This window comes from Nelumbo nucifera, chromosome 6 (assembly GCF_055504915.1).
Source record: "Nelumbo nucifera cultivar China Antique chromosome 6, China Antique-T2T, whole genome shotgun sequence".
Lineage (NCBI taxonomy): Eukaryota > Viridiplantae > Streptophyta > Magnoliopsida > Proteales > Nelumbonaceae > Nelumbo > Nelumbo nucifera.
The window spans coordinates 16,251,602-16,394,688 of record NC_142654.1 but is presented as its reverse complement, the minus strand read 5'-3'; the positions used below and the strand labels follow the sequence as shown (position 1 = coordinate 16,394,688).

General features: G+C 38.5%; 5 protein-coding genes and 4 pseudogenes across 14 annotated transcripts in view; 5 read left to right on the top strand and 4 right to left on the bottom strand.

Moving 5' to 3' along the window:
- Positions 1–8,918: 8,918 nt before the first annotated feature.
- On the top strand, positions 8,919–10,885 carry LOC148790629 (uncharacterized). Its single transcript, XM_088890772.1, has one exon. The coding sequence runs from the start codon at positions 9,792–9,794 to the stop codon at positions 10,785–10,787; it is 996 nt and encodes a 331-aa protein (XP_088746898.1). The 5' UTR covers positions 8,919–9,791; the 3' UTR covers positions 10,788–10,885.
- Positions 10,886–28,220: 17,335 nt separating this feature from the next.
- Positions 28,221–30,215, top strand: LOC148790628 (putative GPI-anchored protein At4g28100 pseudogene; annotated as a pseudogene).
- Positions 30,216–33,534: 3,319 nt separating this feature from the next.
- On the top strand, positions 33,535–35,460 carry LOC104590352 (E3 ubiquitin-protein ligase PUB22). The gene has a single exon (XM_010248984.2). The coding sequence runs from the start codon at positions 33,814–33,816 to the stop codon at positions 35,053–35,055; it is 1,242 nt and encodes a 413-aa protein (XP_010247286.1). The 5' UTR covers positions 33,535–33,813; the 3' UTR covers positions 35,056–35,460.
- A 27,633-nt stretch (positions 35,461–63,093) lies between these two features.
- Positions 63,094–64,841, bottom strand: LOC148790627 (E3 ubiquitin-protein ligase PUB23 pseudogene; annotated as a pseudogene). Its single transcript, XR_016077251.1, has one exon. The product of XR_016077251.1 is annotated as an E3 ubiquitin-protein ligase PUB23 pseudogene (transcript).
- Positions 64,842–86,322: 21,481 nt separating this feature from the next.
- LOC104590338 (BTB/POZ domain-containing protein At3g05675) lies at positions 86,323–92,359 on the top strand. Its single transcript, XM_019196461.2, has 2 exons — positions 86,323–86,569; positions 90,932–92,359. The coding sequence occupies exons 1-2, from the start codon at positions 86,564–86,566 to the stop codon at positions 92,252–92,254; spliced, it is 1,329 nt and encodes a 442-aa protein (XP_019052006.2). The 5' UTR covers positions 86,323–86,563; the 3' UTR covers positions 92,255–92,359.
- A 1,110-nt stretch (positions 92,360–93,469) lies between these two features.
- Positions 93,470–94,654, bottom strand: LOC148790626 (BTB/POZ domain-containing protein At3g05675 pseudogene; annotated as a pseudogene).
- A 5,575-nt stretch (positions 94,655–100,229) lies between these two features.
- LOC148790625 (BTB/POZ domain-containing protein At3g05675-like) lies at positions 100,230–106,233 on the top strand (annotated as a pseudogene). Its single transcript, XR_016077890.1, has 2 exons — positions 100,230–100,505; positions 104,773–106,233. The product of XR_016077890.1 is annotated as a BTB/POZ domain-containing protein At3g05675-like (transcript).
- Positions 106,234–109,988: 3,755 nt separating this feature from the next.
- LOC104590320 (coiled-coil protein) lies at positions 109,989–133,814 on the bottom strand. 4 transcript variants are annotated; one of them, XM_010248945.3, is made up of 7 exons: positions 133,472–133,814; positions 133,282–133,397; positions 131,714–131,773; positions 131,174–131,428; positions 128,616–128,777; positions 111,157–111,246; positions 109,989–110,437 (listed from the first exon to the last, which is right to left on the bottom strand). In XM_010248945.3, the coding sequence occupies exons 1-7, from the start codon at positions 133,732–133,734 to the stop codon at positions 110,250–110,252; spliced, it is 1,134 nt and encodes a 377-aa protein (XP_010247247.1). In that variant the 5' UTR covers positions 133,735–133,814; the 3' UTR covers positions 109,989–110,249. The 4 variants fall into 4 exon arrangements, with proteins under 4 accessions (XP_010247247.1, XP_010247243.1, XP_010247254.1 ...); XM_010248941.3 differs by having other exon boundaries at positions 111,157–111,258; positions 133,472–133,810; XM_010248952.3 differs by lacking the exon at positions 128,616–128,777 and having other exon boundaries at positions 133,472–133,810.
- Positions 133,815–139,884: 6,070 nt separating this feature from the next.
- The window catches only part of BLH1 (BEL1-like homeodomain 1), a 5,055-nt gene continuing 1,852 nt past the window's right edge, over positions 139,885–143,087 (bottom strand). For all 5 annotated transcript variants that reach the window (XM_088889578.1, XM_088889580.1, XM_088889579.1 and 2 more), the window contains 4 exons: positions 142,643–143,087; positions 141,472–141,845; positions 141,326–141,386; positions 139,885–141,252 (listed from right to left, as the gene is read on the bottom strand). The exon at positions 142,643–143,087 is cut by the window's right edge. In XM_088889578.1, the coding sequence (XP_088745704.1) occupies positions 140,410–141,252; positions 141,326–141,386; positions 141,472–141,845; positions 142,643–143,087 (1,723 nt within the window). In that variant the 3' untranslated portion in view covers positions 139,885–140,409. The remainder of the gene's footprint in view (positions 141,253–141,325; positions 141,387–141,471; positions 141,846–142,642) is intronic.

Genomic DNA, 143,087 nt, shown 5'->3' with positions numbered 1-143,087 from the left:
TTAAATATTTATTATTTTATATAAAATATAAAACTTTTAACATTTATCATAAGTTGATACGTGTCAACATAAGTTAACACGTGCCAATAGATGACTCGATTAAAGTATGGGAGAGAGTTGTCCTCCTAGGTGAGATCTTCATTTTCATTCTTTAAGCAACATGGGACTCGGGACAACATTCAATGGAAATACTCACTATTGGGTGTTGTTCTAAGCCCTATATTGCTCAAGAATGGGTTTGCCTTAATCCAAGTCTAGGGATCAATGCCTTATTTTTTGTGCCATAGGCCCAAAGCCTTACCCTTGCTAAACCTGGCCTAGTTTGTTGATCTAGTTTAGACTTTAATGGGTCTAAAGTTGGCCTGGCCTGTCCCATGTTTTCCTAAGTATCTTTTCATTAGGCCTAGAAGGCCTTTAAGCTTGACCTGGGTCATGTAGGGCTAGGCCCAAACTTATAATCTAAGCCTGCGATGCAGGTTGTACTTGAGCCTAGGCTGAAGCCCTTATCAGTTGCACAAAATCTGGCCCAGCTTGGGCCATGAGCACCCCTAGTATAACCCATGAAGCAGTACAAAGGAAAAATTGTAGCATGCAATTTTTCTGAAAAAAAAAATAAAGAAAACAAGTAGGCCTTCGCTATGGATTGGTCGCTTAGTATGCTATTCCTCATGGATGTATTCCAACTTCACACAGCTTATTTTCCGATGATACTATAATTTTTGCTAGAGGTGATAAAAAAAGTTCAACTGCTTAACAAATCTTATGACTTTTTAATTATTTATGAACATGTCTCTGGTCAAGGGATTAACAAGGATAGAATCCTGTTTTATTGTGCATCACAAAGTGAATGGTTCCACAATTAATATGATAAAACATGTTACAATTTTTAATCATAAAGAGCCTCCCTTTTCTTATTTGGGAACTCTTATTGGTCATAAAAGACCAAAAACAAATGATTTTGACAACTTAGAAAATGATTGAGGGGTGGAAAGCTAAGGCACTCTTTGTAAGAGGTCAATTGATTCTTATTAAACATGTTCTTTGCTCCATGCCTATGCATATGCTAAGTCTAGTATCTCCTCTCAAGGTGATTATTCATAAAATTCATAAATTATTGGCTAACCCTTTGTGGGGCACTTCAAATTTTGGTAATATAATACATTAGGATGGTAACATAATGCATGGAGATGCATTCTTAGTATAAGTTTTCTTTTTGATATTTTAAAGGGCCTTTAAATTGAAAGCTCGGTTCCATCTTTTGCAATGAAATAGTATTTGGGCAGAGTTTATGACTTCTAAATGTGTTAAATCAACTCCTTCGACTCTTTTGTTAAGTCCGAGAAATGGCTCCAGATTTTGGAAGGAAATGATTGATTTATAATGGATAGCTGTCTCATTGTTAATGGTTAGTTGATAAAGGTGATTTTTTATATTGGTATGATAATGGAAAGGTTCGGGGACTCTTATCTTTCATTTGGATGATGAGGATGTTAATGACTTTTCAATCAATTAAGTCTTATAATATGATGGGGATTAGCACTTTGGTTTTTCCAATTATTTTCCCCCTTGTATCATAGACATGGCAAAAGGTTGAAATGTTTCTTTATGGGAAGAGGATAAAATTATTTAGAATGCAAATTCTCTTCATTATCAGATTGGAATATCATTAGACCTTAGCCTCCTTTGATTAATTGGTACAAAATGGTGAGAAAATTAGGTCTTCCTAGTTCCTACTAAAATTTCTATTTTCATGTGGAAATTTTTGCACGGAGCTGTTCCTGTTGATGAGGTAATTAAAAAAAGGAATCTATCTTGCCTCAAAGTTGCAATTATTTGTTTGCTCATGGTGTTACGGAGTTAGTGGAAAATTGTTGGAAATTCCAAACTTTTCCACTCAACATGTTTTTGATAGAATTCTCATGTGATGTGGTGGAATCAAGCCTCCGTTGATTCTCCAATTAAATTCACAACTTTAGTAGTATTCTTCATTCTCTCATTGTTTGGATAATTTGGAAGGAAAGTTGTCGCAGATATGAAGGTAAGAAATCTCCTTCTTATACTCTTATTCTTAAGACAAACAAATGGTTGAAAAAAATTGCTTTTATAGTGTCAATTCTCTAGTGTTTGATATTCTCAACATTTCTATTTATCCAAAAAAGCAAGGAATAATTTAATTGTAGATGGTACTTGCCGTGGGAACCCTGGAATTAGTGGAAGAGGTGGTTGAAACTTGAAAACAATAGCTTTTTAGGGGGCTTTTGCTTTGCTTTCCGCAATTTTATAGCAAGGGCACCCCTATTAGTGTTGAATTTAATGCTCTTTATGATTATCTTTATATTTGCCTATCTCACACATTTTGGAGGTAAAGATTGAGAGTAATAATCAATGTTTGATTGATATCCTTCTTGAGAAAATTCCCCATCCTTGGCATCTAACATACAAAGGGAGGCAACATTTTTGCTTAAAGAAGACTATTTTGGTATTTTGCCTCTTTATATAGGTTAATGGTCTTGATGGTTTATGATTGGCTTTTATTTTTATGTTTTTCGAGCATTGTATTGGGTTGGGATGAGAGGGTGAGGTTGTGTTCTGTTGTTGGGTTTTGGGTCCTCCTCCATTTTGATTTACCTCTCTTTTGATAATTGCTGATTTATCTCCCTGTTAAGCATGACGGGTTGTGGTGATTATGCGTCGATTATAGACCATTAATTCAATAGAATTACCACAAAAGATAAATTCCCTATACCCATCATAGACGAATTGCATGGTTTCCAATTATTTATTTATTTATTTTTTTGAAATTGGATGGTATCACCAAATTAGAATGTATATTTCGAAAATGAATGGTGCGTTTCAGTCTCTTCTCCAAACATTTGTGTGTGTTGGGACGACCATGTGTGCCCTATTCTCAATGGAACCAACAACTCTTTGTGAAAAAGAGAGAAGTCCAGATGATGATTCTTGATTTAATCCATGCCTGCCCTATTCTCACTCCCCTTTTCAATCGTGCATTGAAAAAATCTCCCCATTAATAAAAAAAAAAACGGTGTGAGCACAATTTTGTAAAGACTGAACCCACACTCATTCTACAAGGCCTAACCAGTTCCTATAGGATGACTTCACTACTCCCACAATCACGATGAACTCACAGATAGTTCGAACTCTGGTACGTAATATTCCTGCTGATTTTCTTTGGTCCTCAACTCCTGATGATCCGATTTCGAACTAATAATTGCAACTTAATTAGGATTGAAATTAGAACATGGGTACGATCTCATGCATTCTTTTCTTTCAAAGTTGCTGATGTCTGATGATAACCTACTACTACTTCAGCTCATCAGCTGGTCACTCTGCGCATCACTCCGTTTGAACAACTAATAAAGAGTCAATCAAGAGTTTAAAAACCCATGGACTACATGATGTACAGAGACAAGCTCTTCATGGGTCGGGCTTTGCTTCCTTATAAACAGAAAATCAAATCACCAGGCCCGAGTCCAGCCTTATATAAAACCTGAAGTCCCATTTTGGCAGGTATTTTATAATATAATATTTTATACATTTAATATATTAATACTTTTTATATTAATTTTATTATACATTTAATATATTATTAACATATATATTAGGTCAGACTCGGGCTTGGGCTGGGCTTATTTGGACCCAATTTTTAGAGCCTAAACCCGAATTCACAGGCTTAAAATTTTGTCCTAGCCCGATTTAAGACAGGCCAGGCCAGGCTAACCCATTGGGCTACCTGACCTATGAACAGGCCTACTACCCACAAGATGTTCCAGATACTTGGCTGTAGTATCTTGTAGGTAGGTGCGGCAATTAAGCGCCTTTATGGGTAATAGATTCAGATGCAATTTGAATCCAGATATGCCATCCACAGCCCTACGACAAGGCATTACAGCACATTGGAAATATCTCCCATACTTTTATGTTGTTGATAGTAGATCTGAGCTCGAACATTTAATATAGCCTTAGTAGTTCTGTATAACTAGCCCTTACTCTAACCCTATACTCAGATGATTGGTTGGTTTGTTAAATTTCTTATGAGACTTTGATTTTAATGTTGAAGTGGGACATGGAATGGAATAGAATTATCAAATGTAGAATAATTTTCAGTTTTTGGTTGTATTTCCATGTACGCCATGCATTTATGGTGTGAATTATTATTTATAGCGATGTTTTTGTGAACACATTCATCAAGCTTGCTTGCCTGCTTGGAAAGATGATGGCGGTACAGCGTATGATTCATCTCCTAACGCAATTCAGTACAATAATTCTGCGAAATCTAATCTTTTTTTTCCTTGAATGGTGTGCACTCAAAATGATGGTCAACAGTCAACACCATTAAAATAAGGTTATCTCTAGAGGTTCACTGCATATACCGGTGGAGGAAAGATCAAGATTAAGGGTGCTAATCTATTGTTTTATTTTGGATAAGAAAGTTAATTAGTTATGTACAATGGGAAGACAGATGCCATCCATTCTGGGGTATAGAAAACTGAGATTGATCTCTAGGCTGAGCTCATTAAAATTAAGAAAAGGAAAAACCTTTCTCAATTCAATTAGGCCCGAACTAGTTGTAGGGATTCTATAACTATATATGATTCTAAATTCTTAGACTTAATATTAATGAATTAAGCCCTTGCTTGATTTCATTTATAAGAAGTACGTCTTTTAAAAGCTGAGACTATGCATTAAGTGGTTTTATGTATTTGGTAAAAAAGTGGAGAAGAAGTACTTCTTAAAAAAGTGACCTAAAGTTGGTTTTTTTTTTCAACACTTTTTGAAATACTTCTCCAATAAAATGGGACGAACCAGTCCCTATTATTTTCTTATAATACTTAAAATACCTTAGCGCGAGGGTTATACCTCCATCTCCTCTCATTCGAACCAGATGGTGAAGCACCCAATTATAGGCCCACCGACGACAATCCATGGTGAGGAAAAGTGGCCGGCGGACCTATCGTTTTTCCACTTTCTTCTATTTTATGAAGTTATTATTCTCATTGAAGTGAAGGCTAAAATTGTCATTTGTATCAATATAAGCACTTATGGAAAAAGTAGCTTATCAAACATCCCCACCCCAATAAGTGATTAAAAACATAACAAGTGATATGACAAGTGGGTTACCAAACAACTTTAACTAGTTGTTAAAATAAGTACTTCTAAGAAGTACTCTTTTAAGAAGTACTTATTTTAACAACCACTTAATCATCAAACAAGGTCTAAGATAATCTCACTTTAGCACCATTATATATACAAGGATGTAATTATGATGCGGCATTATATGAGTATCATAGTTAATGTCATGCATGCTAGAAAATTTTATCCAACCCTATGTTAAAAGTTGGTTTATATTCTTTTAACATAACCCTAACCTACCTCAACCAAGGCTGCATTGTCTACCCTACCTAAAAAGAAGAAATTGGTATAGTACAAAATATTATACCCTAGTTCTCACGTCTTATATAAGCTTTAATTTCTATGTTTTTGGCTCATCATCAGCATTCTAGCTTTCTATGATAGGTTGGTTGCCTATGCAATCTCAATGGGTGGCGATTCCTTCAGCCTCTCTGTAGGCCAACAGAGCGGTTCTTCTATTAAAATTAGCTATTGGTGCAACATAGAAAGCCTGAAAGTCATACTGCGGCTATGCTTAGAGACGTTACTTCATCTAACACTTAACAATCTCCTTACGCTCACCCATAGATTAATTCCCAGTAGTCAAATCCAACGGTTGCTAGTTGTTACCTAAGGAAGGCAATATTCAGTCTGTAGTTAGCTCAGCAATCGGTGAAAGCCACGTGGCTCAACCAGTGACATTAATTGGAGTATTGGACCAACCTTGGGATTGGCTGAAGGCTATGTGAAATCAGCAGCAGCTCACGTGATCCAAGACAAAAAGCACATGATCCAAGACACCCTCATAATCGATCTAATTTCTTTGTTTATAAACTTTGTTTTAATATTGTAAAACCTGAACTCAGTAACATATAATATGAAATACATTACATCTAAAACCTAAATTATTAGATAAGTAGATAAGTGAGTAGATGAGCCATGATAAGTAATACAAATATATTAATCAACTTATCCCAAGTCAAATTCATATGCTCTCTCTCTCTCTCTGATTGACAAAACAAAGGTCATCGATTATGATAATAAGAGGTTGGATTGAAGATCTATATCCTGACCTAATTTAAATGCATATAATTCTCTTATAAGAAGGGCTGGTTACAAATTTACAATTGGGTTTTCTCCAATGAGAATACTTTACTATGGAATGCTATTCTAACAAGTATAGGAATACAATTTTCACTATTCTGCTTTGAAAAATGTTCCATGATAAATTGATATTTAAATTAGTCCTTTTTCTTTTCATTTCTTATATCCCATAAATGGATTTGCTTTCATTTTATTAGTTTTATCATGAGTTAATGCATTAAGAAATATATTTTAATTCTATCCCCTAGTAACCATAACATTTTCTGGAAACACACACATAAAACCAAACTAAATTATGTTAGAAATTTTCTATATGTTACATGGAATTGGGTTTGATTAATTTTTTCTTTGTTAACCCTAAACCCATGTAAGAAAATGTACTAGAATAAATGTAATAATATAGCAGTACTATGTGGATAAACAAAAAGTAATAACGTCATTTGAATCAAGGGTTTAAAAACCGGAATGGACAGGGAGCCGTTTTGGGTCCAGTTCCTGGGTCGAATGGTCTGACCATCTGGTCCGAACGGATGGCCCACTCTGATAAAAAAAAAAAAATTAAAAACCCAAAAAATGGACAAAAACCGTTCCTTGGTCAAACTGTTCGATGGTTTGACTACCTAGGTTAGTGGTTCATTGACCAAATCAACAGTTTTTGGTCAAATAATGGTTTTGGAGTGAAACGGTGACTGGTTCCCAGTTTTTCCAGTCTGACTGTCCGATCCAATCCAATTTTAAAAATATTGATATGAAATAATATATTGACCAAAAGGATATAATATGATACACTAAACCAAGGCTTCTTTAGATGCAAATTTTAAATAATCTTTTGGCTCTACAATTGTAAAATTGACGGAGACAATTTCTTTTAAGAATCAAATTTTATTTAAAATTAAATATTTTTTATGCTTGAATAAAGTTCCAAACAAAGTTATAAAAAATTCTAAGCTTGCCATATTCTGTATTTTTTTTTCTCATTTTCCTACTATTAATTGGGAGTGACTTGACAACATCTCACTTTGATAGAGAGGAACACCCCCTAAACATTATTAATAAGAACATATGTTTTAATAGTTAAAAATGCTAATTAAGTTCAACTATGATACCGAAAAGACATGATACTAAAAAAACTTACAGCAACTAGCATCATAAAAGCTAGTGGCCAGTAACCAATGAGATGGGTTTTTGTCAAAATTCACGGTTCAGAGGAGATTTTGATTGATCAAAGCCTTTCTGATGTCATCTCTTTCCGGCATCATAGGTTTTTCCTTATAAATTTTATAGTTATGAATAAAGAATAGAAATACCTTTTGGCTTTCAATTGTGTTGTGTCTATTTTATCAAAAATAGGATTTGACCAAATCTCCACCCCCTCTTTTCCCTTTCCCTTGTGCCCTCTTTTCAAGGGATGCCTACAGTTTTCCAACAAGTTGATCATAAATTGGAAAACATGACAATCAGTTTGCCTCAACTCCCCCACCCCACAAACTATTTATGGTTAATATAGGAAAAAGGCTCTCTAAATAGATCAAGTAGGGGAGCATAATTTAATTTCCCCCCACATGACCTGTCACATTGATGGATGATGTGGCCAATTCGAACCATCCATTAAGCAGGAAACCTTCTAGATTGGTCACGTGCATTTCAGCCCATGGCCCACCCTTAATTAGTGTCTTCCACAAGTCATTGGCCGCTGAAATTTTCAAATCTTACCTAAAAGGAGATCTGATTTATTCAGATCATGATACAAGAGCTTTTGGAATCAAATTTGCATGAGAAAAGCCAAAGCAATTTATGAGTCCATATTGAGTCTCAAACCAACTTTTCCACGTGGAAGATTTTTCCAACGTTTGTCTCCCTGTCTATAATATATATATATATATATATATATAATCATCAATGATGTAACTCATCCTTAATCTCCACAGCAAGTTAATAGAATGTTGAGGCATGGTGATGGTTTGTTTCTAAAGGATAATTAATTAACAAAGTGCTTTGAACATTTCTTACATACTAAAATAGCACTTTTGTAATTTTGTTTAAGCCTATTAATACTCTCAACCTCATGATATTATCACCCTGGAACTTCAACCCACAAATTATTCCCATATTTCTACCCACAGGTGCCGTTGCCCTGGATAATAAGGGAACAAATTATTTCCATATCTCTATCAACAGGTACCATTGCCCTGTATTGAGAATATCTTCTTATAAATAATAAGGGAGATATTTCTAACATGCAACTATAATGTCTTATGGGTAGAGATGTAGTAACAAGTTGTGGGCAGCAAATTCGAACCCTAAAATCCTATGAATAAGGGATATAATAAGTGATTTTCATTTTTGGGGACCATGCATCCTTCATGGTGACCACGGTATCAGCCTTTGTACCAAAAAATAATAATAATAATAAAAAAAAAACTCAGCCTAATAATATTCAATTTCCCATTTTTTATTTTCTTGTAAGGACCAAAATGCACTTGAACTCAATTTTTTAATTATGCTTGGTATATAAACAGAAAATAAATAAACAGACACCGAGCAATAAATAAAGAAAGATGAAGCGTTGACTGCTTGAGTTTTGCTTTTGCATGGCCCAACTTCGAGGATGACGTGCCGCCAAGACATCCATAACTGGTCCGCCGCACGTTCTCTCATCCCCGTTCTTCTTACGTTCCGACGACACGTACCCTGCTGCACGTGCACCGGGAAACCCGATACCACGTCTCCTCGCTCCCCTCGCTCTTCTGAGTTCTCCCAACTCTCAACCAAAGTTACCAAACTACCATGCATTCACACCCATGGGTGCTCTATTTCCCTCAATCCAAAGTCAAAAGTTAAACTTTTGAATAAGCAATTGAGACCGTCCGATCTGACAGTTCAACTCTTCTCAACAGCAGTGGGGTCCAACATGGGTCTCCACGGTCATTTGATGTTTTCCGATCGAATTGTTTACCCTGATGATTTGACATTGTCTGCCGAAAAAGTGATGCTCAGAAGCACAGTAGTATATTCTCCAGTAAGGGCAGTTTAGTCATCAAGAATATTTAATGAGCTAATATATCCTAATCAAAGTTTGTCTGCCTCCCCCTAAAAGAAACCTGATCGGCCCCTCGAGGTCTTTGTCCCTACATCCCTGCCCTATCGTCCAATCACATCATTCCACGTGTCATGGACACCGACACATTCCATCCGCCTACGGAAGCTTTCAATGTGAGGCCCCGCCTATTCTTCCTTCAACGGTCCCAGAACCGCCCACTGCTTCTCACACTCAGTTTCAACGGGTCGGTTCCGACTAAACCCGAACTGGATCCGATTTGAATGATCCAATCCATATACTCGAGTACTCAACCAAGATTTCAATGTTGCAATTGTTAATTTAAAGGGTCGTGCTTATCACGTGTTCAGCTCAACCCGAACCCGATCCAAAACCAGATTGAGGCTTCGGGACATCCCTAAATTCATGCAACGCTTGAGCCCTCATTTCCACACACTCCCGCATATAACCTACGCCTCCCCGTCTCTCACAACCTTCTGATCAGTTCTGTGTGTGTATGAGAGAGGAGAGAGGAGAGAGGAGAGAGGAGAAAGAGATTGTGATGTTTACACAGAGTGAGAAGGTGCTGCCATGCCCACCGAGGCCGCTGGTAATGAACGGAAGATGGAAGCCAAACGTCGAAGTAGCACCAAATTGCCCGCGCTGCGACTCGTCAAACACAAAGTTCTGCTACTACAACAATTACAGTTTAACGCAGCCTCGTTACTTCTGCAAAGGGTGTAGAAGATACTGGACCAAAGGAGGGTCCCTACGTAACGTGCCCGTCGGTGGAGGTTGCCGGAAGAATCGTCGAGGGAAGTCGGTCAGGATATCGACTGAGCGCTCTCTAGGTGGCCTTGATCGTTCCAGGCTTCCCCCTGATGACCCATCCGGCCGAAATTTATACCGCTTGGATGGTGCTAACATCATAGCTCCTTCTGCTGAAGCAACCAGGTCTGATGCTTCCAATATCGATCTTGCAGTTCTCTATGCCAAGTTCTTAAACCAAAGGCCTCCGGATTCTGACCCACCAACCATGCCGGCCGAATTTCCCAGGGAACTTGATTCGTCTCTGGAGTTCCCCAGCATTTCGAACCCAACCCACAACCCACAGCTTCAATTCTCACACGAGCTTGGCATCATTGGGTCTCAGTGCTCAATGGAACACTGCTCGGCGGACACCCAATTGAGCGAGATACAGCAAGTGTTATTAGGCGATCAATTTGGTATGAACAGTAGGCAACAAGAGAGGATTCCACAGTTTACGAGCTTAGACACCAACGCTTACGCCTTGCAACCATTAATGCCGGTCGAAGAGGTCACCGCTCATCATCAAGACATATTCTGGTCCAATTCTCCGGTGGTGGACTCGAATTTGACGTGGCCGGCGGCACAATTTCAAGGCTTCGAATCAGTACACCATGATCATCACCCGACCCTTCATTCAAATCCAATAGATGGGAATTGGAGCTCGTTTGATCTGCCAAACTATGAACCTTTCTTAAGGCCTTGAGACTGTAATTCATCAAAGATCGATCAGCTCCTTTTTGTTCTTTTTTCCTTCTTTTAATTTGATGGGCTTATATATAAATTATAATGTATAATATCTAATTCCCTGTGTCAAATGATCAACGGGGTGTAATAACAACTACTACGTAGATATTTACACAAATTTACAATAATGCCAATCAGTTCCCATGTCTCCATGGATGCCACCAATTAATTAATGTCTCCTCCTTCATCAATGGTCACCCTAGCTAATATATTGAATGGCAGTTTTGTTATTTGATAGAAAAACAATGTCTTGATTATATTCACCGTGAATCACAAGTACGATAACCCCATTGGCCAATGGCCATTGCCAATGGAATGGCTTTTTGTTGAGGCAGGTGAAATTGACCCTTGTTAACTAAGCCCATAATTCTCGTGAAAATTTACAATATCTGCCCTTGGAAATCTAGGATTACAGTCATTGTCGAAATAGACTAGTCAGCTTTATGACTTCAATGGAGACAGGAGACTGCCATTTTATCCATATTAAGGTGTGGTTGAACAGCTATTTTCGGTCAATAAACCTACGTTTTTTTTTTCTCTTCTTTCTATATTCTTTTTTCTTTTCATTAATTTGCTTTTCATATCTTAATTATAATAATAATTCAAACTTTGAGCCTGCATCTGGGCCGAGTTGCAGTTCTATTCTAGTCTTGAGCTATTCAGAAAAGGGCCCAAATAATAAGCGTTTAATTACCTAGAAATCCATATTTCTGACAAAATAGAGGTTCCTTGAGGCAGAATTTATGGTGTATGAACTGCAGCGTGCACTTAAAAATGTGAACTAATAATAAATAATAAAATGATATGTTACGATTGATATCTTTAATGTTGTTGATGTCTTGATGGTAAGTACATCTTATAAAATGTGATCAAATGAAAAGTAAGTAGACTGTGTAACATCTTTAACGTGATTGGTTGAAATCTTGATTTAACGTGCAATACATATTAGTAAATGTATCATACTATTGTAATTTTGTTTAAGGGATTTTTCTCCTAACTAAAACTAAATTAAGCTTTACATTTGGAATAATTCCTCTGTTTCATTCTCTAGCATATTGTGCTATTTTTCAAGAAATATTTAATATTTTATATATGTTCAAGCTGCAATTAATCCCATAAATAGAAGAATATAATGTTAAGAGATAAATATGGTTTCTATAGTTCACATCCAGGGCCATAAAGTGCAACACCTTGTATTTTGTATATATTTGTATTTGTACTCTTTCAACTAAACCTAAGGCTGTGTTTGGAAACAATGCAAATATGTAGAGCGTAAAACGGTTCATATAAATTGCAAAGTTGGGTTAGTTTTGCATTGACAAATTTATTATCTTCTTACCAAACAGATTTTTAGCTGTAATGGATGCAAAAACGAATTCTAATAAAGCATATGGTTTTTTTTTTTATTAAAAGCCCACTTGAATGCAAATTTACTTCTTTTTTATTGATGCACTTTTACATCTTATTATCAATGTAAATATGCATTGGCCTGTCATTTGTCAATGCAAAAATGTAATATTGCCAAGTACAGGCAAAAATGAACCAGAGTGTAAATTTATCTTAAACCAGGATTTACACTCTATTTGCATCGTTTCCAAATGCAGCTTAAAGAATAGAGGAGGTTAGTCCTACTTCACTCCATATAGCTTGGGAACAAACTAGAAGTAAATACCCATATATTCAGTATACATATGAACTTTTCGTGGAAAACATTTCCCAATTTGTGATACTTGATTAGAAGCTTTATTTGGATTTAAGAAAGGCAATTCTTTGATGAAAGACAAACCAAGCTTATCTTATTATTTAGTATTATTCTCTGTTTGTTTGCAGTGCAAATCTGAACGGGATATAAATTTTGCACCCAGTTCAGTTTTGCATCTTTTTATGACTATGCATGATTTATTCTTACCTGATATAAAATTTGTACTTATTGTTCATTTGCACTCATTGGCAGTACAAATTAAATCATGTATCCTGATCAAAATTAAAATTGACCACCTTCCTCCTTACTTGTTCTCTGCTTTCACATCAAGCTGGTGAGGATCACATCATCTTGCTTACAAATAACCTTCTTCCAAATAAAAATAAGCTAGGGCTACCTCATTTTTCTTTCTGTTTTACTTCTCACAAAAATAAGCCAGAATTTACACTTAGCCTGTTTGCACTCCCATGCGTTCACTCCATCATAAATGAAAGCCGCACTGCAACAAACTGAGTCTTGTAAAAAAAGGTAACCTAATTGGATCAATTAATTAGGCTAATTTATTTCTAGATGCTTAGCTCAACTGAACTATGATCCCAAGAATAATTTGTGGTGTGGGCGCTACACAAATCCTTAATTTCCACCAAACTGTAAGTCCTGGGATCATTTAGAAGACCCTCTTCTTAGGAGGGTATATGAACAGTAGTGATAAGGACATTGATGTCCAAACATCAGGTAAAGTTTAATGAGACAATGCAGGCATGGCGGGGGACCCTGTCTCACTATATATTCAACAATTAGGACACAAAGTCCCCTAATTTTGAGGGCCAAAGACCACCGGATTAAGGGTCTTGAGCTAGCTAGGTCACTCGTTGAATCCACTTCTGTCACATGGCCCTTGTCGTCCTTTGGCCACGAGAACCAGAAGCAACCTTACTAGGAAAGTATCAATTTAACCTTTTCAGTACCAACACTCTTATTAAGGGAGATGCAAAAGCTGGTAATAACTGATTCTTTTCATGACATATATAAAACTACTTACGGAGGATCTAATTGTGCTTGTCTCTCTTGATATGTTGCTGCATCGGGTCTCTGTGATATATAATAGACAGTGGTCTCCACTTAGTTAATTTGATTGTTACTTGCAGTGCAGTGAGAGTATTGGGTAAACCAGGAAATATTGGGACAAGGGAAGGAAGAATTCAATGTTTCTGATGATGTGACAACACTAGTTAATTTTCACATGCCTAGGGTGTCAGAGTAATTAAACAGCATTGATGATGAGAAACATAATTAAACAAAGTAATGAAAGGGATGATGAAGACTTTTTGTTGAAACAAAGACAAAAGATAACTACACAACGACAAAGGTAGAAGATATGGCTAGAAAAAGAGGGCTTAGCCCATGTTTGGATAAGCTTCTGCTTTTGTGCTTTGGAGTGTGGTAAATAAAAATGAGAAAAGAAGTGTTTGAACATTTGTTAAGAGTTTTTTTTTTTTTTTGTTAAAAACATAACTGAGGTCAAAATATATACCTTTAAGCTCAGCTTATCCACGACGAATGGGCTCCGGGGTTAAAATTTGTAATGCAACTGGAACACTTATGCACAAGATATATTATTACCTGCAGATGGAGTTTTGGGTGATTGGTTTGCTTGATAAAAACTATATTACCTTGTTTTGTTCCTTAAAAATCATTGAAATCTAAAAGATGGGAATTAATTCCGGTCATCAGTTGATAGATCTGTGAGCTTGGTTGATGTATTCATTCCATTGAAGGAGCACAGATTAATTTTAATAATTATTATTTAGCGTTGATTTCATGATGATAAGATTAAAATTATGAGGAATCTTAAAATAAATTCAGGTGTAAATTAAATGTTATGTACAAAAGCACTAAAGCTAAAATATTACAAGTTTGATCCTTCAATCCTAGATTCAGATTTCAGATACAAAAGTACAAAATTTAACCTGCTTGATGATTGCAACTGAATATTTTAAAAGCTGAGCCAATCCTAGCATGCTTTGAAGTTTGAAGGGACCCATTTAATAGTACTGGTAGGTAATGATTCTTTGTATTACATCATGCTGGCTCAAACTGTTGTGAGGAAACGAGTAATCCAAATAGGTCGAACCCTTAATCCATGAAATTCTGACTGTTCAATGGAAAATTAGTCTTACCTAACTTTTGTAATATTTTGTGACAGGGCTTCATCTGTCATGGCCCAAACCTAGCTCTTGCAGTTCTGCCCCACATGACCCATATATATATATATATATATACCTCTTGGAGTCAATGAACCAGCTGGGTCTCTTAAAACTGTTGATAAGAACTCGAAACATGGCAAAGTTGAAATCAATCCCATTCATGGTTTGTCTGGTTTTAGATCACAAGATTTCTATTTCATTGTAGGCATGTAAAGCAGACTGTTGTTACTGTATATCGATATCTTATCTGATGAAGTGGTTATATATTGAGCCCATTGTTCTCGTGGGGAGAGGTGTCAATTGGCCCGGATTCGGTTCAATCCAATCCGGTCCAATACGAATCCATTACAGTAAGATCAGGTCTAATCCAATCTGATGAGTATTTTAGACCAATTTGGGCTGGTCCAAATTCAATGTCTGGACTGTCCAAATCTGTTTAATTTAGTTTTTATTTAGATTGGTTTCAACTAAAACTCGGCCCATTGACACATGCATTTTTATCTTCTATCAATGGATCGGATATTAGTTCAATCCAATCCAATCTAATATAAATCCATCTAGATAAACCAGGTCCCATCCAATCCAATAAATACTTTGAGCTATCAAGTCTTTAGTGGTCCAATTCAATGTCTCATTGATCCATCTAATCCATCCAAATTGATTTTGATTTGGACGAGTCAACCCAAAACTGACCCATTGACACTCCTAATCGTGGGGCTACACATGCAACCAGTACCATTGAGAATTTATGATCTCAAGTGTATTTCCATTTTCTATTAAAGTGGACCGCCATTAATGGGTAGTGATGAACTTGTTCCTAGGACCATCGCCATTCCTCTGGGTTTAATAATTAAGCAAATTATGTCATCCAAACATCACACTGGCTATGTAGATGTTTGGCATCGGTGCTGAGAACGTCGTACCATTTTCTGAGAAAATGGTGTTGGGCATGCAGAGTTGTGCTTAATTTTTGTTTGGAACCGATGCTGTCATGTAAGCTGTTTTATGAGAAAACAGTATTGATTTTGTTTAGTACCAATGCTGACAGAAACATTTTCAACATGGTTTATATTATCCAACTTCCAAGATAACGCCACATGATTGCACCGCTGGTAGTAACACATTATTTTATCAGAAAATATTGAATTTTGCATTACTCCAGACCACACTTTCCCGATTTCCAAAATGTGGTCTGGAATAATGTTTTTTTCTGAAAAAACAGTACCAAGCAAGAGAGCGTTATTTGAATCACCATGTGACGCTGTTTTCTTAAAAAACAACATAGATGCCAAACACCCACTATATATGGTTAGAGTTCCAGTTGGCCATGGCCTATGAGCTTCTTATTACTCTCAACACCTAACTGCTTTTATTCTCCATTTTACTAATTCGATTGAGCTGGCTGGTCCTGGCTAGAACAGGAAGTTTTATTTATGATGTGGCCATAACAGGCCTACGGAAGGAAAAAACTTGAGGGTGGCCCAGGAGAGGATTATTGTTTCTGGCAGCACATTACAGTTGTGAAAAGGACCCAGTTAAATTAAAGCTCTGTTTGTTTCAAGAAGTACAGGAGTATATATGTTTTGACGCCAAAAATTGATTAGGGTTTGTTGCTATTATCGACCTTGATTCTTGAATAGTGAATATAGAAGTTAAAATTAAGATCCGTTCAACCTAAAAGATTAACCTGTTAGGTGAGGTTTCTGGATAGTTTTTTATTCTCTATACACCTTCACACGAAAACCTATTGGGCATGTAGCATTAACAAGCACAGGAGAACTCTGTATATTGTGCTGAAATTTAATTAAATTATATATAATGGGTGATGAGGATCAAATATTGGACCATTTTGTCAAACAGGCTCCAATAACATCTTAAAGAATCTCTTAACTTTAAAGCTTGAATTGTTATGAGAGGATCATAAATAGGTTTTTATTTTTTAATAAGAAGAACTATTTAAACTTTTTTTATCTAACAATAAGTCTTGCCTTGGGCCTACATATTGCTTTCATATATGGTAGTTAGTAAAGGCTCAGTTTGGAAGGAGTACAAATACAAATATGTAGAGCGTAAAATCTTATATTTTATATATTTATATTTGTACTCCTTCCAAACTGAACTAAAGGATAAAGAAAGAAACAGGAATAACAAAGGCCAAATCTATTTTTGTTTCTTCTTTATGCAGAAATCCTGAAAGTATGGACGCACACCTCATATAAATTAAAAGTTCCCAATTTCAATTTCACTATCTTGTTTTTTAAGGAAAACAAAAGAAATCTAGTGTCTTGCTAAATAACTAATTTATGCAAAATCCAAAGCTCTCAGAACAGGTCTGTTTTAGTTCTCACAAAATGGTGTTCATACCGTATTTGCAACTATACATTGAGAATATCTCTCTGTGAATAAAAACATACAAATACAGAAATATTTCTAATATACAGTTGCAAGTAACTGTAAGCACTATTTTGTGAGTACTGAATCCGAGTTCTCCGGGCACGCATGTTCCCCCTTCCATCTCCATTCATAGTTAACCAGTTGCAGCCCATAGAGTCACCCAAACTAAGCCTTCCTTGGGGGAATTTCCTGAATTACCAATACTCTTTTAGGCTATTAATTTTATATCCAGATTTCCTATGTTTCTTATTTTCAATTTGTCATTGATACAACAAAGGAACTGAATGGTTCCTTATCCCGTCCGATTTTAAAAACTTAGGTGCCATCAAACCAAGAAACATCCCCGTCCCTCTCTCTCTCTTCCCGTCTCCAAAGGGTGGTACTGGTACGTAGTACATTAATTGAGGGTAGACAACAATTAATGTACTGAAACTTCAGCCTCTGATATTCATGGGAAAATAAGGATCAATTATTGATGAAAATATCAAAAACCCATCTCCCATAACCTTGTGTCGGTCTAATTCATTTCTGGTACGTGGCCAAGGACAATGACCATGTGACCGAGCTAGACATAACAGAGACCTTGGCTGCAGGTACCAACGTACCCTGCAGCCAAGAATAAAGTGGTGATTGGCAAGCTGCAAGCAGCAAAGTTCAAATATACCCCTCACAGATTGTGTTCCAAAAATGTCTCACAGTATATTTCAATCATGTATTGGGAACAACTTTCAATCACAAATATTGAAAATGTTGTCAATACACGCTGAAATGTGCATGTAGGATGTTTTTGAGACGCATTCTGTGGAGACAGATGTGAACTCCAACTGTCTCCAATCAGCACACGAACTCCCTTCCTAGTTCCACAAATCTGGTGAACTGTCAGACATGAATGAAATGACAATATATAACAGAAGCAGCAGTAGAACTAGTTTTTTCCTTTAATTTCATTACTTTTGAGCCATCACCCCTTAAATCAATAAACAAGGACCATTTGCAGTTTGTATCTTAATTACGAAACTATTTCAGTAACGAGATAAAAGTGAAGATTTTGTGAACAAGGAAGATATTATCAGCAACAATCAATCTAATCACAAACTGAAACTAATCGAACATCAAATCTGTTTCTTGGTCAGTTTTATCAATCACAAACTAAACAACCCCACCGGCCGGTTTTATTAATCAATGTTTCTTCTGGGGATGCTGGGAATTGGGATTATGTGTTTTCTTTCACAGAGTGGGCCGGGTAAGGTCCCTTCCATTTCCACCCATTGTTAGATTGATTATTAGGTTGGTCAGTTATTTAATGAAATTTGAAGTCACTTATGTTTTATGCATGCAATAATAAGATTGGTAGTAATGAACATATTAGATAGATCAATTGGGCGTAATTGAGGCGTAGACATGCATAGCCCTACTCACACCCATTTGTGCTGAAATTTAATTAACTATAATGGGGGCGATCAGGACCAAACATTTGGACCACTTGGCTAAACAGGCTTGGTACCATCTAAGAGTGTCAATGGATTGGACGGATAAAAAAGACAGTGGATTGGATCAATCCAGTCCAAAATATTTATTATATCGGGATGGACCTGGTCCGTTCGTAATAAATTTATATTGGATTTGGTTGGATTAAGCCAATATCCAGTCTATTGATATAAGATAAGAATATAGGTGTCAATGGATTGGGTTTGGGTTAAAATCAATCTAAATTAAAATGAATTTGAACAAATTGGACAGTCCAAACATTGAATTGGACCGACCCAAAATGATCCAAATTATTCATTGGATTAGATTGGACCTGGTCCATTTATAATGAACTCACATTGGACTGGATCAGATTAGACCAAATCCAGTCCAATTGACACCCCTAGTACCCTCTCAAGGAATCCTTTAACCTAAAAGTTAAGCTATTAGATGAGATCTTTGAATAGTTTTTTATTCTCCAGATATTATACATATTTTAGATCAATTCTACCTCTAAATTGGGCTATAAAGCCCAATTAAAGATAAATATACAAAAATGCATCCATAAATTCTTTTAAACCTAGCCCAATCCAACCTGAGCTAAAGCCCACCCAATTTGTGGTGGGTTAAGCTCAGGTTGGGGCCTAGGTTGATAAACTTGGGCTTAGTCAAAAACTGATACAAAATTTGCACCATCTTCCTCCTATCTCACGTCTCTCTCATATAAAGTGGGACCACATCATCTTGCTTCGTACCTCACTCCCAAACAAATAATCCTCCTACCTCCATTCTCTTACATATAAGATAGGATCACACCATCTGAAAAATAAGAAACAAGACCAGTCGCGTCTAAAGAAAAAATAAACCATAGTTTTATACTCTAACAAGTCAGCATATTTGCACTCCCATGCACTTGCACTACAATCAAACGCTGCCTAAGAATAAGAAACACCTTAAGGCTATGTTTGGTTTGAAGGAAAATATAAGGAAAGGAAGGAAAAGATATCAAAACCTACATATAAGGTTTGTAAAGATTTTCTTACTTTTCCTTTCCTTTCCCTACTTTTTCCTTTGAACCAAACATAGCCTATTAAGTTGATTGTTTCACATTTTGGCAATAGATTATGAAAAGTTTCCATTGAACAAAACATGAAAGAAAAATGTGATAAAGAGAGAATAACATAGAAGTGGTTTACTCGTATGTCCACGGATCAATCATTGTAAAATTTCATTTTTCTCAATGCAACAATACAAACCCCGCCACAAAAGCTAGTTTTATCACCGAATTTGATTTCTATGTTTGTTCATTCAAGTGTAATTTTCACTCTGCAATTGCATTGTCTTCACGCCTGAATCCCTACCAATAACATCTACTGATTGACTAACCTAACCTGGCTATTCAGATGGAAAGAAAGAAAAGAAATGAGATTCAGATGGAAAGAAAGAAAAGAAAAGATATGCAAAACCAAGAGTCTAAGGGTTCACAATTTATTGGGCCATGCTTGGGCTGGTATTAGTAAATGGTACAAGGAAATTTAAGGCTGCAACTTGGGCTGGGTTGGCTCGAACCCAACCCTAACCCAAGTTGAGTTGGGTTGGGTCAGGTTAATGTTCGGGTTAGGATTAGGGTTGAAAGTCATGAATTCGACTTTACTTCAGATTGGGTTAGGGTTGATCCCTTAGCCAATCCGACCCAACCCGAACCCGACTATATAGTACATGTCATATATAAATATATGTTATATGTAATATATAACATACATTGATTTGTTTAGATGCATGATATTGGTATAGCCTCCACCGCATAGTATCATGTATTTCTTTTAAGATAATCATTTCACTTAATCCTAATTAGAAAGACTAAAACCTTAATAAGATTATTTTATGTTTTTTGAAAATTTTATTCTTCATTTACTCTGTATTGTTTTCTGCCCAAGAAAGATATATCGTAAGTCATAACTCATAATAAACTATAGTCATTTCTAACACTTGATTTTCTGAATTTTGTACTAAAAGAATAAAAAAATAACATCAACAAACAAATACTAATGAAACATAGGATTAATATATGAGTGAAAGTTGAATTAAGATCTAAAATCGAGAAATTCTATTAGGTTTTAAGGGATGGGAAGAAGGTTGGGTTGGGCCCAATCCAACCCGAAAGTTAGGGTTAGGATTAGGGTTGGGGTTTAGAATTTAGGATTAAATTAGGGTTGGCCCCAACCTAACGTAACCCAGCCCGACTTGCAGCCCTAAGGAAATTGGGCTACCCATTGTCCCCTTGTCAAGCCTTGACCAGTGTAGCCATGGTGAGTTTACCCGTCAAGTTGCAGGATTAATGCCGAGCCTGACTGTAAGCCTGTGACATAGGGACCGACTATAATTGTGATGAGTCATCAGAGGTGGGCTGATGCAGCTGCCTGATGATGATCACCCCAATATAAAATCCTGAAAAGAGATTGATATTTTTCTTTGCTTTGTTTAGATGAGTTATGATGGTTAAACTGAGAACAATAATTAGGGAATAAACCGTCATTAAATGGTAAAATCTATGATAATAGCTTTGACCAATTAAAGCACCCCATTAATTTTGATGAATACCTCTTTCTTTCTTTTCTTTTATAATACTGGTTGATTGACTGTAAATATTCTGGTATCATAATCGGACGTATCCATTAGATATTAAATTTATTTCTTAGACTTTTATCGTATCCGATCCATTTACAGTCTTAATACCAATACAAAATTTAAAAGGAACTCACCCACTAAACAACCCCTGAATAAATGTGATTATAAAGTAAGAAAGTTTTTTTTGTAAATTAAGTTTTTTTTTTTTTTTGGCAGAAGGAGAAATCTATTAAAAATTTTGAAAACAGACAGTAAAACAAACAGTTGGGAAAAACAAGAAAAACTAACGAAGAGCAGCAGAATCCTCCCTAGTGAGTTCAAGGATCCACTCGGGATAGTCATACAAAAAGATACCCTGATTCTGCAGACCTGGTAGTAAGAGAGTTTGCATTTCTTCGAGTAAAGACAAAATTAACATTCAATCCCCCCAGCAGCTTGAGGAGGTCTTTGAAGATATGAGATACCTCAGCCGAGCCTAAGTTATTCTTCGACAAAGCACTGACCAACTCATATTTCCTTCTGCTTTTGAAGCTTTGTATTCTAATGGTGTGAATTGGGATTCATGAACTTTCATCCGATTTCAACTTTAGGTTATGTTTGGTTTGAAGGAAAATGTAGGGAAACCCATATAAATTAGGTTTGTCAAGGTTTCCCTTCCTTTCCTTTTCTTTCTTTACTTTTTCCTTCACACCAAACACAGCCTTATGTCTCTGATAGCTTTCTTATGCGGACAGGTTCATGCATGGTTCTGATATCTTCTTTATGTGCCTTTTCTTCAGCACTAGATGGTTTATTGCCCGTTCGGAGCACTGAAGTGCAGCGGCTTCTGGCTTTTTGAAATGAGCCCCATATGGACAACTAATATGCTATATTTAGTGAAAAATCTGAAGAGCTCAAATCATTTGAAGGGCTGAATAACTTATCTTGAGCACTTCAAATCAGCTGAACCAGCTTAACTAAATCTTCAGCTCAGCTCAGTCCTCTCAAATCACTAATGACTAAACCCACTTTTGTTCAATCATTCAAAGCCACCATCTGTGGACCGGCTCATGGTTTCAACAGTCAAACCATAGGTCTAGCTAGTAGTGTCAGAAAAATAAAATATTAAAACATCCCAGTCCAAGTAGATTGACCCATGAACTATTCTTTATATATAAGAATTGGAAAAGGTAGAGGAACGTTTCTTCAGCCATAGGAGGTTTAATTAATCACTGAGCCCACAGTTGAACCATTCAAAACCACCAACCACTATGGACCGGTCCACGGTTCAACAGTAACACACTAACACTGTTATGGTTGAGTGAGCAGTGTCAAAAGAAAAATCCAAAGTCCACCGGGTAAATTGACCGATGCCCGGTCGAGGTTTAGCAAAAAGAGACCCTCTTCTCAACTGGATGGGCTCTGTTGGGCTTCATATGGGAATTGACGTAGACAAAGTCGTAATCAACCAAGATTCAAAGTAGAGAACCCAAATCTAATTCATGTTGCAATAAATAATGGAACTGCTGATGGATGGCATTTAACCAATGAAACAAACAAATTTGCTTATTTGACATAGTTGGCGGTCATTCCACGGAGAGGGGATACGCCACTGCGTCGACTTAAAAGAATCAAAACAAAGTTCTTAAGGCTCAGTTTCGAAAGAGTACAAATACAAATATGTTGGGTGCAAATACATACAAAATAGTGCACAATATAAAGTTTTGCACTCTACATATTTGTATTTGTACTCCTTTCAAGCTGAGACTAAAGATTAATTTGGAAGGAATACAAATATAAATATATATAATATAAATACATACAAAATACATAGTTTTGCACTCTACATATTTGTATTTATACTCCTTTCAAACCGAGTCTAAATAAGTGACTAAATTGGATTTAAGGGGACCAAGGTCATGATTTCTTTGCATTTTTTCTATGATTTACATCCTTTTCTGATTAAAATTTTGCATTTGAACCCAAAAATCGAATGCAAAATTTTCAGCACTACTTTTCAGTCTTCATTATCCTTCTTGTGAATTGGGAACCACACCATTTCATTTACCATTTCGCTCCTAAACATTAAACCATCCTCTAATAACTACTTTATTTTTCTATCACATAAGATATATATAGGAGTGCTAGCAAGGGGAAGGGAGAAACTAGAGGAAGGGTGACATAACCTTGCTTTATATATAGAGTATAAATTACATATAAAAGTTAATAAATGGTTCAACTTAACAACGGATCTCTAACGACTCAATTATGGAGCGGTTTGGGTTGACTCGTGTTTTATTACAGCTACAGCTACAGAGTAGTGGGATGAAATGTCCTGGCATCATCATCTTCTCTTTTTAATGTGCAATAATTTCTTAGGACATTTTTTATCATCATCCCAATTATATGGGGTGGTTACACGAGTTCTGTTTTACATTTTGTTCTATTTAAAATCACATCTATTGTTAAATTACGGGTACTTAAAAATTGAATGTCATTGTCGTCCCTAGTGATGGTGTGCGATCTGTTATTCTTAGCTGGAGAACGATCTGGACTCTAGGTGGATGGTGAGCTGGATCGGTCTGCAAAATAATTTATCAAAGAACCCGGGGTGGTTAATCCGGCGAGGTCGCTCCAATGCTTAAGTCAGTATGTTGTAAATGCGAGCTGAGTGCTTGAGAACTTGAGTGCTAGAGAGTAGAGTAATCACGCGTACCTTTGCCTTGAGGGTTCTGCCTTTATATACTGGAGTAGTCGTGGGTCTCACGAAAAGCTCCGGGATCTGGGGTATGGAGATAGGGTTCGTTCCGCTTCCGAAGGAGCAGTACGTAGATAAGGCTTATCGTTTCACCTCCGACTCTGGCAGAGCCGGGACGAGTCCTCATCGTGATCTCGGAAAAGTTGGGATCTGTTAGCTCATCATGATCTCGAGTATCTTGGGATCTGTTGGAGAGGCCTCTGGAGTCGGTTGCGTGGCGATTCGGTCATTAGCTCTGAGCTAGTACATCGATTCTTTAGTCTCGAACTGGATTGGATGCCGATATGCCTCTACACCGAGGTGGGTTTTGGGCCGAGATGACTGAATACCTGAGCTCCAAATGTTACGAATTAGGCTTGCCAGGCTGAGCTGTCATCCCTTTATTAGATCGCGCCTACATGTCCCCTTCTTGCTAGGTCGGGTCAAATCACCCTTCATCACCTAGTATAATAGTATAATATTGAAGGCAACAACTCTATTCTATAAAATTTGTTGTTTGTTTGAAGAGCTTTGGATGCCATTATTATTTCTTCATTTTGCTGAAACCAGATTTTTTTATAGATTTGAAAATCAAACTTTGTTTCTTTATAGAGAGAGATACAAAGAATTTTTCAGAAAAAGGTTGATTAAATAGATTGGTTGCAAATTATAGGAGATGTTTTAATAAAATGTGGATTATAGGATATATTTTAATAAATATGTGACTATAAAGAGTGTTTTAATAAATGACCCTAAAAAGTAGGTTTTAATAAATACATATCATTAGGGTGTCTAAATATATGGTAGAACAAAGACATTTTCTTGTCCTCTTCAGTTATAGCTTACAAGTAGTTTAACCCCTGGACCCACTGTTGAACCATTCCAAACCCCAACAACCATCACTGGACCGGTTCACGGTTGCAATAGCCAATTTCGAACAATGTCAAAAGAAAATCCAGTTCGGTCTTGCCCCAGTCGACTCGGCCAAGCCTAGAAAAGAGAACCCCTGTTTCCAAATGGGTGGGCCCTGATGGGCTTCATGTGTTTAACGTTCTGAAAGAGTTGACGTAGCTAATGCAGTAGTAGTAGTATCCTGTATCCAGACCCAACAATTCATTCAAACGTCGCATCCATGAATCCATCCAACTCCATTCCAGTCCAACACTCCAAAACTAAAGTCCAAGTACAGCGTTTGATACCCTGCTGACAGATGGCACTTTGTGTGGGTCCCACTTCCGTATACTAAAAATTCCTTCACGTGCTTTAATTCTCATTTAAGCTGAGACCCATCCGAATTCGGAAAGTTACAGCACTCCATTACGTTGACCTATAGGTTGGTGTAACACGCACTACCGTACCCGATAGAACCACGCTGTGGCAACAACTTTTCTAATTTTGCTCTTCAAAATGTGTGGCTGAGAATTTTGCTTGCGTCATTGAGTGGTTTTTTGTCAATGGGTCGAATTCGGTATAGTTCTTGCTAAACCCAAACCCGCCCTGAAGTCACCAGACTCACCACAACCTGTGCCCAACCGGCAACCGCACGTCCGCACCCCGCGCGTCACAACTGATAGTCTGATATCCTTGCTTGGTTTGGCACCGAACTCGACCCACCGTCCTTTTGACATTATGGGATCGGACCAAGACGGCCCACTTAACATTCCTGCATGCAGGGATTGCCCACCTAGAAACAAGTGGCGTGGCGGCAATGAGTCTAAGTGGTTTGAAACAGCCAATTCGAAGCTGAAAATGGGTTCCTGGGTCGGTTAAGTGATCCTACCCACCTTAGACCCTAGTTTTGCCAATTGTCAAATAATGAACGGAACAAGTGGCCATACTAATTCAACCCAAATCCCATTTCTTTCCAAATCATCATTATCCTTTCCATATCATGAGACCGAATCAGCCCTAAGCCACAACGTCCCACAGTTAGGGGTGTAAACGGTATTCAAAAATCTGATTTCGAATTTGATATTCGATATTAATTGAATTGAGTTTTGATAATTTGAATATTTAATTGGTCGAATTCGGATATCTTATTCATACTTAATAGTTAATTGGATTTAAATTCGAATATGACCTGATTCGATTCAATGAATATCTAAATTTGACCAATTATTTAATTCTTATATATAATATATAAAATATTTTATATAATTTATATATAATAATTAAGCTATATAAATAATTTATGTATTTATATACTTTATATCAATAAAATATTTATTTTATATATTTATTAATTATCCAAAATAATTAATTTATCAAATTTGAATTTGACTAATTATTTAATTCTTATATATAATATATAAAATATTTTATATAATTTATATATAATAATTAAGCTATATAAATAATTTATGTATTTATATACTTTATATCAATAAAATATTTATTTTATATATTTATTAATTATCCAAAATAATTAATTTATCAAATTTGAATCAAATCGAATATTCGAATTCGAATATTAATTTTCAATATCTATCTTATATTGAATTAAATTCGAATATCAGATTTTCTAATCAGATTCAAATCCGAATATTATCTGATCTAATTTGAATTCGATCCATTTAAACTCCTACCCACAGCACATCGTACAATTGTCAAATATTTGAAGGGGATCAAGAGGCAAATAATGAGTGCATCCTTATCTCCTTTTCATATCATCATTATATAAATTGATTGATGTTTCAATCAGATTTGAATCGGATATCCCAATAATATAATTGTTGCTGATGAGGACAAGGAAAGTAGAGAATGCAGATTTCTCTTAAAACTGGATGCCTATGATTAATTTGAATGGAGTTTTGTTTTGTTTTATTTTTTATAATTGAGGGAATAGTACATTCAAGAGAAAAAAATCAGAAAAGGACAAGAAAACTGACGCACACCTACTAGACAGAGTTATGATGCGTAGAGCGTAGGCCTCAGGCATCAAAGTAACAGATGAAATCTAATTTAACATCGGAAAATAGAAGAATTAGAGACAAAGACCCTATGACCAATATTGGCAAGACGATCAGCACGAAATTCACATCCCTCATAACAGGAACGTAGGACACCTCCAGATTGTTACTTCTGCACATATCTTGACATTCATTCATTGATTGATGAATCCTGTGATGTTCCATACAAGTTACATGTGGGTGCAAAGACAATTGATCACAATACTGGAATCTCCTCCGATTAAGATCTTCATTTGGGGAACTTAGTAGCAATAATATGGGCTTCGAGGGCAGTTCAAGCTTCAGCATCATTAGATGAATATTCCCCAATATCTCGATAAATAATTTGATGATGTGCATTTTGATAGTTCCCGTCTGATAGGTGACTTGGATGCATAGTTGAACAGTTCCTACTTGAAAGGTGGTTTGAATGCTTAATTGAACAGTTTCTAGTTGGAAGGTGGATTGGATGTTTATTTGAACAGTTTCTAGTTGAAAAGTGGCTTGGACGCCTAATTGAACAGTTTTTACCTAGAAGGTGGCTTGGATCTTAGTTGAATAGTTCCTAACTGGAAAGTGACTTGTACGCCTAACTGAACAGTTCCTAGTTAGAAGGTGGTTTGGATGCCTAGTTGAACAATGATGAGCTATATAGTTTATTGGGGTGACTTACAAAGAAACAATGTCAAAGTGCCTAATGATGCGCGCTTTGACAACTCCCAATTGGCAGGTGAATCAGATGCCTAGCTGAGCAGTGGACTAAGGAAGCTTGCTCGCAATTTTCTTTGCACTACACTTATTACATCTCGTTCTTGTAATCGAATAGCACACAAGCTAGGTCAATATGCCATTAGGCATAACAGAGCCATGACTTATCCATTTTACCATACTTCCTACAGTCCATGGTCTCTCTTGAGATGTAATTTCTTGTTGATTGATGAATGGAATCTGCCTTTTGGGCTTCAAAAAAGCAAAGCAGCATTGATGTATATTAGACAAATGTGGCAGGATTGCAATGTTCAGCACATCCCCTTACAATCCTAGTGGCATCATCTCTAATGCTAATGCAAGCAAGCATCGAGTTCATTCAATGGATTTGCCTATATAAGCCTTTCAATGAGTTGAATTCAAAAGGGAAAATTGCCTATAGGTACCTTGTACTTTAGGTTGAGTGTCAATTTAGTATTCAAACTTTAAAATGCAATAATCTAATATTTGAACTTTCAAAATGTGACAATTTAGTACCTACTATTAATGGACCGTCAATATCGACCGTGCGATTTAATATTTTTTAAAGTAAAATAAAACATTGTTCATTATCTTCTTTCTCACGAAAATAAAACAGATACTCTTTGAATATTTCTTGAAGCAGGTAGAGTTTGGTTGCAGAGTAACAACTCCTCACAAAGGCAGAGTTTCCTTGAATCTTCACATTTTAGACAGAAATAAAATGGACTTCTCGTTATTATTTGGATTCATGTATCTCATCGCTTTATCCTCTTTGCTTTCTATATCCCTTTCTGCAATCCCGTTGGAATCTCAAAGCGGTCCCCAACAGTCCATCAAACCGGGTGATTTCTCTACTTTCAAACACCGTTCCCACCTTTCCCGTCCAAATGCAAGCACAAACATGCCATCTCGACCTCTCCAAAGAGCTTTTTGGCGGCATCAGTGAGGCATGCGGGCGCAACCTCGATCGTAGCCGCTGTTGTCTAGTGCTCGCCGCCTGGCTCTTTGCTGCGCATGCTAGGTCAGCACTACAGGTACCGTCAGTTGTGCCCACATCGTCAGACAGTCTGATGGTACCGGATGACTCCCAGAAGTGCGTCAACTCACTTCAGAGCTCGCTGTAGAGTCGTAACATAATCATTCCACAGCCCAACTCCACATGCGACGCCATTCTCTGTTTCTGTGGCATTCGGCTCCATTAGATTACCTCGCTGAGTTGCCCCGCCGCATTCAACCATACCTCCTACAGGAACGCAACTCCGTTGGCTGCCGTCAAGAATTTGGAACGGAATTGCCGGAATTCGTCCTACTCCGGCTGCACCAAGTGTCTTAGTGCCTTTGAAAAGGTTAGTTTTTTTTTTTTTTACTATTTCTTATCGTTTATTTCTTCCCATTGGCGCTTTCTTTCTTCATAATTTCCAATCATCTACCATTACTTGAACGGCAACTGAATTGTCAACAAAAATCTGTTGTTCTGTCATCTCTTCTGTATATTTCCTATTGCTAACGTGCGCTATACAAGCATACCAAGAACTAATTAACAACCAATTAAATCGAGCTATAACAACCAATTAACACTCCATCTCACTAGAAGCAGGATGATTCATCAAAATTAAATTTGCAAAGCACCACTACAAATTCAAATCTGCCCAGAACTCCTAAGCCGAACCAAAAGAATTAACTCAACTCTTACAGATCGATCCCAGCCAGCAGAACAATCTTTAGTCTCACTCTAAAAAACAAAGGAGAAAAAAATTAAAGATTATCTATCTTCGCCACTGATGCGCAGCAACAGCAGAAATCGAGATGAACCGTTGTTAACGGCAGGTACTAGTAAAGCTATAACTCTCGTGTTCATTCGAGATATTACAAGACGTTTATATTGTGATATTACGGATAGGTTGATAAAGAAAACTAAATGATATTTTAAGGGCTGTTTTGTCTTTTCAAATCTATGTTCTACTTATTCAGATTTAATTCGAAAATTCTCATTGGATTGGATTTCAGATATATCCCCTATATCATATCCGATCCAATTCATTTGTAGTCCTACCTTTCAATTTCCCCAAAATAGAGAAATATATTTAGGTGGTTGGGATTACTTGATTAAGGCATTTTTGTAGACAACTGTGTACCAATGATTATCAAAAAAAAAAGAGGAAATGATAGTTAGACAATAATTGATTAGTTCAATTTTTGATTGTTAGAAAAATAAATAAAATAAAATTTCTAAACTAATTCAAAAATCAAATGATTGTAAATTAAGAATAATTTAAATTTAGTCCACCTTAGAATTGTACAGTTCATGTCAGTATCAGGGGAGAGATTCCCAATTCAAGGGGGGAATGCTGTTTATATGTAAGAAATTAATAAATGAACTCTGAGGGGGAGTGGAGAGAGTGGATTATAAAAAGGCCCATAAATTATATGAATAGGTTAACTTTCTCAACAAGAATTAATTAATTAATTTCCTTACGTGGGGTAGACATGATCACAGAGATTACCCATATAGTTGTATTCCATTTCTTTTTCGGTAAAATAGTTGTATTCCATTTCAGACTTTCAGTCATTATCTTCCATACTTATTTTTCCTATTTGATTAACATATAAGGTTATAGATGTGCTGAAATGTTTTTTTTTTTATAATTTTTATATTTTTTTTGGATTTTTTGTGTTGATGTTTTTAAAAGTTGTGTACACCATTTATATCATTAATAAAAAAATTTTTAGCTTATTGAAATTTAAAATATCATTGATTAATTTATTTGACTTGAATGGTTGAACCATTGACTTACCACTTAGATTGGAAAATGGTTTTATTTCCAGGTTGGTTTTAAATTTTGTATTCCATTTCCATTATTAATAAAAAGATGCTTCTTATTTATCATGCTCATTATTGTTTAATGGGACAAACATATAATAGAGGTATGTGCAAAATTTTCTACAATTTTTATTTTTTTTATTTTTAATTTCTAGTATTTAATTATGACATCAATTACTTGTTTGACCTAAATGGTTGAACAGCTTGCTTGTCACCTAAAAGAAACTGATATTTTCTTGGTCAGTTTAAAAAACATAGACTTTTATACTATTAAGACTTACTATTCATGGACTTAATTAGTCAAATTTAATTATCAAAAACAATAATACCATAATATAGAATGTGAGAGAATGGGAGTGATACCTTAAATATTGATCATAATGAGAGGGAGTAGAATGAACTGAAAAGTAATATTCAAATTTCAATTTTTGCTCTTATAACAGAGATGGACCAAATTCAAAAAAAATGTAAATATGTACAATGCAAATACATGCAAAATAATACAAAATATAAGGTTTTACGCTCTACATATTTATATTTGTAGTCCTCCCAAACTAAGCCTTATTTTCAATAGAAAAAATCGTCAGCTTTGAGCCATTGGCCCCATGGCGAAGGATGATTCTAATCTTACCCATCTAAATTAGCTACTATATTTTTTCTTAAGAAAAAAAAAAAAACTCTGGGCCGGCTCACGGTTTATCAATTAACCACGGTTTACAACACTGCCATGCTTGAAGTTCGAACAGTGTCAATCATCAAAAGAAAATCCAGCTCGGCCATGCCCGAGTCGACTCGGCCGAGCTTAGAAAAGTGAGAAAGCCCCCCTCCCCAAATGGGTGGGCCCTTATGGGCTTCATGTGTTTAATATGCTAAAAGAGTAGACGTAGAAAAGGTTGTATCCAGACCCAAGAATATATTCAACGTCGGTCGCATCCATGAATCAATCCAACTCGGTTCAAGTCCAATACTCCAAAAGTCCAAATGCAGCGTTTGATACGCTGCTGATACAATTACATGGTACTCACAGGGACATATTTGAGATTTTGGCTGCCTCCGTAATAACTAATATTTAATAAGAGTGTGGGTCCCATTTTCATCTAGTAAAAATTTGTGCACGTGCTTTAATTCTCATCTCTGGAAAAATGGAAAGTGGAAAGTTATAGCTCTCTCTTGTGTGTTCTTCTCATCACTTCAGGAGTGCAACCTCGTCGGCTTGCGTCGACGTAGGCTGGTGTAATACGCACTACCGCACCCGATAGCCAACGCTTACAGGCTTACTAGACGCCACGTCACTACGTTGTGAAAACCGTTTGTCAGAGAATTTTGCTTGCTTGGTTTATGGTCATCTCATCTCATCCCTTACATATGTCAACGGGTCGAGTTCGGTATGGGTTGTACTAAACCCAAACCCGACGCGGAGTCACCACAACCTCTACCCAACTGCACCCCATCTCACTAGTCACAAAATGATATCCTTGCACCCTGAGCCCTTGACCTTATAGGATCGGGCCAAGAAGGGATTGTCCACCTAGAAAGAAGTGGCGGCAGTGGGTCGGACGGACTTACCCAATTTGATCAGTTTTATTAATGTAGCACTAGACTGACTCTGACTTGAATTCAGACCGGGTTGGAAATAGCCAGCTCAAAGCTGAAATGGGTTGTTGATCGGGTCAAGATACCCCACCGTACGTAGGCCCTAGCTTTGCCATTTGCCAAATATTGAAGGGAGTAAAGAGGTAATACTAAATAAATCCAAACCTCATTTCTTGCCAAGTCATCATTCTTTTCCATATCATTGCTGAAAAAAGGTTCAAGATATCCCACCCTAGACCCTAGTTTTGCCATTGCCAATAGTAAAATATTGAAGGGGATCAAGAGACAATACTAATTCAATCCATATCTCATTTCATGCAAATCATCATTTCTTTCCATAGCATTGTATGATCAATTCAAAATTATCCTTGTAGTCATAATTGGGTTGAATTTGGGTATTGATTGATATTTAAATAAATTTATTTATTTTTTCAATTTTAATATATATTTTTTATATTAAATTGTATAAATTCAAGTTAATTTATATAAATTTATTGATATTTTAATCAAATCGTATTTGAATTGGATGTACAGATACATAAACAAATTGAATTAAAACATATGATTTCATTCAATATTGATTTAAATTCGGATCTCTTGGGTTTTTATTAGATTAGATTTACACATACATGTGTATCGGGGGTGTTTCAATACTGTATGACTTTTTCCTTTTTTCCAAAACTGCTCAGAGATCAGTCTTAGACCTGCCTATCCCACGAAAATGGTCAGAACCCCAAAACCTTGTATTTAGAATATCAGGGGCTTATAAAAAACATAGAAAAATATATTTAGGTGGTTGGGATTAGTTGATCAATGCAGCTTGTTGACATGGTAGACAATTGTGTGCCAACGATTTTTAAATGATAATTGATTAGTTCAATAATATTTGTTTATCACAAAAACAATAAACATAAAATAAAACTTGCGACTTTGCAAGCTAATTTACAATCAAATGGTTATAAATAATAATATGATTAATTAGATCAATTCTCATGATCAGTAAATAATAACTGTTTTCCTTTTATTTTGGTGGGTATCACCTTATATAACTTATGATTGAATGAGATAGAGCCACGTGGACATGATCAACGCCATTGGGAGAGCACATCAACCATGAATGCAATTTTCCAATGGAGTGAGTAAAGAATATAATACTTCATCTTGTGGGGCCAAATGATCAAGCCAGACAATCAAGACCGAGCAAAACAAAAATAACTATCTGCAGCAGCCAAGAAGGTACAATGACTTCACGAAGAAAAGTCCGCATGCAAAATTATAGAAAAGGAAAGGTATCAGAAACGAAGCAGATGGAGAGAGAAAGTCAAAACAGGAGGGGGACAATGCACCGTCACTGGCCCAAAACCATAACCTTAGAAAAGTCGCATTTGAACTCTCTCTCTCTCTCTCTCTCTCTACCCGTTTTAAACACAGTTAATAATCCGTGTTTTGACTTTCTCGTTTGAATCGTCATTTTCTCTTCCTTCGCCTCATATAAAACCACGCGTTCTCCCTCCCCCAAACCAATTCAGAACAAGCATTCAGCTTCCAAGTTCCAACAACTTCATCCCCAACCTTCAATCGAATCCTCAACGTTTTCACTCTTAAATTTGGGTCAAATCAGATTCGGCGTTCTTCATCAGTAAAACATTCTGGGTTTTCCCTGATTGAAGCGTTTTTTAGCAAGATTTTCCATCTTATCTTTTGAAATCCTGCGCTTAGGGCTCGGATTTTCTTTTTGGTTTCCTTGAATTTGGATTTTGGTATCTGGGTATTGATTAGAATGGATCAAATTGATATCCCACCTTATTTTATCTGCCCGATCTCCCTGGAAATCATGAGGGATCCGGTGACGGTCTCGACGGGGATAACGTATGATAGGGAGTGCATAGAGAAATGGGTATTTTCCGGCAAGAACAAAACGTGCCCAGTCACAAAGCAGGTCTTGTCGGATGTTGATTTAACTCCAAACCACACCCTCCGACGATTGATCCAAGCGTGGTGCACCCTCAACGCCTCCAAAGGAATCGAACGGTTCCCGACGCCGAAGCCGCCCGTCGACAAGGCAGAGATCGCCAAGATACTGAATGATGCTAAGTTGCCACAGTTGCAGATGAGATGTCTTCGGAAGCTCAAGTTGATGGCATCCGAAAGCGATAGAAACAAGAGATGCATGGAGGCTGCAGGGGTAGTTCAATTCTTGGCTTCAATAGTTAAGAATGGCAGCTCTACGCCAGTGGAGGATGTGGTGGAGGATGGAGTACTCGAGTTCACAACAGCCAGTGACGAAGCACTCAGCCTCCTTTATCATCTCCAAATCTCACAGTCCAGCCTCAAGAGTCTCATGAACAGAGAGGGCGAGTTCGTAGGCTGCTTGACTCGAGTCTTGCAACGTGGGAACTACCAGTCTCGAGCCTACGCCTCACTCCTATTGAAATCCATGTTCGAGGTGGCCGATCCAAACCAGTTGATCAGCTTGAGAACCGAACTCTTTGTGGAGATCGTGAACCTCTTGCGCGACCAAATCTCACACCAGGCTTCCAAGGCTGCACTGAAAGTCCTGATCGAGCTTTGTCCATGGGGACGAAACAGAATTAAAGCGGTGGAGGCTGGTGCAGTTTCAGTGGTAATCGAGCTTCTTCTCGATGCATCAGAGAAGAGGGCGAGTGAGATGATGTTGGTTGTGTTGGACCAACTGTGTGGATGCGCAGAAGGGAGAGCCGAGCTGCTGAAGCATGCGGCGGGGCTGGCTGTTGTGTCCAAGAAAATACTGAGGGTGTCTCATTTGGCAACCGAAAGAGGAGTGAGAATACTGTCATCAATATCAAGGTACTCTGCAACTCCAAGTGTTCTTCAGGAAATGCTGAATCTAGGGGTTGTCTCCAAGCTGTGTTTGGTCCTTCAGGTGGACTGTGGCGTGAAGACCATGGAGAAGGTAAGAGAGATCCTTAGATTGCATTCTAGGGCATGGAAGAAGTCCCCTTGTATTCTTCCCCATCTGCGCTCTACTTATCCATCTTCTTAATCCATTATTAATATGAATATCATCAACCAGACACAAGAGAGAAAGAGAGACAGAGAAGAAGAGAGATCAGATTTTTTGTAGTGTACACAATGGAAAATATATACATGGGCATGAGAGAAAAAAGAATCTCAAGTGCCTAAAAGAGAAATTTTCATTCAAGAATGAAATCATTTTCTTTTCAATTATTGTTTAAATCCTTTACTTTTCCCAAAAGTTGGTCCGAGCTGAAAGTGTTCGGTTTGTCTTGATTATCACTTTGACAAAGAAATAAAGGAATGAACACACAAATTGATGGGAGAAGACAAACTGTTAACAGTGTAAAGAAACTTGGAAACGCCATAAAATGGTTTGTCTCCTACTTGGAAACGCCATAAAATGTATATATTTTGTTTGGATCTCGAGAAAGTAGGAGTTTGTTGAGATTTCTGTTTACACTGTTAACACAAATCCGGTTGCTTTTGGGTTTGTTGTTAATTAGAGCATTAGAGAAAATCTAGTTCAGGATGTTAACCGATCCTTTTTCCCAATCCTACAAAATAAAATTTTATTTATTTCAGTAAGAAAGAGGAAAATTAATGATAAGTCTGGAAGGAATAGAAAGGAAAATCATCCATGGGTCCGTTAACGGAACATTAACGGCACAAATACACTAATAGAGTCTCTCTCTCTCTCTCTTTGTAGGTTTTACTTTTACAGTATTGGCATTCATTGTCACCCATAAACCTAAACCCTCTGTCTCTCTCTCTCTCTCTAGACCTTGCCAGTATTGGCATTCATTGTCACCCATAAACCTGCTGTCGTTGTTCTTGTGGATGGTGCTAGAAGGGTCAAGTTCACGCGTCCGCTATTGGCAATGTTTGTGTAAACCCTCTGTCTCTCTCTCTCTCTCTTGGCAAGTGGCAACGTAGGTGAGACGTTGAAGATGGTGAACAATTTGAATGCCCTAAATGCCATATTAATCTTCAGTCAAAAAAAAAAAAAAGAAAAAACTGCCATTAAATCTATCAAAAGTTTTTAGGATGATGTGGCAAAAAAAAATGGAGGGCGATTGACCCAAGGGCATATACATATGTATTGCCACATCATATATGAAGTGCCATTTCAACTTAAAAAATGGCAAATATCAATTTTGATGTTTGATATATAGAAATAGCAATGTGTATTGATGAACTTAAAATATTTCAGATAAAAAGAAATCTCTTTTGGACAAATCTATACTGATCAACCCAAACAAAATGCAATAGCAAAACAATGCCACTGTATCCAAAAACCTTTTAATTATTGTAACTTTTTTTATGTCGAACACCAACAATGATAGATATAAAAAATAAAAGTATTTTCTAATGCTTAGTTTGGAAGCAGTACAAATTTCTATGTATTTACACTGTACATATTTACATTTATACTCTTTCCAAACAAAACAAAATAATTAAGAGTTAAAGGTCCACTACAGTATTGACTAATAATTCACAATTGGTGTAACGACTAATACATCCATATTTAAATGGCAGTTTCCTCCTTGAACAAAGCAAGACATTTTTATTTTATTTTATTAGATAATAATGCGGCTCTATAAGAGAGAGAGAGAGCTGCAAATCAACCTTCCACTGGTCGACGCTACTTGAGCTTTTGCTGACCAATTAAAGTCCAATTGGTCAATATATATATATATATTGACCAATCACACTCGAACCGTGCTATGAATTGGCTGGCTCATAGATGTCACAATATCAAGAACCTAGATTTCCTGTGAATTACAGCCACACATCTTTAAATGTGTAGCTGCAATTCACGGCGGATAGAGAATGGGTAAGAAATCCCGTTTGCAAAATCAAGACACATTGAGTCTGAGGCAGACCATTTTCTGGACAGAAGAAGCCATGCAGACCCTACACACTGGGCCCGTTCAATGGGTCAAATGACTGATCGGGATTCCATCAGAAAAACCATTAATTGATAGTAAACAGTCTAGCCATCCCGTTCTAAATCAGCTGCTTGGACTTTTCTAGAATGCAATTTCAAAGAGACATGATCGATAATGCCTGTAGAGCCCGTTTGGTAGGGTTGGACTGAAGATTCAGTTAAATTGGCTCAGCTGCTTTGAAACGATTCAGATAAATTATTCAAAGAGACATGAAAGCGAAGATCCCTTCAAATGGGTGACTAAGTAACATCCCAACAGTTGATTTGGGCTCTCCATATCGAACCCACTTCGGAAAGCACAAGGATATATACTTTTTAGGGGCACTTGAGCTGCCAAAATTAAGTAATTAGTCACTAATCTAATTTTTAATTAATAAGTCTTGGTCTTGGTAGTTCCTTTCTACCATACTTCCTTGATATATAGGTTCAATATTGCATGGTTCAACAGTGCATTTATTTCTTAATTTTTGAAGCCTGAGATTAATTACACCTAATTCAGCAGCATAGACCTTACAAAATCTGAAGGAAAAGACCAAGTCATGGAGCCATTGTGTCTAAGAGCATACTATAAGTTAGCACATCGACTACTCATGCCTAAGACCAAGTCATGGACCGATTGCATCTCATTCATCACGGGTTGAACTGCTTGACCCAAATGGTTGAACTGCCGAACTAGAAAACGGTGCTTAAAATGGTTCCATTTTTGCATAAATTTTTAAAACCTTGACATTTACAATTATTATTTTCCAAAACTTTGACCACCATCTTAATTTATTTATTTTAGATTTCAAGTAAAGCAACAATACAAATGGCAATTCTCTGCAACTAGCTTAATTTGTTGACAAAGCAAACTCTTCATTTATTTCATTTATTATTGGAAGTAGATGGCATGATTCCTCTAAAGAATTAAGGATATTTCTTTATGGCTTAATATTTGTTTTCTTTACTTGGATGGGAGGGAAATTGACAAATTGTCTTCTGAATCGATGAAGGGTGCATTCCACAAAGGTTTTGGTTTACGTTTTGTGCGGGGTTTTGCAACCAACCACCCCCCGTCCACCTTCCTTGGACCCTCACCCCTGCCTTTTGCTTAATTCAGGAAACATCTTTTTTTTTTTATAGTTTCTGTCCCAAGGAAATGTTAATTTCCTCCCATGTAAGCTTTTACATGGATGGCATAATTAATGGTACTGCACAGAAATGAGAAAACCAAGGAAACCACAACCCTAATCCACAATGCCCATGGTTTCTCTTTCTAACTAAACCCCAGACTAGCTAAAACTTAAAAGAGAGAGAGAGAGAGAAACCTCAGACTGTGGAAACTGACTTCTGACTCAATTTCCTAAATTTGCCCAGTTTTTCTTGGTATTGTGCAATATTCAGTGAATGGGTCTTTAGTCAATAACGTTGATCAATGACAACCCAACTCCTTAATTACTGTGACGATCAGATAATGAGCATACTCTCATTCAATGCATGAAACACAACAGAAGAACACTGCTCTAGCTACCATTCTTGTCGCAATTTCTTTTTTTTTCCTGTTGACTGGATCAGGGACTCTTCGCCATCCAGCCTGGGTTACTTATAGCTGGCTCACATATACATAGAATCATGTCGATTTCTTTAATGGAAAAGAAGAGAAGAGAAACATTCTATAAAGAGGAATCAAAGCCCCAGATCATCATATCCAATGGAAAATTTTCTGGAATGGTGAGACAATTCTACTCTAAAAAAAAAAAACTTTAATTACTTTCTTCAATGGGAGATGCCAAGGATGGTACCAAAATTTCTAAATAATTTCTATATTATAGCCCATTGATTCGGTGAAACCAACAAACTAGTAATATAAGTGGGATTCAGAACTTTTATTTATTAATTTATTTGCTTATCTTTTGTGTGAAGAGAACACTCTCATTGAGTAAACCTTGCGAAACCTACCATATACGGTTATCATATTCGTTGGCTAGCTTGGAAAAAGAAACAGTAGTAGTCCACACAAATTTTTTTCTTTTATATTGTTGTTTAAATGTTATAAACGTTATACAGGCCGGTGAGTTCATGATTTATTTAATCAAATTATTCTCATGAAATCAAAATTTTAAAATTTGGGCTAGCTAATTGATGATCAACAGAAAGATATTCAAGTCAATATTATATTCAATCGTTCATGAGCTAATTAGGAGGGATCCATGACTAAATTAGCAGAAATTTTAATCTGGTTCACTAACTCCAGATATTCAAAGTCATATTATCAGCACCTCAGGGTGTATGAGCCAATGGTAATATGTATCTGCTGCTGCTCAATTGAAACTTGAAGTAATTAAGGGCTACGTCAAGACAAAGTTGGGTACGTAGATTGAAACTTGAAACTTGAAACTTCTACTGCTTTAGGTAATGGAAGTTTTGATGAAATGATAATGAGATAAATAATGTTTTGATTTGATTTTTTTGGTCTGATTTCTCTGACCAATTTGAATGGGAAGCTTTTGTTTTACTAGGCTAATTGATGAGTCATTTACAACTTGTTCTCTCTTAGATTACGTATTGCTATTAAGAAAGTAGTAATGAGTTGGTTGGCATTAACCAATAAGAATAAAATAAAGTTGTTCAATGCAAGGTTGGAAAACAAATAGTTAATCTCCTACTGAAAGATTAAACTATATATATGAATATTATTCCAAAATCTTTGGTTAATGTCTTGTAAAATTTTAACCAATTTGGGTTAGAATTCATCCCACTTTATTTTTAAAGCAGACTGGAACAACTACTTACCAACCATAACATATTCGTTTATTGACTTAATTAATTTTGCTTGTTAAGCTGGATTCATAGCACAGAATCTCATCTGCTTGCAATGAATTGACAGCCCTAATTATAATATTAACTACTCCTAACAAAAAAAGATGATTTATAATATTGACCAGATGCCGATCGTGGTGGCCATGCCACAGGTGTGGGGACGAATTCCTTGCTCTTGGTGACGTTGAGGAGCGTCAGAGTTGCACCCATGACGGAATTCTGGCACGATGTGCAATCAGACTGGTTGGTCGAGAGGTCACATTGAGTGCATCTCTGGATGACTCGAGAGAGGTCAACGGCGAAGCTAATGGAGGCGACAATGGGATACTGGCAAGGGCGCTTGCCGGCCGAGAATTGGGCAGGATCGGCATTGAGGTTGCAGCAGTAGCCAGTGAGGAGGAGAGAAGAACGAACAATGCCGCGACGGATGAGGGTGGAGGCAAAGGATGTGGCAACGGAAAGTTATTATAAGGGTAATATGGGGATTAAATAATATTGTAATGGCGGATTTTAACAGAAAATTAACAGAAGGGGGTCTTTTGTTTCACGATCATAGTATTTCTCACAGACTCCGTAGTATAAGGAGGGTCTTTGTAATTTACCCTAAGAAGAAAAGAGATCAGGTGAGGCACCCCACAGCACCTTCCACCCGTGCATTAGGAACATGTGTGGCGCCATTTTGATCTCACAAGAAAAAAGCAGAAAGCAGAAGTAAATATTGAGTTGCCGCCTGATATCTAAGCAGCTGTGGGACTAGTAACTTCAAGTAGTAATGTTAGGCCAGATTGTGGGTTGGAGGTCCTCTTACAATAAATCACGGATAATAGGAGATGGGTTTCTGATGGATTAAAGTTCTTTTGGGTACGTATATATATTTTTATTTTTGGCATTACAAATTACACATTAGAGGGGATTAAGAGGGTGGAGATAGAGAGGATGCAGCACAGAGAAGCTGCAATTACACGGGTTTGATATTGCCACTCGATAATTTGGAGGGACAGACACCAAATGATCAACCCCCAGATAGACAATTGAATTGCGTAGAAAATGAAGAGGGAAAAATGTCTGATATAAGTCATATAAAGCATAGCCACTTTCTGTGATTTGACAAATAATATTGAAAGATCATTACTGACGAGAGAGCGTCGTTGGACAACAAAAGCTCAGATGTTTTACGTGGTTTCTAACTTTCTGGAACACAACAAAATGTTCAGCAAAGATGTCTCTGCTTAGTGTTAGTGGAGCTATGAGCTATCCTTACTCACAAAGTGTCTGCACCGACTTTACAGCCACATCCCACCCTGAATTGGGAATATCTCTCTATGAATAAAAAATAAAGTAGGGGAGTTGTTCCCAGGATATGCTGTGAAGTTGGTGTGAAACGTGGAGTAGGAAGCATACATCAGAAAACCATGTCACTTCCACTATGTTCTGTCTGCCAAGATGCCCAACTAAAATTTACAAGTGTTTGAAAGCCTAATCCTATTCTCCACTTAGAATGTACTTTCTCGTCAATGGAGTGCTCAGATCAGAATGATGTTCTTCATGGAAAGAACAAAAGCAAAATTTAACTCAATGGAGTCGGGATCTGCACCACTTTTGCTTTTGCATAGGTTTCCCATTAGTGTGTATGGATTTCATATGCATGGACAATTTATACGAGTCGGGTCAGGTTAGGTCAGATTGAAATCCAACCCAGAGCTTTAGAACCCAACTCTAACCTTAACCTAATTTGAAGTTTTCGGGTTTGGCTCTGATTGGGATCGTGTTGGCCCGATTTTTCTACCTCCATTCGCCAAATGTTTTATGTCCAAGACTCAAAGGGTTGACGTAAATTTAGTTTTAACATTATTAAATTTAAAAGGACTGGTTATCATGCTTTTATAGAGATAAATACATAATCATATAAATAATTAAGTACTTATTATATATGTTTATATAATAATATATATAGAAATATGAAGCTAAATTGGGTTTGGGTTGTTCAAGGCCTCAACCATAAATCCAATCCAAAGTTAAGTCAAATTCATACTTCTCAACCCTAACCCTAACCTGAATTTCAACCTGACCCAACCAAACTCAAAAAAACCAGGCCCAAACTAAATGAAAGTGTATGACAAATGCACCATGAAATGCTAAAGATAATGGGGGTATCTTTCTGCTTTTTTATAATTTATCAAAAAATGGGATGTGCCCTAAATCCATCTCTCAAAATAGAATCTTGATATTGCCGACCCTTGAATGAAAGAAAAAAAAAAAATAGCAAATTAGTGAAGGGGAAGCTCACTAAACAATCTGAGTTCACCTATCAAATCTGCAAACAGGTATAACTCTAAGATTGCACTTGTAGTTCTGACAGGCATTAAATGTGTTTGGTATAATTTCTGTTACTACCTGAAATGTTTTGAAGTGATTAATACAAGTTGGTATACAACTCTTAATTTGAGGCTGTTTATAACTGATACAAGTATATCTTAAAAATGCAAGTGTGGGAGGCTATTTATAGAAACATCTAATTTAACTAAAAATGCAAGTGTGGGAGGCTATTTATAGAAACATCTAATTTGACAACAGTAAACAGGAATGGCACCAATTATTCTAATTGAAATGGACTCAGTAGGATTAAACATCATCCAAGATGCAGCCCAAGCCCACTTAAGTTGGGTAGTACCTAACTGGCTGCGTTTGGCTTTGGCCCCTATTCAAGCTATTTCACAGACCAAATTTTGCACTTGTGTATTTAATTTTATTTTGTAATTTAGGCTCAGTTTGGAATGAGTACAAATGCAAATATATACAGTACAAATATATATAAAATAATACAAAATATAAGGTTTTACATTCTATAAATTTGTATTTGTACTCCTTAGGCTCAGTTTGTACATATTTGTAGTTGTACTCCTTCCAAAATGAGCCTTATTTGTCAAGGCAAGAAAATTCTATATGATATATACAAGAAAATATAGAGGATAGGAAATTAAGGATACAGATTAGTCGGGCCGAATTAGTGGGTAACAAATGGAACTACTTTTAGCTCATGGACTGGGCTGGTCTGATTCTGAAGTTTATTAATCAAATGGACCAGGCCCATATCTTCCACGTTAGGTAGCTTAGGTACTCAAATCCTCTATATATATTGTACCCCTTTGGGAAAATACATCACCACTAATAAGCCTAATATGAGATATTGAGAAGCCCAATTGATTCCGTGAAGAATCCAGATTTCCTGCAAACAAAAACTCTGCTCACATAGCATCAAATCATACACTCACATACATGTATGTTAAATCCATAGGGAGATGTTTCAAATGTGATGTAATCGTTTTTGGTCACGTACCATTTTTTGTGATGTATAAATTTTTTGGCTAAGTACCTCGTTGTTTGACCCGGTGGTGACGTGCCTTGGTGATGAGCTACTTGGTGGCGAACTCCCTGGGGGAGAACTGCTTGGTGACGAATTGCTTGGTGGCGAACTGCCCGGTGACGAGCTGCTTGGTGACGAACTGCTTGGTGGCGAACTGCCCGGTGGCGAGCTCTTTGGTGGAGAGCTACTTGGTGACGAACTGCATGGTGGCGAACTGCCTGGTGGTGAACTGCCTGGTGGTGCTCCCTGGTGGCGAACTCCCTGGTGGCGAACTGCCTAGGGGCGAACTGCCTGGTGGCGAACTCCATGGTGGCGAACTCCCTGGTGGCGAACTGCCTGGGGGCGAACTGCCTGGTGGCGAACTACTTGGTGGCGAACTGCCTGGGGGCGAACTGCCTGGTGGTGAACTCCCTGGTGGCGAACTACTTGGTGGCGAACTGCCTGGTGGCGAGCTGCCTGGTGGCGAACTGCCTGGTGGCAAACTGCCTGGTGGCGAACTGCCTGGTGGCGAACTGCCTAGTGGTGAACTCCCTGGTGGCGAACTGCCTGGGGGCGAACTGCCTGGTGGCGAACTCCCTGGTGGCAAACTGCCTGGGGGCGAACTGCCTAGTGGCGAACTCCCTGGTGGCGAACTCCCTGGTGGCGAACTGCCTGGGGGCGAATTGCCTGGTGGCGAACTGCCTGGTGGCGAACTGCCTGGTGGTGAACTCCCTGGTGGCGAACTGCCTGATGGCGAACTGCCTGGTGGCGAACTCCCTGGTGGCGAACTGCCTGGTGGTGAACTGCCTGGGGGCGAACAGCCTGGTGGTGAACTCCCTGGTGGCGAACTGCCTGGTGGCGAACTGCCTGGTGGCAAACTGCCTGGTGGCGAACTGCCTGGTGGTGAACTCCTTATTGGCGAACTGCCTGATGACGAACTGCCTGGTGGCGAGCTGGCTGGTGGCAAACTGCCTGGTGGCGAGCTACCTGGTGGCGAACTGCCTGGTGGCGAACTGCCTGGTGGTGAACTCCCTGGTGGTGAACTGCCTGGTGGCGAACTGCCTGGTGGCAAACTACCTGATGGCAAACTGCCTGGTGGCGAACTGCCTGGTGGTGCTCCCTGGTGGCGAACTGCCTGGGGGCGAACTACCTGGTGGCGAACTCCCTAGTGGCAAACTGCCTGGGGGTGAACTGCCTGGTGGCGAACTCCCTAGTGGCGAAATGCCTGGGGGCGAACTGCCTGGTGGCAAACTGCCTGGTGGCAAACTGCCTGGTGGCGAACTGCCTGGTGGCAAACTGCCTGGTGGCGAATTGCTTGGTGGCGAACTGCCTGGTGGCGAACTCCCTGGTGGCAAACTGCCTGGTGGCAAACTGACTGGTGGCGAGCTGCCTGGAGGCGAACTGCCTGGTGGCAAACTGCCTGGTGGCGAACTACCTGGTTGTGAACTCCCTGGTGGCGAACTACCTGATGGCGAATTGCCTGGTGGCGAACTGCCTAGTGGCGAGCTGCCTAGTGGCGAACTGCCTGGTGGCGAACTGCTTGGTGGTGAACTCCTTGGTGGTGAACTCCTTGGTGGTGAACTTCCTGGTGGTAAACTGCCTGGTGGCGAACTGCCTGGTGGCGAGCTGCCTGGTGGTGAACTCCCTGGTGGTGAACTGCCTGGTGGACTCGTCACTTGACTTGCTCCTAGGCGGCCTACAACTCAGAGGATGGTGGAGCTCCCTGGTGCAGCGCAACCCGACTACCCTCCGCATGAGGTGATTTTCTCTCCTTTGTAGGCGGCGGGAGCTGAGGGACCTACGAGAACTGAATCAGAGGACCTGGGGATATTTTCCCGGCGGGGACTCTCCGATGCCTAAGTTAGCATTCTGATTACAAAGGTTTTGGAGAGAAATGAGAGAGCTAGAGAGCGGGGGTTACTATCCTTTTTCCTCCCCTTTGGCTTTGGGGGTCGGAATCCTTATATAGTGGTGCCCTCGCGGGTTAGGTGGGTGAAAAGCCTTCAAACGGTAAGACGTCATATCCCGTCAGAACCGGGGTACGGTGATGAACTCCTCGAGGTTGTCAGGCTGGCGCTTGTGTCAGGCGGCCAGGTCGGCGCCTGGGCCAGGTTGTCAAGTCGGCGCCTGTGTCAGTCGGCGGGTCGGTGTCGGGGCCAGGTTGCCAGGTCGGCGCCTGTGTCCGGGCCAGGTTATCAGGTCGGCGCCTGTGTCAGTCGGCGGGTCGGTGTCCGAGCCAGGTTGCCAGGCCGACGCCTGTGTCCGGGCCAGGTTGTCAGGTCGGCGCTTGTGTCCTGGCCAGGTTGCCAGGCCGGCGCCTGTGTCCAGGCCAAGTTGTCAGGTCGGCGCCTGTGTCCGGGCCAGGTTGCCCGGTCAGCGCCTGTGTCCGGGCCAGGTTGCCAGGTCGGCGCTTGTGGCCGGCTGATCCGGCCAGGTCACGCAGGCTGCGCGGGCCGCGTGCAGGTCGCGCCATGCCAGCCAGACCGGTGCCCGGGGGAGGCACCAACTTGGTAAGTTGTTGCTTGGGTGTTTGCCTAGTTGTCACGAGGTGCCATGTGTCGCAATTTCACTGGAGGGCCAAATCTGCCCTCATCACAATGTATGACTGGATTTCAATACTTTCAGATGCAAAAGTTTTGCTTGTAGGGAATCCTATCGGTGTGAAACAAACCAGTGTGCTTAGTTAAGCTATCCTACATGTATTTATTGATTGTCCACTTAGGTAGGGCTATCAATATACCAGATATTGCTCAAAACTATCCTGTCCGATATGAGTCCATTACAGATGGACCAGGTCCAATCTAATTCAACAAATATTTTGAATTGGACTGGTCCAATTCAATGTCTTATTGGACTTTGCAACCTGTTCAAATTGGCTTTAACTCAGATTTCATCCAGCCCAAACCTAGTCCATTGACACCCCTATTCTATTTTTCTACCAATGGACTGGATATTGGCTTTAACTTGACCCAATCCATTATAAATCCATTACAGATGGAGTAGGTCCAATCCAATTCAATAAATAATTTGGACCTTTATGTCTGGACTGGTTTGATCCAATATATCTTATTGGACCATCCAATCCATTCAAATTGGTTTTGATTCAGATGTGGTCCAACCCAAACCCGGTTCATTGACACCTATACACCTAAGAACATTGCTTATCAAATTTCGCTGGATATGTATGGTGTTGGGTAGGGTAACCTAGGTTATGTGAGCTTGGTTGTCAGTCACTTGTCAGCTTCATATAAATACCTTTGAAGAGGAGGAGAAGCCCAGTAGTTGGCCCGTTTCCTCTTTTAAAGTAGAATGCACTTATTGGATAGCGATCTAAGCTTTAGCCTCGGCCGTTTTGCCTAATATTTGATCATTAAGTGCCCGTTTGGGAGGGCTTTCACATAGCAGCTTCTCGCTTTATGAGGTGGTTCCCATGTGGATAGTCCATAAACAATATCTTCACTTTAATTCCTTCACGAAGAAATTGATCTTTTTCATGGTGGATGTCAAAGCCACCTCACCAAATATTATCATAAAAGCTTTATAAACAGAGAGGAGTTTCCTTGTTATCCACTGTAAAAAGGATGATTTTCTTCTTTCTAAAAGGAGCAGAATAGAACTTTTTTTTTTTTTTTTTGAAAATCCCGAATAACTTTGACAAAGTTTGTTGAGCAAACAACCAGAATAATTGAAGGAGTCCAACATCAAAGTTTCGACCTGGCAAGAATAATAACTGTGGAAAAACAGAAGATTTCCATAAAAGAAGGCTGGGCCTCAAGCTTGGGCCTCTACAATTTTAACAAATAATGGTCTCAGGGTATGGCCCAATTTACATTCATAAAAGATTCCATTTCTTAATAAAGGGTTCGACTATAATAACAGAAAGCGAATCACCGGCATATCACCAAAATAACAAAAAAAATTGAAAATTCACTGGGAGTTCGACTTGTCAAAACTCTTCGAGTATCATACCATACCTTTTGAGCATAATAGATTTACCATAAAACCAAATCTTTATCTCTCTTACTACATCAAGGAAAATGAGACTAGAGCCCAATCCAAGACCCTTTTTTATTGACAAATTTTATATTAAAAGGTAAGGCTTAGAATAATATTATTAGTTGGAAAAATAAAAAGGGTCAGCTTTGATTGAATTGTGTTTGAAGAAGCTACTAAAACTAGTTTTATCGAAAAGCGATTCATTGGGTGAATTTCTAACAACAATACAAGATAATTATTACTGTTGAACCAGGCAAAGACTCCACCTGGCAAGCTGCAAAATGAGTTAAAGATTGGCTTCTACAAATCTATCCACGCATGACATGTTACATTTGGGCTATAGTGATCTAACATAAGGGACATAAATGTTGGAACATCACATTTGGCCAAATTTATACTTTTTGTGATGTTATGTTCAATGAGAATTGCTTTCCTTTTTTTTTTCCGGATCTGTGGCATTTGGTGGATCACATTCTCTTTTTGTCTGTAAATATATCTGTTTCATTTAAGTTCATTCCTAGATCTAGGAATACTTTGGCCCATGAAACTGCTAAGAGGGCTAAAAGCTTTAGTGAGTGAGGAGGAGGTTATCTGGATGGCTTTTCCTCTGTTTTTTTCTTTTTTTTTAGAACTCTGTTGCCTGCTACTTTTCTGTTAGAATGGTAATTTTCTCTTGTATAAAAAAAAAAAAAAGAAAAAGAAAATTGCATCTAGTCAGATGGGATCTGCTCACAACAAAAATTGCACTAACATGGTACGTGATCTGTGTCCACATATCTCACCGTGAGATTGGGGCAATGGCCTCATCCATTTTTGCTGTGAACAGATCCAGTCTCGCATCTAGTATCTCTACTTTTCAATGGCCTCATCCATTATAGTTGGTGGGTCTTGAGCTGTGACTAGTTTAAGGCCCATGTCTCCTCTGTCGTACTTGGATCAATTGGTCATGTAGCTCCTTCTCCATCTATGGGCTTATTGCTCGCCCACGCAAGCAACTACCAAATCGGTTATCTGCATACCCAGTTTGAAGCGAAGGGATGGCTTAACCTTAACCTTTGATGAAAAGCCTATGTTATGTTGTCAATACAAATTTCATCCCGCTACTACCTTACTAATTTCACTTAAGGCTGCATTTGGTTGCAGTACAATTTTATTTGTATTAGTACAAATGCATGGGAGTGTAAATGAAAAACAAAAATGCAAATTCTTGTTTAATTTTAATTTATTTCATTTGTACTGCAGTCAAACAAAATAAGCTAAAATTTGAAACAAAAATATATCAGAATTTACACTCAAATCATTTGCATTGCCTTGAAACACACCTAAAGAACAAAGTGATCCACACTGGAGAATTCATGCAATGAGCACACATTTTGTGATAAAATAAAATCTTGGATCCCTTAGCCGTTTCCTGGGTGTTCATGTAATTTGAAAACCATTTAAGACTCATACTCAACACAAAAATACATTCATGATGTTCTCACTTGAATAAAGTCAGATGGGTGGTGTCAAACTAGCTAGTTACAACACCAACCAGTACTTGATTGCATGTCGTCTAAGACATCTGGAGACCCTATTACTGATGTTTGGATCACCCATTTCTTAGCGTTTGAAGAAGCTGCCCAGTATATCTCACTCAAGCGCTAAAGCTGAGTATTGAATATTGATATTACCACTTTTGGATGATGTGAATACAATCTCTCTTAGTACTTGAACGTGGTATTCCTTCTATATATCTCTCTCTATCAATTCTATATTGAAAGAAGGCATTGTTGGTGCTGTAATACATCTTCACCAAGGACCAACCGTTTGACTTATTAATTTACCAAAGCTTAGATCCTCTTGTTTTGCTTTCTTATATTTTCTACATGCATGACACATATTGGATGGAGTTTGGGAATGTATATTTGAAAAATAAGTACTTATAAGTGATTATTCTTAATAAGTGTTTACGAGTGAGTGTTTGGTGAAGAAACATTTTAATGAGTGATCCCAAAACCATGGGGTTTTGGTTAAATACTTACACCACTCTGTGTTTGTCTAATACCTTGGCCACAAATGACAAAATCAAGAACAATATAGATATTTTAAATAAGTACCCTTAATAATAAAAGTATGCATTGGGATTCGGGAAATACTGCCTCCAAGGCTAAGATGTATTTTGTAATTAATTGGGCGCTTATCCTTATAAACACCATTTGCCACTTTATCAGTTTATCATATCAAAGTTTTTTTTTTTAAAAAAAAAAGTAAACTTATTTTCAACTTTTTATTTACACCTTAGCACTATGGCAGGAAAAAAATTGCCCCTTCAAATAGTATAAATGAGGATATCTTTCTATGTATAATATATAAGAAGTGCCAAAAAGGGTAAAAAGAATAATTTTTTTAGAAGCATTAAATGTCACTAAACGACTAATTAGTGAAGAGGTGGAATAAGTAATCTAATAGCTAGCAAACTACAAAGGATAAATTGTCAATGACCCAAGTGTGGAGATGGCCACTTGGCACCTCTCCAGATAGCACATGATCAACGGTTCAGTCTCAGCCATTAAAGAGCTCAGAACCTCCTTAATGACTTATCCACAGAAAGACAAAGCAATAAACCATTCAACTCAACTCAGCCAATATCAAACAACCCCTAAGAGATGCTGAAAACCCCTAGAACTCGGTGACAGTCTCAAATTTAAAAACTAAAAAAGCTTATCCAATTCAAATTCAACACTGGGAAATTTTATTATTACGAGTAAAATATTGAAGCAGAAACTGATATAAAGCATTGCAATATTTGAAAAAGCACCATAAAAACTTCAATCACAGGATTTAAAGTCAAAGATGGAAAGTGAGAAGCAAACAAAATATTTGAAAGAAACATTTTTCTCTACAAGTATATGGAAAATGAGTTATGAGTGCAGGAATAAAAATATTTGATTTGATGGTATACCTGTCTAAATACTTAATTTGAATAAGAAGAGCGAATCTGTAAAGCATAATACTATACCTTGAAATGGTCACTTACATGAATATCATTCAACCGAGAATCTTCAGATATGATAGACACTTAGCTACAAAAAATGTCCTTATCCATCTTTTAGGGTACAAAGTCTGGGAATTGCAATTTCCATGTTTTGATGGTTTCAAGTCTATATATATCTAGCGTGTCAACTCTTGACCTCACCTACCTTTCAGAAGCTTCAATTCCAACCTTTTTTTCTTCTATTAATTGGCTAATCACAGACCTACTTGTCTTTTGCTTGAGCTCAGGTCACGGCAGATGGGTTTGGGCAGGCAGGCCATCATATCCTTATCAGCTTAACAGCCAGAAAAGTTGAGTTATGTGGCCCGGGTTCTGTATGGCTAGGGCTGTAAATGGTCCTAGTCAACCAAAACTATTATTTAGGATCTGGGTTTGTATTTTAGCGCCCCTTTATATGAGACTGACTGGAAGCCAATTTAGGCTCTCCAGATCTAGATTTTTCACCAAATTAATATATCCTATGGCTGTCTCTGTGTTGGGTCCACCTTAGAAATCCAGAAGCTTCGCCCTCCCAAACAGGCACTGTGTTTGGTAAAATTATCAAGAGACTCCAAATTGACTGTCATCAGTCATTTTAAGGGCTATTATATCCAAAGCACTTTAAAGGCAGCTGAACCAGCTTAGCCGAATCTTGCAAATGCACTCTTAGCCCTGATTATTACTAGGGTCGCTTCTAGATTTACATTTCATTGGGTTTATTTGTTCTGACTTAATTAAGACCTGAAATTAACTTAGCATATAATAATTTCATATAAAATGTCTAAAATAGTCATTTTGTATGAGGTATGCCAAAGGCCTATTGGTTAAATTGGGTTTTGTCATGTCAGAAGGTTTTTTGTGGGGCTACTAATTACAAGCGTTATAAGCCTGCAGAACTAGATTTTGTTGATTACCCTACTTAGCCCAGATTGTTGACAGCCCTATCTATTGTTGAACGAAACTAATATAATGTCTAATTATTGCACAAACCAAACTCAAGAATGTAATAGTTTAAGATCCTACAAAACATTTTTGAAATGCAGTGTTAATAGAACAATTTATGTATGAATAACCTTCAGAGTTTGTGCTTTCAAAGCCCAAATTAAAAGTACAAAGCCCAATTTTAGGGCCCATTTGAGAGGGCTGAAGCTTTGTGTGAACTGCTTTGGAGAAGCCACTAAAAGAAGCTTTAGCAGAAAATCATCTTTTTGGCTGTAAGATAGCTGTTTTTGGCTTTCCCACCTTGTAAAATAAAAAAGCCGCTAGTGAAAGCCCTCCCAAATAGGCACTTAGGCTTTGTTTTTCAGGGCTTAAAAGTATTTTTTTTTTCTTTAGATTATTATGCTTTTAAAAGCATTTGTTACCAAAGGCTCAAAAAACTTATCTAAATAGAGATTTAACAAATGTGATTTTCAACTTTTCATTGCCCTAATTAGAGACAGATTGGAGAAGGGAGACCTTGGAGAACTACTTGATGAAAATTTCAATATCTGCTGCATATAATAGGTCTAAGAATAAGTATGCATGGACCTAATTTGTTTCCACTCTAGATAAAGAAAAGGAATTGATGTCAAAAGGTAAAACATTAAAAATTGAAGAATTTCTAGATGCTACTCAACTACTTGCCCCTTCTATTTTTTCTTTCATTTTTTTTTAACTTCAATATTTCAATTTCATTTATTAAAAATAATTAACTTCTAATTCACTATTAACTATCATAAACTGCTTTATAATGACCACATTAACATAACATGAAGGGCTATAGGGAATCACCACTGGAAGAGAAATTTCTGAATCTTTTCCTTTGGGCCCTGTCAAGAGGAAGGTTTAAAGTATAGAAAATGTAAAGAGTATCAGAAATGGAATCATAACCAGAATCGAAATTCTCCGGAATCGGAATCGGAATGGTCTATTCCCATAGTCTGTTTGGTTCAGACAAGAATAGGAATGGGAATTAAAATCATCAGAAATGGAATTTTATTCCCAAAGGAAGGGCAGGGAATAGCCATCCCCTCAAATGGGTTAATGTCATTCCAGCAGGAATGAGAATAGGATTTCGATTCTGCCTAACCAAACAGTTAGAATCGGAATAACCCATTCCGATTCCAATTCTAGATCCCCCTATTCCTACAAACTAAATCAGGTCTAAGATATGCATAAATACACTAAAAAACTCAAATAAGAAGATTATAAATAAGCTATATACATATAAGAAACACATGCTTTTAATAGTAGAGCGAACTATTGGCACGTATTTGGTAAAGATTGAAAATTGATGGAAGAACTGAAATGCGCATGTATACGAGTATATGAGTATATCTGATCTTTAAAAAATAAATATAATTTTATAAATTTCAATTATCAATTTTTTAATATTTATTTACAAACATTCACTAACAAAAATCTAAAAATTCAAAACTTGACCATGACAAGTAAAAAGAGTATGGTAGTGGTAGATTTATTATCTTTCAAGTTTCAACCACATGACGTGAGTTAGAGGATAAACCAAACCGGTATCATGGCCGGATGCAAATCAACTTGGAAAAATCTAGAAGGGGATATTGGGAAGAAGGAGCCAAGTCTCTCGACTTCATATAGGACTGATCGATGAGCTCATTTCAACAATTTTTTTTGTTGTACGGTGAAGTTTGAAGTTTGGATTTTGATACTTGTGAAATTTCTTACCAAATCAATGAATAATACCCCTGAAGTTCTAATAATAGATTTCATTCGGTGAAGAGCTTACTTTTTTACGTTTGAATAGTCTCTGTCATAACTCCAGTTAAACTATCTAGTATTAGTTGTTGATATTAGAGCAAACTTTCAAATATAAGCCTCTTTAATTACACCGAAATGGGTAATAATAATATTAATTATATATACATATATTCAAGATATATAATTATATTTTTATATTAAAAATTAATATTTGCGTTCAAAAACGCTGTTGTTTTTTGGCAAAAAATAGTGGGATAAGATACCTTTGACTCCCTGGTAACATATAGGTCTTGAAAAATTATCCAAAATCAAGAAAAAAAATCATTTCAATCGGCCATATAGGCATAAAGTTATGAACTTTAAAAGTTTACATTTTTACTGCAAAAAAAAAAAAAAAAGTGGATTTTCTAAAATCAGGACTAATTCACTGGTTTTCCAATTCGATTGGCCAGGTTGATGGTTTTGGGCGTTTTTTGCACATTCCAGTTTTACAGGTATGCCCATTCAATCGGCCATAGGTGCTTAGGTCACAGCTTTGGGCTATGCCCATTCAAATTTTGTATAAAAAGCTAAGCCCAAGCCCAAATTATGAACAGGTCTATTTTTTAAACATCTAAGGATGATTATGGGTGCTGCATTGGGCATTCGAGCTTTCTTTTTTTTTTTTAACCCCAAAAATTCCCATTGGAGGAGTGACCATTGTTAAATTTTATTAAAATTTGATAAAAATAGCCTAGGTGGGAAATTCAAGCATGACCATTTAAATTTATAAAATCATATTATTTAAAATTAAAATTTAATCATAATTTTTATTTAAAACTATGGAATATATATAATTTATTATACATTATTCTAATATTATTTATGTAATACATAAATTTATAATATTATATTGTTTATATTAATTTTTTTGTGGAATGAAAATTTTGTAAAAATATTTTTATATTTATCAAATAGATACATTCAAGAGGGGTTAATTTACAAAACATGCTATTTTCAGACATTGTAACATTCAGATATTCAACCAGTTTAACTACATATTCTGAGGTATGGAAATACAAAATATAAAATTCCGACTACTCACAATCCAGACCCATATACACTCGTTTCTTTTTTTTGGCCTTTCAGAGTTTAGTCCCCTCATATTTGTTTTATTGGTTTTTCAAATGTATTTATGTATCTCCTATACATGAGTAAGGTTTAGCTGAATGCTTTAGATGTTGAACGGGCTGTGGAACCAATGATAAGGTTTCATGTCAATATTAAATGCATGGAGCCCACATCACTTTAGCTGTTTAGCGGGCTGTGGAACCAATTAATGATGAGGTTTCACGTCAGTATTAAATATATGGGGCCCGCATCTTTTACTGTGGAACCCATGAATTTAATACTGGTGTGGAACCTCATCATTGGTTCCACAGCCCGCTAAACAGCTAAAGCATTTAAGAATTCCAAGATATTGAACTCAAACTACCTCAATTTTTTCCTTTACCTTCCAAAGATCAGAGTTCAGTTTTACCAAAAGCCACTTTTAAGGATGTATTATTAAGGCCATGGTTTTGAAAACCGGACCGATTGACCCAATAACTAGGCATGGCTTTAGATCCAATTTTAGATCCAAAAAACTGTCTGACTAAGGTTCAGACCGGATGGTATAAGTATAATCGTTTGACTTAAAGATCCAATGATCAAAGTGGTTCCTTTCTGATCCGATTTTCAAAACTATGATTAAGACATAATATATGTTTGGCATCAATGCTGCAGTTGCAAGAAAATGGTGCTTCATAATGTATGGGTTAGAATCATGGTGTCTTTCTTTTATTTTTGTTTGGATTCATTGCTGTCAGGTAAAACGTTTCTTGGAGCAACAACAATTTTTTCTGTTTGGTACCAATGCTCTAGGAAATGTTTTCAGCACTGGTACCCATTATCCAGTGCCACATCATTGTCACCTTACATCCCTGTTGGCAGCAAAGAGTTGCAGCTCTACGAAATGCCAAATTCCGCATTGCTCTAAGCCATGGCTTCCTGATTTCCAAGGCGTGGCTTGGAGCACCGTTTTTTATGGAAAGACAGTTCCAAACAAATGCATGTTTCCTGAAGTATCATTTTTTCCGACGTAGTGCTGATATGGCACCATTTTCTAGAGCAACAACAACGATATCAAACAGGCGCATAATCTCTCCTTTTCTTATTATTGGTGAAAAATAAGAGATTACATAAATGAAGTTTTGGAAACTAAATTTTACAACCTAGTCTACTTAATTACGGGATGTTTGGAATCGTGGCCGTTTTTCAATAAAACGGTGCCATGTCTGATTCACATAGGTGTTTCAACAAACGCCCATGTATCTCATTATTTGGTTCAGTCGATTATTAAAAAATTGGGCATACCTCGAAAATCAGGACCCCACCAATGCATAAAAAATAGTGATGAAGATCACCTTACCAAACAGTATAATATTACTCACTGCCTATATGGCAATAGTGCTTTTTTCATGAAAAACGGGTAACATTTTAAAAAAAAAATTGGTCCAAAAAAGCGTCCACGCTTCCAAACAAGATGTTAGTTATCTTTGGATTTCAAAGGAAAAGCATCAATACCGGTGGAATTAACCAAGTAAAGATGTATCCTTGAAACAACAAAAGTAATTTGTATCCAAAGTGGTCTGGTGTGACAGCTTAGACATTACACAATCCATGCACTATAATTATCTTTTGAAAAAAGATCATATCTCTTTGTCCATGACTTCTTTCTCCACATTCACATTGTGTTCAAACTCTTCATTTGCTCTCTATACCAATTACACTATATGCTTATTTTCAAAGTGGTCTGGTGTAGAAAAAGTTGCCACATTACCTTCCCTTTTGCCACGTGGTAATTACTTTGAAACTTTATGACTTAAAGGAAGTTGAACTGACGTCCGAAATACTTGTTTGAACTAACGTACATGGCAGTGGAATGTGAACAGTTCCAGTTTTGTAAATACACTCATTGGCTTCAAAATTGTATCATTGATCAGTGTGAGAAGAGTGCATGCAAAATCTTATATATGCTCTTTTTAATTCTTATAATTTATACTGTATTTATTTGTATTTGCGCTCTTTCCAAACTATGCCTTATGTTTTAATGTGCCACGTTAATAAGTATAAGCTGTAAATGGATCGAATTGAATCGGGTATAAATATATAGATCGAAATTTGATTCAACTATATTTGAATTTGGATAGGATCTTATATAAGGGTGGACATGAATTAAGTTATTCGTGGCCATGTAAGTTTGGATCACGAAAAGCTCAATTGTGTTCGGCCCAAATCAAGCTTCAAATTAAATTGAGCTCGTTGTTGAGCTCAATTTAATTATAATATTGTTAATTTTTATTTTTTTATTATATAAATCTTGGCTCGTTGTTGAGCTCAATTTCAAGCCCCAACTTAAGCCTTATTGGCTCAGCTTGGCTCATATCCAACGTACCCCTAATCTTATTTATATCAAATTCAAATCAAATTGAGATTGCAATCGGTTATTGAATAATATATATAGTACAAATAAATTAAAATAATCAAAATATTATATATTATTAATAAAATAAGATACAAATTATTGATATTGTACTTTATGAACAAAATGAATTGACATACTTGTATTGTTTCTACTTGAAACATTGTCAGATAAGCATCACCGAGGTGTTTTGAGTTGAAATGTCTAACCTTCTGTTTGGCTGAGACTGTTTTGAGTTAAAACAGTCATAAAATGTTAATTTCCTCAAAAATCATAAACGACAGGGATTTTGGATAAACATCAAGTTAATCTTTTATCCATTTGCTCCAGGCATCCCTATCCATTTTGCAGAAAAGGTCTGATTTTGGAAGAGCTCTGACCAATCACCCCACCCCCACCCCCTCCTCTGAATTTTGATAAGTACCAACTTATAGGTTACTACTTTTATAATACCAATTATAGGATTTTTAGATATCAGGCCTTTCTGCTGGTACCATCTATAGTTCGACGCTTCAAACATAACATTGGCTTCAATTTAGAGATATAATAGCAATATATCAGGAAGTATTTAAAGGTAAAATAATCACTTCAATGCCTATGCTTCATTAAATTAATAAGTGTAATTGTCACACCTGCCATCTCTTCATTTTTGTGGGAATTATAATTCTCTTGAAACGCAATCCCCTAAGGGTGCATTTGGTTTGCAGGAATAGGGGTTTGGAATCAAAATAGGAATAGGCCGTTCTGATTCCAACTGTTTGGTTGGACAGAATCGGAATCCATTTCCATTCTTACTGTAATGGCATTCCTCTCCATTTGAGTGAATTGTCATTCTCTTCCTCTTCCTTAGACATGAAATCTCATTCCAACTTATTTTAATTTCAATTTTAATTCTTTCTAAATCAAAAAAAACTATGGGAATAGATCATTCCATTTTTTATTCTAAATCCGACTAGAACCAAGTAGACCAGAAGTTTTCTATGATGATATATTGAGTATTAAATATACCCTATATAGCAAAATGCAGTCCTCAAAAATCTAAACTCCTCATATTCAAGCAAAGAAAGTAAAGGACTTTTAAGTGAAACATTAATCCAATGAATTGAGTCTAGAGTCTGTCTCACCCCAATATATATAGATGAAACATCATCACTCATCTTATGGAAGCTATATATTCATGCGGTAATCATATAAGTGAGTTGCGCAAATTCATCTTTATTTAGGATATTTTGTCTCTATAATAAACTAGGTCACCTACATCTCCCATAATAAGTCTCACTTATCATTTGAATATATCTTATAATATTATTTGAATATCTTTAAGTTATAAATGAATACGACTATAATTAGAATACCTTATAAACAAAAGTCCCATTTTATTAATTACAAAACAAATTATATATCTAGCTTTGAATGAATACATGGAAATTATCATTTTCAACAATCTCCAACTGGTCATTTAAAAACAACCAAGTAACAACAGCCCCATCGCATCCACATGCCATTTAAACACCTTTGAAGAAGCTCCTTCATAAGGGATTAGCAAGGTTATCTACAGATGCAATCTTGGCCACCACCAAATTAATATTTTCTTTGCACATAAACTCATAAATGAGGTGGTACAGTCTCTTTAGGTTATGTTTGGTTGCAGTGCAATTTTATTTGCACCAGTATAAATGCATGCATGGGAGTGCAAATGAAAATTCTCGTTTAATTTTGTTTTGGGTTTTATTTTATTCTGCTTCATGTCTTCATTTACTTTATTTGTATCACAATCAAATAAAATAAACTAAAATTTTAAATAAAAGTAAGTTAGAATTTACACTCCAATCATTTGCATTGCCATTAGTTTTGCATCACTGCAAATTTAATTGCATTGCAACCAAACACAGCCTTTAAGTGCTTATCGTTTACAATTTGCAACTGCTCCATTGTTATCATAAAAAAAAAAGAAAATGTCAATGGTTAATTGACTAGAGAGAACCACCCTCATCCAAACTCCTTCCTTGTATCTTTTGAAGATGTAACATATTCTGCTTTAGTGGTGGAGTCAATAATACCCTATTGCTTTACACTCCAATTGAGCTTCACCTCCCAGGTAAAGATGTAATCAAAGGTGGATTCTTTGGAATTTAGATCTGACGGGAAGTCCGAATCTATGTAATCCAGAGTAACCCTTTAGTCCTTATCAAGTACATAAATTTGTTCTTGATTGTTTTATTGCATGGTAAATATCTAGTCTAATATATTGTATGGCATACATGAGAATCTTCGTAACCAAAATATAGAGGATATTCTCCACTCTTTTCTTCTCTTGACGTGTCTTGTAACACTAATTCTTGGAGAGAGAAACCCTCTGATTGAAGGGCAAGAGTCCTTTCTTGCTTTTATTCGTACCTAATTGAAGAGAAAACCCCTAAAGTAAGAATGGAGAATACCCTCTAAGGTATTAGAAACGGAAGATTAGCACTTATACACTGGAATTTCTTAGTTTGCTCCAAGGTTCAAAGTATTCATACGTATGCTTCTCGATACATTCCTACAGAGGGTATATCGGGGTTTCGACTAGTTTAGGGGGTGGATGAACCTTAAACGGCCCCTCTGAATCAGAGTTAAAAAAAAAACTAAAAAAAATAAAAAAAGCTATTAATACTATTTGATATGCCTCTATAGGCATATTGGGTGTATCGATATTTTGAACCTTGGTTTGTTTAACTAACTTGATAACTTTTACTTATTCATCTATAGTTAATTTTCCTCTGAATAATTTCCAAAGAATTATTTTTTTAAGCGTGATAAGCCCAAAGAATTTTATTACCGGTTTAGATATCTAATATTGTTGGATTCAGCTTCAGTCAAAGCGTTAATGGTTTGAACACCGTTCAAACATTATGAAATGATGACATGTGTCTATAAGTGCGTGTGCATTCCTCATTCATGAGGGATGGTAAACGGGCATTTAATATGAATGCCATTAGCCATCCCCCATTCAAAGTATTTTTGTGAAAAAACCTTTTGTTCTTTTCTTTTCCGCGTCTCTCCATTCTCCACCTAGACCTTTCGTTCTACTATCATCTTCAACCGGCGAATGAGGCAAAAGGCATCACTGGCGAAGACAAGCTTCTTCCGGCGAGTCAGAGTCAAAGACTCTGCCTCTGACTGCCTTCCTCAATAAATAGGGGCCGTCGAGCACTCGAGTCATCGACTGTCATCTTTATTTCTAAGTCCGTCCGTCTCGCTTTTGTCGGTGCTCCTCGTCCCGCTCCAAGTGGTCTGTCTGTCCATTTATCATCTGCTCGGCAAAATGACTAAATAAGAATCGGTCGCGTTTCCTTTCTAAGCTAGAACTGGTGGTAGGTGGGTACTGTAGCAGTAGTTCATCATTATCTTCGATTTAAGGGGGTTAATGGGATGTTCTGGAATCATGTGTTTTACCTTCACTTTAACTTTTGGAAGCAATTGATTGATTCAACCAAGAAGTATTTATGTGGTCGGATTAAGGTTTTTTCAGAAAGGAAAATAAAAATTGAATTCTACCACCGTAAAGCCAAATTCAACAAATCATAATTAAGAGGAAAAGCAATTCTGATCTGAACCGATCGTTTTCATTTTTAAGGCTATGGATGATTCAGGGATTCAGGTGCTGACAGCAACCGGTTCCAGAAGGGCAGTGAGGGTAGCCAGTTTTCACTTGGTGGGTGCCACCGGATCGAGCGGTCATTGGCCTCTTTGATGGGATTCAGATATCTTACCAGAAAAACTTGGCAGCTGCATTCCAAGAACAAATAGGCTTAAAAAGAGAAAAACGATTTCATTGGACCTCATTTAGTTGGTCAATGGCCATAAACTAAGCTTTACAGTTTACGCTATAGGAAGTGGAGAGAGCAGGGTAATTCCCTCATTTAGATTTTGGAATTTCAATTCCATGATCAGATTTACAGTGACCCCATTATTGGAGTTCAGGTTTTCTTCCTCTGTTGTAATATGAAGTTCTTTACTTTCTATTCTTGCTGTTTTGGTTAAAAGTTAAAACGATTCTTCTCATCTTCTGACTTCTGGACTGTAGTAAGTACATTGTTGTGTAGGCCTGGCTGCACCCCTCAAACAGTCGTTCTCCCAAAGTATCAATTATATGACAGGCATTGGATTCAATCTTCAAAATGAAGAAATGATCATTCCAGCTGACCATATAAACCTGATGCTCACCATCGTTGATGCTATCGCTTATCATGTCCCATATACCATCGAAGGATATATGTCCCTTCAAGGACTCAAACTTCTCAGGACTGAAGAACCCTATGAAAGATCTGTCTGGCATGACTGAAAGAGGCCTAAGGTCTGCTTCTAGCACAGTCTCGTTTTCACAGAGATTCCACCACTCAGAGGAACCTTCTGTTATCAGAGTGTCGAATTCATCCTTTGTTGGAAGGGCACCTCCGTTTGACAGATGCCAATCTGCAATGACTGCAACAAGGGCAGCGCAGGCACTCTCTCCGAAAGCCTTCTCACTTCGTTGGTCGATGGTAGCAAAGAAGACACTGGCTTTGAGCTTTGCCAGACCGTCTCGGCTGATCAGTTCCCTCTCTTCCCATCCATCAATAGATATATCATGGTTGTTATAGTTGGACCTATTTCTAGGATTGTCGCCGGTCGCCGGAAGAAGCTTACTTTCACCGGTGATGCCTTTTGCTTCCTTCACCGATTGGAGAGGATAGCAGAACGAAAGGTCTAGGTGGAGAATGGAGAGATACGGGAAAGAAGAGAACGAAAGGTTTCTCACAAAAATACTTTGAATAAGGGATGGCTAACGGCGTTCATGTTATACACCCGTTTACCATCCCTGTACGAATGAAGAATGCACACGCGCTTATGGATGCGTGTCATCCTCTCATAATGTTTGAATGGTATTCAAATCATTAACACTTTGACTGAAGCCGAACCCAATATTGTTTATGCCATTAAATAATATGGCTCCATTGAAAATTTTCAGCTACCATACTCTTAATTGAATACATCCCTTTCTAAGTTGAGTCATGAATGGCATATGCATTTGCATGAGCAAAAAGGGGGAGAGTAGATATAGAGAACATAATAAATGGACTAAAATTTTGGGATGATGTTGATAGGGGTGCAACTGTGCAAGCCAAGTGGGTTAGGACGGGTTTAAGCTCGACCTAGGCCAAACCTTAAGAATTGGGCTTAAGGCTTGAGCCCGAGGTCAAGCCTATCTAAGCAGGCCCAATTTGAACTAAAATTTGATACACTTGGGTTGGGCTCGACCCCAGACCGAGCTCTGGTTAGTCAATCAGCCCATGCTAAAATTTAATGTAAAGGTATGCATATATGTATGCATGTATCTATATGTATGGTCTATCAAAAAAAATGCAAATATGCATGTATGCATACAAATGTGTTTGTACATGCAATTATACACATACGTATGTACATGGTCGGGCTAGACTTGAGTTAATTGGGATAAGGTCGGATTGGCTTCAGACTACCTAAGGCTAGGCCCAGGCCTATCCCAAAAAAATAAAAAATCCCAAACTTTTGGGCTCAAGGACCAAAAAATCTGAGCCTATTCCATGCAAAATTGCAAGCTAGCCCACTCCAAGCTTGGGTTAGCTTATCCAAGTTGCACACTTAGATCATGAAAAAAGTTAAGACAAGCATCCACTTAGTGAATAAGCATTTTTTATTATGGTTGTTGTAAGTTTTTTGTCCCTAATTACACATGCAAGTATAGCAAACTCATGTTAATGCATAGGGTTGAATAGAAATTTGGATAGGGATTGGGTTAGAAAATTTAGATTTTGACATCAATTTGATTTTAGGCCAAGGTACTTATTCAAGGTTGGTCTAGGATTGGCCTTTAACCCCATCCAATTCATATAATTTATACCCATGTTTTATTAGACAAAGTTAAAAGATTTTCAAAGATATTTAATAGTAATAACCGAATAAGAGAGTTAAACATTGACTAATAAGAGAGATAAAGAGAAAAAGAAAGGAGGATAGAGAATTAATAATGTTTTATTAGAGAAGAGCAATGATAGATTTTAATAGAGAAAATTAAAACATAAGAAAGTTTTATAAGGAGACATGAGAGGTTTTTAATATTTAACATGTGTGAAGGAGAGAAGGGAAAGATTAGGCTCAGCAGAAGAATGAATCGTATGTCTAATTTTCTTTAGGTGTTTCACCAAACTTGGAAAATAAACCAAATAGTTGAGAAATAATATATTGAACGAAAATGAGTTACACGGAACGTCACTTTTATACTATTGGAACTCACGTTTGAAAAATGTTCCATCATGATCACGCTACTAATCAAACACACTAAAGTAGCAATCTTCAAGAAATTAATTGATCATGACGTGCACTCAAATTGACGAGTCTTTATTTTATATATCATGGATAAATAATCTATGAATCCTATCACACAATCCAATCAGAATCTGACTAATCTAATACGATAGGACATATAAACTTAGATGGATCCAATCCCTGCCTTACACGCTTACTGCCCTAATAAGCAGGGCCCCACACCCAAACCCTATTTTTTTACGTCAATGGACCACCAGGTCCACCACCTCATCGTCCACATCCCACAAACGTCACGTGCATGCATTGAATCGATGTGATGATGACCAGTCAAGGTCAAAATGTCAAACAAAGAAAAAAAAAACATTTCCAATCAAAGACGTCCTCTTATGGGTACCACAGAAAAATTATTGAGAGTTGTTACTGTAAAAGGAATTTTTCCACTCTCTAGAATTACCCAAAATTGGTTTCTTCCAGACAAATTCGCATTCAAAGATATCTCAGTTCAATAGTGATCCTATACGATTCAGAACTGCTTCAGTCCTTTCTCGTAAGCAGAAGCAAATCCACCCAAAAGAAAGAAGAAAGAGAAAAAACTATTGTACACATTTAAAAGAATTAATCACTAATGGATTAATAACTTTTCATTCTCATACTATCTGTTGTACCTTGTTAACAGGTAAACTTGAATACAAGGAGAACTACTCCAGACATTGTTATGCAATCTAAGAACTTCTCTTGCCTTTTCTTTCACGTTAGCTGCAGATTCTGCTTGAAGAACCATGCAGAGCTTTGACACAGCTCCAACCCTCAACATCTCATGAAGAACTTCATTAGTTCCTGAGAATTTGGCTATTGACATAAGAATGCGGACTGCCCGATCGTCTACTGCTGGAGAAACTCTTAGTATTCTCTTCGACACAATGGCAATTCCGCCAGCGTGACCCAGCAGCTGAGCTCGTCCATCTGGGGAGCAACACAGATGATCCAATATGGCCATTACGAGCTCTGTGATCCTCTTTTCAGGCGCGCCCAGCTCAATCTCAATGAGCTCAAAAACTGCACCTGCTTCGATGATTTTAGCTCTATTCCTTCCACATAGGCAGGCTTCCAGCAAGACATGCAAGGCAACCTTGGTGGCTTGTTGGGAGATCCGATGCCTCAAGACACCCACCATTTTTTTGAAGAAATCTAGCTTTAGTCTCTCCATTAGCATCCCACTCGCCACTTCTGTGATGATTTTCAGAACCAGGAGAGCACGTGTTTTCACCGTTTCTTGATCATCCATCTTTTGCTGTAAAACCCAGATTATGGACTCTACAAGATCATGGTTATCAGAAACAAGTTTCTTTGTTTGCTCTGTTGGAATCCATACAAGGTGGAAAACATTCAGAGCTTCACTCAAGCCATCTACTAGGGCTCCCTTGAAACATGATGTTATCAAAGAAACCATGGCCTTGATCACGCCAGCCTCCACCATGGATTTCCTGTTCTTTTCGTTCTTAGACGCAACGGCCTCTAATTTCTTCAGTGACTGAAAACGCAATTGAGGAACACCAAGGTCTTGAATGAGTTTAACTACCTGGGTCCTGTCGGAAAACGATTTCGGGGTCGGAATCCGATCGACACCATGGGAGGCGTTTGTGATGCACCAGGCTTGGATTAACCTGCGAAGTGTAAGGTTTGGCGTCAAGTCTGACTCATTCGGCAGAGGCTGCTTGGTCACCGGACACGTCGTATTCTTGCCGGAGGACAACCATTGCTCTATACTTTCCCGATCGTACGTGATGCCTGTCACAACGATTACAGGGTCTTTCATGATCTGAAGAGATATGGGACAAACGAAGTACTGTGGAATTTCGATATCATCCATGAAATAACAGAGAAAGCAAAATAAGGAATGTGCATACAGATTAGAACTTGAACAATGAACACAGACTGACAGACAGGAATGGATTGCAATCCTATCACGAAAAGGGTTTCGAACGAATTAATTTATTGATCGCTTTGAAAGGAAAAACGGAGTTGCAGAGATGGAACACTTTGAAAAATTCGATATGGATTTAGAACTGAATAATGGATGAGTATTTATTTCAACAGATATATACATTCTCAGATCTGATTCGGTGGTCAATTCACAGGAATCCACGAGGTCCAAGCTTTTTACTCTAAGTGGGGGCCTAGTTCGTTCTACTTCTTCCTGACATGAAGAGGTTTCGAGTCGTCGGATGACTATTGAAGGGGGACCCACATGAAAGATAAATAGTTCCTAGAAAATTAGTCAATACTCAATGGTGATTCACACAGTTTTGATACTTCTGCTCTCAGCCTCTCATTAATTAGCCACCTCATACATGGGCCCCATTTCTGAGTCGTTAATGTTACAGTTATGGGTATTTTGAGTTCTAATTTATAGATCGTGCGGTAAAAATTATCCGGCTGCTTTGATGTTTAGGGCTCTATCCACCGACTGATTAATGTGGGTTGATGAGTTGGTGCTTGGTAGCCCATGTGCATTTTGTATTACAGTGCTAAATGTTTTCGTCCAGATTTGGGTTTCTAACAATTTAGTCAAAGTAGAGACGTGAATCAATGACTTTTCAAAACTTGGGGGCTTTGGTTTCTGAATAACTCTCATCCCATAAAGATGGAAATACTTTTTTTTTCTATTATTATTATTATTATTTTAAATTTAGTTTCTTCTGTTATTTGTCATTTATTAATTTGGAATTTTTATTTGTTACAAGGGAAGGATTCTGAATAGTTGGTGAAGAGGTTTGAAATGTGATTTACCCAGATTATTAATCCTATGGTGGTAAATTTGACAGCCAAAAACACTGTATATAGTCCTAATTAAGCCCAATATTGATTGGGATATTTTGGGTTGATACAGTGGAACCCGGGTGGATCAGATTGATGGGTTTCAGCTGCATGAAAGGGTTGATTGGATTTGCATGTGGGTCCAAGTTGTCTGTACTGACCCAAATCTGTATATGAAGGTACCGGTCAGAGCTCAAACCCGGCCAGCAGATCCAACCGGTTTTTAGGTTAGTCCATTGAATTTGAACTAGATTTGTGCCTAATTCGGTCTTTGAAAGGAGCTCTTCAGCTCTGGTTCTATTTTATTGACAGAGAAGAGACAAAGCTCTAACTTGTCGGCTGGTCGTAGAAGGATAGGGCCTAGAAGCTGCCATTCAAACTTTCAAAGTCCTTGAAGCGATGGAGTAATTTCGGTTCGGAGTAGGCTAGAAAATTAACGGTGACACTTTGTTTGACTTGGACTCTCTTTCTCTCTCCTCTTTTGCTTCCTTTCATAGTTCATACTTCTACACTATAGTAGCTAGTAGTGTTAAAAATCAAAATGAAATTTAATAGCGGCAATTGTTGACCGTTGAAACGTCTATTCCGGTGAATCTGAATTTTCTTAAGCATAAAGAAATCTAATGTAGTAGTGCTTTGTTCTATTGTCACCTCCTCATGAGATTATGGCTTATGAAGAGTGGTAATAGCACAGCGTGGAGTGGGAATTAAAAGGTTTACTCCTTTGTTTTTTTTTTTTTTTCTGAAGAATCACTTTACATTCACACACAAGCCACCCCACGAGCCATTATCTGGATTAAGTATTCCAATTTGATAAGGGTATATTAGCTGTTTACTTAGGCTCAGTTTAGAAGAAGTACAAATGCAAATTAAAACCTTGTATTTTATATGTATTTACATAGTAATATTTGTATTTGAACTCTTTTCAAACTAAATCTTAATTACTAAGAAGAGGGGTGTTAATCTGGGCACCCCACCCTCCAACCCACTTTTTGATAAACAGAGCATATACTTTGTGAATGAATGGTTGAAAGAATGGGGAATTTGGCCTTCATAAAAGCTATTTGTTCTATATTGAATGTTAATTTTTGTATGCTCCATTCTAATTAAGAGATAGGTCGGCCGGAACTAAACCAACCCCCAGCCCCAAAATAACAAGAAAAGAAAATCCTCTGCTTGTACTTGGTCATATTTGGCTGTGTTCTTAACCATCTGCACTACACTGGCAAGAAGTGATTGTATGCAAACAGGCTCAAAGTAACATAGGTTGAAACTTGGAAATGATTAGTAGGGGATGCCAACTTTCCCCATTAAACTGGACCTCGCCTGGGGAGGGTTCTCCTCAATCTTAAACAGGGATAGGGTAGGGATATGTGGGAAGAATATTTTGCCCTGGATTGAAGATGGGGTTGCATATAATTTTTATTATTAATTTCTAAATCCTTCCTAAGTTTTCCTTAAATTCTCAAAACCCTATGATTCCATAATTCTATTTCTAAAATATTTTTAGATTCCCATAATTCTATTTTTAAAATACTTTTAAATTTAATGTATTTTTAGATGATTGCTTCAGGGTGAAGAAAATTTGAGGATATGCCCTGCCACCAGAAATGGGACAAGGCAGGGTATGGGGCGGAGATGGGGAAGAGGTGCCCCACCCCATTAAACAATAGATATAACCCTAAATGAAAAGGTTGAAAATGAATCATGTAGCAAACCCCATATAATTGGGATATATAACACTACTACTTCTTCTTCTTCTTGACAAATTAAATATAAAAGTTAATTCTCAAGTATCTTCTAATCTCCAAAAGCAATGATCAATTGAAGGATAATCATGTCATAAAACGTATGGTCTGATCCGTCCTCTAGTTCCATCTGGTTGTTGGCCTTCCTAATTAAAAGAAGTAATCAGCAACCCGATGTCCCATTATTTATAACTACTATATTAGTATATTTACCAAAAAAATGAAGGTATTATTATTATTATTATTATTATTATTATTATTATTTATTATATTTTTTTCACAGTAATACTAACTAGTTTGCAATTTCTATTTGAATCCACCAGGCCATCAATTTAGGAGACTTGGAGATAATGCAATACTTTTTTAAGTAAACCACTAAACCCTAATTCCATAGTCATTAAAACACCTTAACTGAACTTGAATAGGTGGGTTTGATGAAGTTAGGGACCAGCCTTAATTAAGAATATCCAAATTATTATTAATTAATCCAGAAATGCACAACCACACCCAGAAAGTGGTTCGACTGTCTTCAACCACTCAAGACATTCCAGGTCCAATTTGCTTAGCCATAGTTTAATCTAGTTGGTCTGCGCATTGGTTTGGCTTGACTCAACCCTAGCTACTCAAACTGGTTAGGTTACAGAGATTTGAATTGAGTCACAGGCATGGTATGCTGTTAAGTCAAGTCTACACAGATACTTTAAACAAACAGAAATGCATGCACGCATGCAGAGACACATAATTAACATAGAGAGAGAAGATATAGGGGGGAAAATACTTGACTTAATTAGAACAGTTTGGTCAAGTTTACTTAATGATTCAATGAGTCACTCTTCTAAGTTCTAACAATTGTTAATTATAATTCAATAACAGTACTGTCAAAACTAATGTAAGAGAAAGAATATTAGTCGCTTGAGTAGTGATGCAAACATTGCTGATCCAATGCCCCAAGCAAAATTAAAACTAATATTTATTCCTTAGTTATGGTTCATCCAAATCTAGCTAGGTGCATGAATCAAGGTCAGAATAAATAGAAATTTCTGAAATGTACAGTAATAATCAACATCCCTATCTATAGCATTATTTCTTAGTTTCAAGAAAGGAGAGGAAAAAAAAAGTATATATAGTCAACTAACCAAAGGTATGGTCCATCAGTCCATCTATTCAATGATGGAAGGCTACCTTGTCTTTCCAAGGAAAGAAGAGGTACATAAAAGAGATGCATTGTCCCAATACTGACATATTAAGGGCAATTACATGGAAGGAGCTGAAGTGAATGAGCCCAATTACAATACACGCATGTAAGTAGGCCATGCTATTCTGTAAAGTTTGAACCAACTTTGACAAAGGAAACTCTTACCCCAAGTGACAAAGCAAACCCTTTTGAGCAACTGTCCAAAATGGGCAGGTTGTTCGGATGAATTAACTCAATCTCATCCAACCTGCAGATATCTTTTGGATGCTCTTGCATCAGAAGGTATGCCCAAAATTGTCCTTATATTAGGTCCCCCATCTAGATAGATTACCCATTTTTTTCTTCAGAAAAGGAAGTGACATTCACACAAAGCTACAAACTATGAAAAGCCAATGATCCATTGGTCCATATTGCAGCCAAATCTAGAGAATGCATGCAAGGAGGAAAAAAAGACAAGGGTATGTGTAATAAATTATCAAAATGCTTTGCCTTGTATTTTCACTATTATATATATATATATATATATATATATGTACCTTATAAATCTGGTTGGGCAACATCCATTTGAATTGAGTAAATTCAAGTTCAATTGGGTAGGCATGGTAATACTTGAAGTCAAGTTTGAGAGAGAGAGAGAGTTTAGTTAATCAATGAATAGCACCAAATTATTTTAACTGAGCTAATGGGCCATCAACCATGGCATTTGAGACACTTTATTAAACCCTAATCCTTGAGCTTCCAATCAGCCAATCAAATAATATGAAAAAATTAATTGAAATGTAAAATCAATACTTCAGAACAAATTAATCTACAATTATGGCAAAATGTATGGTGTATGAACTGCGCCATGAAACAAAAAGAACATGAGCTAGTCATAAAATGATACATCACAACTAATATCTTTAACATTGTTTTAGTATAGATGGTGTGCACCTTGTAAACTGTGAATCAATAAAAAATAAGTAAATCCTGTGATATCTTTAATATGATTGGCTGAAATCTTGATTTAACATGCAACAAATATTCATAAGCGATAATTACACTGCACTCTATCTCAGAATCTGAACTCCACTGCAGACTTACAATAATTTAAAATTTCAAACACCTCCCCCTATAATATCAATACCCACTCATGCATTGGCATCATTTCAGAGCCGACACTTACCCCAACTGTGGAGATAAGATTTGTTGGGGTGGACTGAAAAGCAAAAACTCCAATTCATAAATGAGGTAAAACATTTTCTGGGCAAGAATGTAAAACCTTATCTGTCTTCTTCTTTGTAGACCATGGCAAATCCCAATGGGAAGCCTCTTGTTCTGCCGACTTTTGCTTCTATTCTCTCTCTTCTCTCTCCTCTCTCAAAACTCTCAGTTGAATGTTACTGCGGTGAATACCAGCCAGGCATAATTAAACAAGGTGAGCAAGCCATCTTCTTACTTGGAGATGTTCTTAAATGGGCGCTTGTGTGAAAATGTATGCATGGGGTGCCTCCCCTTCCTGAGATCAAAGAGCTTATCTAAAATCCTTCAACTTACATATATGGATGTTTGGGTGCCTGCACTATATTTGAAGCATATTCTTATTAGGTTTTCAAGGGAGGATGGTTTTCTAAAGATTTCCAAGATCTAGACTTTTTTGTTTAGGCTTTTTAAGCGAGTTCCAGAGTTCAAACCAGGATTATGGGAAAAGCCTTCTATTGCATATTCTAGTTTGGATAAACTCCCAATTCCTTCCTATCAATTTCTTTGTGGAGGGTTTGCTAGCTGCTGTCCATTGTTCTAGCTGTTGGGCTAGATCATGCGACTATTACTTTAACAAGAACCACCTCTTCTCGTATTTGTGTGGAGCTTGATCTTCTCAAGCAACATCTGTAGAGGGTTTGGACTGGTATTAGCCGTAACGGCTTCTGGTAGAAGGTTGTGTATAAGAACCTTCCTCTTTATTATGAGAACAGCTATAAGATTGGTCATTCAGGCTGAATTTGAAAGGAGTATAAATACAAATATATAGCGTGCAAAACCTTATATTTTATTTTATTTTTTATATATTTATACTGTACATATTTGTATTTATATTTTTTTCAAACTGAGCCTCAGCTGCTAAATGCAAGCATAACAAATTTAATTGCAAGTCTGATCGAAAAAAGGTTACAGATGGGACCGAGGGAGTTAAAAGATGATAAAGTTTATGAGATCAGTGTGGATATCTAATTTGGTTAGCCACATACCCTCTCGATGATTAACAATGGTGTTGCTGAGGCCAATGAGAGCCCAAGTGCAATACAAGAACGTGCAACACAGACATCTGGAGACGATGTACTAGACGAATCAAACGTTGTAAGTGGTGAGAAAATTTAAGTTCATGGGTCGCCTCGTCCTAAGGTTGCAAACCCTCCAATGCAGGTGGATGAGGAAACCATCATTCAAACTCACTAAACAGGAAAGCAAGATCTGGTTTAGAGCAAAAGGTGTTTGATGTTTTGCTTCAAAGAGTTTGCAATACAACTGAGAAAAACAACTTTGAATCATACGTTTCAATCCATATAGGATCCAAATATAGCATAGAAGGATTGTGAGAATGGTGTCAGCGAAATTCCAATATAGAATTTGGGAGTGAACATGAAGTTCAAGATGATGGAAGTTATGAGGATGACGAGACGTCGTGTAAGGACATTGATGAAAGTCATAATTTCCATTTCCCTGTAGCAAATCAATTGAGCTTGGATGGCATGAAGATTAAAATTAATAAATGATTGTAAGATCCTTATAGCTTTTTGCAAAATCTTAAAGCACAAGGTTACCCAAAATCAGGCCGGTTTGACTTAAACCCATATAGGCCTCAGATGCTCTTATCATAAGTGCAAAATCCAGCCCGAACTATGATCACCTCTAAAATGAAAAAGAAGGAGAAATTAGGAACATGTGCGAATATTCTTTGATTAAAATGAAAGAAAATCGGTGAATGAAAAATTTAGAGGGGGACACAAGGGAGGAAGAAGAGGGCCTCTAAATAAGCGAGCATTGCTTTATCACGTAGATATAGATATTTCTATATCACAAATTTTTAATTAAGTTGGATTTAGGATTTATGAAAACTCTCGTATACTTTGGGCCTAGTGCCACTTTTGTTAACTTTCAAAACATGATAATCCAGTACCTGTTAACAAGCCATTAAGTGGCATTTGAAAAAGACATCAACCATCTAAACATTGAAAAAGACACAAGTGTCATCTAATTTTCTTTATCAACCATCTAAATATTGACAAAAAATTAAGAGTTTCAAATCCTTACCTGTTCTATTCAAGAAAGATGGGATCACCAGAATGCCTACTCAAACGTGACCCCAACTTTCTTGAATGGAAAAGGCAAAGATTTGGACCATGGTTTTTAAAACCGACCCTGTCAGGGGTCTGGTTACCGGGTCGAACGGTCCGAGAATTCAAATAAATAAAAAACAGTCAAAACCGTTCGAACGATTAGAACAGTTAGCTGCCCAGTTCCCGGATTTTCTGGTCCGACTGTCCGATCCAATCCGGTTTTGAAAACCGTAATTTGGACTATTAATTTTTTGTCAACTTTTAGATGGTTGATAAAGAAAATTAAATAACACTTGAAGGGCATTTGTGTCTTTTTTCAAATGGCATTTAACAGTTGGTTAACAGATAGTTAACGACAAGTACTGGATTGCCACGTTTTAAAAGTTTAGGTACTTAATTGTCGTATTTTAAAGTTTGGGGACCAAAGTAGCACTAGGCCCAAAGTACAGGGTACTAATTGAGAATCCCTAAACTTATGCTGATTTTATATAGATTTACTAATGATTTAATCAAATCATTCAAATATGACATCCAAATATGTAAACTAATCATATTCAAATCTATGTTTTGCATATTTGTTCGATATGATATTTAATTCAGGATCTATTGGATTTTTGTCGGATTCAATTCAATCTGAATTCTATCATATTTGTTTGTAGCTCTAGAATCATTGCCACTAGTTCGACTATGGATAAACCTGGCAAAAGTTGATCCAACCCATGAACCTAAAAAAATAGGGTTAGGGTCTTATATTTAGCTACCTGAATTTGAGAATGACTCAACTTGACCCAACAAGGAAAAAGTTGGGTTGGGTTTGGTTGGATTATGGGTTAACTCGCTGACCCGATTGTAAGGTCTAATTGAGGACTATTTATGTATTAATATCCTGATAATCCATGAACTAAGTAATGGAGACATGGTGTGTTGGTGGATTTAAATTTTGCATTCCATCATCAATAAAAAGATTTTTTCTTTTTCTAATATTTCTTATTTATTGTGCTTATTTTGATATTATAAATATAGAATATCAAGGATTTATGCATTGTAGATTGACCCATTTTACCCAAACATTTGGATCATTGACCACGAAAAGACAAACAACCCCCCCGGTTCCCCTAGCCTCACCTTGGTAACTGAAAACTATGAAACAAAAATTTTATAAATAAAAACAGTAGATAGTGACATAATGTTTATGCTCTTTAAGTGTAATGTAGTTTGTCATGTAAAGCAACCTAGGGACTCTATCAGGTCTCATACGGATAGCAACAACAAAAGTAAAGGAGTAAGTTGTCAACATGAGAACCAAATGTACACCCATCCAACATAATTGAAGTTGGAAATTTTTGAAAGGCTTGGACTGTGGAAATTGTGCAATGTATTTAATGAAGTTTACTTCTCTCTAATAGCAAAATCGTGACTATGTAGTGGGGTTTGAAACCATGTATGGCACCCCAATTCTGAATTTTACAACAAAGTGAACAAACTGTATCTACAATTTAGGTAAGAAAGAACCATAAAGTTCTACTGCCGCATTCGGGATCCTAAAACTTCCTAGAAAGATAGTTCCGAGATTTGCAATCTTGATGAAAACGACTTTGATGATGTGCAATCTAGCCGGTTTTAGCTGTCCGCGATCTTGCCTCTGAACCGAGTAGCAGAGAACCTGAAATGGGGGAGACGAGGAAGCTCCGGGGAGAACCCGGTGTAAAGGCTCCGAAGCTTAAGTTAGAATCCTTCAAAGGCAAGATAAACCAGATAGCGCAAAGTTTGCATACCTCCTCTTTGGGGGTGGAGAGCCTTTTATAACCACCTTGCGCACTCACTCCTAGACTCCTGTCAGGTTGGGAATGAGTATTTTCGTGCTCCTTCCAGTTCGGGCGTCATCGCCTCTGCTGGGGCAGAACCGTCACTGCTCCTTTTGTCGGAGTCGTCTCTGTAATTGGAGGCAGTGGTGACAGGTGACGGTGGCAGGTGGCCGTTGGAAATGTGGCCATCAAGCGTCAGATCCCAAGTCAGTCAGGTGCGCCGCCCCTGGACACGGACTCCTTCGGTGTCAGGTACGGCGTGGTTTGTCCAGTTCAATGCTCCGGAAGCGAAGTGCCTGGAGCAGTGCGTGAGGCAAAGTCTCGAGTTCGAATAAGGGGAGGCCCCGAACTGTCATAAGACGGGCCAGTTCGGGTCTCTGCTTTGTGTGACGGGGTCAAAAGGGAGAGTTCGGGCTCCTCGCAGGGAGTCCGATCACTAAGTAGGGAACTTGGGCACCTTTCCAGAGAGTTCGACCGCTAAGTAGGGAGTTCGAGCACTAAGTAGGGAGCTCGGGCACTAGGTAGGGAGTTCGGGCCTGCTGGTCCCTTCCCTTTGGTGTTTGTCCCCTCGGTATGCTGTCTTGAGTGCCGAGCTACTTCCCCTTTTTGCCACGTGCCGTGATTTGCGAGGTCGGGCCAAATCTTCCTTCATGAATTGCCCCCCACTCCTCGTGCTAAGGTCTTGCCCTAGCGCGGGGAGTTCGCAAGGTGTCAGGTAGATTTGTCCTGCACTTTGAATCTTGGTTTTGCTGGCGCAAGGTGCGTTGTCAAGGTTTCTTGGGTTTCTTCGAGTGTCCATTTATGCGGGAAGCGTGTTGGCCTGTCTAAGTGCTGATAGATGTGGCGGTGCGCGCACGTTGCTTCGAAATTTCAAAAAAAGGCGCGCCACTTGGGGGCGCGAAAGCGGGCATTTTTTCAAATTTGAAAAAGACGTGCCGCTGCCGTTTTTTCTGAGACGTGCGCTGACGTTCCATCAGTTTCGAAAAGATGCGCGCCGTCGCTGTCAGTTTCAGAAAGACGTACGCCAATCACGTCTCGGTCTCGGGCGATGTGCGGCCAGTGCGGCCGTAGGCCATCGGATTGGCTTTGATCTAAGCCATTGCCTTTTGGTCACTGTGAGCATAAATAGCAGGGGGGGGGGACCCCGGTTGTTGTCATTTTTGTATACCTCTCGAGCTCGCGTCTGAGTTTCAGCTCGCATCCAGTTCGCGTCCAGGTTTTTTCAGTTCGCGCTCAAGGTCTTCCGTTCGTCCGAGCTCCTGTGGTCTACAACTTTTGTCGGGGTGAGTACTCGTCACTCCCAATGTCTAGCTCGGTTGGCTCCGATAGTCATTTCAGCGGGTCTGATGTAGGTTCTACGAACCAAGTTGCATCCCCCGATAACTTTAGCGAGCCGGAGGTAGAGCTCGAGGAAGAATTCGAGCTTGTAGGCCGTGGTGCTTCGGGTAGTTTGGCGTCCACCTCTCACCGGGGTCGGATGTTAGACAAGTTCGGCCCTTCGACCATGACGCCCGAGGGGCTCCAATCCCTCATTACTTACTATAACTTGCCCGGGGAGCATGCTTATTTTATACCTTCGGGTGGCTTTCCTTGGGAACACGGTCCTGATGAGATCGTAATATTCCGGGAGCAGCTCGCCGCGGGGCTGCGATTGCCTTTCCACCCCCTCTTCGTCGAAGTCTTGAACCACTTCGGCGTGACAGTCGGCCAGATTCACCCGAATTCCATTCGAAATTTGGTGGGGACAATCTCCCTTTTCTGTGATGAGAGCTTTCCGTTGGACTTGGAGATTTTTTCTTCAATCTTGATGCTTAAGAAGCAAGCGGGTCCTCTCCCCGAGAGCAGATGGGCTTACTACCTGTCTCCTCGCCCGGATTTTAAACTTTTACACGAGCTCCCTAACAAGGTCCCAGCATGGAAGCGGGACTATTTCGGGGTGCGAAGTGTGCTGGGGTGACCTTTTCAGACCGGGTGGGGGATGGCCGCTCCTGACTCCGGGGTTACGCTTGACAAGGAGACGGCGAAGGGCCTCTGGCATTGGGCGCGGCTTGGGCTGAGGTGTGAACAGTATCTGACGGAGGCCAAGCTCATTGCGGCCGGCCTGAGCTCGGATATGTTCTTCACTTAGCGGCTCTTATCTTGCCGTCTTTCTTGCTTTTTACTGACGGTGAACTTCTTTTCGCAGGTGTGATGGATTCGCGAGAGACCCGAGGTGGGCACTTGTTTCAAGGCATGAAGAGGAGAAAGCGGGTTGCCAAGCGAGCTCGCGCCGAGGTGCCGGGCTACTAGCCAGAAGATCCGCCCGGCGGGCCCAAGATGGTCCCTTCGATGCAGGAGCCGGCGGGGGGACCTTATGCTGAGACTACATACACAGGGGCTCCTACATACTCTGGGGCTCCCGCTTACTCTGGGTCTGCTCACACGCGCGCTGGGCCCTCGGGCTCGGGGGCCCCGAGGGATTTCAGGAGTGTGTTGACGCCGACCCATGCTCTTCAAAAGAGCAAAGAGGCTATTTTCCCTGAGGAGGTCGCGGCGTGGACTGATCTCCCTCTGCATCAAGTGGCCTGCCGTGCCGTTACCCATGCCATGGTGGTAAGTGTTTCCCTTTCTTAGAGCTCTTTGGCTTTTGTTTTGTTGGTTATTTTGATCATTCGGTCTCTTTTGGTAGGTGAATTCTTCTATTCACGCTTTGGCGGCTCAGGTGGAGAGGAGCTCGAGGCAGGCGCGAGCTGCCGAAGAGGCTCGTCGCGCTGCCGAGGAGGCTGCTCGTGTTGCTGAGGCTGCTGCTCGCGCTGCCGAAGAGACTGCTCGTTTTTCACGGATCAGACAGGCCAGGTCTCAGAGAGATGCCGAGGCTATGGGAGTGGTGGTGAAGCATATGGCGGACGTGAGGCTGGACCTGCAGCATCAGGTCGAGTATCTTCAGGAGGATATCAGGGAGAGGACGCAGATCTTTTATCAAGGTATCGAAGATGCCAAGAAGAAGGCCGTCGATGAGTACATTGCTTCGCCGGGCTTCGATGATCTGATGGTGGATTCATATAGAAGGGGTTTTAAGCTAAGCCGGTGGATGATCCGGAATACGTATCCCGAGCTCGATGTGAGCGCCATATCCACTTCGCGCATAACTCAGGAGATGGCTAATGCTGCTGACGCCGAGCCAGACTTAGAGGGCGAGGTGGGGCCTTCGGGTTTTGTCGAAGTGCCTTCTGATGACGAAGAAATAGCTCCGGGCTTGTAAACTTTCTGCCTGAGTTAACCGCACCCGCGCGGACTGTTTTCTTTGCTTGCTTGTGCCGAGATTCCTTCGTTAGCTCGGCATCCTAGCCCGTAGGCTTTGGTGGTGATTTTACCCACTTTGCTTGGCGGTCTATAGGTAGTATCACCTTAGGTTGACAATATTCCATGCCTGGGGTACTTGTTTTCCCTCTAGGGTTTCGAGCTCGTATGCTCCCCCGAGTGCTTTCTTTACTTTGTAGGGTCCTTCCCAATTTGGTCTGAGTTTCCCTACGCCGGGTTCGGGCACCATGACCTTACGGAGAACCAGGTCACCGACGCGGAAGTTTCTCTTCTTCACTCGCGCGTTATAATACCGGGCTACTTTTTGCTGGTAGGCCGCAGTTCGGATGTGCGCGAGGTCTCTCACCTCGTCCAGTAGGTCGAGGTTGGTGCGTAACTCGTCTTCGTTTGTCCGCTCGTCGTATGCTTCTAGTCGCAGCATAGGTACTTCGATTTCCGCCGGGATTACCGCCTCGGTGCCGTAGGTGAGGTTAAAGGGGGTTTCTCCTGTGGCAATTTTTTCCGTGGTTCGGTGAGCCCATAGAACACTTGGTAACTCGTCCGCCCACAACCCTTTAGCTCGGTCTAGTCGTGCTTTCAGTCCGTGGAGGATGGCCCTGTTCATTACTTCTGTTTGGCCATTGCCTGCGGTGTGCGACTGACGTGAAGTTCTGACTAATTCCCATACTTTGGCACCATTCTTGGAACTTGATATCCTCGAACTGTTTGCCGTTGTCGAAGATCAGTACCCGAGGTAGCTCGAAGCAACATACTATGTTCTTCCAAAAGAAGTTCTGTATGTTTCGGGCTGTAACTATTGCCAGAGGTTCAGCTTCTATCCACTTTGTGAAGTAATCTACTGCCACCACTAAGAATTTTCTCCCGCCTGTCGCTGGTGGGAATGGACCCAGGAGGTCGATGCCCCATTGGGCGAAGGGCCATGGACTGGTGAGGTATTTGAGGTCAGCAGCGGGCTGATGGTGGATATTGGCGTGCTTCTGACACTTGTCGCATTTTCTGACAAGCTCGATGGCCTCTGTCTTCATCGTTGGCCAGTACTATCCTTGTCGAAGTGCTTTTTGGGCGAGGGCTCTGCCCCCCAGGTGCCTGCCGCACAAGCCTTCGTGAGTGTCGCGGAGTACGAGCTCGGCTTCAGCAGGGCGCAAGCATCGCAGGTAGGGGAGAGTGTAGGGTCATCGGTACAACCGTTCGTCTATTATGACGTGTTTGGCTGCCTGGCACTGCACTCTCTTGGCTGCATTGCAGTCCGCGGGGAGGGTTCCGTCTAGCAGGAAGCTCGCGAGTGGGTCAATCTAGCTCGGCTCTGCTTCAAAGACAGGAGCGACCTCTTCTGCCCCACCGAGAATGCTGGGCCGAGGTAAGTCCTCTACGTACACGGTTCTCATGGCGTTGTGGCTCGTGCTAGCTAATCGGGACAAGGCGCTGGCCTCAGTGTTCTCTGACCTCGGGATTTGCTTGATGAAGTGTAACTGGAAGTTGAGCAGAGCCTCCTTCACTTTTGCCAGTATGCAATCATTGTGAGCTCGTGCGCTTCATAATCGCCTGTAACCTGGTTGACCACGAGCTGGGAATCACTGCGGATAACTACGTGCTTTGCTCCAACCTTGTGCGCTAAGTTCATCCCGGCTATCAGTGCCTCGTACTCCGCCTCGTTGTTGGATGCCGCGAACTCAAAGCGTAGTGCGTATTCCAACTTTGTTCCGCTCGGGCCGCGTAGCACTATTCCAGCCCCGCTGTCCTGCTGGTTCGAGGAGCCATCTACGTGAAGGATCCAGGGCTCCTCATCCCAGTTCGCGCTTGGTCTAACTAGGAGAGGTGCTACGCTGGCTGCTACTTCACGGGGTTCAGACTCGATTGGTTTGGGAGCTCCGAGCTCGCCCGAACTGGGGATCTCGGGCTCGACCGGCTTAGGGGCTTTGAGGCTAAACGTGCATTCTGCGATAAAATCTGCCAAGGCTTGGGCCTTAATAGCGGTTCTTGGCTTGTACTGGAGGTCGTACTCGCTGAGTTCGATGGCCCATTTCGTCAGTCGACCGGAAACCTCAGGTTTGAGTAAAACTTGTCTCAGAGGTTTGTCGGTCAGGACAATGACAGTGTAAGCCTGGAAGTACGGGCGGAGTTTCCGAGCTACTATCACCAGTGCATATGCTAGCTTTTCTATCTGCGGGTACCTTGTCTCTGCTCCCTGCAAAATTTTACTAACATAATATATGGGTCGCTAGACCCGGTCTGTTTCCTTTATTAGTACCGAATTGACCACCTCGTCGCTTGCCGAGAGGTACAGTTCTAAGACATCGCCCTCCTCGGGCTGGGCTAGGGTTGGCACACTAGCGAGGTAACCTTTTAGCTCGTCAAACACGAGCTGGCAATCTTGGGTCCACTCGAACCCTTTGCCTTTGATTGCTTTGAAGAAAGGTAGGCAGCGGTTTGCTGACTTGGACATGAAGCGGCTCAGAGCGGCTATGCGGCCGTTTAGCCTCTAAACTTCTTTTACTTTCCGAGGTGGTCTCATATCTAGGATGGCTTTTATTTTGTCCGGGTTGGCCTCAATACCGCGCCGATTGACAATGTAGCCTAGGAATTTGCCCGTGGTGATGCCAAAGACACATTTGTTGGGGTTCAATTTCATGCTAAACTGACGTAGGATTTGGAAGACAGAATCTAAGTCTTGTATTAATTCTTGTGAAAACTGTGTCTTGACGACCATGTCGTCTACATAACACTCTATTTTCGTGCCAATCAGGGGCCGAAACAGCCTATTTACAAGTCTTTGGAAGGTCACCCCGACATTTTTTAGTCCAAAGGGCATGACCTTGTAACAGTACCGGCCGAACTCGGTTATGAAGCTGGTTTTTTCCTCATCGGACTGGTCCATCCGGATTTGGTTGTAGCCTGAGTAGGCGTCCAGGAAGCTTAGCAACTCATGTCCCGAGGTCGCGTCCACTAGGCGGTCAATTCTGGGGAGGGGGAAGTAATCTTTCGGGCAAGCTCGGTTCAGGTCGGTGTAGTCGACGCACATGTGCCACTTGCCGTTTGCCTTTTTTACCAGCACAGGGTTGGCCACCCAGCTCGGGTAATGGACTTCCCTGATGAAGTTTGCTGCGAGGAGCTTCTTGACCTCCTCGTCGACCGCCCTCCAGCGTTCTGGGGCTAAGTTGCGTTTCTTTTGTCTAACGGGTCTGACTACAGGGTCAGTGTTAAGTTTGTGAGTTATAAGGCTAGGGTCAATACCGGGCATATCGACCGCGGACCATGCAAAAATATCTAAATTTTGAAGTAAAAAACTCACCAGTTCGGTCCGTAGGTGTTCCTCGACGGAAGCACCGATCTGGAGTGTGCGAGTTGGGTCCGTAGGCGAAGTCGGGATTGCGACTATTTCCTCCGTGGGCGAAGCTCGTTCCTCACCTTGCTCCGCAGGCCGCTCCAGCTCGAGGTCGTCGGCTGCCTCGGTTTTTTCCCTTTAGGGCAGCAACATAACACTTGCGGGACTCGAGTTGGTCGCCCCGCGCTACCCCCACACCGAAGTCCGTAGGGAACTTCATGGCCAAATAGTAGGTGGAGACCACCGCCCGTAGGATGTGCGTGATCGGTCGCCCTATTATGGCATTGTATGGGGAGGGGGTCGCGACCACCAAGAAATCATGGTTGAGTCTGACCGTACAAGGCCATGTGCCGACTTCCACAGGTATTGTTATTTTTTCGAGGGGCCTGACTTCCTCTTCGCTGAAACCCACCAGGGGAGTGTTCGCGGGTTTCAGTTCGCTCCTCTGTAGCTGTAGCTGGTCAAATGCTGATTTAAAGAGGATGTCCGCCGAGCTGCCCGAATCTACGAGTACGCATCTGACCTCGAAGTTGTTGATCCTTAGTTTAATGACAAGCGCGTCATCGTGGGGGTAGCGGACTCCTTGCGCGTCGTCCTCCGTGAAGAAGATTGGTTCTTCGGTCTTTGGTCTCTTTGGAGGGTTCCGCTCCTCGAGGGCCGCTTCGCGAACTGAAGTCCGGGCTACTGCCGAGGTGCACCCTGCTACCACCGAACCTCCCACAATTATATGGATGGTTCCCCGAACTAGCCTCTCCACCGAAGGTTGTCGCTGCAACGGTTTGGCAGGCCTACTGCTAGATTCGGGGGCATCCTTTTTGTGCTCCCCTGGCCGATCTGCCTTATTGTTATTATTGTTGTGCTGTACAAAGTTTCTCAAGTATCCGCGACGGATGAGCCCCTCTATCTCATCCCGGAGATTATTACACTACTTGGTGCTGTGACCATGGTCCCTATGGAAACTACAATACAAATTCTTATTTCTTTCGTTCGGATTTCCCTTTAGGCGAGGTGGCCACTTCACGTATGGGGCGTCCTTGATCGTCATTAAGATCTCGGTCCGCCTTGTGTTCAGTGGTCCGAACTGGCAGGGGAGCTCGGAACGACTGGTTCGTCTTCGGCTCTCGGGCCGGGTTTTTCCGGTCGACTGGGTTAGAGGGCTCGCCTTCCCTCTTTCTTTTCTCGTTCCCGCCCTCGGTTCGTTGGTTGATTTCTTCCTCTGTCCTCATGAACTTGTCCGCGAGCTTGAGGAATTCGGCCACGGTTGCGGGCTGGTTAGCTACCATGTGCCATTTGAATTCTTTGTGCATTACCCCTCTTTTTGCCGTCGCGAGCTGCACCGCGGGGTCTAACCACAGTATCTGCAAGCATGCTTCGTTGAATCGCTTGATGTAGCCCCATATGGATTCTCCTTCCCATTGGACTACTCCAAAGATGCTTTCTTCTGCTCTGGGGCACCGTTTGCTGGTGACAAAGTGTGCGGTGAAGACCTGCACGAACTGAGCCCAGCACTTTATCGACCTGGGGGCCAGGTTCCTGTACCAAGTGCGAGCTACCCCCCTGAAGGTGGTGGTGAAGGCCACACACATGCATGATTCGTTGGCCCTGGCGAGGTGCATTTGGGACTGGAAAGCGTCAACGTGGTCGTTGGGGTCGAAGGACCCGTCATACTTGTCCAGGGGTGGGAGCTTGAAATGTCTGGGCAAGGGGACCACCAGGAGTTCCGAGGCGAGGGGGGGAGGGAACTGAGAGAATTGGGGCAACTCCTACCTCATCCGAGCTCGTCTCTTCTTTTCCTCTGAGCTCTGACAGGACACGGGTGGCGGTCCAGCGACTTCGCCGGCGCCTTCGCTGTTGAGTGAGCCTTGTACTTGTGCTGTTGGCCTCCGTGTTGCCGAGCTCGATGGGCCCGGAATGCTGGTAGTCTACTGCTGCCAGTGCGCCGAATCGGTTTTTTGTGAGTGGGAACTCGGGCTTGGAGCGCCGAGGTGCCGATCTCGCGGGCGAAGTGCCCGACCCGCCTGCGAGCTGCGAGGCGGGGATGATTTTTTTCTCTCTTCGGCCTGGGGACGAGGCCTGGCTATTAGGGGGGTTCTGGGGCCTGGAGGCCTTGCCTTGGTGGGGGCGTCCATCCTGCGGGGAGGCCTTGGCCGGCCTCGGAGCAGGGTGGTGAGGTGGTTGGTTCAGTGGCAGTTGGGGGAACTGCTGTTGATAGTGATACTGTGAGATGTTGTGCAGCACTTGGTGCTGGTGAAGCTGGTGTTGCTGGAACTGTTGTATTTGGGCTTGCATTGCCCGCATGCATTGCATTAGATCGTCCAACCGATTTTGGCTGGCTGCTAGGGGGACGGCAGTCGGTTCAGTAAAGGTTGTCTCAATAGGGGGAGGAAAGGGGATGCTTGTGGTAGGAAGGTTTACGGGCGCCACTGCTTGTGGCGCATTCAAACTGGGGATTCCATCCACCGAAAGGGGGATGGTGAACTGTCCAACGCACACCACGGGAACTTGAAGCTGTTCCCCGGTGGTGTTTGTCTCCGTGCCGCGTCCGGCGTTGCTGGAAGAGGCCATGAGTGTTGGGTTTTTTGAAGAGGAAAAGGGGGGATGAGAGTTTGGAGGGAGGCTTTTTGAAGCGTTTCCCACAGACGGCGCCAATTGATGATGCGCAATCCGGCCGGTCTTAGCTGTCCGCGTTCTTGCCTCTGAACCGAGTAGCAGAGAACCTGAAACGGGGGAGATGAGGAAGCTTCGGGGATAACCCGGTGTAAAGGCTCCAGAGCTTAAGTTAGAATCCTTCAAAGGCAAGATAAACCAGATAGCGCAAAGTTTGCATACCTCCTCTTTGGGGGTGGAGAGCCTTTTATAACCAGCTCGCGCACTCACTCCTAGACTCCTGTCAGGTTGGGAATGAGTATTTCCGTGCTTCTGCCAGTTCGGGTGTCATCGCCTCTGCTGGGGCAGAACCGTCACTGCTCCTTTTGTCGGAGCTGTCTCTGTAACTGGAGGTAGTGGTGACAGGTGACGGTGGCAGGTGGCCGTTGGAAATGCGACTGTCAAGCGTCAGATCCCAAGTCAATCAGGTGCGCCGCCCTGGACACGGACTCCTTCGGTGTCAGGTACGGCGTGGTTCGTCCAGTTCAATGCTCCAGAAGCGAAGTGCCTGGAGCAGTGCGTGAGGCAAAGTCTCGAGTTTGAATAAGGGGAGGCCCCGAACTGTCATAAGACGGGCCAGTTCGGGTCTTTGCTTTGTGTGACGGGGTCAAAAGGGAGAGTTCGGGCTCCTCGCAGGGAGTCCGATCACTAAGTAGGGAGCTCGGGCACCTTTGCAGAGAGTTCGACTGCTAAGTAGGGAGTTCGAGCACTAAGTAGGGAGCTCGGGCAATAGGTAGGGAGTTCGGGCCTGCTGGTCCCTTCCCTTTGGTGTTTGTCCCCTCGGTATGCTGTCTTGAGTGCCGAGCTACTTCCCCTTTTTGCCACGTGCGGTGATTTGCGAGGTCGGGCCAAATCATCCTTCATCAGACTCCAAACTCACAATAATTTGAACCAATAAAAAAGAAAAGGGAAATTAGAACATACATAACGAGAATGGTAGTTGAAATCTCAGGCCAAAAGTAATCGACAAATGTGTTGAGATTGGAGAGCATGTGAAGCTTCAACAACGGATGCTGCTCATTCAACATCGCTAATAGGCCAGTTGCAGAGCTCACCATCGTCGCCATGGAAGCAAATATTGCACGTTCTCCTTCCTTTTCTAGGGTTTCATCTCCATTTTTCTACAACTTCCACAAGACTAATAATTGATAAGATCAAATCATGGAATTTTAGGGTTCGGATGAAAGTTTGGAATAACACTCTCAAAACCTAGTATCGATGCCACGACCTATGGACTCCAAATGGAAGAAATTGAAAGAAGAGAAGTCATGGAAGCAAATATTCGTCTTCTGTCTAACTTTGCTTGCTCACCCCCTATTCTCTTTTTCTTTGTTCACCACATCCGACTTCACAAAGTCCAACACAAATGGCAGTTCCAAAACTTGTGAAAGACGCAGTTCCAACTACAATCCGTGTTTTGACACCATTTTAGTCAATGCCACTACACTGAACTTCTCAAAATTCATCCTTTCATCAAACCCTCTTGAGAGTTGCCAAGTGCCAACAAATATGGACTGTAGTTGGGTTTCTTCCTCCTAAAAACAATATACAGGGGCTTGCCATTTTTCATCCTTGAGTACTGCTCCCTCCTCAGAAGTCATAACATGAACGGATCTTCCTATAGAGAACCACCCTGTGTAGAAAAGCCAATGGCCAACCCTCTTGTGACAACATCCTCATACTACCAAATGAAATCAACCTTCTCCTAACCATTGCAAAGGAACCCATCAGACGTATTGGTAGCCAAGGTGGTTTGCACCATCTAGCTAGTTGGGTTTAGGGGATCCCCACTTGAAAATGTTGAGTCTTGCACACCTTGAAAGAGTTTGAGGTGTAGTAGAAGGAAGTGCCGTTGTTCCATTCGAGGTGGTAAGGAAGTCGGCCCAGCTGATTGTCCTGGATGATGTTTGAGTTGCGGCTTTGGATGGCTCACTCAAAATAAACTCATATACCTTAATATTTGAGCATGGAGGCTTTGGATGCCTTTGATGTCTCTAAAATCACATAGATTTCTTATACGGTATTAATTAGACTATATTAAACAATATGACACCAACCTTATAAATTTTGATAGTTTATTATGCCTCTTTCTCGAAATAAACCCCTATACCTTAATAATTGAGCATAGAGGCTTCAAATGTATTTGAATATCATAGAGGCTTCAAATTTCTTATACCGTATTAAACAATATCACGCCAATTCCATAATCCCTGATAGTTTGCTGTCTTTCTTACTTAAAACAAGCCCCTATACTCGTATAAATTATACATGAAGGCTTTGGTTGTCTTTGAAGATCTCTGAAATCTCATAGAAGTTTTACCCTGTTCAAAATCGCATAGAAGTTTCTTGCTCAATCATCTATTTATGAAATTTTACCCTGTTCAAAACCTTTCATCCTAAAAGTCTAAAATCCATTCAAAAAATAAGTTTCACCCTATTTAAATCCATTCACCCAAGAACCGAGAGAAAGAGAGAGTAATCAGTCTATGTCTTTCATGAAGAATAAAGGGTATAAGACTTGCCAAAAACCTTCTTTTCTACCACTGTCCTTCAAGTTTTCTTCCATTGCCCACTCCAAAGTTCATTTAATTTTCTACCCATTTAGATGCTCTCTTCATTGTTCTCTATCCCCAAAACACAGACAGAAAGGACAAAAAATACAGAGGATTTGTCGAAAAATGCTTTTTTCAGTTTTTTTGTTTGAAAAGAAATGAGTAACAGGAATATTAACCCACCTCTTGTTACCATTTCACGATTCCATAAAGAGAGACGTGTTACAACATGGATGGAAGTTCAGCTCGTATTATAACAACAAAATGTGTGGAGAAGAGAAGAGAGAGGGAACAAGAAAAGAAGAGGGTTAATTGAATTTCATGTACTTTTTTGATGGGAGGAGAGCAACGTGTTTGATTCTCGTTGGTTGGGATAGAAAATTTTCTGTCCCTAGGGAACAGATGATGCAAGCTCGTGAACTGGGGTTGTGGGAGATTAAATTATATATATGTGAGAGATTAAATTACATATATACTCTCTATATACTTAGACATGTAAGGGTAGAACCTGTCTAATAAAAATTCTAGTATAGATTATTAGAAGTTTCCACTCTTTAATCTTTACTCTTTATTATGTACTTTTTATATTGTTAAATGCTTAATTATTTTATTTTATTTTTAGAATTTTAAGATTAATTCTTTTAATTTTAATATTTTTCATGCATTTTTTAATTTTATTTATATTTTAAAATGACTCAAAATAACCCATGGATCGATCCTAACCCGAACATTTACGATTAAGGTCTGGCATTTACTGACACAACCTGAAATTCAATCGGACTGAAATCAATGCGAGGTATTTTGATCCAACCCGAACCAGAGCCAGCCAACCCAATTGCCAAGTCTAACCGTGGGATCCGAGATGTGGATGTACTCTCTCTCTAAATATATTATACACGCGGCAAGTTATAATGAAACCAGATCCGGCTGTGGTATCGGTCGACAGTCGTTGTTACCCCACAGACAACTCTGGACGGTTTAGATACAAATCTAGTACAGGAGGAGAGAGAGAGAGAGAGAAAGCGCGCTTGCGAGCAGGCGTAGTCCGAGAGTTCTGCACCGTGCTTTAGTGCTGAAGTCGACACGGCAGCAGCGGATCCGTGCTCGCTCCAGAGAGACTGCTTTACTGTTCTCAACGACATTGCACTGTGGGCGGACTGAAACACAGAGAGGAGGAAGGAGATGGTGGTAATGCTTTCGATCTTTCTCCTGTATGGTATTTTATTTTATTTTATTTTATTTCGGATTCTGTTGCTTCTGTGGTTAAAGTATTACGCCATATGTAAGATTCCGACATCTTTATTTCTTTATGGATCTTCCCCTTTTGTCCTGGACTCCTGGTCTGATTGATTCGAGCCATCTAGGGTTTGTTCTTTCTTTCTGGGATAAAATAAAGATTCCCTTAAAAAATTAGGATTCCATAGCCCACTTGAATCAACAGTCTTGAAACCCATCGACTGGTTAAGTAAAGTATGAATGTGGAAGAATAATAGAAGGGGGTGTGAGAAATTTATGTCTAAAAGACTTGAGCGGCTTCTATTGTCTTCAAGATTGGAATCGGTTATGGTTCTTCAAGCACTTTACTTTACTGATGCTTTCCTAAGGACTAAGATGATTCGTTTTATTCTTTTTAGTACATTGGGTTCCTAAAGGCTCGAAATACAGGAGTAGAAATGGGTATTTGGTTATGCTAACTTGACTCTAGCTATGGCCTAAACTGTTAAAATTATTGAATTTGAAGCAAAAAGAGGGAAAACAATAGAAGAGAAATGTTGGGGTTAAATCACTGTTTGAGAGGTGACAGTTGTTCAGAGAGAACAAGTAAAACAGAAATTTATGGTATAAAATAAAGAACGAAAACGGGCGGTTGGGAAAGATGAATAGCAGAAACATTTGAGCTTCTTGATGTTAGCATGGACTTGTTCTTTTCTTCATAGTATTGTAAATAGGGTTCGACTATGATGCTGGAAAGACATCAAGTGGTATTTGTAAAAGTTCACATGGGATTTTGATTTGTCAAAGCTCTTCCTGTATCATGTCTTTCTGGCAGCCCTCCCACTTGCCCACATTTTCTTTTTTAATTTTTATGTTTTGAAGGATGACATGAATAAAATCATAGAGAATTGTTACAAGAGGTCCAAATCAAAGTCCACTGCTGTGGTTAACCACCACTTGCCCACTTTCATTCATAACCTCAATTCCTTTTGGCCTCATCAGGAAAAAAAATAGAATGCCCAGCTTCTGGGCCTTGTCTAGAATTCCTATCCATTATAAGTTTTTATTCTTTTTAAACAATTCAAAACATTAAGATCTTTCTTTTCCATTTATATGATTTACCACTTGCAGCCCATAAACCTACTGATGTGCTGAGTTTTATCGTGTATTTATCGAAAGTTATTTGGGAGTCTATCATTGAAAATGTTAATAAAAGGTTGGCATCTTGGAAGACAAAATACTTGTCTAAAGGGAGTAAAGTCACTCTAATAAAAAGTGTTCTTTCTTCTTTACCACTTTACTACATGTCTTTATTCCCAATCCCAGCGAGAAAAGATATGGTTTTGGAAGAGAAGATGAGAGACTTCTTGTGGAAGAGGTGTAAGGAGGAAGCCAAATGTCATTTGTTGAATTGGAAGATAGTTTGCATATCCAAAGCTCAAGAGGGCCTGGGGATTAGAAGACTAAAGGAAGTCGATACTGCCTTGCTAGGAAAGTGGCAGTGGAGGTTCAATGAGCAGCCAAACAGTCTATGGAGAAGGCTAATCATTTCCAAGTATGGCTCTAGTAGCTGAGAGTGGGAGATAGAGAATATAAGATCTTCCTATGGCTGTTCAATTTGGAAGGCAATTCAAAAAATCACCCACATTTCTTGTAGGAAATAAAGTATGAAGTTGGTAATGGTCAAAGGCAACGTTTTAAAACGCGGAGGTGTGACATGAGGAGTTCCACTACCTGGATGTGTGAGGCGTAGTTCAGAATGTAAGAGGTGTAAGCCTCCCAAGCACAAGGAGGTGCAAGCCTTAAGAGAAGGGGGATGGGGGGGTGGGAACGAGGAAGAAGAGGAAGGAGGATCTCATTTTTCTTTATTTTTAATAAAAATCTTTTATATTAAGAAGAATGAAGATGCATAACACTAGCTGAAACTTTCTTTCCCCTTCTCTTTGCTTCCCTTTTCTTTTCTTTCTTTCTCTTTTTTCTTTCTTTTTCTTTCTCTTCTCTTTCTTTTCTTTTTTCTTTCATCTTTTTTTTTGTCTTTTTGTATGAGGTGCATGAGGCGTATGCCTCTAGCATGCTTCATGAAAAAGGCGTATGAGGTGTACACCTCTTGCACTTGAGGCATGTACACCTTGTAGGTATCAATGCTTTGGCTTATGCCTCAGGGCATTTTAGGGGCGCCCTTCCTGGAGGTGCGTATGCCTCCCATGCCTTTTAAAACACTGGTCAAAGGGTATTTTTCTAGAGATCAATGGTGTAGCAATGGACCCTCTTAAGGACAGGTATCTTGATCTCTTTGAGATTGCTATGGACGAGCATGCAACAGTGGCAGACTATATGGATAGGTAGAATGGGGGTTGTGTATGGAATCCTCAATTCTGGAGGAACCTGAATGATTGGGAGGTCAATTCTTTAATTAATCTGTTACAAACACTATATATTGTTAGGATTCATGGAGCATGGAAAGACAAAAGGAAGTGGATTTTTGAGAATTCAGGTGATTTCTCTATTAAATCTTTTTACAACAATCTGACAAGGGAGAAAGTCTCTAATTTCCCAAGTAATAGGATCTGGGTTAGGTATGCACCGCCTAAATTGGCTTTCTTTGTCTGGTCTGCAGTCCTGGATAAAATGCTTACAAGAAAATAACTTAGTCAGAAGAGGTATACAGGTGCTGAATTAGAGGTGTGTTCTGTGCAATAGAAGTGTGGAGATCACAAGTCATCTACTGATTCATTGTGAGCTAGTTTACTGGGTTTGGGGAAAAATGCTGAATGAGAGGTGTTCTGTGCAATAGAAATGTGGAGACAAGAAGTCATCTACTGATCTACTTAAGGTTATATCAGATCAAATTTATTGCAGGATTAATTGAAATACTTTTTTTTTTGAAAAGGTAAAGGATTAATTGAAATACTTTACCTTTTCACAAAAAGATGAGGTTGGGGTTATATATGTCAGATGACCAGATTATGAGACCTTTTTTTCCTGGATGAACAACAAAAATAAAAAGAACAGCATTAATGATAGTGAAAAATGGTATCCCATATGAGATGGGCACTTGCTACCATATGCTAACTTTGAATGTCCACTTAGATGGGCACTTGCTACCGTATGCTAATTTGTGTTTATATCTGTGTTTGTGTTGGCATTTGAATTTCAAAGTGGGTAGGACCTAGAATTGTGATCTGGCCATCTGGACCTCAGAACTTAAATATGTTGATGGGTCCCATCTAGGATATGCCTACAAAAGCAGCATGGTCTGACTGTTTGATTTAAGAATAGTTATTCACTTATTATACTTTCTTACATGTTGTAGAGCTATTCTACTGCCCAAATGCATACAGTATAAAGTGATGGTTGTGATATTAGGTCTGAACCTTTTGCGCAATGAGCTTCTTATGGAAAACTGATTTGGATCTCAATCACGTAGTTCACTTTTGATAAGCAACAACTGAAACTATTTCATTAATCAAGAGAAGAACATCAAACTTCTCAAGGCAAAGGAGCAACTGGCCTGTAATTACAGTAATGCTCCACTCCTTTTGTTTATTAATTTGGATCTCCAATAATTTTCTGATATGAACTTTTATTGCTATAATGGAGATCTAATGATAAAAGATGAGAAAACAAGTGAAGGAAGAAAGGTTTTGGAAAGGAAGAGGGGAACCATATGGTGCCCCACTTCTTTAAGCTTTATATCATTTGAAATAAAGATACATAAAATGACCCATCTACCCATGATTTTAATAAAATATTACATGGATGAATATTCCCTTCACTCAATCACTCTCATAGTCTCATTTCATTTCAACAATTTCCATCATTTCTGTTCACTGGAAAATTTCAGTCTTGAGCTCCTTGCCACATGGAAAAGCAAAACTCTTATGCATATTCTTTTTTTCCTTTTTTAATTAGAGTTCTGAAATTTCAACAATGATCTTGTCATCTTGATTGGAAAAATCTCTCATCACCGGTACTTGTTGCTTCCCACCCACCCACAAAAAAAAAGTTCAGTTTTCTTCCTTGTGAGCTGCCTTTTGGCAAAGTTCTTAGGAATACCATTATATACAACTTTGTTAGTATTAACGAGGCCAGATGTATTCAGTTCTTGTGAGAACCACTAATTCCTGAACTTTGGAGGCAAGGAAATGGAAGATGGTTGTCTTTTGCCCCCCAAGTGTATTTTGAATTGTCAGTTGTAAAGCACCAAAAAAAAAGTCAATTGTAAAGTAGTTACGTTTTATTTCTGCTGTTTTCATTTAAACCATTCTGCCTGTATGCTAGTTATTCAATAGCTACTTTCTAGTTTCACGTGAGGAACTTGCATTATTATTGCAGGATAAAGTACAGGTCCAAAGACGAATTGGCGACCGCTCAACTAGTGATGTTATAGTGAGGCTGCGGACCCATGAAGGTAGAGATGAGTGGTTCTACTGTCACACAGAAATTCTTGTACAGAAATGCAAGTACTTCGCTGACCGCCTCTCTGAGAATTGGCCCACATGCCAGATCCTGGACTCTCGTAACTGTGTTGAGGTGTACTGTCAAGAATCTGATTTCAACTATCATGTCAGTACCTTGCGCCTTCTCTATGTCATTACAGATGGTCTAGTTCCTGACTACTGGAATGGTGTTAGGAATGCCATTGGCATTCTTCAAGTGTCGATCAAGCTCGGTTGCCAAGAGATATTCCGTGCCTGTGTAAACTACCTTGAAGCAGTTCCATGGGAGGAGGCTGAGGAGGAGGAGATTCTAAAAAGTATACCAAACTTGGGTTCAGAAGATGCTCAATCAATACTTGCCCGTCTCCAACCTGTTGATCCAATAGCTGTCAGAGGAATTTTTCTCTCTGCTATCCGGTTTGCCACATCGTCACCTCCTCAATCTATGAATGATCTCAAGTGTTCAGCCCAAGAGCAGCTTGAGTATATGCTCACTGAGGATGATGATGTGCCTCTGCTAACAGTTGATGATGAGATACAATCTGAGGTGAAGGGTTGTATGAAGAATTTATTGACCAGATTCTATGATCTCGTACAATCTTTGTTATGTGAGCCCAAGGAGTTGGTACATGGGGCAGGGAAGATACTGATACTGCAATCACTTTTATCAGATCTGGCATGGGCCTGCCGTATTTTGTCTAAGATGGAATCAATGATGGAATTTGTTCAGAGTTGGGTGGGATCATCAGAGAAGATCATAAAGGCAATAGAAGATGCAAGCCCAAATGAGGACATACTTGAGACCAAGTTGAAGGTTATTGAAGTTGCAATTAAAGTTTTAGAGGCAATTGCATATGGCAATGTGATCTTACCAGCAGCAAAGCGGCTTCAGGTGGTGAAGTTATGGCTTCCATTTGTAAGGGGGATAAAACCTTTATTTGACTCCATTGGAAACAATGGTGAAGATATCCCACCAATTACGGTAGATGGTGAATTATGGCAGAGCCTAGAATCAGCATTTGTCTCAATCATACTTGCATTGCCATCGGGGGACCAGGCAGAAATCTTGAGCGAATGGCTGGGGTGCGAGTACATTCAATACCCAGACCTGACAGAGGCTTTTGAGGTATGGTGTTACAGGTCCAAGGTTGCCAAGAGGAGGTTCACATTGTTGGGGGACATTCATGGTATTACAAACTCATCCATGACTCTATCATGATATCTATATCTGCTTGTTCCTTTGTGTAGATTAATTGTGAAGAGGGTCACAAGCCTTTCCTGTAAATCATTCCTTTTGTCAAATGCCAAGTGTAAATTTATCAAAGGTGGTTAATATTGACAAATTACAACTTAATATGATCAAAGGTGTGCCTTTATATGGGGTGCGCAGGGGAGTGCTGCTGGAAGAGCTAGGCTTCTTTATTCAGCTTGGTTTACTTATTGGGCTTGATTTCCTTTCAGCCGAATGTTCTGACACCAAACTTCCTCCCAGTCAAATACAAAGTGAAAAAATTGCTAACAAGAAAGAATGTTCGGCTGAAAGGAAATCAAGCCCAATAAGTAAACCAAGCTGAATAAAGAAGCCCAACTCTTCCTGCAACACTCCCACGTGCACCCCATATAAAGGCACTCCACCCAATGTATTATTCACTTCAAAATTAACCTATCAAAGATCGGCGTCTCTCTACTCTTCTGTTCCTTGTCTGACTTGAGTGAGAGAGATTCCATCCTAATCCGGGTCTCTAACGTTTTCTGTGCTTGTACGTTGCTAGAGCCCTAGATCCTCCAAATCCCTTGTTGTCTTGTTTGAGATCTTGGCAGCAACAAGTGCAATTCTTGATGTAGCAAATAGTTCGAATCTAACTCCAAAGGCAACTTGACTGAATGTGGAAATGGTATACTGCAATTGCTGAGTTTGTTAATGGGAGATGTTATTAATAGTTCAATAATCTAACCCACATCAATTCAAGCCGAGTTGGTGAGGACGCAAGTCCGACTCAACCAGTTGGGAACTGGAATTACCGTTTACAAATGAGGTTGAATTAAGAGATGGAAAGGCAATTAACCAAGGCGACAGTATCGGAGGCAGAGATGAGATTCGTCCCTAAACCAATGGTGTTTGGAGACTGGGGAGTTGGATTATAGCAACACCATTCCCATCATCTGAATGCATATCAAAATATGGTATTGGTGGAAGGCAAATATTCAAACTTGAGGAAGTATCCACGTGAGCAATGTCAAAACTCCTTAGCATCAAAAAATTATTTTGGGGATTTTGGTGTAAGGTTGGGAATTAGGAACTCAGCATATATAATCCACTTCCTCTCCCTACTCTAAATGCATTTTTATCACAAAGTCGGCCCCAAGAAAAATTAGGATATCTGATCCAACAGTTTACTTTTGGCGATTGGATAATGATCATGTTAAGTTGTAATTTGTCAATATTAACCACCTTTGATAAATTTACACTTGGCATTTGACAAAAGGAATGATTTACAGGAAAGGCTTGTGACCCTCTTCACAGTTAATCTACACAAAGGAACAAGCAGATATAGATATCATGATAGAGTCATGGATGAGTTTGTAATACCATGAATGTCCCCCAACAATGTGAACCTTCTCTTGGCAACCTTGGACCTGTAACACCATACCTCAAAAGCCTCTGTCAGGTCTGGGTATTGAATGTACTCGCACCCCAGCCATTCGCTCAAGATTTCTGCCTGGTCCCCCGATGGCAATGCAAGTATGATTGAGACAAATGCTGATTCTAGGCTCTGCCATAATTCACCATCTACCGTAATTGGTGGGATATCTTCACCATTGTTTCCAATGGAGTCAAATAAAGGTTTTATCCCCCTTACAAATGGAAGCCATAACTTCACCACCTGAAGCCGCTTTGCTGCTGGTAAGATCACATTGCCATATGCAATTGCCTCTAAAACCTTAGCTGCAACTTCAATAACCTTCAACTTGGTCTCAAGTATGTCCTCATTTGGGCTTGCATCTTCTACTGCCTTGATGATCTTCTCTGATGATCCCACCCAACTCTGAACAAATTCCATCATGGATTCCATCTTAGACAAAATACGGCAGGCCCATGCCAGATCTGATAAAAGTGATTGCAGTATCAGTATTTTCCCTGCCCCGTCTACCAACTCCTTGGGCTCACATAACAAAGATTGTACGAGATCATAGAATCTGGTCAATAAATTCTTCATACAACCCTTCACCTTAGATTGTCTCTCATCATCAACTGTTAGATATTTTTAACTCATTCTATTTCTAAGTTGGGCTATGAAGCTTAGTAAAAGATGGCTGTACAAAAATATATTTGTATGTTATTTTAAACTTGACCAACCTACTCAAGCATAATTAGAGCCAACCCAAGCCCAAGCCCAGTCCAAGTTATGTTGGGTTTAATCTTAAGATGGGCCTGGATTGAATAACTCAAACTTGAGCTCGGGTTGGGTTAAGCTCAAGTTCAAAATTTGCATCTTTGGATAGGTCTAAGTTGACCCTCAACCCAATCCAACCTGCCCAAGATGCAATTATTAGAAAAAACAATCTATTACAATTTACAAATTGAAAGGGCTAAGAGCCAGAGGTAGACTGAAAGGGACTTGAGTGGAAGTCATAAGATGGATATGACAGAATTAAATGGTGAAAAAGGATTATTCATATAGCCAATCCCAAATACTTGGCACAAGGCTAGCTCAAAAGATGTTGATGACGATGAATAGGAAACGATATTTGGTTGGATTAGACACCTGTCGGTCGTTGGCACCTCAACAGCCTAAGAACTATGTTGGTTGGTGTATTTTCTATAACAAATTCCCTAAATCCTCTATTCATGCATTATTTATTCAGGAACGAGGCATTAAACATGCATTTTTATCAAAATAAATGAACATGCATTTATTCGTATGTTTATACGGTAGAAAATGCAATTAACTGGGTAAGTTTTTATTTTTATCAAAATAAATGAACATGCATTTATTCGTATGTTTATACGGTAGAAAATGCAATTAACTGGGTAAGTTTTTCCTAGGTAAATGTGTTTCCACATTGAAAGTCCAAGCTCAGTTAAAATAATTTGGTGCTATTCATTAATTAGCTAAACTCTCTCTCTCAAACTTGACTTCAAGCATTACCATGCCTATGACCCAATTGAGCTTGGATTTACTCAATTCAAATGGATGTTGCCCAACCAGATTTATAAGGTACATATATATCACTGCTAAATAGTGAAAATACAAGGCAATGCATTTTGATAATTTATGATACATACCTTTGTCTTTTTTTCCTCCTTGCATGCATTCTCTAGATTTGGCTAGTATAAACCATCTAATCCCATTATAGATACTTAAACATATATGATGTGATGCTACTCTATACAAAAATTAATAACTCACATGTATTCATAAGTTGGTTTGAATGTTGTGTATGTACAATATTAATAACTATCATGTTTACCAAAAAAGCCATAGTTATAAGTTTCCTAAAAGATTTCTTTCAACTATTTTATTCGTGATGCACAATACCAAATTATTTCTAGTTTATTTTATTGATTATATATAATATGTATTCTCATTATTTTTAGTTTAAGTTGTTAATGGGTATAAAATATATGGCAATCCAATCTGGGTCTAATTTATAGATAACATTCATTTCAAATCCAAATGCATCGATGTAAAATTGAAATAAACCACCACCAAGGTAAATTTTGGGTTTAGGGTTTAGGGTTTAAGCTTATTTCACAAATGTCCAGCTTTCACAAATGCGACTTTTCACAAATGTTTGGAGGTGTGACAAGAGTTGGCCAGATATCAGGTAGGTAGGTAGGTAGGAGAGAGAGAGAGAGAGAAAGAGAGAGAGAGAGAGAAAGAGAGAGAGAGAGAGATGGCAGTCAACCAATTGGGTTGTTTAAGTATGTATTATATGAGAATATTATATAATATGAAAACATTGGGATGATTTATTTTTTAATATGCTTTTATATATTAAAGATATTTTTCATGCATTCACATAGAAACATAGTTTTCCAACTACCGTTGACCCGGATGGTCAGGCCATTCGACTCGAGAACTATCTAGGCAACTGAGTCTAAGATGGAAACAATGAAGGAATTTGTTCAGAGTTGGGTGGGATCATCAGAGAAGATACTTTTTGAAACTGGAGGAAACTGACACTACATCGTTTTATGCAGTTTTGGGTGTCAGTTTTCACAAATGGGAATACATTTGTTAAAAATAAAGGTTCCATTTCCAAATCCCTGATTTTTTTTAGATAATAATATTTATTTGAAAAATAAATTTACTTAAAATAAATAAAGGTTCCTCGTAGGAGGGGCCTTTTTACCCTAAACCAAAAAGGTATAAACTGACACCCAGTGCAATACATAGGAGGGGCCTTTTTTGAAAAGTATCCAGTTTTCACAAATTTACACCAACACTACATGGTTTTTATGTAGGAGGGGCATTTTTTCAAAAAGTATATAGTTTTCGCCAATTTACCTTGACTCCACAAGGTTTTTACCTAGAAGGATACTTTTTTCAACAGTATCCAATTTTTGGATCTTTACCCCTACTCTACAAGGTTATTACCTTGGAGGGGCCTTTTTTCAAAAAGTTTCATGTTTTTGCAAATTTTCCCCGACTCCTCATGGTAAATATCCAAAAACTAGGTTTGAGGTAAAACAAAATCAGTTGCCTAGACGGTTCTGGGCCGAATGGTCTGACCATTCAGGTCAATGGCGATTGAAAAACTATGTTTCTATGTGAATGTATGAAAAAATATCTTTAATATATAAAAAACATATTAAGAAATAAAATATCCCAAAGTTTTCATATTATATAATATTCTCATAGAATACATACTTGAACAACCCAATTGGTTGACTACCATCTCTCTCTCCTATCTACCTACCTACCTACCTGATATCTGGCCAACTCTTGTCACACCTCCAGACATTTGTGAAAAGTTACATTTGTGAAATAAGCCTAAACCCTAAATCTTAAATCCTAAATTTATCTTGGTGGTGACTTATTTCAATTTTACATCGATGCACTAGGATTTGAAATGAATGTTATCTACAAACCCATATTGGATTGCCATATATTATATACCCATTAACAACTTAAACTAAAAATAATGAGAATACATATTATATATAATCAATAAAATAAACTAGAAATAATTTGGTATTGCGCATCACGAATAAAATAGTTGAAAGAAATCTTTTAGGAAACTTAAAACTATGGCTTTTTTGGTAAACATGATAATTATTAATATTGTCCATACACAACATTCAAACCAACTTATGAATACATGTGAGTTATTAATTTTTGTATAGAGTAGCATCACATCATATATGTTTAAGTATTTATAATGGGATTAGATGGGATCGAGGTGGATCCAATTATAAACAAATTGAAATCATATATATATCGTTAATTGGATGGGATTTGGAATCCAAATTCAAACAAACGTATATTGTTTGGAATCCAAACACCAACCTCGGATTTGAAAGTTGAAACAGAAAACAGCTTTTAATTGCATGGTATGGGGATTTGAAGGGCCCGGGCATCATCAGCTTTTAATTGCATTGACATTTGGCAACCCCATTAGCGGAGACTTGTAGGATCATGGGCTTTGACCAGTGAGGCCTTGGGAAAGAAAGAGACTTTGGTATTGTGAAGGCACGCTTGCGTGGTTACTCGTTACTTGTTAACATTCAATCATTTACGCATTCAACGTTTGCTGCTTATTCGCCTTGTTATACATATGGGTTAATCATTGAGTTTGAGGGTGAATGTTAGCATATTCCATCATTCTATCTTTATCTTTAGGAGAGATAGTTCTATCAAAACTAATATCATTATCCTCTTAATTTTAGGAGATATAGTTCCACTCCAATTAGTTGTATATATCTTATTTCTTTCCTTTTTGTATTTTAATTTAGGTTGTCGACCTGTTCTCTGGTTGTATCCCTAGCTTTATTATAAATAGATTGTAATCTATTGAATTCATAATTAAGAGAAATATTATTTTCTCCATTTATTTATTTTTTTTTTTTGTTTTTCGTGTCAGAAAAGCAGAGAGAGCAGATGAAGAGGAATATTAGGTTTGTTAAGATGATGGGTTTTAACTACCGTTAACGTTATGTGAGAAAAATATCAAAGAGAGAGAGAGAGAGAGAGTTGGTGATGGTCAATGGTCTCTCTGCTTACAACTACAAGGGGGTTCGGTACTATATAGGGGCGGTGGGAGGGAGGAGAAGAGGAGACCGAATGGGTTACACATTTTGTTGTTACAACTTACAATACGAGCTGAACTTCCATCCTAGTTGTAACACGTTGCTCTTTTGGGGAGACGTGTAAAAGTAACGGGAGGTGGGTTAATACTCTTGTTATTTCTCTCTTATTTTTCTCAAACAAAAAAAAAAAAAATCATCATTTAACCCACACCCTAAAAGTCTGAAATTTTACCTTGTCCAAAACCTTCCGCCCACATCCAAAAGCTCAAAGAGAGAAAACAACTAGTTCATGTCTTCCATTCCATGAACAGAGAGAACATAGAACCTATTGAAACGCTTTTCTTCCAACATTCTTGAATTCCTTTATTGCTCAGGTATTTGTTTCTCCAATTATTTTATCTACCCATTGAGAAGCTGGTCCCTCTCTATTGTTCAAAATCTTCCTCCCAGCGGCACGAACAAAAAAGACAAATAGAGAGTATTCCTATTTCCCACAAACAATGGTTGTTTTGGCTCACTCAAAATAAACACATATACCTTAATATTTGAGCATGGAGGCTTTGAATGCCTTTGATGTCTCTAAAATCACATAGATCTCTTATACGGTATTAATTAGACTATATTAAACAATATGACACCAACCTTATAAATTTTGATAGTTTATTATGCCTCTTTCTTGAAATAAGCCCCTATACCTTAATAATTGAGCATAGAGGCTTCAAATGTCTTTGAATATCTCTAAAATCACATAGAGGCTTCAGATTTCTTATACGGTATTAATCAGACCGTATTAAACAATATCACGCCATTCCATAATCCCTGGTAGTTTGTTGTCTGTCTTGCTTAAAACAAGCCCCTATACTCGTATAAATTATACATGAAGGCTTTGGTTGTGTTTGAAGATCTCTGAAATCTCGTAGAAGTTTTACTTTGTTCAAAATCTCATAGAAGTTTTTTGCTCAAGCAACTATTAATGAAATTTTACCCTGTTCAAAACCTTTCACCCTAAAAGTCTAAAACCCATTCAAAAAATAAGTTTCACCCAAGAACATAGAGAGAGAGAGAGGGGGGGGGGGGGGGGGGGGGGGGGGGGGGGGAAGAGAGAGAGTAATCAATCTATGTCTTCCATCTGAAGAATAAAGGGTATTAGGACTTGCCAAAAACCTTCTTTTCTACCACTGTCCTTCAAGTTTTCTTCCATTGCCCATTCCAAATTTCATTTAATTTTCTACCCATTGAGATGCTCTCTTCATTGTTCTTTATCCCCAAAACACAGACAAAAAGGACAAAATATATAGAGGATTTTATCGAAAAATGCTTTTTTCAGTTTTTTTGTTTCAAAAAAATGAGTAACAGGAGTATTAACCCACTTCTTGTTACCTTTACACGCTTCCCAAAAGAAAGACGTGTTACAACGTGAATGGAAGTTCAGCTCGCGTTATAAACAACAAAATGTGTAGTCAGGTCTTGGTCTTGGAGAAGAGAAGAGAGAAGGGACAAGAAAAGAAGAGGGTTAATTGAATTTCATGTGTTTTTTTTGAGTCCAAACTGCCGTTATGTCTGGACTCCGATAGTTTGATATGTAATGGGAGGAGAGCTACGTGTTTGATTCTCGTTGGCTGGGATAGAAAAAATGCGAGCTTATGAATTGGAGTTGTGGGAGATTAAATTATATATATGTGAGAGATTAAATTACATATATACCCTTTATATACATAGACATTTAAGAGAAGAACCTGTCTAATGAAAATTCTAGAAAGGGAAACTATTCGTACTTTTAAAAATAGTAAAGATTATTAAAAGTTTCCACTCTTTAATCTTTACTCGAACTCTTTAAATTGTTAAATGTTTAGTTTATTTTTGAAATTTTAAGATTAATTTCTTTAATTTTAGTATTTTTCATGTATTTTTTATTTTTTTAATTTTATTTATATTTTAGAATGACTCAAAATGACCCACGCATTAACCCTAAGCATTTACTGACCCAACCTGAAATTCAATCTGGACGGTTTAGATACAATCTAGTACTGAAGGAGAGAGAGAGAGAGCGCGCGCGCGCGAATAGGCGAAGTCCGAGAGTTCTGCACCGTGTTTTACTGCTGAAGTCGGCACGGCAGCAGCGGATCCGTGCTCGCTCAAGAGAGACTGCTTTACTGTTCTCATCGACATTGCACTGTGGGCGGACTGAAACACAGAGAGGAGGAAGGAGATGGTGGTAATGCTTTCGATCTTTCTCCTGTATGGTATTTTATTTCGGATTCTGTTGCTTCTGTGGTTAAAGTATTACGCCATATGTTTAAGATTCCGACATCTTTATTTCTTTATGGATCTTCCCCTTTTGTCCTGGACCTCCTAGTCTGATTGATTCGAGCCATCTAGGGTTTGTTCTTTCTTTCTGGGATGAAATAAAGATTCCCTTAACAAATTAGGATTCCATAGACCACTTGAATCAACAGTCTTGAAACCCATCGACTGGTTAAGTAAAGTATGAATGTGGAAGAATAATAGAAGGGGGGTGTGAGAAATTTATGTCTAAAAGACTTGAACGGCTTCTATTGTCTTCAAGATTTGGAATCGGTTATGGTTCTTCAAGCACTTTACTGATATTTTCCTAAGGACCAAGATGATTCGTTTTATTCTTTTTAGTACATTGGGTTCTTATAGGCTCGAAATACAGGAGTAGAAATGGGTATTTGGTTATGCTAACTCGATTCTAGCATTGATGTTTTCTATAAAACTGTTAAAATTATTGCATTTGAAGCAAAAAGAGAGAAAACAATAGAAGAGAAATGTTGGGGTTAAATCACTGTTTGAGAGGTGACAGTTGTTCAGAGAGAACAAGTAAAACAGAAACTGATGGTATAAAATAAATAACGAAAACGGGGGGTTGGGAAAGATGAATAGCAGAAACATTTGAGCTTCTTGATGTTAGCATGGACTTGTCCTTTTCTTCATAGTATTGTAAATAGGCTTCGACTATGATGCTGGAAAGACATCAAGTGGTATTTGTCAAAGTTCACATGGGATTTTGATTTGTCAAAGCTCTTCCTGTATCATGTCTTTCTGGCAGCCCTCCCACTTGCCCACATTTTTTTTTTTATTTTTATATTTGAAGGATGACATGAATAAAATCATATAGAATTGTTACAAGAGGTCCAAATCAAAGTCCACTGTTGTGGTTAACCACCGCTTGCCCACTTTCATTCATAACCTCAATTCCTTTTGTTCTCATCAGGAAAAAAAAATAGAATGCCCAGCTTCTGGGCCATGTCTAAAATTCCTATCCATTATAAGTTTTTTTTTTTAAACAATTTAAAACATTAAGATCTTTTTTTTGCATTTATATGATTTACCACTTGCAGCCCATAAACCTATTGTTGTGCTGAGTTTTATTGTGTATTTATCAAAAGTTATTTGGAAGTCTATCATTGAAAATGTTAATAAAAGGTTGGCATCTTGGAAGACAAAATGCTTGTCTAAAGGGAGTAAAGTCACTCTAATAAAAAGTGTACTTTCTTCTTTACCACTTTATTACATGTCTTTATTCCCAATCCCAGCGAGAACAGCTATGGTTTTGGAAGAGAAGATGAGAGATTTCTTGTGGAAGAGGTGTAAGGAGGAAGCCAAATGTCATTTGTTGAATTGGAAGATAGTTTGCATATCCAAAGCTCAAGAGGGCCTGGGGATTAGAAGACTAAAGGAAGTCAGTACTGCCTTGCTAGGAAAGTGGCAGTGGAGGTTCAATGAGCAGCCAAACAGTCTATGGAGAAGGCTAATCATTTCCAAGTATGGCTCTAGTAGCAGAGAATGGGAGATAGAAAATATAAGATCTTCCTATGGCTGTTCAATTTGGAAGGCAATTCAAAAAGTTCACCCACATCTTGTAGGAAATAAAGTATGAATTTGGTAATGGTCAAAGGCAACGTTTTAAAATGCGGAGGCGTGACATGAGGAGTTCCACAACCTGGATGTGTGAGGCGTAGTTCAGAATGTAAGAGGTGTAAGCTTCTCAAACACAAGGAGGTGCAAGCCTTAAGAGAAGGGGGATGGGGAGGAAGAAGAGGAAGGAGGATCTCATTTTTCTTTATTTTTAATAAAAATCTTTTATATTAAGAAGAATGAAGATGCATAACACTAGCTGAAACTTTCTTTCCCATTCTCTTTGCTTCCCTTTTCTTTTCTTTTCTTTCTTTCTCTTTTTTCTTTCTTTTTCTTTCTCTTCTCTTTCTTTTCTTTTTTCTTTCATCTTTTTTTTTGTCTTTTTGTATGAGGTGCATGAGGCGTATGCCTCTAGCATGCTTCATGAAAAAGGTGTATGAGGTGTACACCTCTTGCACTTGAGGCATACACACCTTGGAGGTGTCAATGCTTTGGCTTATGGACAGGTATCCTGATCTCTTTAGATTGCTATGGACAAGCATGCAACAGTGGCAGACTATATGGATACAACGGGGGTTGTTTATGGAATCCTCAATTCTGGAGGAACCTGAATGATTGGGAGGTCAATTCTTTAATTAATCTGTTACAAACACTATATAATGTTAGGATTCATGGAGCATGGAAAGACAAAAGGAAGTGGATTTTTGAGAATTCAGGTGATTTCTCTATTAAATCCTTTTACAACAATCCGACAAGGGAGGAAGTCTCTAGTTTCCCAAGTAATTGGATCTGGGTTAGGTATGCACCACCTAAATTGGCTTTCTTTGTCTGGTCTGCAGTCCTGGATAAAATCCTTACAAGAAAATAACTTAGTCAGAAGAGGTATACAGGTGCTGAATTAGAGGTGTGTTCTATGCAATAGAAGTGTGGAGACCACAAGTCATCTACTGATTCATTGTGAGCTTGTTTACTGGGTTTGGGGAAAAATGCTGAATGAGAGGTGTTCTGTGCAATAGAAATGTGGAGACAAGAAGTCATCTACTGATCTACTTAAGGTTATATCAGATCAAATTTATTGCAGGATTAATTGAAATACTTTACCTTTTCACAAAAAGATGGGGTTGGGGTTATATATGTCAGATGACCAGATTATGAGACCTTTTTTTCCCGGATGAACAACAAAAATAAAAAGAACAGCATTAATGATAGTGAAAAATGATATCCCATATGAGATTGAGATCCAAATGCAGGGGACAACACACCAAAAAATTACATGCTTGATTTCATGATTACCATATTCTAGTTGCTAGGGCTGACCCGGGGGGGTGGCTTCCCAAAATTTTGAATGTCCACTTAGATGGGCACTTCCTACCGTATGCTAATTTGTGTGTTTATCTGTGTTTAGGTTGGTATTTGAATTTCAAAGTGTGGGTAGGACCTAGAATTGTGATCTGGCCATCTGGACCTCAGAACTTAAATATGTTAATGGGTCCCATCTAGGATATGCCTACAAAAGCATCATGGTCTGACTGTTTGATTTAAGAATAGTTATTCACTTATTATACTTTCTTACATGTTGTAGAGCTATTCTACTGCCCAAATGCATACAGTATAAAGTGATGGTTGTGATATTAGGTCTGAACCTTTTGCGCAATGAGCTTCTTATGGAAAACTGATTTGGATCTCAATCACGTAATTCTTTTTTGATAAGCAACAACTGAAACTATTTCATTAATCAAGAGAAGAACATCAAACTTCTCAAGGCAAAGGAGCAACTGGCCTGTAATTACAGTAATGCTCCACTCCTTTTATTTATTAATTTGGATCTCCAATAATGTTCTGATATGAACTTTTTTTGCTATAATGGAGATCTAATGATAAAAGATGAGAAAACAAGTGAAGGAAGAAAGGTTATGGAAAGGAAGGGGGGAACCATATTGCCCCACTTCTTTAAGCTTTAAATCATTTGAAATAAAGATACATAAAATGACCCATCTACCCATGATTTTAATAAAATATTACATGGATGAATATTCCCTTCACTCAATCACTCTCATAGTCTCATTTCATTTCAACAATTTCCATCATTTCTGTTCACTGGAAAATTTCAGTCTAGAGCTCCTTGCCACATGGAAAAGCAAAACTCTTCTGCATATTCTTTTTTTCTTTTTTAATTAGAGTTCTGAAATTTCAACAATGATCTTGTCATCTTGATTGGGAAAATCTCTCATCACTTGTACTTGTTGCTTCCCACCCACCCACAAAAAATAGTTCAGTTTTCTTCCTTGTGAGCTGCTGCCTTTTGGCAAAGTTCTTAGGAATACCATTATATACAACTTTGTTAGTATTAACGAGGCCAGATGTATTCAGTTCTTGTGAGAACCACTAATTCCTGAACTTTGGAGGCAAGGAAATGGAAGATGGTTGTCTTTTGTCCCCCAAGTGTATGTTGATTTGTCAGTTGTAAAGCACCAAAAAAAAAGTCAGTTGTAAAGTAGTTACGTTTTATTTCTGCTGTTTTCATTTAAACCATTCTGCCTGTATGCTAGTTATTCAATAGCTACTTTCTAGTTTCACGTGAGGAACTTGCATTATTATTGCAGGATAAAGAAGTACAGGTCCAAGGACGGATTTGCGACCACTCAACCAGTGATGTTATAGTGAGGCTGCGGACCCATGAAGGTAGAGATGAGTGGTTCTACTGTCACACAAAAATTCTTGTACAGAAATGCAAGTACTTCGCTCACCGCCTCTCTGAGAATTGGCCCACATGCCAGATCCTGGACTCTCGTAACTGTGTTGAGGTGTACTGTCAAGAATCTGATTTCAACTATCATGTCAGTACCTTACGCCTTCTCTATGTCATTACAGATGGTCTAGTTCCTGACTACTGGAATGGTGTTAGGAATGCCATTGGCATTCTTCAAGTGTCGAACAAGCTCGGTTGCCAAGGGATATTCTGTGCCTGTGTAAACTACCTTGAAGCAGTTCCATGGGAGGAGGCTGAGGAGGAGGAGATTCTAAAAATTATATCAAACTTGGGTTCAGAAGATGCTCAATCAATACTTTCCTGTCTCCAACCTGTTGATCCAATAGCTATCAAAGGAACTTTTCTCTCTGCTATCCGGTTTGCTACATCGTCACCTCCTCAATCTATGAATGATCTCAAGTGTTCAGCCCAAGAGCAGCTTGAGTATATGCTCACTGAGGATGATGATGTGCCTCTGCTAACAGTCGATGATGAGATACAATCTGAGGTGAAGGGTTGTATGAACAATTTATTGACCAGATCCTATGATCTCGTACAATCTTTGTTATGTGAGCCCAAGGAGTTGGTACACGGGGCAGGGAAGATACTGGTACTGCAATCACTTTTATCAAATCTGGCATAGGCCTGCCGTATTTTGTCTAAGATGGAATCCATGAAGGAATTTGTTCAGAGTTGGATGGGATCATCAGAGAAGATCATCAAGGCAGTAGAAGATGCAAGCCCAAATGAGGACATACCTGAGACCAAGTTGATGGTTATTGAAGTTGCAGCTAAGGTTTTAGAGGCAATTGCATATGGCAATTTGATCTTAGTAGCAGCAAAATGGCTTCAGGTGGTGAAGGTATGGCTTCCATTTGTAAGGGGGACAAAACCTTTCTTTGATTCCAGTGGAAACAATGGTGAAGATATCCCATCAATTACGGTAGATGGTGAATTATGGCAGAGCCTAGAATCAGCATTTGTCTCAATCATACTTGCATTGCCATCGGGGGACCAGGCAGAAATCTTGAGCGAATGGCTGGGGTGCGAGTACATTCAATAACCCAGATCTGACAGAGGCTTTTGAGGTATGGTGTTACCGGTCCAAGGTTGCCAAGAGAAGGTTCACATTGTTAGGGGACATTCATGGTATTACAAACCCATCCATGAATATCATGATATCTATATCTGCTTGTTCCTTTGTGTAGGTTAACTGTGAAGGGGGTCACAAGCCTTTCCTGTATATCATTCCTTTTGTCAAATGCCAAGTGTAAATTTACCAAAGGTGGTTAATATCGACAAATTACAAACTAACATGATCATTATCCAAACGCCAAAAGTAAAATGTTGGATCAGATATCCTAATTTTTCTTGGGGTTGACTTTGCTGATAAAAATGCATTAAGAGTAGGTAGAGGAAGTGGATTATATATGCTGAGTTCCTAATTCCCAACCTTACACCAAAACCCCCAAAATAATCTTTTGATGCTAAGGAGTTTTGACATTTTCCACGTGGATACTTCCTCAAGTTTTGTGAATGGTGTTGCCTTCCACCAATACCATATTATGATATGCATTCAGGTGATGGGAATGGTGTTGCAGTGTCTTCTCCTTAAGTTCATATATCCAGTAGTATTATTGTTAATTGAATCACTTCCACTGCTTCCTTTTCAAAATATTGGCTTTGTGATAGCAAACCCCACTTTTGTTACTATAATCCAACTCCCTAGTCTCTAAACACCATTGATTTAGGGAAGATTCTCATCTCTGCCTTCGATACTGTCGCTTTGGTTATATGCCTTTCCATCTCTTAATTCAACTTCATCTGTAAATGGTAATTCCATTTCCTAACTGGTTGAATCGAACTTGCGTCCTCACCAACTCAGCTTGAATTGATGTGGGTTAGATTATTGAACTATTAATAACATCTCCCATTAACAAACTTAGCAATTGCAGTATACCATTTCCACATTCAATCAAATTGCCTTTGAAGTTAGATTCGAACTATTTGCTACATCAAGAATTGCACTTGTTGCTGCCAAGATCTCCAACAAGACAACGATGGATTTGGAAGATCTAAGGCTCTAGTAACCTACAGGCACAGAAAATGTCAGAGACCCGGATTAAGGTGGAATCTCTATCACTCAAGTCAGGCAAGGAACAGAAGAGTAAATAGACGTCGATCTTTGATAGGGCAATTGTGAAGTGAATAATACATTGGGTGGCTTCTTTATTCAGCTTAGTTTACTTATTGGGCTTGATTTCCTTTCAGTCGAACGTTCTGATACCAAACTTCCTCCCTATTCTTTCTTGTTAGCAATTTTTCACTTTGTACTTGACTGGGGCCGCATGCTGTTTTCTACTTGGTGGCACTGATCAAAGTATTAATATCGGGTATCGTATCGGATAATTTAGACATGGATACGAAAACGAATACGTTTGAAAAACACATGGATGCAAACGAAAAATATGTAAACACTTAGATACGTTAAGGAAATGCATACAAATTCTGTAAATATATTAATAACATTAAATTTAATGTAAAAATAACTATAAATAATGTATAAATACATAGGAATTGTATATGCAAATGATATATAGGAAGAAATATATTATAATTAATATATCAGGACATAGATATTATTCAATTTTATTAATAATGCATCAATCAAGAGTCCAAGGCACATATTATATAGATTTTTATAAATTAATACATGCAAAAATCCAATATTATTTTATTATTTGTTGAAGTATAAGGCATAAAACATATACAACTATTATGTTTGAATTATTATATCATTTTTCTATTTTTACTATTTTTATTTTCTAGCATTAACAAAAAATTCAACTAAAAATTAATTCTTAAATGTTTGGTAAACAATATTTTTATTTTTGTAAACAATAAATATGTTATTATAAAATGTAAATTAAAATATCAATTAATAATTTATAAAAATATCTGATCTTAACTTAAAATATATCAAATCTATTCAAATTTTGAAGATGCATATCATATGAAAATTCATAAATTTTAATTACTAAAATAATTATTCTATTATTAGTATTTTATTTTTATATAATTTCTAAATTAAAAAATGATTTTTTATATAAAATGTAGATTAATGGATTTGATCAATTCAATTTATATTATATTTTCAAATACTTTGCAGAAAATATTTTCGTTTTTATAAATAATAAATACATTGTTATTTAATGCAAATTAAAATGTTAATTAATAATTAATGAAAATTTTAAGATATATATATATATATATTATGTGCAAATTTATCAGTTTTAAGTATTAATATAATTACTCTATTATTAATATTTTATTTGTATAACTTTTTTAAATTAAAATTCAATTTTTGATATATATATATATATATGTGGATTTTATAAATTATTTATTCTATTAATTTATAAAATACTAATTTTAAATATTGTTCTTTTTAATTTGTAGTTGGAGTTGTTGAAAATAAATGTATGTTATTTTTTTTTGTTTGCATGTAGACATTAGTTTTAATAAAAATTAGTTCCTTACATTTATTGACATGAAATAAGAAGTGATTTTGTGATTAAAGGTACTTGCTCTTTTTGGCATTAACCAACCTGGGTTCAATTTACACCATTCCTCCTTTTTATAGTGAGGTGTATTGACTAGCAGGATACATATTGGAAATATCTCCTCATGAAATAAAACACATAAGTATGGAGATATTCTCAATGCAAGGATATAAAGACTGCTCATACGGACTTTGCCATGATGAAAGCCGAACTTCATACACCTGCACTCCAATGTATCCCGTGTCAGTGCAATCTAATACCAATACGATATGCTAATATGCCCCATTAGACGTGTCGTGTTGATATTTTAATCTTTACTTGGTGGTTGAAATGATGCCCTATCCGGTCTCTAACATCAATATCCTTCCCTTATCGGTCAACATGCCTCCATTTGATTATTTTAATTCACCTATAGATTTTTCAAACATCGGAATGGCAAAACCAGAATTCATGTAGCTACTATTTCTTAGATCATCCCCTTTTGATTTGAAATTTGAATTTCTTTTACCCAATGTTTCTTGCTCACAAGGACAACACTTGTAAACTAGAAAGACCCTTGACGGTTCAGGTTCTCCTTCCCCGGTTCCTCCTATCATCATCATAACCCTATTGACACAACCATCCTACGTATTGACACAATGTAAAAGCTCTGTTGATCAGGCTGACCCTCGTTTTCATCCACTGCAATATGTTATTTGGGGCCAATCAGCACTTCAAGGAACTAATGCTACTACCTCTTGTTCAATGCTTTGTCCAGCCAACACTTTATAAACCCGGCCCCAATTCAGCTGGCAAGTAATCATTCCATAGTCTTAATCTAAATCCGTGCTGTTATTTCTGTTACTCTAAGAGAGTTATCCAGCCCAAATAACTTCCATAAAGCATACCGATTTGCCTAACCATAGTTTCATTCCGTGGATGCAATGGAAGACCAAATTTTCTCACTTAGTACGATTTTAGACCACCTTTGTTCCCCTGGTCAATGGCAGTTACTTACTTCCAACGGAACCGGGTGAAGCAGAGCACCTTCAAGGTTCCTTTGTCCTCCCTTGCACCGTTCATTTCCACACACACACAAGAGAGAGAGAGAGAGAGAGAGATGATGATGATGTTATTGAAGAAATCACCTGGAATCTTTTCTTTTCTCCTCCCACGCATTAAATTGCGCCAATGTTAAATTGCTCAATCAGACATTCAAATTGCTCTTAGTGGATGCATTTGCTGGAACAAAAAAAAATCAAAAATAAATAAAAAAAAAGATCTGAAATTTGTGATTGGTGCAGCCTTTATGTGCATTTGGATAACGAGAATAACCTGAAAACTGATGGAAATCCACTTTTGCAGGATGTATTCCAAGCTCTCAAGTTACAAAAGAATTGTTGAGTTTGGGCGTGCAACTCCCACAATCCAAATCTCCAAGTTATGTGTGTGTACCCTACTTCAGCTCATTTCTGACAGTACCACAAATAATATCAAAGTAGCAGAGGACTGATAGAACCATGCTCAGTTGAAAAACCACACGTTAAAGAACTAATGAAACTGGTAATTCATCATATTCTCTTCAAGTAATGAACAATTTCAATACACAATGAACACCAATTATAGATGGCATAGAACTGCAGATCATATAAATTCACAGTGATTGACATCACAGCACAATCTTACAAATTGTTTAAGGACCTATCTGAGGCAGTATTGAACAGAAAAAAAAATGTGAAATATGAACCTTGGGTATGAGAAGACTCAGATATGTAACATGGTCTTAGGTTTAGTCAGAACCCCATGCTACATCTCTCAAGTTTTGCCTTGTAACTATGCGGTCCCTCCTGGCTTCCTCTTGTTTCCCCAACTCACTTGACCCAAAGGTTGTCAACAGCTTTTGTCCAATTCCTTGAGCAATCAGCCTCTGAGCAGTTCTTGTATCTGTCTTTGGTCTCGGATAAGGAGGTTCTAGATCTGGTAAATCAATAATACCAATCATTCAGGTTCCATACTTTCATTACAGAAACAAACAAAAAAGAATTCTGATCCAAAAAATAAATAAATAAAGCTTAGAGAAAAAAAAGAGTCTTGTCTCTTGCCCCTTGCCATTCTTCTCATGTTTCCAAGCATTTTCTGATATATGGGATACTTGAAAATATCAGGATTTTGAGACATGAAGTAAAAGGCCACAAGTAATTCTCTCCTAGTATAAAGAAATGTGAAATGTCTCTACCTTCTAGAGGCAAATAGTAAGGGAGTGCCCCGAAGCCAAAGAGAGGTGACTGGTGCATGGAAAACTAAACATATACTTGGTCTTGTGTACTAGAAGATTTTGTATCATCCTAGGAAATAAGCATGGAAGTGCTTATTCTTCATCTGGGTAAGATGACAAGGTGGAGCATGATTTATTTAAGGTACATCAAAATTTACTTACATGTCCTAATTAAAGACTATTTTTTAGTTTAGTACAAATTAGTTAAGCGTAAGGACTCCAAAAGCACTGCCATAGATATGTTTACCATATCATAATTCATTTTGACAATGATGATATTTACCAATTAGATTATCACACCAGATGATAGGCAAAGAGGCTATGGTCATGCAAATTACTTCTTCTATTACTGAAATTTTGCAACACCTACGTTTCACCTTTTTGCAAATTCAAGAAAGAAGGAAAACATTGGATGACATACCCCTCATTGAAATTGAGGTCAACAGTCTATCATCCTCATTGAGTTCACGAACTGTGAATGGACAGTTGATACTTTTATGAGCCTCACGTGCTGCAAAAGAAACTTTGAGATTGTCACAAACTTTGAGGCCATGAATCAAGATATCTTTTATGCAGGCAGGATGCAAGAAAGATGCCTAGACCATGCCCAAATTCATAGAATAATTGATAAAGACATCAATCAACAGAAAACTTGAGATATTTTTAAGACTGTCAACTTACTTGTATCTCAAAACATGTTCAAATACCTCAATTACTATCACAGGATCTTCAACATGATGTAGGAGAGATATAAGCAAAGTAAGGACAACATATGGATCAGTGATGGAAAATCATTGTTTTTAGGTTATTTTAGTTATTCTACTTTGGTTTTGGGTTCTCTAGGTTACTTGTGCTATTTTTATCATTCCCCTTACTGTATCTGTTGAACGTTAATCTCTTATGTTAATAAGTCAAAATTAAGAAATTTTCTCGAGTATTTACTTTTAAACCAAATATTATACATGCTTTCTACTTTTGAGGCAAAAATTGTAACTGAAGAACATAACTCTTCTCTTGGAGTTTTTATTTCCAGGTTTACCTTATCATCAAAAAAGACAGAAAGATGAATTATTGCCATTTGCTCATTTAACTTGAGCCAGAATTTCTTTTCTGAGAAACAATCATGTCTATTTAAACTCATGAAACTTAGCTATCTAAATTTCTTGTAAATCATAAGATGTTCAACAATTTCTTGCAGATCTTGCAACCAATTTTCATACTTTTGAAATTAATTTTCCAATCAATATGAAGATATTTATTGACAGTGAATAGAGCATATGAAATAAAAGCAAAGACTTGGACCTGTTTAAGATGAAATCCAAACTAAAAACCTCATGGATTAAATACAAACATCAAACGGTGCAGCGGATACAGTAAAGCATCAACCCTAAGATTGAAACACCCAAATACAGCTTGAATCTTCCTACCCCTCACTTGGATGTTTGATGCAGTTGGTATTCTCTAACAGAGGAATACTCACAAAGAATAACTAGCGGCAGCGAGGGATGCTGCAACAATTGATGACCAAAGTGACAAAATAACACTAACCTCTCAGTTTCGCAACCTACAAAGGCAGTGACCTTAACCTCTGCCCTATCAGAAGTTAGCAAGGTATGGAGTCTTTGTGGCTCTAGAATGAAACCAACAAGAGAGAAGTAGAACCAAAGATGCCCTGAGGCAAAGCACCAAGTTATATTCAATATTCAAAAGGTGATCTGTTTCAATGCTCAGCCTAGCTATATAATGCCAAGAGAGAAGAAAAGATTACAAACTTTGAGGCCCAAGCATTATACCAAAATAGATAAACAAAAGGGTAGTTGAATCAAGCAGACAAATATAAGCTTATAAAGAAACTTGCAGTTGGTAGAGGCTGAAACATCCAAATACAACTTCAGTCTCCCTACCCCTCACTTGGATGTTTGATGCAGCTGGTATTCTCTAATGGAGGAAGACTCACAAAGAATAACCAGCGGCAGCAAAGGACACTGCAACAATTGATGACCGACATAGAAAAATAACACTAACCTCCAAGTTTTGCAACCTACAAAGGCAGTGACCTTAACCTCTGTCATAGCATAAGGTAGTAAGGTATGGGGTTTCTGTGGCTCTAGAATGAAACCAACAAGAGAGAAGTAGAACCAAAGATGCCCTGAGGCAAAACACCAAGTCACATTCAATATTCAAAAGGTGATCTGTTACAATGCTCGGCCTGGCTTATATAATGTCAAGAGAGAGGAAAAGATTACAACCTTAGGCACCCAATCATTATACCAAAATAGATAAACAAAAGGATAGTTGAATCAAGCAGACAAATATAAGAAACTGGCAGTTGCTAGAGTCTGATAATGTGATATAGCTGTCAGGTGATTGCTCAGCGAGACATCCGCTGGTGGGTCAACTCACTGACACGATGTGTGACGTGTCTCAACCTGAGACACATTGGCTTTCTTGGATCGTGTGGGTGCAATCTTGCTCCTATCCTGCCCCCTTAGCTTGGGTTGCAAACTTGCCATCTTCGTGATTTGAGTGAGGCTGCAATAGGAAATCGTGGTCTTTGCAATCTAGCAATGAGTGGGACTGCAATAGGAAATCATAGTGTGATACAGCAAGTGGCGACCTTGCTTCGGACCTACCCATAGCCTTCTTTGCAATCTCGCAACTTGCGACCTTATATTCTTATTAGTTCTTTTGCAATAGGGCTTGTTCTATGATCTCACTTTTCGCTAAATTATGCGATCTTAGCATAATCTTGGACCTTGTGAGTTTCACAAGTTTCTCCATCACGATCTGTGATCTCATGGCCTATGTTACTAATCGTATTTGGACTTGGGTCTTGTTGCACGCGCTAGCATTCTCATCACAATTCATGACCTAGCAGTCTTCATTATTGATTGCATCACAAGTCGCAACCATCATCATTCTTACAGTGTATGCTATTGTCCTCATCGCAGCATTGGGTGCTTTGGGCCACATCAATCATGATCCCACAGTCCGGGGCCTCGCTATCCACAATTATGCTCATGTGGTTTGTGGCCTTGCAGACTACATCAGATGTATTAATCACAAAGAAGTTAGCACACCTTGCCATGCCATGGAAGCGCATATATGTGTTGCCACTCAGCTTTAAGACTATTAGCTTCACTATTATTCTTATAACTATATTTATTACTTACAGAGTTACAGTTATTTTCATAACCACTCCTTTTTTTTTGTCATCATCAACACCAAAACCACTATATCGTCATCATTATTCTCATTCTTATTTGGAAAATGATAATCTAACTGAGTCTATTATAAGTTCTTTCCTACATAATGTACCCTATTTCTGCAACATCATGGTGTAACCTATTAGACTCCAAACCCAATATGTATTTCCATAGCTCTCCTGCAATGGGTTGTCTTGAAAAGAAGTAATTCAGTTTTCCACCACAAAAAGAATATCAGGCTATTAGTCTATTACAGTATTACTCATTATCCTACTTGTATTTATCCAGATTTTTAATTAATCAGTTTTTTAATGAATCATCTGATTTATAACCATAGTGTCAAGGCGACAAGGTGCCCTTGGAGGCTCGCCTCGCCCAGTTGCCAAGCAGTTTTGTGCACGGGGTTATAAAATACTTTTATATTTTTAATTTTTTGACATTATAATTATAAAATAGACATTATTAAACTAGAATATTCATTTTATGTGTTTATATACTAATTTCTTTTTATTGTTTTCTTATTTTGTTAGGGTTTAATCAACGCAAACATTGCTAACTGCTGTATTGAACCCATGGTTCAAAGTATCGATACACCTGTGTATTGGCAAGGTGTATCGATACTTATAACGATACTCCCCCTATTTTTTTTATTTCTTTGGTTTTCAATTTCATTTATATATATATATATAAATATATATATTTTAAAAATGGGTCCCCAAAAACACCTGTAAATAGGTATCAAGACCCCAAAGATGCAATAATACACCCGATACAAGGCATATTGTATCAAAATTTTGATCCTTGATTGAACCCTCAAAATTTTCAAAACCTGACCAATAAGCAAGGGAAGATGGTTATGGAACCTAGGGAACTACCCTAGGATATATGATTTTACTTAAAAAAAATCCATCGCCTAGGCGACAAGGTGCCCCCTATCGCCTAGCCTCACCTTGGTGCCTTGAAAACTATGTTTATAACCAAATTGTTGGTTTGAATCGTAAATCACGATTCATATCCAATTCAACTGATTTATGTTGAAAGCCTATTTTAAGAGGAAAAGACTATTTAGTCCTTCCCCCTTTTAATATTTTATCTGTTTAATAAGGGTTAGTACTTTCATTTTTATTATAAAAACTTAAATAGCTCCTTTCATCAATCGAGAGAGACTTGCCATAGAAGGAAAATCTAGGGTAGGAGGCTGAGAAACACCAAACCCTCCATTGTGAACATGAAACTCCAAATCACTGGTTTGCGCCAAAAGGTATGAATTCTATTTAGTTTTCGATTTCTACTATTTTTTGTTGCAAATGATTTCTACTACTATTTTTTCGATTTCTTTTTTCTTTTTCTTTTTTGTTTTAAACACCAAAAACAGGGGCTCTGCCCTTCTTATTTCAAGAATTTGTTCTTGTTTTGAGGACAAAACAAGGGCTCCGCCCCATTTTTTCCCTTCCTTTTTGCACTAAAAAACAAAATGATTTCATTCATTTTTTTCTTTTGAATGAAAGCAAGGGCTCTGCCCCATTTTTTCTGACCTTTTTTTAATGGAAATAGAGGCTGCATCCCTATCTTGTTTTTTTCATTTTTTTTTGAGTTCAAAAACAGGGGTATTTTACCTCTTTTTCAATGCAAAAAAATAGAGGCTTCGGCTGAACTAAGTCCATGTTTTTTTACATAAAAATAGGGGCTAAACTCTATTAGTTTCACCCTTTTATGCAAAAAACAAGTTTTCAGTTCAGCTTTTATTCTTTTTCCTTTACACATGAAAACAGGGGTTCCCCCATTATTTTTCCCTTTCATTTCTCTTGTTTGTATTTTATTTTCTTCGAAATTATGTTATCAAGCAGCTCATGTCTTTTTAGATTTTATAATTTAATTTCTTAAGAATTTAGAATTAAAATGTGTCCATATTCCATAAATTGAAACTGATAAACATGACATCTTCATTTATAGTGTCTCAACTCTCAAATCTGTATCTCACATTCTCACTATAGTATATTTGTATTGCATTCATGCATTGATAATTGACATGTGTAGCATGTTTTTTTTTTAATCAGAAACGACAACTTTCATTAGAGATAAATTAACCTGAAATACAGAATTCAACCCTTATTAGAAAAGGTTGATCCAATAAACATCAAACATTACAGCATTGCCCAAAAAAGACTCTCCCTTGTAGTCCCTTGTTTTGCTAGGGCGTCAGCAAAACCATTTGCTAATCTCCTTGCCCACTTGAACCAAACACCCACCTCCCTTGTTATGCTAAGAATTTCCCTTATCAGCTGTCTATATTGCCAAATTCCCAGCTGCCCTAATTGCATCCACCCAATTACCAACTTGGAGTCTCCCTCTATCTCAATCTGAGTGATCAAATCATCAACCATCCCCATTTCAAAATCCCTTAGACCTCTTCTCAAGCCCAAATCCCAGGAGTTATCAACAAACACTGAAGAGATCACTTTTCTTTTGTTCTCAGACAAGGAGTAAATAGAAGGAAATCTATCTCTAAGGGAGTTTTCACCAACCCAAACATCTTCCCAAAACAAGACTTATTTCCAGCGTAGACATCACATTTGAAATAAGGAAGCATAAGAGGCAAAATACCTTGAATAGCTTTCCAAGGAGAACACTGAGAAGCCCCAAGGTCGAGTCCTGCATCCCAACCATTATCTGCCAATCCATGAATACTAACAATCACTCTAGACCAAAGTCTGTCATGTTCCATCGGTAGTCTCCAAATCCATTTCCCCAGCAAAGCCATGTTTCTTAATCTTATATTTCCTAACCCAAGGCCTCTATCATCCCTACTCCTAGAAACCACCTCCCACTTCACTAAGTGATCCTTCTTAGTATCCCTTGGTTCCCACAAGAAATCCCTCATTATCTTCTCTAACTGGTTGGCTACTTTCATTGGTACTCTAAAGGTAGACAGGAAATAAACTGGCAGGTTGGCTAAGGTTGACTTGATTAAGGTTATCCTACCCCCTAAAGAGATGTAATTCCTCTTCCAATTTGCTAACCTCTTAGAGAATCTTTCAATTACAGGGTACCAAAAACTCTCAACCATTGGGTTCCCTCCCAGTGGTAGCCCCAAATATTGTAAAGGCTAGCCCCCCACTTCACACCCCAAAATCCTAGCTAGGGAATCCACCTCCTCTCTGCCTAGATTGAGCCCTGCCACACAACTTGTTCCCCAATTCACTTTAAGATTGGACTTCCTTTCAAATTGAAGCACTAGACTCTTTAAGTTCCGTAATTCCCCTTCCTCCCCGTCACAAAACAAGATGATGTCATCTGCAAATTGTAAGTGTGTGACCACCACCTCCTCCCTACCAATCCTCCAACCTCTTATCAAATTGTTAGCATTGGCCCTCGAAATCATGGCACTCAACATATCAGCTACTAGGGTAAAGAGGAATGGGGACAATGGATCTCCTTGCCTAATACCCCTCTTTGCAGGAAAGAAACCCCTAGCTACACCATTCACCAATATTGAGAAATGACATGAAGAAATGCATCCCTTTACCCAACTGCACCATCTCTCCCAAAACCCTCTCCGCTTGAGAACCTCTAGTAAAAAATCCCAGTCCACCATGTCATATGCCTTTTCAAGATCCAATTTGCAAACCAACCCCTTTTCCTTTCTCCTCCTCTTCACCTCAACACATTGATTGGCAATAAGTATTTAATCTACAATTTGTCTTCCTTCTACAAAGGCCCCTTGATACGGTGAGATTAGAGATGGGAGGATCTTTTTTAATCTTAGCACTAGGACCTTAGAGATGATCTTATACATGCTTCCCACCAGGCTTATAGGTCTGAAATCCTTTGGTTGGAGAGCGTCCTTCTTCTTAGGAACCAAGGCAATAAAAGTTGCATTTGCTCCCGAGTTAAATTTGCCTCTCTCATAGAACTCTTCAAAAACCTCCAACAAATCCTCTCTAATTATCTCCCAACAATCTTGATAAAAGGCCATCGAAAAACCATCAAGCCTAGGAGCTTTAGCTCAATCCATGGAGAAGATTGCATTTCTCACTTCTTGGGCCTCAAATCTTCTTTCCAAAGATTCCAATAAGACACTATCTTCCACCCTCCACTCCAAGTCCTCTAAGCTCTCACTAGGTCTCCCTGGGTTGTCATACACTAATTTGAAGTGATTAACCAAAGCTTGAGCTATATCATCTTCCCTTGTCAGCAATTGCCCATCCTCCCATTTGCCAACGAATGAAAAAACCTTGTATTGATGTCCCCTTCCTTTAGCCATTTGCACCTGGATTTTTGCCTCCAACTTATCTCCTCCTTCCTAAGAAGATCTTCCAGTTCCTGTTTCAAATTCCATCTTTCCACCCTACCCTCTTCCCCCAGCATTCTTTTAGCTTCTAGTCCATCTAGTTCCTGCACTCCCTGACTGATTTCCACTTTCCTTTACTCTAATCTACCAAAAACCTCTTTATTCCAAATCTTGAGTCTAGATTTCAGGAGTTGTAGTTTCTTGTAAAACCTATACCCCTTCCACCGGAATTCCACTTGGTCCACTTCCCACCATTCTTTTACCTTAGCTAGAAACTCTGGATGAAGTAACCACATGTTTTCAAACCTAAAAGGGCACGGGCCTCCATCTAGTCTTTCTTGAGACAACCTAATTAGGCAATGATTTGAAATAGGTCTCGGCAATGCTATAACACCTAAAATCCCCCATTCAACTTCTCAATCCACTATAAAGAGGAACCGATCCAATCGACAACAGGTAGGGTTTTCTTGGAAGTTTGACCAGGTAAAATTTGCTTGCTGAAGATGGAGGTCCCGCAATGTAAAATTCTCCACAAAAAGATTAAACTTCCTCATGCTAGATGTAATCCTACGACTGGGGTTATTGGACTCGTTTAAGAATGTTATTACGTTGAAATCCCCACCCAAACACCAAGGGCCATCCCACAAATCCCTAACAGCTGCTAGTTCTTCCCAAAAACCTTCCCTTTCCCTATAAGAGGTGGGACCATAGACATTAGTTAGCACCCAAGCCCACCCATCTTCCTTTCTCTTCAATTTTATTGACACCGAGAAATTCCCAATTAATTCTTCTTCACACTCCCAGTCTTCATTTCTCCATAAAGTAATAATTCCCCCTGAAGCTCCCCACGATTGTGCAAAGGCCCAACTCAAATTTCTTGTTGACCAAATTCTCCTCACCCATTTCTCGTCCACCTCAGACAATTTTGATTCTTGTATTAAGACCACATCTGACTTTTCTCTTCTCAAGAAGTCTTTGATCACTCGCCTTTTCTTTGAACTCCCCAAACCTCTTACATTCCAGCTTATTAACTTCATGGACAAACAAATCAGGTAGCCCCAACCAAACCACCCTCTTTATTCCTTTTTTTCTATCCTTCCTATCCCCACTCGCTTTATCATAAACCACCCCACTCTTCAACCTCTCCACCTCACTCAGCTTTTTCTTCCTCTTCTTAGAAAGCTCTCCTACCTTCTTACTAGACTCTTCCACCTTCTCAATTCCTTCTAGTTTCTTACCTGACCCCTTCTTCTTCTTTTTCCGTTGTCCTTTTGATTTTCCACTGTATCCACTTTTCTCCACTGTATTGGGAAATTGAATAATCTCCTCCTCAACCCTACCCTCTTTCACATTCAGCTCCTCTTCCATTCTGATTCTAAATAGTTCCAAGATCAACTCCCAAATTTTGTCCCCTAGTTCTCTCTCTTCTGCTTCTAAATTTATCTCCCCCACTACCTCTGTCACTTGTCCCAAATCAAACGAATTGGCAGACTTTAAAGCTGGGCTGGAATCACCTGTAGGCCAGACACACACAGGACTTGGGGAAACAAAGTTAGTAACCAAAAACTGAACCTGAAAACAATCCAAGCCTTGGGAGGAAGAAGATGCAATATGAGTTGTTGGAATAGCCTGAACCCCTTTTGTTTGACTTTCACTGGGAATAGGACCCTCGAAATCAAGATCTGGATTGATTGCAGTGGGAAGCGGGCAGTTTATAGCTCTGCTTGGCGGAACCAGATTGCCAACACACACCGTACAAGCACCCATTCCCTGGTCTTTACAAAGGATTGAATCCCCTTTTCTCCCTGTTTTGGTTTTCTCCTCACCTGAGCCTGTATTCTTTCTTTCCAACTCCTTTCTAGGCCGAACCAACTCTCTTGGAAGTGTACAAGCCTCTTCTTCGAACAGTAACTTTAATCCTGGGTCATCTTCCTCCCAAAACCTTGAACGACATTTACTCTGCATACTACCATAGCTGGACTCTTCAGCATACAACTCCTCTTTCAGAGACTCATCATCTACACTTACCCAGTCTGAAGCAGAATCCTCCTCTTCTAACCTCGTGCGGTTATATCTCGGATTAGGTTTATCTGGGCTAGTGGAGTAAGAGACCAGTCTTGGCTGCCACGCTAAAGTCGGACCAGACAAACATTTTTCTTTCGAGCCAGTTGCATACCAATCTGAAGAGGACGAAGATATACCACAGCGAATGTCCATAGTCTTTTGAACCTTGTTCCACCTCACGTGCCTATTTAAGTGGTCACCTGATTTATCTATGGGCTTACTTGCTGTTGCAGTCTTATTTCCAGGCCCATCCACTTTAAGTTTAAGACTGGGCCCACCAGTACCCCTCACTTCTACTGTTGGCCCATCCTTATAATTTTGAACCTGACCCAGTCTTTTTAAAAGTTTAGTATTGGTTCCCTGACTGCAGGCCTGGGCCATATCAAATGACAATCCACCTGGTTGCTGTTCCAATCTACCTCCACCTGTCCCCACCTTTGGACACTTATTCAAATTCAAAAAGTCTTCTGACAGACTTTCTCCACCTTTGGACGTTACTACCTGAGCAAAAGTCCTAGTCCGATCCTCTGATTTGCCAATTAAAGTGGAAGACTGGGGTACTGCTTTCCTATCCCTTCTTTTACAGTTTCCTTCCCAGTGTTAACTCGAACCTTGGAGGCCACATCATCTTCGTCTTCCCCACTCCTCCCCAATCTCCACCATCTAGCTTCTGTAGAAGTTGCAATCCAAACCCTGAGTTCTACATTATCTGAAGTTAAATCCAAAGACCTTGGGATAAGCTCTGGCTTTGCTCCAGCTACATTAATCTGCACGGCACTCAGGTTGGAAGCATCAAAGGAAACCATCTTGCCTCCACATAGCTTCGCAACTTTCCTGAATACCTCCATCTTCCATAGATGGAAAGGCAACCCAATAATTTTCAGATTGATAAGTTCTGTGGGTTCTACCAACTGTACATTGCAAAAAGGCTTCCATTTCTCCAACACCACCACACCTTGCTCTGTTACAGCCGAAACAGTAGCAAAATCCAGAGGAATCCCCTGAAAATACACTACAGCCTTGTGGTTGTCAAAGGGAGAAATCTGCAACACCTCTGTAGTCTTCAATATCTGTTGGACTTCTTCACCTAGTCTCTCCCAATCTTTTACTTTCTTGTTTACCGAGAGGACAAGTTTAAGCTGCCAATCCTCTTTAGGTTTGTTCACCCACAATTTCACCAAACCTAGTCCAGCATCAATCTGCAATTTACTTTCCGTCCCTATCTCCTCCTCTCCTGGGATCTCCCTGAAAACTTTCCCTGACTGCCCTTCAGATTGTTCCTTAATTTTTTGACCATCTTTAAGGGCACTTTCTTTGTCATTAGTTACCACCAAAACCTCCTGAATTGCTTCTGCTAACTGGTCCCATCCCGAGGCCTCCCTTCAGGGAAACAGGTAAACTGCTTCAGCCCCTCACCAAAGTGTTCCTGCACTCCCAAAAACCTCCCGTACTTGTTCTCTTTTCTTTCAGCCACATACTTCCTGTTCTGTTCCAATAGACAGCACCTCCACTCCCTTGATTTTTCTGTTATTTTAGCTCCATCAAGAACTCCTTGGAACCATGGTACCGCCCTTCCTTCAAGAAGCAAAGAAGCTTTCCTCGATTCTACAATCTTTAGAGAGAGTCCATTTCTAGTCCAGATTTCTTCCAAGATGAAAGTCTTCACTTCCTTCAACACTTTCTTCCATCTTTTTGCTCGCAGGAACTGACCTTCCCTCCCTCTTTCCAAGCTTCCCCCGCTGACCTTCATGTTTTTCTTCGCACTCAATGCCCAGCTGCTCTGTATCCACTGATTATAGATCCATGTACTTAGTCATATCGACCTTTCTTTCTCCTCTTTGGGGGCCTTTCATTACCTTTTCTGGGTCAATTGTGTAGCATGTTTTTTCATCAATAAATGTGAGTTTTTTTGTTAAATACTTGAATTATTAATCCAAACCACACTCCACATAGCATCTCTTTGTGTGTGTATTTTGTTTAATTATCATGTTCTTGGATGTATGTGAGACTCAAGTTGAGCAATTATATGATTATATCTCTTACTTTAGTATTTCTTTATGAATTGCATGTTTGGCTTAAATAATTGGAACTTGAAATTTGAAACAATAGGGATTAAATGGCATCATGGTTATTTTCCTTTAAAAAACATAGAGATAAGACCATAGGATAACTAGATAGTAGTTGGTAGATATTAGATACTAAATCAAAGATTAATAGTGTTGTAGAATTCAGTGATCAACTTGCAAAGGTTCTTACTTAGTTACTTATTCAGTTGTTCAACTGTGTTTTTAGAAGGAAAATGGTGAAGGTCCAAGATATTACTTGGGAACATTTTGTCAAGGTTGAAGAAAATAATTATTTACATGTAAAGATGCAATTACTGTGGTGGAGAATTTTGGGGAGGTGTTTTTAGAATGAAACACCACCTTGAACGCACAAACAAAAATATTCAAGTGCGCAAGAAAAATCCTGATGAAATACGTGAGAAATTTAAGGCATTACCGGAGAACAAAGAAGGAAAAAAAAAACAAAAAAGAGATGGAGATGTATGAGTCTAATGCTGGAGCTAATTTGAGGGACTTTTATTTTGAAGATTAACCGGAGCCAGAAGATTCTAAAGGACACAAGGCTTCATGCACTCTAGACTCTTATGTATACAAGGGGGTAAGAGTCATCAACAAACAATCTTGAATCAAGTTCGGAAGAAGGGAGACAGATAAAGTTTGTCAATCAATTGCTCAATTCTTTTAAACAACTAATTTATCTTTCAATCTTGTGAAAAGTCCCTTTTTGGCTAGAATGACCAATGACACAAGTACATATGTACCGGGACTTAAGTTGCCCGGTTATCATAAAATGAGAAATACTCTTCTTAAAAAAGAGGTAGAAATTATTGACCAAATGGTTGAAGAGTACAAGAAGGAATGGAGGAAAACAGGTTGCACATTGATGTCAGATGGATTGACTGATGGGTGTAGGTCCAATACAAATTTTTTAGTGAACAGTCCATGTGGGACAGTGTTTTTGAAATCAATGGACACTTTAGAAATTATAAAAAGTGGAGAGAAATTATTTAAATTGTTTAACACAATTATAGAAGGAATTGAAAAAGAAAATATAGTTCAAGTGGTCACAAATGGTGCATCAAACTATGTGAAAGCTGTAGAGTTGCTAATTTAAAAAATTCCTAAATTATTTTTTGGGCACCATGTGTAGCGCATTGTGTGGACAATATGCTAATGGATATTGGGAACATGCCTATACAAGCTGAAAAGGTTGAGAAAGCAATGTTCTTAACTAGATACATTTACAAGCATTGTTGGGTTCTCAAATTGACGTGCCACCAAATAAAGAATTGACAAGATTAGTTGTGACACGATTTGCAACATGTTTTCTTACACTAAAAAGTGTCCATCAACAGAAAGATGCATTGAAGAAAATGTTCAAATGAGATGAATCGGAAGTCCATTCACAAGGATAGACAAAGGCATTAGAACACATGATGTTGTATTGCTTGATAATAATTTTTGGGCGTTAATCAAATATTGCCTAAAAAGCACCCTTCCCTTGGTTAAGATTCTTAGATTGGTTGATATGGATGAGATGCCTACTATGAGTTATATTTATGAGGCAATGGATTGAGAAAAGAAACAATTTCCAAGAACTTGGGAAATGTGAAGAAAAGATATAAGCCATTGTGGGATATCATTGACAAGCGTTAGGATTTACAACTCCATGGACCATTACATGTAGGACTTATTTTCTAAATTCAGTTTTTCAATATGATGAAAAATTTAATGCGGATTTAGAAATAAAGCAAGGACTTTATGATTGAAATCATATTGAAATCAAATTGACAAATTTGATTGGAGCGGATTATTATTGAAACCAAATTGACAAAATCAAGAGAGCAGAGGGCTAATTTGGTAGAGAGAAAACAAAACTTACTCGGAAGAAAAAGCAACTGGGTATGATTATGTAGTTCAACAATTATTTAACTTTTCAATATCTTTACAGTTTAAATGAATTTTAAAATTTTAGTTTGCCACAGTTAATTACTTACATATTAGAATTTTGCAAAACAACTACATGGTGGGATAATTATAGAGATGGCACACCAGAACTAAAGAAATTGGCAATCCATATTTTGAGTTTCACATGCAGTTCTACGGGTTGTGAAAGGAATTGGAGTACATTTTTGCAAGTTTGTATTCCTAATTCTTATTTATTATTATTTGGTGGAATTAAATTTTATGGAGTAGATAAGAATTTATATAATATTTTGTTGATTTTGAATATTGCTAGATACATTCAAAGAGAAGAAACCGTTTGGAACAAAAGGTTGAATGCTTTAGTATTTGTCAAATACAATAACCAACTTGAAATCCATCATGAAAAGAGAAAGGCTGAACAAGGGTTTGACCCAATTTATTTATCAGATATTTAGTCAAATGATGAATGGATAACTGAAAAGGCGGATCCTTCCCCACCTGATGATACCACTTGGATGGATATAGGAGTGTTTTACTAAGGTTGAAGGAATTGTAGATAAATGGAGACAGCATGGTAGGTTTCATTTTGTTAGTTTGTTGTCATTTAAATTATAACTTTATGTTTTATTCAAATAATAATAATTTTACCTTAGGTCCAAGGGATCTACACAAAGGAGAAGGAAAGGAAAAATCCAACTCAAGATGAAGAGCAAGAAGAAGACTATGCTTCTTCATCAGATGAAGAGCAAGAAGATGAAGACAACATTCAGCTTGTTGATGATGATAAGAATAGTGATAATGATGGGGATGATGACGGGTGATGATTGATATATTTTGAATATTTGATAGATAATAGCGATGGTTTATTTTTTAGTTATGAACTTATAAAGGAAATTTTTGAGGATTTGGGAGTATATGATATACTTGCGCAAAGCGGGCATCTTTTTTTGTATATATTGTATAGGGATAGGGGAACTAAATAGGATATTGGGTTGCCTCAAAGTTGCCTTTTTTGTCGAGCCTTGGGGCCATGAACATGATGCCATGTAAAGTTCATACTTCATACTCATAAAAATACAATGAAACTATGAAAGTATAGATTTTTGTTGTTGAAAATTGGAGTTTAACTTCATCATATTCATAACATGGCATCTATTGAATTATAAACACCAATTATAGTATGGAACCATGAAACTAGTGCAATTTTCAGATTCACTACACCGTTACTACTAGTCTACTACTTACTTATATGATGTCTATAAGTTGAAAATTAGTACAAAGTCATTCTTTCTATATGTGAGAGGTTTAGGGTTTTTTTTAGTTTTTTGATAGTTTTCACAAAAAAAAAAGCCCTTACAATTTAGAATACGATTTGACTCAAACCTCTTTCAATTTACGATATGATTACGAGTTTCAAAGCATTGGCTTAGAGAGATAGGGATAAAATGGGCAATGGGGTACAAAAGGAAAAATAAATGATGGAACTAAGCCCCTGTTTTATTTGCATTGAGAGGGAAAGAGAAAGGGAAAAAGAGGGTTGCTTTTTATAGCAAGTTTGAATACTCCATGCAAGATTACAAAAAGAAAAGAAAAGAGGGCTTAGAGAGTTTGGGGTAAACTAATTCCTCCAAGGATTGGGGCTTTTTGTTGGAAAGCCTTCTTGGGAAGGTGTAACACTTGTGACTTGCTGCAAAGAAAAAGACCTAACTTTGCTCATCTCCCAACTGATGTATCCTTTGTAAGGCTAATGGTGAAAGCTGATATTGCTTATCAATTTCCTGCCCCTTTGTTTCAAATATTTGGATTTGATTGTTCTCTTTGTTTGATTGCAAGTGGACCCCCCCACTAGACGTACAAAGCTTGTTTGGCTCTTCTCTCTTAAGGTGGCCAAAGAAGAGGGGTAGAACTCTTTGTAGATGTGTTAGAGGTGCTATTTGCTATACAATTTGGGAAGAAAGAAACTCGAGGATTTTTTCTGACAAGGAGTAAGGCCATTATTGAGGCAATTACTATTAGAGTGGTACAATGGGTGCAATCTCTAGAAAAGTTTGAAGGTATTTCCACAAATATTACCTAAGGAATTGGAAGTGGCTGATTCAGCCTCTGCAAAAACTAAGTTTTGCCCCTTAGGTCTCCGTCAACTTCTAGATTTGTCAAATTGAGCTTTGATGGTAGCAGTGAAGGTAACCCAGGGTCATCAAGCATTGGAAGAACCTTTGGGGATGAAGAGGGAAGATAATTGCTTTATTTTCTGGTCCTATTGGTGTTGGTGACTCACTTTGGGCTAAGATCTTGGAAGTGATGGAAGGAAAGAAGCTAAGGAGTTGAACTGTGGTAAGTTCATTGTTAAAGGAGATACAAAAATGGTTATAGGTTGGCTGCAAAAAGAAGAGAATGGTCTATGGAAGTTTGCTAATGAAAAAAGGTTGTTCAATCAGCTAGCACAAGGTTTGGAAATTCAGCTACAGTGGGTAAAGGTAAATGCCAACTCCTTATGGATAGTCGGATACTCTTGCTAAGAAAGGGGTGGGAAGGGAACAAATGTTTTGGGCCTTGTTGTAATTTTTTTTTTTTTTTTTGCCCTAGGGGAGGGTTAAGAGAGCTTACCTCTTGATGGTAATGTATGTTATTGGTGAGTAACAGTGTCCACAAAGAAGGCCTTTAGACTTAGTGCTTTGATGTTGCTTGCTTCAGTTGTGGTTGGATAGCTGATGTGGAATAGAAAGACAGGGGAAAGAGAGATTGCTGGCAGATTGCGGTGTCTTAATCTTGGTTATAGCTAGGGGTGGCCACAAGCCAAGCTTCTCACGAGCTATCCGAGCTCCGCTCGTGAAAAGCTCAGCTCGGCTCGGTTTAAACTGAGCTCGAGCCTGATATATAGGGATGTTTGCTAGTCGAGCCGAGCTCGAGCCCAATGAAGCTCAGCTCGTGAGGCTCATGAGGCTCGCGAGCCTAATCGAGCCTAGTATAATAAATAAATATTTTTTAATCTTGGTTATAGCTAGGGGTGGCCACAAGCCAAGCTTCTCACGAGCTATCCGAGCTCCGCTCGTGAAAAGCTCAGCTCGGCTCGGTTTAAACTGAGCTCGAGCCTGATATATAGGCATGTTTGCTAGTCGAGCCGAGCTCGAGCCCAATGAAGCTCAGCTCGTGAGGCTCATGAGGCTCGCGAGCCTAATCGAGCCTAGTATAATAAATAAATATTTTTTATTAATAAATAATTTTTATTATATACAATAATATTTTATACATACATACATACATATAAATATATATAATAAATAATTTTTATTATATATAATATTTTTATTTTTTATGTATAATAGTAAATAACATGTAATTTTTTCATATTTAATATTTTTTTATATTTTAAGTCTATAATATAAATATAGACATGATGAACCGAATCATTATTTTTATTTCTTTCATATTATAATAATTTTTTATTAATTTCTTATCTTTTTAAGGTTTATGATAGATAAAATATTCGAAGACGAATCAAGAGATATCCTCGTCAAGTTACAAGTTATATGTCTTTGAAGAAGAAAGGGAAATCGATCACACAAGGGCTCTGCCCATTCATCTTTTTTCTAGTTTTGGAACAAAAAACAGAGGCTCTGCCCCTTCTTCTTTCCTCCTCCTCTCCTCTCCTTCTTCTTCTTCTGGAACAAAAAACAGGAGCTCTGTCCCTTCTTTTTCTTGTTTCGGAACAAAAACAGGAGCTCCTCCCCTTCTCCTTTCCTCCTCCTCCTCTCTTCTTCTTCTTCTAGAACAAAAAATAAGGGTTTGTTTCTTTTTCTCAAAGAAAGAATGGGGCTCTTCCTTTCTGTATTTCTTTTTCAACGGAAAAATAGGGGTTCATCCCCTTTTTATTTTATTTTTCTTTTAGACATTAAGCAACGCCTAGGTGACCAGGCGACTAAGCACTCCCCTATCACCTAGGTTCGCCTTGGCGCCTTGAAAACTATGTTCAGTAACTTGCACCTACAAATCACGGAGCTTCTTTCCATCAGTATTCATACTTAAAAGCATACATTGCTTCTTATACTTTTACAAGTGCATACCGACTTTTTAAATAGAAGTCACTGATAAAAACAGAAATAAGTCAAATGTTGTCAAGAGATTAAAATTATTAGAATAAAAATAGAAAAGAAGTCAACATATTTAATTTTTTTTCTGAAAGAGTTGGGAGGGGAAATCATGTAACTGACACCTGTTTAAAAGGAGGTAAACTCTACCACACATTGTAATAAATCCAGCACTATGCACATAAAACTTCTATTTTACTGGATATCCATCATAGAAAGTTATTTACATCTGGACTTACCAATGGATGGTGTTCGAAATACTGCAAGGGCAACAGTATCATTAACCCAGCGAATCACAAAATCTTGATCCCTAAAGTGCAGAAAAATTTTCTCCAACTCTACCGTCCTAGTACTTGGTGGAAAATCTTCCAGAACAAGAACATGACTCGTACCAAAACTTGCTGAAATCAGTAAAATAACTACTTTTAGATCATAAATTTTATTTGACCCATATAGATGCTTCTGTAGTAGAACCTCACAGGATATATGATAAAATGACATGCTAATTCAATGTCACAATAGATGTTCCAGCAACATGGTAAAGGTAGAAATTCTAGCAACGAAGTAAAGGGATGGAAATTCTTCATTATTTGCATTGCCTTTCTTCTCCTCTTGATCAGTATATGTTTTTCTCTACTCTGGGTGGGGGTTGTGGGAAGCAGGTTTTTGATATATTACTTCATGTGAAAAGACAAATTTGAACAGAGGTCCTTGATAGATAGTATGACAAGCTTTACCAACAAAAACTAATGGTTTGATACCACCCAACATGCTTATTTGGGCATAAAGAACAATAAAAAAGTGTTTCAAGAGCACATAAATGCACTATCATTTTTAAAACGCATGAAAAGCATTGGCTACAACCACTATTACCAAATTTAAACAAGTTGAAGTATTCTAATGCAGAGGCATTCATGAGCAATTAGTTTTAATCTCATGATTTAACTCTGGATGGTGAAGTCATCCTCTACTTGTGAGAGTGTGGATATATATTTAAAGACTTGGAAGTGAGACACTGATCATAAACATGAAATAAACACGATATCATAGGATAACATGAGTGTCTCACATTAGATGTTATAAGAAAATGATTTCCTAAAAACTAGTCAAAGGTAACCTCACGGCATCGTATTGGCAAAAAGCATGAGGTTGTCGAACCGAGCGAGGTCGAGTAGAGGACCTCACAGGAAAGGGAACCTTGTAGGCATAATATGACGAGGCAACCTTGCTAGCGTGTAAGATCTGTCCCATAGAAAACCTACACAAGGAAAACCTCATAATCTCACTAGTGTTGGTTTTGCATAGCCTAACCAAACCAGGTTGTAGCATTAGGAGTGTGTCCATGGTGAGATGCATGACTGCTTCAAAGAAGCCATGACTGGTCGTACTTGATGACCATTTGGACATGTGTCACACTCGATGTGGCTTCAAAGAACGCGGCCTACAGCCTTGTGGTCCACAGGACACATGTCCATGGGAGAGAAATTAATGGGATTTGTCTCCCGTGTGTTTGTTAAAGTGAAGAAGGGGCAGCCTAGTGCATGAGACTCCTACCACTGGTTCCTTGATTCTATAAATAGGGAATTAGGGCCCTAAAGAAGGATCCTTCCCTTCATTCATTCTCGGTCCTTAGCCATTTTCTGCCCCCAACTTCCCCATTGTCAGACCTTCTATCCCTAAGCTCTTCTCATCCTTAGACGTTCTTACATCCCAACTTCAAGCCTCCCAGACCATCCTCATTTAATAGACTTACACTATTCAAGTCATAGATCAAGATGGAAACTCCTACACACAATTTTTATTGGTTTCTTCTCATAATTCTCAGTAGCATTATAGGAACAATATAGTGGGTTTCACTCCTTTCAAGGGAGTATGCATGGGAGTGTATTTGTGTTATGCTTTGATTAGAAGCAGAACCATAGAGACAAAATGTCTCTTTTAGCAAAAATGCTATGGCTTCAGCAATTTTCCACAAATTGCTGCTCTTTCCTTGAGAAAAAACAAACAGATTTCTTTCCCACATTTTCCCTCACAGAATTTTGTGAATCAACCCTCCACTTCAATGGGTATCATCACGTGAGAAGTTTCTAATTCAATAGAGAGATTGTTACTCCCAAATGACCAATTGAGTATGGAAAGAACCTGATGAAGGGAGAATTGTGGGTAGGGAAGTGATTCAAACAACAGGAAAACCAAAGAAAAGAGGGTATTCAAGGAGTGAAAGCAGAGGAAATGGATGTGATGAATGAGGCTCAATGAAGGTTCTATATGATAGCTAAAGAAGAGAAAAGGATACTGGAACATGATGTAATAGAATAAGCTTTTCAGGTCATATAAGAAAAATCAGGGCAGAGAATGGCAAACTCATTTCTGTGAAGCAGTTCCATTAGTGATGGAGGAGTGAGTCTATTCCATGATCTGTTCATCAAAATGGACAATTAAGATTGCAACGATGGAAGGCCTTTGGTGCTTGCCATCTTTATTCAACAACCTGAGTATGTAATCTTATTCTTTGGTTACCAAAGAAATTGATGATTGATCTTGGGTATCAGGAGTATATGTTCAAAGTCCTATCTGAAATTACCTGCTATTTGTTACTGTGATTCATTTTGTTGTCACTGCAGCATTTTAATCAAGATTCAAGACAATCATTATTAAAAAATAAAATAAGAAGAAAGAAAAACTGAAGTACCACCAAAAGACACAAGAAAGTCAATTGAGTAACAACCAACATAAAATAAATTAAACTGAAAGAAAGAAATCAAACCAAGTGATGGAATAAGCACGATTGACTTACAATCTCTTAGTTTTGCATCTCCTTCTGAACCATGGGAAGTAAAATTGTCCTCTGAGATTGTTGCAACATCACGTTGTTCATCACTGTATAAGCTATTTTTCATGTACAAGAAAGTTCCCCTCCCACGACGTTTAGGAGTTTGAGATTTGGCATCTTCAAATGGGATATGTGATCCACCTGCCTCATGTTGTGGAGAAAATAACTTGCTTGGTGCACAATCAGCAACAGCTTCCCAATCCGTATCATTTTCACATACTGGCATACATAATAACATTAGAAATCTTATCATGTTACTATTTGGCATGTGAATAGTTATCATTGAGGAGAAAGCATAAGATGTAACGAGTTATTAAAACCACAAACCGCAAAGCTATAAAACCATCTGCACGATAGAAAAAGGTAAATACCTTGCCACTTGATATGGGTAATCCTGATCATTTTTCTTTCTTAATTTTAACAATCTGTAGCACAATAGTGCTTCCTTCCTACAGCATTTAGAATTTCAAATTTTGGTACCCTCATATTACAGTTGGTATGTACCTGCTTTATGTTGTGGAGGAAATAACTCATTTGGTGCACGATCTGCTAAAGCTTCCCAATCTGTATAGATTTCACATGAATAATTCATCAAAACCTTAAATTATTCAACATTAATAAGAAAGCATAAGGTCTAATCATTTACTAAAAGTACAAGATATGAATCTTAGAATAAGAACATATGAACCAGAAACTCTAATGGAATGCAACTTTATATTATTTGAGGAGGCAAACAAAGTACACATTCTCCAACAATGAACTACATCTCCAAAAGTGAATAGTTTTCTCTAGCATATGGGACTGTCTTAGTTCCACCAACAACAAACCGGTAGTTGCAGAATGGGACCTTTATAGCAAGCTCAGTGTTGTCAAAGTATATCCCAGGTGTTTTAAGGGCCTGACCCCTAGATGATGCATTGGGTGGCTGCTGTCTGGTATTCCCTAGGCAACTGCTCAGTCATTACCCTGTCGCCTAGGTAAACAGAAATAAGTGATACTTTCAGGCGTCATATTTATAACAACAAAAAAAGAAGTGCACGACAACACTGGTTGGATTAGGGAGAGATTATTAATAATTCTTTCCACATTTTCTTGACAGCATAAATTATTCTATTGTTGAATCTGTTCTGCTAATATGCTATATGCAATTTGCAATGCTGAACAAACCAATGTCCTTTATGTGGATAATTATAAATTTGACTAAGAAAATTGTTGTTATGATGCTGTATTGATTTGCTTATTCAACATGTAGTTTAATCATAAGCACAATATACAAAATTGTATATATGACTACATACTATGTTTTCTATATACTTTTTCTTCTTTATTGCACAAGCAACAAGTCATCCTGTTATTGCACATTCCTAGGCAACACCTAGTTGCCTTAACTACCCTGAGCATTGCAGGTGTTTAATATTCAGAAGATCAATGATCCACCATTAGGTCCAACATCTGGGGGGCCTATACAAGTCAGCAAGATGAGATGGCATTCAATCATCTGATCTATGCATTATACTTTAAGCTTTTCAAGAATTGTAACAAACCTTCTCTCCATGGTCAAATATTTGACCAAAAAACACATAGCTGCTATAATATGCTGTGCTAGTTAATGTCCTAGGTGTGACCCATTCGATGATGGGTCCTTAATCTTGAATAACAGGAAGAGTTTATGAGCGCCCCGAATTCCATTCACATGTCCTGTGTCCCTAGTCCCAAGATTTTAAGATAACAAAATTCAATCACTAAAACGTCCCTTGTTGAATTCCCCCCTAACCGCATCCATGATGAGTATATTGATTTTTAGAACATAAATACGCTTCTCATATAATATTATCTAATGAGTTGCAAAAGGAATGAAACATGTCAGAGCACAAATCATTAACATTTTCATGCAAAGACACAGCAATAACGTAACAAAAGTAACAATCGCAAATTAGAGAATTCCATAAATAATACTACCACCAACGGTTGTTTTTTTGTCACCTTATAGCCCGAGAAAACTTATAAACCCTCGCCCCAAAGCAGATAAAAGCGCATTTCAAACAAAGAAGCCAAAGGAGATAGAAAAATACCATCGTCTTCATCAGGTGGTGGGTTGCAGTCTGAAGCATTGCAAGACGAGTTATCATTATCAACAGAGGAGACCGTATTGTCCTCCAACTCTTTCTTAGTAACAGCACTAGAATCCCTGGAATACTAAATAACGTCAAAAACCAACAAGAAGTAAAAGTAGAAGACGGAAAAGAAGAAAGAAGCCCTAACCCTGCCGAATGAATCACTTGAGCTCTTTGCTTGATTAGAAAAGCCTTTGTTTGAATCTCGTCAGCTTTCAAGGAGAAACCCTTTGACGAGTATAGTTTGGCCAAGTCGCTGAGAGCCGTGGCCAATTGCAGATTCGAAGAGGGCGAAGAACTCCCAATTTGGGTCTTCAAAATCACTGATTCGAGTAGAGAAATCGCTCCGTCAATGTCTCCTTCATCGAGGAGATTTTCCACAGAATCACTCCACTTCTCGACTCCTTCCATTTCTCGCTCTGTCGCCTGCTCTGTCTCTCGGAACTGAAATTTCTTGGTACTTGGCAGTTAGAAGAAATCTGTTATTTATAGCGGTGATTGGGATCTCGTTTCTTAGGGGAAAATAAAGAACGTCAGCTCCGGGTGAGTCACCTATGGCACAGCGTGGCGAATAGGTGCCACGTGGCATATCGAACTGTTAGGCTTGAGGATCATGTCTAGAATTCCTTTTTCTCTTGTTTGCCACGTGTCTTGTAACAAGTCTAAATAATGTGGAATCTGATTAGGCCCATATTTTATAAATTTAGCCAAGTCACACACGGCGGGTGACTCACCCGCGAGTGAAGCAACCATTCTGACCATCAGCAGCCACATACACGCCCAACGCACACGCCCCGGTTCTCAGGGTCTGGTCTGGCCGTCTGGTCGTCTGAGACTCTTGAGGTACGAACTTTGACGGTTTGACCCATGTAATAAGTGGGTCAAGTAAGTTCATATAAAGACCATATACGAATCCAATCCATATCCGGACCCGGTTAAGAAGGTTACCCTGTAGAATAGCGAATAGATATAAGAGGGTATATGGGTCCTATCCAAACCGGAATATTCGACACCCGAGGTCAATACTTATGAGCAGATCAGAACTCACCACATCCACCCATACGGTATTGAACTATTGATTTGTAGCCCATTTACCCCCTTCCAACCCCACCCCCACCCCTCAAAAAACATAAAATAAAAACCTATTGTCAGCCCTGAAATTTTAACTAGGGTGATCATTCCTAATTCGCCCGAGAAGGCCCAGAAAGCCAGGGCCCAGCCAAAATCACCTCTATAACCGTAGTGCTAGCTAGGGGTGACCACGAGCCAAAATCACCACTAATCTAGTTATTCAAATTCGGCTCAGCTTGGTTTAAATTAAACTTCGAGTCAAGTTCGAATCTGATATATATGTTTATTTGTTAATTGAGTCAAGTTCGAACCTAGTGAATCTTAGTTCACGAGTTTAGAATAAAATAAATAATTTTTATTACATGCATGCATACATACATACATACATACATAGGTGATGTGTAGCTGGTGGTGATTTTGAAAGCCAATAGATGTTTTCGGTATTTGCAAATAGGTGGAGGCACAAGCGGAAGAACTCCAAGGTGGTTGAAAAATAAATTAAGGTGGAGATTGTTGGGATTGTGTCTTATTTTTTAACTATTAGATTATGTTTTATTCTAATGGTTGGTGTGGCCCCTCTAGGTTGAGGTGGGTTTACATATAAAAGGTTTCTTTTGTATATATAATTTAGAAGAGTGAAAGAAATTTTATTCTTTTTCTTGTTGGAAAGGAAAAAAAAAAAAAGAGAAGTCAAGAGAAAGAATGTACTCTTAGTCTAAAAGTGTTTTTTTTCCTCTTGTTTTGTTCTTTAAATTGAAAGAGGAAAAGGAAAATAAATGCAGAAGGGTCAAGGGTTGATTTAGGTTGTAAGCCACAAGGCACATGTATTGTTTTTCATTTACTTTCATAGTGAAGAATAGGTGCCCATAGACATATAAGGTTGAACTATGTAAGTCCTTTGTGTTCTTGGTGGTGCTTGTTTTCTATTGTGTTTTTGTAATATATTATTCTGCTATTAAATTATTAATAGACTTATTAATTTACGTAAATTAATCAATTAGCTCTTTGTTTTTTGAAAATTTGACTTTTTTTATAATAGTGTAACATAGTTTAATAGTTTGAAAATTGTAGTCTCTATGTTGGATTTTTTCAATAATTTGTTACTTTTTTAATCCCCGTAGAGTAAAAGCCAATATTCTGTTTTATATTTGATTTTATGAAAAGTAATGGAATTTATGGAAAGAGAGCAACATCTCATTAATCATTATCCCTTTTGTTTTGCCTTGGATCACATTCTTCGTGTTCAACGACTCAGCCTGATTAGGAAACTTCCAATCCAATTATGTTCTCAAAAGTAAAATGGAAAGAAACGAAGAGAGAAATCTATGAGCATAGCACTAGGGTTTGGAAGGGTTGGGTATTTTAATAAATATAAATATTAGGGGTATTTTAGTAATTTTAATGCACGAATTGGGTAGAGTAAGGTTTAGCTAAAGCCCATACCTTATTCGTATCTATACAGGTTGTAAAATCCCAAAACCCATCATATCCTCGATTAATAAAGCCAAAACCCATTTTTCAACGAAAAAAATATGCCTCATTGAAGCAAATACCGGACGTTAGGTCAGGTGAAAATTGCCATCCCTATTCCTACAAAGATCCAAATAAAGTTTAAAATTTGGCTTGAAGTTAAATACAAATTATATAAGGGAAATTTAAAATTTGTCTTGAATCTCAAATTCGTGATATGTTCACTCTAGTATCCAACTGAACCTTGAAGAATGTGATGCTAACTCTTTTATTTGAGCATGGGCATATGACATGCCTTTCCATTCATGCATGACGCATTACTATAGATTGCGTCTAGGTGGATCCTGACAAGCGACCCGACATGAATATAGTGGCTGGCATTATCTTGAAGCTTTATTTGGATTCGAGGACATCCATCATATTTTCATTGGCTCCTCGATAGGGGTTGGGCTTGGGCACGATGGGCACTAGACTTTTCGCTGTTGAATTCGACACTTCATAGACACCAAATTTGCCGATTCCGATGGTAACCATGTTGGGATCGACATCGATGGCTTCATAATCGATTATGATGCAAGTTCCATCTAATGCGTTGAACTCTTATCCAATCCACTTGGCTGAAATGTGAAGGACGAAAAGGTGTTTGTGGGTATAAGCTCTTCTAGTCGAAATTCTTCTCATACCACAAGCGTTTATTCATGGAGCTTTAGGTTGAAACAGGTACCAAGTTGGATGCATTCGCAGCTATTAGATCCTCGAGCGTACTCTGAAAAAACCAGACCGGAAAAACCGGGAACCGGTTACCTAACCGGTTCCATTTTTCCCCAAACCTGCTTTTTTCCCCAAAATCGTTGATTTTGGTCAACAAACTATTGAACCGGTCGGTTAATCGTTCGAACCATCCAAACCGTTTGAATGGTTTTGACCGTTTTTCAATTTTTTTAATTTTTTTTTTGTCAGAATGGGCTGGCCATTCGGCTCAAATGGTCGGACCGCTCGAACTGGTAATCAAACCCCTGACCAGTTTGGTTTTAAAAACCATGCTGAGCACAGTAACCTCTTGACACTCCATAAGAAGAATGTGAATGTCTCATAAGGTTATCAACTAGGGTTATATTCGAGATTGCATGTGGGGAATTGGCAACATTGATTGTGGTGATATTATTGTGGGTTGTCTTCGCTAACAGAGTTAGACTCCGATAAAAAGACCGGGGAGATGGGTGGAACGAGAGGTGACCGGGGAGGAAGACTTCCTCCCAAAAATCACTGCAAAAGCCAGCAAAGGGTATTTTAGAAATTGTTCAAGAATATATCAATCATGTGCTGTCGCATGTGACAAAGTGTGACAGAAAATTAACAGTAGGGAAGGTTTTAGACAAATGTAAAAGAACTTAAAGGTACTTTAGGATAATATATAAACATAAGGGTAAAGTTAGCTAATTTCTAAATAGTAGCGGTAGAATTAGTCACACATGGCACTTCTATACCTAGTAAGTGTATACGATTTTAATAGTAAATAATATGTTTCTAAAGTTTTCTATGATTTTTTTTATATTGATATGTTTATAAAAATTATTTTTATTTGTCACAAATTTTTATTTAATATGATGAATATATGATATTAGAGATGTGTCTAGATGTTTTTACATTTTCTGTATTTTTTTATAATTTTGTATGTTTTTATATTTTTAACTATTATTATTATTATTATTATTATGGCATCAATGATTGGTACATTTGACCCAAAAGGTTGAATTGTTGACTTTCCACCAAACAGAAAAACTTCATTTTTGGGTTGTTTTTAAATTTGTATTTTATTTCTATCATCAATAATACCAATTATTCTTTGTCATGCTTATTTTTCTTTAATATGACTAATTAATGTAAGATTCAATGAAAGAATGAGAGTTAATACTCTAAATAAAACACTTAATGAGAGACAATGTAGTAATTCAAGTTAAATTTGTGCCCTCGTAATTAGAGAGAGACTAAATTCAAAAATAAGGGTATTCTAGTCAAGAAAATGATTCAATAAATGTTAATGGAAATTAATATCTTAAATATAAGACTTAATGAGTGGGATTTCAATGAGGAAAAAGTGATTATTCAAATTACATTTTTGTCCAAATTGATCCCACCCTCTTATATATTTTCTTTTATTCTTATTAGGGTCACTATGGAAAAATGGGCTAAAATAATACATATGGTTTATGTTTTTTTTTTTCTTTTAAATTTTAGTGGGGTCAAATGGCCTCGTTTAAAATACTTTGTGGTTTTATCATGTGGGTGGCTGCTGTGAGCTTCAATAAGTTTTTGTTGCAAACCACAATGTACCATGTAGTATTTCACGTCTTTTTCCATAATGAAAAACAATTTATCTCTGTCACATGGACTTAAGAAATAAGGTTGAACCTACTATTTGTTTTTGTCTTTTCTTGAATTTCATTAATTTTATTTCTATTGGGTTATTTATTACAAATACTTAGTTGTTTTGTCTTGTGCATGATTGTTTTGGGTCACATAAAAACATTGTATTATGTTAAAAAAAAAAATCAACTCCTTTTAGGCTGTCTGGTTAAGTGGTTGTTAAAATAAACACTTGTCGCTGCTTATTGTAAGTGCTTATTTTAACAATCATTTAAGGCTGTTTGGTGATTCATTTGCCAAATCACTTATTGGGTCTTTTAAGCACTTATTAGGGTGAGGATATTTGGTGAACTACTATCCCCACAAGTGTTTATTTTATCATAAATGACAATATTTTTTGCTTATTGATCTAGTAGAGAGAGTTTCGACTCTCAAGATGTTGCCAGTGGCCTAATGGGGTTGATTCAGAGAATAAAGCAAGTGACCAAGAATAGAGAACAACGAAAGATAAGTTCTTTTCCCATTTCGCCAGAGCTTCAACCTCTAATCTTGTTGATGATGGTACCTCCAAGGAAGAGAGAAGAGAAACACAAGAGTAAAAGATAGATGGAGAGTAGATTTTTGAAGTGGAACCATAAGATCAACATAAAGGCCATAGCAATGATCAAACTCTCCAATTTTGCTTACTATACATGTTTGAAAAGGCAAAAACATCCCCTTGTTTTGATACAACATTCGTAATAAGTTATCATTCCTCAACCCCGTAATTAATTATTGAACTCTGTGAGGTCTTTGCTACTACAAAGATGGAAAATAGAGACCACTGGTTTACCCTGGACAAGCTTTACCATGTGCTCTTCGGTTTTTTCATCGCCATTATCATCTCAACTCTAGCTGGTCTCTCTCGATACTTGTTTTTAATAAAATGGAGCATCTGGTTGGGATCTTTGGTCTCACTTGCATCTAGTGCTGCCAAAGAAGCTGGGGACGAGATCTATCGGGTTGTGGAAGTCTTTGGGTGCCTCTTTTTAGGACGCCATTGCTGATGTCGTCGATATCTTAATCGCTTTATGCGTTCTTTCGCTCTCCAAGCCCTCGACTTTCGCTCTCAAAGTCGTCGCTGGTCGCCCTTAGTATATTGCCACCGCTGCCCTATTCAAACTGGTGAATGGAGAAGACAAGGGTTTTCTCCATTTGTAGGGGCAGTTTGGACATTATAATACTTTTTAAGGGATTGGACCATCCCAGATTTTTTGAAGAAGCACTTGTTCAACAAATGCTTAAAGAAAGCAACCTTGAACCTACTTATTAAAAATGGGTTTTTCATTAGAACACCATTAACCTTATTTAAATATCCACTGTGTAAAGGATGATTTCATCCTCTTGGAAAGGAGCCAAAGTGAACTCTATCCACCCTTACCAAGATTCCACATATAGTTGGTACCACACAATTGAGTAATAGCCTACATTTTGCATCATAAAAACTCATACATACTTGAGGCAATTCTATTAGATGGTTGGTTATTGTCAATATAGATATTTCATCATATTAGAATGACTGAGTGGCTTTACATGCATTCCTTACCCAAGTTCTTTAGAAGATATCAAATAATCTTGATTGGCATTCCTTGCAAACTTCATGCATGAAGAATATATACAAAACTTACATATCCTTGGTCCCACAATTAATCTCTAAATGTGATGGATAACAAATTACACACATTATTATAAGTAAATTATACAGATCATGATATTATTATATATTTGCATATTGAAACAACTAACTTGAATATAAATGGTTTCTATTCATCTATCTATCTGCCAAAATGTATAAAAATAATATACATTCCCCGACTTGATAATCTGAACTTGTAAGCTTTCAAGAAACACCAATAATTCTCCCCAAGTATAAACCTATACTAGCTAGGTAAGTTTTCTTTCTTTCTTTACACTATGGCTTGTCAGGCTCTCCTCTCTTCCTCACAAAGGAGGGGAAGGCATGAGATATGATAGTGTGAGCCCGAGATATAAATGACTTCTATATGTTTTCTTTCTCCTGTTCAGCAATGAATCCTCTAAGCTAGCTAGCTCACCTGCAACCTTTGAAGCACTCATCAACTGAGCTTGTTTTGGCAGTAAAAGGAGAGACCGGAGAAGGGTGGAGGAGATGTGAACCCATCAAGCCACATAATCCGGCAATAACTGAGCTGCAAACCTCTTTCTGTTCTGAATGTTGATGTTCTCGTATGCAGCCGAGGAGTGGGGAGAAGGAGTACTCAGCCCACAGAAATCATTGGGTTCACCACCGCCCATCTCGAGTCTCCTTCCCAGTTGAATGTTCTGGTTGGAGAGGAAAGTCTGTTGGGTTCCTGATAGAGAGAGGTTTTCACAGTGGGGAAGGCCAAGAGTGAGGGAAACACCATTGCCAGAGAACCTTGGTGTGAATTGCTCGGGGTCGAACCTACCAAGCTCCCCAATTGAATATGTGTCAAATGCTTCTCCATTGTTCGTTGTGCCTGTTATTAACGAGTAACCATCTCTGCTTTGTCTACCATTCTGAAATTTCGCAAAGAGATCTCTGTTTGAATCACCAGGTTTGACGTCCATGTCCATGACTGAAATGCTACTTGGGGAATTCTGCATCTCCGTGCTGCAGGGTTTCTTGGGACTTCCTTGTATTAGCCCATCCATGTCCGATGATCCAATGAGGGAGAAACCAGTTTGGGATCGCATGATTCCTCCCATGATAGCAGTAGTTGATGAATTTGAAATTGCAGTAGGTACAGCATTTGGGTTGGTGGAGTTATCTTGCTTGGAACTGAAATTCTTTCCTTGGTCCGTTCTAGCAGGGCTGTTCTCGTGTGGAGCAGTGGATTTTGATCCTGAATCCTCGTTGAGTTCACTCCTGCTAGTTTTTTCCTCCGACCCATTTTGTTCTTGTTCCTTGATTTCCTCCAAATACATTTCTTCAACCATTGGCTTCCACAGCCGAACTCGAGCATTTATGAACCAGTTGGAAACCTGCACTTTTTCGGAATTATTGCCTAAATCCAGTTGAGAGTAATTAAGAAAAAGTTGTGAATGCAACAGTTACCTGGCTCCTAGTAAGGCCTGTTTGTTTTGCAAGCATGTGTTTGTCAGAATCCTTAGGATAGCTGCAACAGTAAAAGTAGAATCATTCAATAACTGATCGAAATGACTTTTGTCAACAGTGAAATGTGAAAACCGAAGAGTACTAACGGGTGGAGGAAGTGTTCGAAGAGCCAAGCACGAAGAACAGAAACAGATCTCTCGGGCAATCCTCTCTGAGGTCTCCAAGCATTGTGCTGGATCATTCCCAGTTGTTGGAGTGCCCGTTGTTGTCGAAGTTGTTGATCAACAAACCTGAGTCTCGACCCTTCAGTCTTCCCTCCAAAGCAGTCCTCTTCACCTAGGCTCTTGCTTGTTGCTCGGATTTGCCCTGAAATTGCATCCTTCAAGCATCGGAATTGCTTTGAAATCGTCTGCAAAGCAAGAGCCGTGTATGTTTTTGCTGAACCGAAGCCTGCCGCTTGTTCAAATGCAGACACTACAATCTGCATCTGGTGATGGTACTGTCTGTACCTTTGCTCCACCTTCAAATTCATAATGGAGATTCAATTTAGGTGGTCCCTTTGGAGGAAAAGCCTTGTTTTGGAAAACAAAAACTCTTTTCGTACTTTAACCAAACTAATCAGAAAGAGCAATCAAACTTCAAGCTTAGTCTTTTGATGAACCAGCGACATCCACACAAATGAACAAGGACTACTGAAAGTTAAAAACTCTTGTAGTTACTCATTACCATGTCGAAATTCAAGCTTTATAATAGATAAGAAAGAGAATCTTGGCTCTTGGGCAGAATTATGAGTAAACGTTATCAATTAATAAACCCATTAAAACCCAATTGGTCCTCCCTGGTTCATTATTGAATTTTCTACAGAAGAAGAAATTATAAACCAGACAGATCCCATTTACGCTTTATTGAATATTGTAGAGGAAAATAATTAAATAAAAAAATCACTTCTTTTCTAAAATTAAAATTCCATGATAAAGAGGCGTTCAAAGCTCTAACCTAATCTTCATTGAAAATTCGAAAATTTCAAAGCAAAACGCTTCTATTGAAAGCTGACAGGCATCACTCTAACTTTAACCTGATTTTTTCTTTTTTTTTTTTTTCTTTTTCGATGGTCTTCTTCAAGAGATCTATTCTGACTCAAGTTGATGGAGACCTAACTGATGTTCCACGGGTTAACCGACGATTTTCTATAAAGAACATCGCTTCCAAAATCAACCCATGTAGCTTCAATTGATGGGTTTCGCTTTCAAAGGCCAAACGAAATTGGAATCTAAAGACTGCTTTTAGTTAGAACATCAGTAAATGAAATATTCGTACCTCATCAAGCATGTTAATAAGCTTGGCCTTCTTCATCTGAAGCTCTTGTCTTTCTGCTGTTGTGAGCTCGGCTGCTTGCTTCGTGCTGTTTTCGCCTCCAGTCGAAGCTTCTCCGGTGGAAGCATTTGGGTCTCTGCTTATTTTGCTAGACCCTTTAACTCCCTTGGCTGATTCAGCCTTGATTCCCTTCCCAACATTAACAACTTCATCGAGGAGCTGTTGTGCAGCCTTCAGGTACTTGGAACCCAATATAACACTCTGCATACCAGAAATTCCACTGGAGACTGCAGATGCTGATGAAGAAGAACCGCCCGATATTCGCATCTCGTTGTTGCTGGTCGGAGATATCACCGGAGCTGGAGCTGATGCCGGAAGGTCAGATTCTTGCCGGTAGGACCCATATGTCGGCTGCTGTGAAGAAAGGCTGAGAGACAGTCCCTGCTGA

Excerpts from the sequence above, each read along its gene's own strand:
- LOC104590320 (XM_010248941.3), bottom strand. The coding sequence starts at position 133,734 with ATGGAAGGAGTCGAGAAGTGGAGTGATTCTGTGGAAAATCTCCTCGAT. Across the intron at positions 131,774-133,281 it reads ACCACCTGATGAAGACGATG|ATTGGGAAGCTTTAGCAGAT; the intron begins GTATTTTTCTAT and ends AAATCTATACAG. Across the intron at positions 128,778-131,173 it reads AGATGCAAAACTAAGAGATT|CAAGTTTTGGTACGAGTCAT; the intron begins GTAAGTCAATCG and ends TACTGATTTCAG.
- LOC148790629 (XM_088890772.1), top strand. The coding sequence starts at position 9,792 with ATGAGAGAGGAGAGAGGAGAGAGGAGAGAGGAGAAAGAGATTGTGATG.
- LOC104590352 (XM_010248984.2), top strand. The coding sequence starts at position 33,814 with ATGGATCAAATTGATATCCCACCTTATTTTATCTGCCCGATCTCCCTG.